General features: G+C 34.1%; 5 protein-coding genes across 14 annotated transcripts in view; 2 read left to right on the top strand and 3 right to left on the bottom strand.

Moving 5' to 3' along the window:
• The window catches only part of LOC143240853 (leptin receptor gene-related protein-like), a 10,260-nt gene extending 383 nt beyond the window's left edge, over positions 1-9,877 (bottom strand). The window contains exons 1-4 of one of the 3 annotated variants that reach the window (XM_076484034.1): positions 9,836-9,877; positions 3,840-3,915; positions 3,115-3,310; positions 1-893 (exon numbers count right to left, since the gene is read on the bottom strand). The exon at positions 1-893 is cut by the window's left edge and continues 383 nt beyond it. In XM_076484034.1, the coding sequence (XP_076340149.1) occupies positions 780-893; positions 3,115-3,310; positions 3,840-3,915; positions 9,836-9,875 (426 nt within the window). In that variant the 5' untranslated portion in view covers positions 9,876-9,877 and the 3' untranslated portion in view covers positions 1-779. Of the gene's footprint in view, positions 894-3,114; positions 3,311-3,839; positions 3,916-5,436; positions 5,712-6,724; positions 7,279-9,835 lie in introns of those variants that run through there. The other 2 variants (XM_076484035.1, XM_076484033.1) reach the window with 2 other exon arrangements.
• Positions 9,878-36,715: 26,838 nt separating this feature from the next.
• LOC143236282 (putative defense protein) lies at positions 36,716-41,474 on the top strand. Its single transcript, XM_076474554.1, has 5 exons — positions 36,716-36,812; positions 37,086-37,204; positions 40,821-40,912; positions 41,153-41,243; positions 41,370-41,474. The coding sequence occupies exons 1-5, from the start codon at positions 36,716-36,718 to the stop codon at positions 41,472-41,474; spliced, it is 504 nt and encodes a 167-aa protein (XP_076330669.1).
• LOC143237037 (putative ferric-chelate reductase 1 homolog) lies at positions 41,370-52,512 on the top strand. The gene is made up of 11 exons (XM_076475871.1): positions 41,370-41,581; positions 41,914-42,015; positions 42,443-42,606; positions 42,927-43,031; positions 43,249-43,364; positions 44,222-44,308; positions 45,023-45,082; positions 45,570-45,669; positions 45,878-46,018; positions 46,263-46,321; positions 50,863-52,512. The coding sequence occupies exons 2-11, from the start codon at positions 41,999-42,001 to the stop codon at positions 50,950-50,952; spliced, it is 939 nt and encodes a 312-aa protein (XP_076331986.1). The 5' UTR covers positions 41,370-41,581; positions 41,914-41,998; the 3' UTR covers positions 50,953-52,512.
• Positions 52,513-61,219: 8,707 nt separating this feature from the next.
• Positions 61,220-81,852, bottom strand: LOC143238245 (uncharacterized). Of its 5 annotated transcripts, none has more exons than XM_076478317.1 (2): positions 81,714-81,852; positions 61,220-62,824 (listed from the first exon to the last, which is right to left on the bottom strand). In XM_076478317.1, exon 2 carries the CDS (start codon positions 62,793-62,795, stop codon positions 62,010-62,012), a length of 786 nt encoding a protein of 261 aa, XP_076334432.1. In that variant the 5' UTR covers positions 62,796-62,824; positions 81,714-81,852; the 3' UTR covers positions 61,220-62,009. The 5 variants fall into 5 exon arrangements, with proteins under 5 accessions (XP_076334432.1, XP_076334431.1, XP_076334427.1 ...); XM_076478316.1 differs by lacking the exon at positions 81,714-81,852 and adding an exon at positions 81,321-81,344; XM_076478312.1 differs by lacking the exon at positions 81,714-81,852 and adding an exon at positions 79,071-79,352.
• Positions 81,853-85,917: 4,065 nt separating this feature from the next.
• On the bottom strand, positions 85,918-140,350 carry LOC143239095 (single-stranded DNA-binding protein 3-like). Of its 4 annotated transcripts, none has more exons than XM_076479912.1 (21): positions 140,047-140,350; positions 139,435-139,507; positions 136,542-136,603; positions 133,364-133,448; positions 131,373-131,414; positions 115,953-116,039; positions 112,525-112,623; positions 106,071-106,136; positions 104,421-104,481; positions 103,611-103,676; positions 100,121-100,197; positions 99,403-99,464; positions 97,574-97,616; positions 97,056-97,091; positions 96,054-96,117; positions 94,648-94,707; positions 92,338-92,408; positions 91,553-91,640; positions 90,228-90,337; positions 89,693-89,794; positions 85,918-88,759 (listed from the first exon to the last, which is right to left on the bottom strand). In XM_076479912.1, exons 1-20 carry the CDS (start codon positions 140,100-140,102, stop codon positions 89,711-89,713), a joined length of 1,392 nt encoding a protein of 463 aa, XP_076336027.1. In that variant the 5' UTR covers positions 140,103-140,350; the 3' UTR covers positions 85,918-88,759; positions 89,693-89,710. The 4 variants fall into 4 exon arrangements, with proteins under 4 accessions (XP_076336027.1, XP_076336028.1, XP_076336031.1 ...); XM_076479913.1 differs by having other exon boundaries at positions 103,611-103,640; XM_076479916.1 differs by lacking the exon at positions 103,611-103,676.
• Positions 140,351-144,179: the final 3,829 nt, after the last annotated feature.

Genomic DNA, 144,179 nt, shown 5'->3' with positions numbered 1-144,179 from the left:
CTACCCCTGAATATTTGCATTGAGCCAGACATAGTGAATAAATACAACATCTAAACAAGAAACTTACATTCATTACGTGTTAGTAGTCCTAAATGAATTAATATAAACATGACACAATTTGAAGAAACTACAATAAAGAGTATGAAAAAGTTACCAGAAGCATAAATCGTGTCTTATTGACAATTACTGGTACTACATGTACAGGACAGTTAAATAAGATAAACCTAGCTAGTACCATTCCTTACACTGATAACCAGTATTAATTTCTTCTCCTGTGAAATATAACAGACGTGTATATTCACTCACTTCCAAAAAAACTATTTCATACAAGTTAGATAAATTTTTTTGAAAGGAAGAAAACATTTAATTCATAAACATTTTTGTTTCTTCAAGAAGTAGAAAAATCATAATTTATACATGAAATCCAAATCTTAATCTTATCCTCTGCCTAACTAAAACACTGTAGAATCAACTCCCATATCAGTTAATACTTCTCACCTGTAAAGGAGCTCTGAAACATCAACAAAACTTAGTGAATACTTGGATTCTTGAAAGAAACCATTACTTAAAACAAAAAGTCTATCATATTTAAACATGACTCTGCAAACAGAACTGTCTCTCGACAGCTACATGACACATTTTACACAGCAAAAAGAGAAGGTTAGAGATGGCTAGCTCGTTGTATCCCGACCTAAGCAATGTTGAAGAACCTGGACAACTAATAGAAGGTTGATGTCAACCAGTGCACAGAGCTGTTCTCTCTCTAAGCAGTAAGTAAATCACCACATGCTATAGTCAACTTCATCATTATCAAAAGCCAAAAAGAAACCCAAGATCGTCAAAAATACTACAACATTTCCGGTAAGTACCAACCCACAGGCTCCCCACTGTATCTGTACAAGAAAGAAAATAAAAATATCCATTAGTAGATATCAAACACTGCCATTGCTTTCTAACAAACTTACACTTCCTTACCAGTTCAGTTTATTAAAACCATCCATAGCTTAAACTGTTTACTTACAATATTATATGTATAAACTATTTACTTACAATATTACATATAATATTCTGTTATCAATAACAGAGTTCAGTGCTGTAAAAATATTGCACTTTGAAAATTTGTTGAGAATCTTCACACAAACTGTTACAAGTACTTCAGGTCCTGTTGACTGGAATGTAATCAGTGACGGTTCATAGTTACTGAATTCTAACTATACTGGTTAAACTAAAGTTTATCTTACATAAGAAGACTAAAGACATTTTTTTAAGTCACATGTAATTCTCAACATGTACACACCCATAACTGTAGGGGTTTATAAGAAACAATGCTTATTTAATATACTTAATGCACACTTGATATAATAACAAAAATTAATCAAGTACTATATACATTTGCCAAACAGTGTTGTATGAATATAAAGTGTTCAGAAAAACGCATTCTATGTTTAATTAATCATATTTACTGCACTCACTCCCACCATACGTACATATTTCACTGTCCATTGTATAAACAAAGAATCACCACATTGTATTGTTTATATTTTGATTTTAGTACGACTAATAAGCTGTTTGTCACAAAACTACTTTATTTGTAATTCTCTTCAAATATAGACATAACAGAAAAACCAAATGTTTCATCTTCCTTGGAATCCATATGTGATAAGAAACTTTCAACTAGATTTTTAGATTCTGGTTGGTAGAAGTAATAAGCTACACGATACCTAATGTGAAACAGAACAAAAACATGTTCACAAGTGTTATTGTACTGAGACAAACATACTGGGGCTAATATGTTCACAAGAAAAAATTAAAAACAACTTAGAATGGAAACAGTCAACACACCACCACACCTTTCCAATGTTTACCAGAACTGTACATAAAAACATCCTTCTTATTCTCAAAAGCAGAGATTCACCACATTACTGACAATCTTGGTACACAGAAGACATGAGGACTGTGGGTTCATCGAGGTACTATTTGACAAGATACATAAAAGGAATTTAGTCATCATACTAACCTGTAGTTAGATAAATAAAGGATGGAAGTCTTAACATACAATGATGTTATTCTTGTTGAATAAAAATTAAAAGATACATCAGATAGCAAATGCAGTGCAAAAAGTCCAACAGCTAACAGTACACTAGAAGACCACATCATACATATATACAGTCTACAAATACCTTCCAACAGCTAACAGTACACCACAAGACCACAATATACATATATATGGTCTACAAATACTGTCCAACATCTAATAGTGCATCACAGTAACAACCAGCATATATAATGGTCTACCAATTACTGTCCAATAGCTAACAGTACACCATAGTACCAAACATATATATGGTCTACCAATTACTGTCCAATAGCCAACAGTATACCATAGTACCAAACATATATATGGTCTACCAATTACTGTCCAATAGCTAACAGTACACCATAGTACCAAACATATATATGGTCTACCAATTACTGTCCAATAGCTAACAGTATACCATAGTACCAAACATATATATGGTCTAGTAAATACTGTCCAACAGGTAACAGTACACCACAGTACCAAACAACATATACAAGGTCTACCAAATACTACAGGTCACACCATGACTCACCTAAAGAGTACAACACACTAGTTACCACTGAATAGGGAAAAATACTACTTGGTAATGAGTTAAAAATTAATTTATCATACAATTAGGATTTAGTTTACCTTGATATACTTAATGAAATAATTACACATTGTCAAACAACAAAATACCTCACCAGATATACCACTAATCATCTGGTACTTAAGAACAACAACTAGAATGACTCATTCTAAAGCCAAAGTTCATGACTCATGGATCTTCAGGTGAGTATTGTGAAAGCTGGCTATGATGACAAACACTGAAATTCCACTTGAAACAAATATAAAAAACACTGTTTTCTATGTTTGATGAACATTTTATTTAACAATTTCATTACGTTAGTCCTCTCATTCAACACAGAAACAGATTTTACTGACAGACCTATATGAGTACAGACGATTCTTTGATTTGTTAAGGTATCCACTAGGGTTTGTATTTGTTTTGACAGCCAACACTATTTGTTAAAGTAAATACTGACTGTGCATACCACTGGTTGTCCTAATGGTGCTCTGGCTAGTACAACCGGTAATCCAAAAGATGAGATGACAATGCCAGTGGTGATAAAGATACATAATTCCTTACAAGCACTGCTAGAACCCATGTCATCGGTAAATCGCCGTGATATAATTGTAGGGAAAGGTGCAAGAATGTAAAACACAATAACAAAAAAAGGCCACCAGTTACTAGAAGAGAAATAAAATACTGTTAACTATTTTTACAAGGCTTTACTTAGTTATCAATATATGAAATTTAAAATTTATCAAATAATAAGTTGAACACTTTACAAATATATTTTAAAATTCAAATATATATAAAGCTACAAAAAATCTGTTTACGTGAAACTTACTGTATGCTTTTCCATGTCAAAAAAATCAGAAAAGTATTTGATCAGATATCTAATTATAAAGAATGTTCAATATTTCAAAAAACTGCCAACAAAGTTGTTTTTTTTTCTACGAAATAATGGTAAAAGTAGTTCGTTGCAGGAGGTAGAAAGTTGACTATTAACACAGTCATTTCAGTAATACAACTCTTTCATGTTCACAATTTTTGCTTGTCCTTTCAACAAAAGCATGTATAATTATATAATATTTGAACTTTTACATCAGTACCAAATTTATCTGACACATGAACCAGTATAGATAGTTATTACTTTATTTACCTTATTTACAATTTTTTCATAAAAACAAAAATATCTGAGGTAATACTTACTTAAACTCGGGTAAAGCACAGGCAAGAAATAGGAATGTCATGCCAACTGAACCTGAGAATGCTAAAGCCACTAACCTGAAAAAGTTTGTTTACACTTTTAACATTGTTCTAACATTTTTAACATGATTCTAAGTAGTTTCAACTTTTACTAATATTATACCTTTCATTTGTAATATTGTGTGTTTGTAAAAGGAAGATAAGTGAACACTGTATTAAGTATTTGGGACAAAGCTGAAGATTTTGAAACCTATTGGCAGCAGCATGTGGCTACTGAAAACCTGAGAGATTTAAACATAAAATTAAATAGATAAAACTCATTATCATAGATAAATAAATACAACACTGAGTCCCTGTATTTAATTGAAGTCTATTTTTGACCAGCTTTATGTTCATTTAGTTTGTTTTACTACCATAAAACATCTATAACTCTATTATTAGTCACATGAGGCATTTCTGAAACTTGAGGAGGTTTGTTAAAAATGTCACTAAGAGATGGCAACACTAAGGATGTTGTGGTCCCCAGTACCTTCCATAAATCCCTAGTAGAATGCACACATTCCTCCAATTTTTCCCTGACAATAGCACATTTTTCTTCTTTTTCTGGTGCACAAACAACACACAACATGGTACTAAATCAAGGTGTATTTCTGGGAAAGCCTATATTTTTATTTCTTTGTTATTCTTTATTCAATTTGTGTTTCTAGAGCTAATTTATACCAAATATAAAGGAACTTTTGTCTCAACATTTTTTTATGGAATTTCAAGCTATACTGTTTTATTTTTTCTTTTATCTTAAGGATAGACAGCATCAATTAAAGTGGGAACATTATGTATTTTCATTGATGTTAATAAACTAATATTTTTTGTTCAAAATAACTCTTAATATGTTTGGATAAAAACATACATTACTTTTATATGATGTTTTCATATAATAATTTCATTATTTCTTTACTAACATTACCCATACTCTGAAAATTAAACAAAAGGTTATGGAATCAGTCACCAGATACTTAACCCACAAGCATACACAGACATATTTTACCTATAATAATAAATCATATTTATTGTCTATTTTTTCTGGGCAGGGTGCAACCCTCTAGTACTAATATTGTCCTGGATCTTGATGGTACTAATGTAGAGTTAAACACCACATACCAACATATTCTAAACACCATATGACATATGATAATGTAAGTACATTCTGAATTTCAATTTTTTTCAGGTGTTAAAAAAAAAGCTTTTATCATAGAATGTTTATAATTTAGTTGTTTTTTACAACTTAGAAAAGGTCAACAATTTAAAACTTTAATATACATATCCACAACTTAAGAACACTGAAACTGTTGTAAGCTTTTATCCATGTGAAATATTAAACTCAATAACAAAGTATTTAGTGAAATAACACTTTTCAAGGGTTTTGTTTGTGGAGCTGTTATCAGAATAGAATAGCACTGATTTTTCTGATGGTTCTCTGAAACAAAGTAATGGTGCAAACATATAAAGTGACACAGACCACAATGATATCGTTGGTAAAAAGCACAGTTGACAGGAAGAAAAATACACATATACAGAGTATTATAATCAAATTACTACTCACTGTCGTACAATTATTGCTGTAAATTTTGTGAGATTTGTTGAGACTTGCATACAGAAGCTCCATTTGTTCCATTCAAAGCTCAATCCAGGGTCTCTATTCCTTTTTCTAGAACCATTTTACTCATAGTCTATGACTTTGAAACAGGGGAGCAACTAGCTTTATATATTGATACTTGAATGTAATGAGTGTACTGCATTTTACTATAGTAACTGCAAAAAACACACAAAGAAAGTCAGAGGTTAAACTGCAGGGTGTTCGGAAAGTCACTGTGCAGTTTTGTAATCATATTTTATTCAGTCTATTTCAAGCCAGCAACTGATAGCAGTGTTTAGAAACAAAATAAGAAAGATCCAAGCCTGAATTGATACCAATAGGGGCCACTTTCAACATAGTTTATAATTGTCATTCATATTTACCTCCTGTATTCTATATTGAAACATGTCTGTTAATAAATATAAGTGCACAGTGACTTTCCAAACACCCTGTAGTATTAGCTGTAGGAATAAAAGCCAGTGGATAATTGTATTTTTAAAGGATGATCACAAACATAAACCCATGTTTTGTGATGTGTTAAAAAGTGTTGTTTATATGAGAAATCCTGAGATAACTTGTAGTACCAAGAGTTTAATTTGTTGCCAGGATGATTTAAACACTTGTTAAAACAGAGCCATGATGAAATGCGCCCACCCCTTAACAACCTGCAGTCCTATGTAGTTGTGAGCACCTAAAACTGTCAGTGTGTAAATACATGTCAAATAGTTATAGATTTCTGAAAGTGTAGGCTAAAAATTATTCTAAAAGATCAACGAATCATTTTTTGTAAGCTACATTTTTAATTTTGTTTATTAGCTAGAAGTAGCTGTCAATCATTGAGTTGGTACTGAGATTGACAGATTCAAACAATATAGGCCTCAAGAGTTTTAGAAGGCTTACATCGAGTTTATAGATTATAAATTTAAAATTTGGAAAAGATCATTAAGAAGATACAGAATTAATCATTCAGTATGCATTTATGGAAATATTTGGACCTATGTTACTTATTGTGCATATTAAGTTCCTTTTAACAAGCAAGATGATTTTTTTTTCTTATGTTATTGAAGTACAGTTTGTATGGCTGTAAACACAGTCTACAATTTATCATAGTGTTTGAGTTTGTTACACCAGGAAATAACATAATTTGTTATTATCATGTGAACTGGCCAATGAATTATTTTCACCAGATGATTTCAAAGTATAATATCATTACAATACATTTTTACATAAATACTATAAAACAAATACTACTCACCCTATTGTTTTATTCCGACATGAAGATCATTCATGGAAGAAATGAAAAAAACAATGGTTATTCATGCACTCACAAAAATATTTGCATTTCAGAAATATCAAATGTCTATTTTCAAAATACATCTCCAACCTATCTAAACATTAAGTTGATTAAACTGTTTTAAGAATATCAATTAATACTTCTAGAACATTTACAAGATCATTATGGAAAAACTTATTGACAGAAGAAACAAGTTCATCAAACATAAGGAAAGGTCTGTAGCAGAAAAACTTTCCACTTGTTCATTTGTAACTTGTGTCTATGATATGTTTAGTTATTTCCTTTGATGTCTAGATGTTTCTCAGTTATACTGTAGGTGATTATAGTAATACATGTTTTTTGCTCTACCCACAAATAAGATCTGTTTAAATTGTTTTCATGTTTAATTACAACTAACCCTTTTATTACAAGCATGTATATACAAATCTTTACTATTTCCTGTCAAATCTTTCAATTTTTCATCAAAGTTACCTTGAAGATACAAGATAGATATCACACAATACTGAAGATACAAGATGAATATCATACAATATGGAAGATACAAGATAAATATCATACAATATTAAAGATATTAGATAGATATAAGATATGGGAGATACAAGATAAATATCATACAATACTGAAAATATATGATAAATATCATGCAATATGGAAAACAGAAGATAAATATCATACAATACTGAAGATATAAGATAAATATCATACAATATGGAAGATACCAGATAAATATCACACAAAACTGAAGATACAAGATAAATATCATACAATATTGAAGTTACAAGATATCATACAATATTTTAGCTTTAGATTTTATTCATAAAAAACAAAGGACAAAAAACACAAAGTTTAACCACACACATCCTTATAGGTATAGAAAAAGTTTACATGATCTAACATTAAACAACCATTCAAAATGCTAATAATTTTACTGAAGAAATAATTTCAAAGATAAAAATCTACCTCTGTGCTACCAAAAGTATAACCTATTATTTTTAATGTTTAGGTTCTTATATTTAGCCAACAAAACCTAATATTCCATCACTAAAGTAAAACATTAACCAAAGGTATGATCAATCACCTAAAAACTAAAAACATTGTATTCGAGTCTTCTGCTCTCCCAAGAAAATAAATTTGGAACTTTAACATTCTTTCAGAAACTAATTCAAATCATATATTTTCTCATAGTAGTAGGTTGTTTCTGTAATATTTTCCCAACACCACCATTTTATTAATTGATTTACAAACCTGCCAAACTTTAAATTTCTTATATGCAAATAAAAATCACCATATTAGTTTTTTCAATATTTTAATATCTGAATATTACTATAGTGAAACATGTTCAGGGGTTGTGGAACTGGAAAATCCCTTGGAATGTTTTATATTGATCCTATTTTTAACAGGAATAACAATGGAAAATACACAACCTGTGATGTGTTTAGAAGAAAAAAATGATCAGTAATACAGCTACAGCTTATAACAGCAAGTATGATGAGAAACAAGACCATCAGTACAGCTTATAGTTGCAAGTATGATAAGAAACAAGACCATCAGTAGCTTATAGTAGCAAGTATGATAAGAAACAAGACCGTCAGTAGCTTATAGTAGCAAATATGATAAGAAACAAGACCATCAGTAGCTTATAGTAGCGAGTATAATAAGAAACAAGATCATCAGTACATGGCAATAAACAGAATCATCAGTACAGTGTGAAAGAATATACAACAATAAACAATCATCAGCACAGACTTTGGAAGAATATAAAACAATAAACAGTAATCAATACAGATTGTGGAAAAATATACAAAAATGAACAATCATCAGTACAGACTGTTGAAGAATATACAGCAATTAACAGAATCATCAGTACAGGCTGTGGAAAAATATAAGACAATAAACAGTCATCAGTACAGACTGTGGAAGAATATACAAGAATAAACAATCATCAGTACAGACTGTTGAAAAATATACAACAATAAACAAAATCATCAGTACAGAGTGTACAAGAATATTTTTAATGTTCTTTTCCTTAGGAGTGGGTGTGTAAAAACAGCCTCAAAGACCAAACTGTCCATTAATATTTTATCCATATTCTACTGCAAGTATGCACTTGTCCTGCCCATGATTTGTGTATTAGTATAGCTTTAAAAAAAAAAACTGCTTATGTTTTTTGTTTAAGTAGTAACTTCAATATTTCTTTTTTGAATAGTTTCACTAGATTTAGATTCTTAAAATTTTAAACGATTTTTGTTTTATTAATACAGTTTCCACTATGAAGATGATTCTGTACTATTGGATTATTATTATTATTATTATACCATGAGGTATTGGAATTGTCATGAACAAAACCATTAATGAGTATCGCAATGGTTATTCAATGTAATTTAATCATTACAGACTTCTGTTTCATGGTTAACTGACTCAATTAATTTGATGTTCCTAATTATTTTGTTGTACCAACTTGTCTTCACCAATGTACATGTTTTATGTCCAGTTCTGATCAATACTGTCAGTGTCTCATCAATTCTTAATAATCTTTTATGGGGTACTTTATCAAAAGCTTTTGAAAATCTGAACACATAAAGTCCACATCATTTTCTGTGACCAGGTAACATAGCGAGTAATCCCTTTGGTGAATCTAGAGCTAAGCCTCTATCACTGACAAACAAGTTTAGGCTAACGTGACAAGTTACTTAAGACTACTAGCTCCTAAAGATGCCTTAAAGCAATATATAATATTTTCAACAGAAAGATTCACACACGATAAACTTGATCGTTAGCCTTGACTACAATGTAATAACAGATCTCTTATTTAAAATGAAAAGAAAAAATACAGTTTAACTATTTAACTTACACTTAATAATAATGTCGTTAGTGTTATTTGATGGCGTTGCTATGCCTAAGCCTAAATAATATTTAACATTTATATTCTCACACATCATTTAATTAGATTTATTACGCTAATCTAGAAGCTAATTTTAAAGTTTACAAAACATTAATGCATACTCATATATAATGAACCACTTTAATAGTAATTTACTTTGAATTGTATTACTACATTTCATTACACCGTACCTTTAATCCCCGCCATGATGGTATTATGAGCAACTAACATTTGATCATGACGTCATATATATTTAAAAAGAAATATTTAAAATACATTGAATGAAATATCACATTATTAGATAACTAAGCAATTTATTGTAATATTTATGAAATTTAGTTATTTATTTTATTTACTACACATATAAATTTGCCAGTATCACGCAATTTATGCTTGCTAATAACAATTTAAAGTTTTATAGAGTCAGATGTCTGACAAGGTTTATGTCCGGCATGGCCAGGTGGGTTAGAGCGTTCGACTCCACCTCGCACCAAATATGCTCGCCCTTTCAGCAGTGGGAGCGTTATAATGTTACGGTCAATTTCACTATTCGTAGGTAAAAGAGTAGCCCAAGAGTTGGCGGTGGGTGGTGATAACAAGTTGCCTTCCCTCTAGTCTTACGCTGCTAAATTAGGGACAGCTAGCGCAGATAGCCCTTGAGTAGCTTTGTGCGAAATTCAAAACAAACAAACTAACAAGACTGAATTATCTGGTAATTATCACTATTGCAAATTATAGTCTTTTATTATTATTATTGCCTTGTTTGCTTCTGTAGCATACGTTCTTAATTATAAGTTGTTGTTTTTTACAAGAAAAAGGAGAAATTTCATGTATCGGTTTAATAAGATCGTGATTTTTACAGCATCCAAAATACCTTTATAAGCTTTTACATTCAGAACATGAGATACAGAAGAAGTTTTGTTGTTTGTTTTTAAAGTGCAGACTCAGAAATAAAGCTCTATAGTAGTAGTGATACGACTGTGTGTATGTGTAAAATAGTTTTGAAATTACTTCTTACAGTATTTAGAGTAAATGTTAAACCTTAATTTTCATTTTTCATGCTTAAGTCTTAGAAACACAAGTAGTTATTTAATAAACTGAACTTTAATAAGAGCAAAAGGAAAGGCGTTGGAGACCAGAGTCAAATAAATGCTGTTACCTACACCCCGACGATTTGGTTTATTTGTTTTATATTTCGCGCAAAGTTACACAAGGGCTATCTGCACTAGCCGTCCCTAATTTAGCAGAATAAGACAAGAGGGGAGGCAGCTAGTCATCACCACCCACCGCCAACTCTTGGGATATTCTTTTACCAACGAATAGTGGGATTGACCGTCACATTATAACGCCCCCACGGCTGAAAGGGCGAGCATGTTTGGTGCGACGGAAATTCGAACCCGCGACCCTCGGATTACGAGTCGAACGCCTTAACACGTTTGGCCATGCCGGGCCCAGGTGTAAGAACAACGTAAAGACGAAAAACATTAAGACTTAAGGTTCCCATAATTCCCTAATCGACCCTGTTGGTTATTTACATACAGTGGAGTACTTTAAAATCAGTATTACTCTGGTATTTTCGGATGAAGTGATTTATTTCCCTGCAAGAATCAAACAGAGAATTAACATTCGCTAATAACAGCAAATTTAACCATAAAAATTGTGAAGTATTTTGTGTTTACACACTTGAATGAGTTTTCTTGTATGTGAGAAATAATGAGATTGAACAGATATAATAAAATTAACCCAATATTTATTATAAAACAGACAAAAAGAAAATGTAGCTCTACACACAAAAAGGTAATAACTTATGCTGGACCATAATTAGGTCCACAGATTTCTGTCTCTCAAGATAAATCTCTCTAGATTTAACACATTGATCTCCAAATAGAACCAGACTTGTAGATCATCAAATAGAACTAGACTGAGAAAGTGCATTTTAATTCTTGAAGTAAACTCAATTTCTTTGTCCAATCGAGAGTATCATCTCATGATCTTTTTTTATTTCACAATATTGGCCGGTTATAATACATTGGAGTCATACCTTTAAACACTGCATTTATTAAATTTTCCTTTTCTCTAGGATTCTAATCTTCAGTTCAAAACATGTGAGTTAGTGAACATTTGATGAGTAATTAGTGAACTTAGTTTGCTGATTTTTAGATTATCCCTAAGTAAGAAAGATCGGAAGGGCTCGGGTTAAAGGGTTTTTATTCATTTTTATCAAGTCTTCTTGGACCTACGTATTTTTCTACATCATGAATTAATGAGCTTAGTTTTAGTAATGAGAGTTAACGCGTTTCTTTATATACTGAATATTGAAAAGTTTATTTATGATAAAAAGCCTTCAAAGTACAAGTGAACGTGCTTGTAGTAAATGTTTGTCAAAGAAATTAATTTATTAGGAGTCGTCACGTGGATTACACTTTGCATTATTTTGTACCAAATAATACAACGAGCTCGTCCAACTATATAACACAAAACAATATGTTTATAATTGATAATAAAATATTATCCTTTGAGAATAGAGTTAACCCCGACTTCTTCTTCACGAAAGTTTTCTTGTTTAGTGGTTTTTACTAGTTTTTTACTTCTACATTAAATACATGGGGAAAACATAGCATAAATATTATCTTAACCAGTATTGCGTCTGGTGTAACAAAGTCGTCCTGAAAAACCCTGTAGTGGATGAAAGACATAAACACCAGATATAGTGCTTGAAATATTATTATTATACATAGCTATTCACACCTACTCAGAAGTTCTTACTGATTACACATATGGATTACTGCAGTACATCATTCTCACGTTTTTATGATGTCATATTAAGTCGTCTGAACAAACATGAACAAAGCTCAGCTTTGATACTAACTATAGATAGTATTTAAATATAATTTATTTATATCATGCAGAGATAAGAGTATTGATTTATAATTTCCGAGGAAAATTATCAGCTGGAACGTGTTTTTTTTTTAATTTCGCACAAAGCTACTCGAGGGCTATCTGTGCTAGCCGTCCCTAATTTAGCAGTGTAAGACTAGAGGGAAGGCAGCTAGTTATTACCACCCACCGCCAACTCTTGGCTACTCTTTTACCAACGGATTGAACGTCACATTATAACACCCATACGGCTGAAAGGGCGAGCATGTTTGGCGCGACGGGTATGCGAACCCGCGACCCTCAGATTAGGAGTCTCACGCCTTAACACGCTTGGCCAGGCCGGGCCCAGCTGGAAAACCTTTTAGAGATGGAAAAAAAACCCAATGTGAAGCTTAGAAAATTTGGTAAAATATTAAAATATCCGGGAATGTCTTACAGTTTATTTTTATTCACGTAAATATATTCGTGCTAAATTATATATGCTGAAAACAAAAAGAAATTTCCTTTACTATTATAAAACGTGAAATAAGCTTAGTTAGGCTTAACGAGTACATTTAGTGATAACAAAATATTTCGATGTTTCAATGCCTTATTCATTAAATATCATTGTCTGTCATATTTCAACACCACACACAAATAAAATAACTTAGGATATATTGCAAAGAAACTATGTTTAGTAGATCTGAGTTGATTTGAGCGAAAAATATTGTTAGCAAAAATTATAATATTTTTTGTTTTAGAGCAAAGCAACATTGGGTGATCTGCTGTGTCCACCGTTTAGGAATCGAATCCCACATTTCAGTCTTGTGAGTTAATAAAATTACCACTGTCCTACCCGGGTACAGAAACAGCGTTTAGACTAGCGAAAGTAATGGTGGTGTTATTTCGCAAGGTCTGGTGTTATGTCACTGAGAAATCTTTGTCAGTTTTTACGACGTTTTTTTATTTATAGCTAAAGTGGTGATTATTGCAATCGGCAAAAAAAATCATAAAAATGAATACATTAATGAATATCAAATAACTCGAGAATGAGTCTACATATAAATAAAATGGAACTTTCTGATTAGTAATAAGAAGACTTGAAATTCTAAGATGAAAGGGAGTATGTCTTAACAATAAAGTAGTGCTGATTTCACCATCAATAAATGATAGTAAAAAAATATTAAACCATGTTATAATTTTTAAGCTTAAATAAAATACTATTTAAAAATAAAGTTTGTACAATACTTCATGTAATTTAGGAGTGGCAAGGCTTGTGGTTAAGCACTCAACTAGCTATCCGTGGTAGGGGATTCAAATCTCATCCGAGCCTCAAATATCCATCGAGAAGCTTAGCGCGAAATTAAAAAAATAAACAAGTGTGTGTGCGTTTTCTTACAGCAAAGCCACGTCTGGCTATCTGCTGAGTCCACCGAGGAGAATTAAACCCCTGATCTTAGCGTTGAAAAATAAACAGACAAATAAACCATGCAATTTGAATTGTAAACGTACACGACATCGATTATAGGGTATGTTGTATAAATGCTCTCAATGGGCATTAATACCAAAGTAATGTGATGAAGGCATCTGTCTACCTTGTGCTAGACGATACAATATCATACAAAAAGAAAATGTATTTATTCACAAGAACATGAATTGACAATGTCCTGAAGGGGGTCAAAGTAAATGGTGGATACTCTGACTTCCGTGAAGTATTGAAATCCATATTCTCCTGAAACAAACACTATATACCAGGGATGAGGAAGAGGTTATTCGTACTTGACCATTCCAGGTCCATAAGATTTAAACACGGATGATAAGAAAATTTGATAAAAAGGACATACAAATGAGAAGGAACAAAATCAAATATCAGTAACACTCTTCAGCCTTGTATGGCTTCTTGATGACAAGAAACCCTCTTGGAATAAAAATGTATCAAAGAACGACTGGTATGGGTATTAACACTTTTATTGATAAGGACAGAACAACGTTTCGGCCTTCCTAGGTCATCTTCAGGTTAAGAAAGAGAGAGTTTGAATGTGGCCGTTGACGGACATATGTCTTAGGGACGAGAGTATAAACGGGTACGGGATTGTAGGGGGCGTTGCAGATGTTAGGTTATTAATTGGTATAGGTATAAAGGCGATCCTTTATATTGGTTTAATTTTGGTTTTAGTTGCTGGAAAAGTAGGGCTTCTTTGATTTTGCGTTTATTTATATTTGTTTCCCTACTTAGTATCTGGGTGTTTTCTATGGTTACGCTGTGTTTGTTTGATTTGTAATGTTCAAAAACGTGTGAAAGTGTATTTTTGTGTTCTTTGAATCTAGTTTCCATTTTTCTGCTTGTTTTTCTAGTATAGAAGTCGTGACAGATGTTGCTTTGTATTATAAATTGTGTTCGTGTTGTGTTTGTCAGTGCAGTTTTTACACAGTATGGACTTTAGTTTTGTACCTGGTTTTTGAATAAACTTGTTGTTAACTGGAATGTTGTGTTTTGTTATAAGTTTTTTTCCAAATGTCGGTTAAATTTTAGCTGATGTCGGGAGCATATGGTTATGCAGCAGTACAAGGATTTGTAGTTTGTTGTATCTTGGGATTTATTGTTATTTGTTTGTTGTTGGTCTAGATGTAAGTGTATAATTTTTTCCACGGTTTTTTGAGGAAATTTGTTGATGAAGTGTTGTTTTATTTTGTTGATGTCATCGTTAATTTTATCGGGTGAACATAGTTTTGTGTTTGTGTTTATTTGGTTTCTTAACATGTTGAGGTTTTGTTTAGTTTCATGTGCTGAGTCTCAGGGAATGTATAATCCAGTATAAGTGATTTTTTTCTGGATTTTTTTAAATTGTGTATCAGTTCTAGTAATTTTGAGGTTAAGAAATGCTCTTTGTTTAGTTTTTACCTGTTCACAGGTGAACTTAATGTTGAAGTGTATCGAGTTAACGTGATTGAAAAAAAACTGTTTGTTCTGTAGACGTGAATCCAACAATTGAATCATCAACATACCTGTCCCAGTACAGTGGTGGGTATAAGGCTGAATTGATCGCTTGTGATTTAATCTATGTCATAAAAGTGTTGGCTAGAACTGGTGACACAGGATTCCCCATACTTAGGCCATTTATTTGCAGGTAATTTTGTTTATTAAACATAAAGTTAGTTGTGGTGGTAATGAATTCTGTAAGGATTGCTAATTGGTTGCTGGGGATCTGTATCAATGGGTTAGGATCTTGGATATAAAGTTCTAAAGCTATCTTGCAGGCTTCAGTGATTGGGACTTCTGTGAAGAGGGAAATTACATCGAAACTGGCCATTAAGGCTTTAAGATTTAGTTGGTTAAGAATATATTTAAAGTTGAAAGAAGCCCTACTTATTCAGCAATTAAAACCAAAATTAAACCAATATATAGGAACACCTTTATACTTATACTAATTAATAACCTAACATCCGCACATGCAGCGCCCCTACAATCCCGTACCCATTTATACTCTCGTCCCCAAGACATGTGTCTGTTAACGGTCACATTCGAACTCTTTCTTAATGTGAAGATGACCTAGGAAGATCGAAACGTTGTTCTCTCCTTATCAATAAAAGTATTAATACCCATACCAGCCTTTCTGAGATACACAATGTTGTATAATAGCGTGACACAACAGTTGTTACCCATAGCAGCTAGATGTGCATAAATGTCACGACATAGAAAAAGCTGCTTTGAAACTTCACTCCTAAGTGTATGAATAATCTCATTTTGGTTGAGCAAATTAAAGCAGATTTTGTTGTATATATTATTTTATTAATCGTAAAAAATAGAAAGATTTTATTTAAGAAAACTCCAGTTCGAAGAAGTTGCTAATTGTACTTTCTCCATAATATTTTCTACGCATGAAATACTCGGCACCCATCCTCAAAGTAAATATTGAAATATTATAGATGGCGCTAACAATGTATTTTTACTATAATTTGTGGGTAAGTGGAGTTCGGTTAGTTAGAAGAAAGTTACGTCTGCCTTAGAAGGATTTCAGTATAGTGTCCTGGTTTCGTGACATCGTTCTCAATTTTGGTAGAGGTAGGTTATGTCAAAGATCTTCACCTTAGAAGGTTAACACTGTTGTTAGGTCTATTTATTATTGTTGAAGCTTGATTATTGTACACTAATGTTTTAACACTATCTATTCTCTCGATGTTTAAGGAGAACTAATTTTTATTTTCTGTGTAAAGTCTGTAGGTTTGTGAACATTGAATATTAAAATTTACTCATTTTATTTATTACAATTATAAAATGTACAGGTATATGCTTAACACGTCTGCGCTAGATTTGAGTATCATTTTTGTGTAAATCTTTTTCGTGTATCCACCTGTCCATAATAAATACGTTAATAAAACGTAAACGTACATAACCTTAAAGTTTTGAGTTTTCACGTACTCGCTGAAATTGTCAATTAAAGCAAGAAAAAGTTTTAGTTTAATCAAAACTGAAGTAAATCAAATGTGACCAGTCTCTTTGTGAGTTCCTAAACGTTCATTTTCTTTAAATCTGGACTTCGCTAAGTGTAGAACACTTCATCTAATAAAGTACATATTTCATATTATGTAACATGACATTTGGCTCGGCATGGCCAGATGAGTTAAGGCGTTCGACTTGTAATCTGAGGATCGCGGGTTCGAATCCCCGTCGCACCAAACATGCTCGCCCTTTCAGCCGTGGAGGCGTTATAATGTCCCGGTTAATCCTACTGTTCGTTGGTAAAAGAGTAGCCCAAGAGTTGGCGGTGGGTGGTGATGACTTACTGCCTTCCCTCTAGTCTTACACTAATGAAGTAAAGACGGCTAATGCAGATAGTCCTCGTGTAGCTTTGCGCGAAATTCAAAACAAACCAGCTCGAACCTATGAAAGTAAAATATTTCGTAGATATGTGAATAGCGTTTTCATTTTTGACGCGTTTATTTCATTCTTTGTTGACAGATTTTACTTTGTTAAATTAGGAATTAAAACTCGATATGTAATGAATATAACATTAATATCCATTATATTTTCTTTCAGAAATGATAAAATGAAACAATCGTTATTCTTTCACAAATAATTTTGTAGGTTTAAAAATACATGTATGAAAAGTTCAGAAAAAGGTATTCGAATGTCACGTTTAGTAGTGTCGGTAACTTTAGGCTAGTAACACGTTATGACATGCTAGTTTTCACACGGACTCCATGTCATGACAAGCAAATTTAAAGTTATTTCAAATTAGTTTTGCCGTGAAGCCGAACTAAGTTTAATAAACATTAAAAAATATGTTGTTGTTCTTGGTAATATAAGTAAGTTTCAGGCGAGTGTGTGTTCGTTATCGTAAGTACTTACTGCTTCTTTTCGCTTCTTCGATAAACCTCGTGAAAAATGGATATCTTTTAGAGCAGAGGAATCGTGACGTCTGCCTTATATCTAAATATATGGGCTGCTTCAAAATCTTATTTCCGTGTTCATGTTTGTATTTACATGAACTCGGTCCTTCATTGAAACGGTGATCTGACACGGTGTCGAATCAATGTCGGTGAGTGAATCTTTCGAATTTCCATCTTTACCCTATCACTTGGCTTTGTTTGTAACCCAGTCTTTCTTACGAATTATTCGTTACACATCTAGTATTTTAAAATCCTTGTACCAAGGAGCAACAGTTGGCATAAACCACTTAGCAACTAACTTTGTTGCGTCATGTGTGCTGACTCATAACTTTCATATTTAAGAAACTTAATTTTTTTTTTTTTCATGCGGAATGATACCGTAATAGCCGTGAAATAGTTTGTTATAGCTTGTATATTGTTTGTTTGTTTTGGAATTTCGCACAAAGCTACTCGAGGGCTATCTGTACTAGCCGTCCCTAATTTAGCAGTGTAAGACTAGAGGGAAGGCAGCTAGTCATCACCACCCACAGCCAACTCTTGGGCTACTTTTTTACCAACGAATAGTGGGATTGACCGTCACATTATAACGCCCCTACGGCTGGGAGGGCGAGCATGTTTGGCGCGACTCGGGCGCGAACCCGCGACCCTCAGATTACGAAGCGCACGCCTTAACGCGCTAGGCCATGCCAGGCCTACAGCTTGTATAATTAATAATAATAATAATAAAACACTTAGGTTGTTTCAGACATACTCAAAAGGAAAAGTTGGTTTTTAGTTGTTTTGTTTTTTGTTGGGGGAGGGAGCAGATCTTTAAATCTCAATTACCGTGGCTGCCCAGTGACGGGTTAAGCTAGAAAAACTTAGGGAGCATTATCCCATGTGATCAGCTTTTGTTATACGACTCTCCAAGTCAAACTTTTCGGCGGCTTTAAGAAACACGCCACGTCGCAATTTTGACTTTGGGGCTAGATTGTGCTGTATTCAGGCTGACTGGTTCGACTGTTGGAAAAAAAAAAAAACCGATGGAGAAATGTCATGTGAAAACTCTTAAGCATTTGTTTCTATTAAGTTGGTGTTGAGCCACTGACCTGTGGACATAGCATCGTCACTACTTCAGATTAAGGTAAAAATTCTAGAAGCAAATTCATTAACGACGTCTAACAACTTTCTTAAGACTGTAACAAAATCTTGACAGTTTCCATGATAACACTAGACAAAACGAAACTTTCAACATATTCTATGCAGTGTCTAAACATTTGGTGGCTGAAGTAAGCTTTGATCTTATGTCATCCTCCGTTGTGACAGAATGTGACTGTAGAATAAGCCAGTCTGACATCATTGTAGCTGGTACAGGATCTTTCCAATGTAAATAAGAAATGTGGTCAGTAATTATCACCTCGTGTCTTGTTTTGATGAACTCGTGTATCTACATGAAAAAGCTCTTGAAATCCAGATTTAGACTATGGATTACTGATCAAATGTACCGTTGTGAAAAACCATCTAGATTTAATTGGAGCCACAATAAGCTAGGCGTGGCAGCTCTGTTTATTGTGTATAAGAATACTTGCATATGAAACGGTGCGACCCCCCCCCTCTCCCACTGATGCTTCAGGTACAAGCTCTGGTAATATTCCTACCTTTTTGATTACAGGTCATAGTGGTAATAAATTCTCTTCTGACTGGCTTTCTTCTAATTATTTCATGCCATCATCCGAGAAATGCAGAAGCACATCTGAAGCAAAATGGTCGTTCAACTCAAGGGATTTGCACCATCTGGTGGTGATTTTAAAATTAACTCGCAGGGTAAAAATTGGCTAGTGAGACGGGCCAGTGCAATGTTAGATTATCTTTATGGGTAATATAACAGTGCAATAAATAGCTGTTGGTAATAAGTAAAAAAAATTCACCTAGTGGTGTGCGAAATAGTAAAAGCTAAAGCTTAAGATGAATAGAAATTACAATAAATATCTTTTTTTTTGTATCTCCTGTTTACAATTTGTCTGTAGCCTAGGAGTAAATCAGGAGTTTCTTTTTAAGGACATGTTATGTAAAATTAATTAATTACACAAATTGTTTTCATTGGTAAAAGCTTCAAGCAAAGTCATTTTAAATACTTTTAACTAAGATATTGTAATTGCGATGTTTCAGCCCATAGAAGGGAAATCAGGCAATTTTGGAGAACAAAAGCAGCCATTTTTATAAAACACTACAGAACTTTTACTGATTAAAATCCTTATAATTTAAATATTATAAGTATAACACTTGTCAAATACCAGTGTAACTAATTTGTGTACCTATAGTATGATCAAGTTTGTTGATACTGGTGTATGTACAGTACCATGAAGCCAGTCCAAAACTTTCATAAATACGACATATTCTACCACATAACTCCTTTAACAACAACGTGATGACATGTGCTATACGTTTTCCTGAAAGACATCTCTTTCATGTTCCATTTAAAACGTATAAAACCATTCCCCTTTCCGGAAATGCGTATACACTACGTCACGCTGGAAGTTCCTATTTAATATTTATATTCTAGCTGTTGCGAAGTAAGTTGCTCAAGCAAAGTTCCTGTTGACACCAGGGTTTTATGATGCTAAGCTGAATCACTGTTTGGATGAAAAGATAAAGCTAAAGATATAACTTATAAAGGTGAGATTTTATGTACACATTAACTGTTCTAGTTATCCGTGAACTTTACAATTCACATGAAGTGTATATATAAGTAAAAATGTGTTTAGGTACACTTGCTAACTACCGTGTTGATTTTTAGTTTTGATCCAAGTACATAACTTACTCTGATCGAAATCAAGGAGAGAAAAAAAGAGGGGAGACAAACATACACGTAAAGTAAAACAAACTGTATTTTATGAATGATATAAAATGAAATTTCGAAGTAACCATTTTAACTTTTTATTATCGCATATATACGTAAAACCCTGCAAGACAAAATCACACGAACGTGTCAAGCCTCTTTATATAATACTTTACTTTTTGTCTATTTGTGTAATTTTCCCATTGTCTTTTAACCCTTATTTTTATTCTGTAGGTTAATGTTAAATAACAAATCCATGTTCTAAGTGTACTGCATTAACTGTCGCTCAACAGTCATAAACGTCACCCTTTTAGGATCTATATTAATTATTGCGCCAATGTTATGTTATTTATTAAAACAGTAAATATATATTTAGTTTCTGTTATTTAAAATTACGCAATAAGTGAAAATGCTTTACTTATCCGTTCAAACACGAGTTGCTTATTTTAAAGTCTTTCAGAATGTTTTAGATTTAACGTGTTCTCCGTCAAACGGTAAGGATCCTTAACTGTAGTTACAGTACCAATTAAAATATAGTATTTCAAGGTAAATTAAGCCCTAAAATAAGAAGCCATTCGAAAGAATTGTGCGATGAGATGAACTTGATAGGTCCAACTCGACAAATATAGTGTTGGACAAAAATGGCAGTTTTCCTGTGTTTAACATTTCTCGTAACTTGTATTTCTACTGTGTAAGATGTTTACTATATTCACCCGGACTTACAGATGAGTACTGTAATTAGTGACCTTCACAGATGGAAACGTCATGTTCGCGTGGAAAGTACACACGCATTTGCTGGATAAAGATATCTGGTATTTTTAAAGAATCATCTACGTAGCACGTGTACACTAAGGTGTGTCACCACTTTCGTAACTGTGAAGTTTACAAGTATGACCGATAGGATATTTTACCTACACCTGCAGTTTTGTAGAATTTCGAGGAAAGTCCCTTGGTAGCTTGTAATACTGACATTGTTTACAGTTACCCCGCACGTTCAGTGAAGGGATGGTGTGGAGACTACTGAAATCTTAACCGAGAAGTGGTCAATTCGAAGTAAACGAGTTACTGTACAAATGCTTGTTTGATCTTTATAATCACTGTCTTTGGTTTTGTTACTCAAATATTCAATCTATAAAATAAATTTTCTGGAAAGTAAGTTGTATAGTACATCTTTAGGGAAGGGGTTCTTAATTTTTCTTATATTACAAATACTAATCTTAACCTAACATAAAATTAAACAAAACTACTCAAAATACTATTGAAGTACATTTACATAAACTTTATAATTGATTTGTATGAAAAAAATCCCAAACACCCAAAATATTACGATATACCCAAATCCCACAAAAGAAAAATAATAACCTCATACCTAATTGTCTTTTGCAACTCAACTTTGTAAATAGTTTAACTAGATCTTAATTTTACATTTCCAAAATAAGCACCCAATTAAACACTAGACTTTCTACAACACCTACATAGTTTTAGACAATAAATTTAGGAATATTTTGTAAGTTGTTTTTTGAAAAGGACACTTGTCTGCATTAATTATATACGAGTACTCACAAGTTAACAGACTATATGTAGTGCTCTTTAATAAAAAAATACGCTAATCTTGATGAAGAAATGCTTGGATTAGACGATGCATCAATAAATATATGATGTACAATATGTAAGACACTATATGATTGTAACCCAGATTGACCTCGCATGAGGTCAGATTGGGCACCATGTTTCACAGGTTGTGGTAAGCTAAGCGAGAAGTATTGTTCCTTCTCGCGCGCGCGCACACATTATTTCCTTGTATAACAGTTATCTAGGATTTAGGTTTTTAATATGCGTATGTTGCACTTTCCATTAAATGTTTCATATCATGCTATTGCATGGCCAGGTGGTTAAGGTGTTCGACTCGTAATCTGAGGATCACGGGTTCGAATCCCCGTCACACCAAACATGCTCGTCCTTTCAGCCGTGGGGGCGTTATAATGTGATATCAATCTCACTATTCGTCGGTAAAAAGAGTAGCTCGAATTGGCGGTAGGTGGTGATGACTACCTGCCTTCCCTCTTTTTTTTTAACCTATCCTTAAAATAACATAAAAATGAATAAATTGACTTTTTGACAAACTTTCCTGGTATAAAAAATAATTAACTAAGTCTGACATAAATTTGATAACCTCAAAAGAACCCACCCAAGAATGTTCACGATCTATGGGTAGCCGACTTACCATATTTTAAATTAAATAGACAATAACAAAAAAAAAAAAATCACAATTCTTGAATTTTTCACACGGAAAAAATGAATAATCGATTATAATAACAGTGAACAACCCATTAAGTTTGGTTGGAAGTCCATATGGACCAATTTCTCATTTGTGGACACTGCACGATGTCAAAGTTTAAAAAAAAATCTAACTCTGCTAACTTAATACCAACAAAAGTACCATAACTTAATTTTTTTTCCACTCCAAAACTACGAACTACTGAATGATGCATAAGAATATTGAATATGCAATAGATACACTTCATAGACAACCTCTCAAAAATATCTATTAAAACGTGTGCTTGGCAATGATCGCAACAGTGTTCGAAACGTCCTATCTGTTCTGAAAAATAATCTTGCTTATTGGAAAAGACGCAACTTTTGATATACGTAATCAGTAAGTAAACTTTTGACAAAATTATATTCTTAACTTTGTCAGGCCCTTCGCCCCTTCCCAACCACTGCACTTACGGAGCATGCTTCCGCCAGTTGTTTTTTTCTACTATCAGTTTTCAAAAGTTCTGTTGGTCGAAGTTTGTTCTTAATTTACTTACCCGAGGTTCTCCGTGAAAACTCGTCGAAATTGAGCAGTTAGTATTGTATTTGAAGTTAACGTCAAGGTCAACCGGTCATCCGAAACCGTTGTCGGATAGATGTACAAAACAGTCTGAATATGAGAGTGGTTTACCTTGTTAAGTTTTTCTTTGTGTCTGCACGTTAAAAAATAAATAAGCCGTGCACTTCGCTCGTGAGAGTTCGTGCGTTAAGTGTGGTTGATTCGCTATTACCTTTACAAATGTCTGTAAAACGTGGAGATTTCTAACGTGACTCTCTGTGTCCTCCTTTTAAAACTACATTGGAAATTTTATTCATAGAATTTAGTTAAAGGGCAATTAATGTTTTGGACATGTAACGCTGTCCACGTAACATGTCAACTTTATAACAATGATGTGATAAGGTTTTCTCAGGTCTATGTCGTGGGAGAGAGAATACAAATATTAATTATAGAATGTATTATACAGGGTGTTCGGAAAGTCACTGTGCACTTATTTATTAATAGACATGTTTCAATATAGAATACAGGAGGTAAATATGAATGATAATTATAAACAATGTTGAAAGTGACCCCCGTTGGCATCAGTACAGGCCTGGATTCTTCTTATTTTGTTTCTAAACACTGCTATCAGTTGTTGGCTTGAAATAAACTGAATAACATATGATTACAGAACTCCACAGTGACTTTCCGAACACACTGTATTTTCTCTTGGTAAAAAAAGACAGTAATTTTCTTCGCATCATTTTTACGTTATTACTTATCAGTGCCTTGATGTTTTATTTATTTATTTAGCGTATTCGTATTGTTTTGTTAGTTATTCTGGCGATCAACGCTACTGACGTCTAATACGCTTTTTGAGTGTGTGTGTGCGCGTTATAGCAAATTTGTTTGAATAACGATAAATTAGATATTGTCGGGCGTTTCAAGACGAAACTGTAGACGTTTAGTACTTTATATTCATAAATATCACAAAAGTACTTCTCATTAAAATAGGTCAAACTAGAACCTCCCTTTAAAACAAGCAAAAGGTTTATATCAGAACAGCTTGTATGTGTATTAACACTCTAATTGACAAGGAGAGAACAACGTTTCGACCTTCCTAGGTCATCTTCAGGTTAACAGAGTTTGCAAGTGACCGTTGACGGACACGTCTTAGGGACGAGAGTATAAACGGGTACGGGATTGTAGGGGGCGTTGCAGTTTGATGTTAGGTTATTAATTAGTATTGGTGTAAAGGTGATCCTTTATATTGGTTTAATTTTGGTTTTAGTTGCTGGAAAAGTAAGGCTTCTTTGATTTTGCGTTTATTTATATTTGTTTCCCTACTTAGCATCTGGGTGTTTTCTATGGTTATGCTGTGTTTATTTCAGTTGCAGTGTTCAAAAACGTGTGAAAGTGTATTTTTGTGTTCTTTGAATCTAGTTTCCATTTTTTGCTTGCTTTTCTAGTATAGAAGTCGTGACAGATGTTGCTTTGTATTATAAATTGTGTTCGTGTTGTGTTTGTCAGTGCAGTTTTACATAGTATGGACTTTAGTTTTGTACCTGGTTTTTGAATAAATTTGTTGTTAACTGGAATGTTGTGTTTTGTTACGTTTTAACCAAATGTTGCTTTTTGCTGATGTCGGGAGCATATGGTTATGCAGCAGTATAAGGATTTGTAGTTTGTTGTATCTTGGGATTTATTGTTATTTGTTTGTTGTTGGTCTAGATGTAAGTGTATAATTTTTTCCACGGTTTTTTGAGGAAATTTGTTGATGAAGTGTTGTTTTATTTTGTTGATGTCATCGTTAATTTTATCGGGTGAACATAGTTTTGTGTTTGTGTTTATTTGGTTTCTTAACATGTTGAGGTTTTGTTTTGTTTCATGTGCTGAGTCTCGGGGGAATGTATAATCCAGTATAAGTGATTTTTTTCTGGATTTTTTTAAATTGTGTATCAGTTCTAGTGATCTTGATGTTAAGAAATGCTATTTAGTCTTCCCTGTTCACAGATGGACGTAATGTTTGGGTGTATCGAGTTAACGTGATTGAAACAAAAACTGTTCTGTATATATGAATCCATAAGTGTTTCATCAACGAACCTGTACCAGTATAGTGGTGGACATAACGTTGAAATACATTTATTTTAAGTGGGTTTCTCGTCATCAAGAGAAACTACCATTTTACAACTCTAAATTATTGAGTACCCCTCGCATAGCGGCAGCAGTTTTAAAGATCTGTAAAAGTACTACCCCCCCCCCCCCGTACATACACATTCACACAATTACAGCTCGCAGTTTTCTAAAATAACTTCATATTTTGCGGTTATGAATTACTCTTATTTGACATACGTTTTGCTGATGGGAATAAACTTTATTACATATTTTGATTTTGATAAACATTCGACAGTATATGTTATCAATGTTTGTTTATGTTTAAATTATTCTTAAACTTGGTTGACTAGACGTTCTTCGAAGACTAAGCAATTTTTGTAAGTTATTGAAGACAACCGTAGCATTTATAATCGTTATTTAAGTTACGGTCTCAATGCAGAAATTGACGAAGCATTAGAAACCGTGACAGGCCCAACATTTATGAGTTTAAATAATAAAACGTTAACTGCAATATTTACGATTAAAGCTTTTATTTTTCAAGTAAGATTTCCACCTATATTTTATTTAAATAAATAAAACGAAAGCAAATATACTGCTAGCCAACATCTTAAGGCCAATGAACATAAAGAAAAAATATGCATTTTTGCGTTGTAAGACTCAACCACTTATTTGAGTAGCTTCGAAAGATGAAAATAAGAAAAGAGGGACAAAAACAAACTGTTTTAGCATTTAATAGGGAAAATTTGAACACTATGAAATTAGTCTAAATACTAGCTTGTCAAAAGTTTAAGACCATACTGAAACGAAGCGTTAATCGGTAAATACGTAACGAAATGTAGTCATTTGTGTTCAAGCATTAACGTTGTCAACATCTCCCACTGACATCTGTGTAACATTGGGTAAAAACATGTCAAAGGCTAAAAAGTTGAAAGAGTTTGAACGTGGCAGAATTGTCGAGCTGCAAAAGCAAGGTCTCCCTCAACGTACCATCGCTGGTGAGATTGGGCGTAGTAAAACTGCTGTTGCAAATTTCTTAAAAGACCCTGAGGTCGGCCCAAGAAAATTTCGCCGGCGTTGAGCAAGACGATTCGATGGGTTGTCCGGCAAGACACTAGCCGACCGTTGAACCAGATTAAGGACCTTACGGACGCAGAATACAGCTCAAGAACAATAGGACGATATCTATGAGAGAAAGGCTTTAAAAACCATAAATTTCTCCAAAGGCCACATCATGAAACAGCTCGGTTAAACTTTACTGAGAAGCACCACACATGGAATGTAGAAAAGTGGATGAAGGTTTGGTTTTATGATGAGAAAAAATTTAACCTGGATGGTCCAGATGGCTTCCAACGTTACTGGCACGATAAGGATATCCCACTGAAGACATTTTCTATACGACACAGTGGAGGAGGTTCCATGATGATCTGGGGTGCTTTCTCCTTTCATGGAACAATGGAGCTTTAGGTTATACATGGGAATCAAACAGCAGCTGGCTACATTGGCATGTTGGAGAGAGCATCCTTATTGACTGAAGGCCCTCGCTTGTGTGGTAATGACTGGATCTTTCAGCAGGACAACGCTGCAATCCCAATGCCCACAGGACAAAGGACTTATTCATGGCGAATAACATGATTCTTTTAGACCATCCAGCGTGTTCGCTTGAACTGAACCCCATTGAAAATGTTTGGGGGTGGATGGCAAGATAAGTCTATAGAAATGGACGTCAATTCTAAACGGTGCATGATCTTCGTGAAGCCATCTTCACCACTTTGAATAACATTCCAGCCAGCCTTCTGCAAACGCTTATATCGACCATGCCAAGGCGAATGTTTGAAGTTATTCGCAATGACAGCCGTGCAACTCACTACTGAGACCTCTTGTTGGACATTTCCTACCATATTTAGGACTTCTTTTTGGTATGGTCTTAAACTTTTGACCAGCGAGCATTTAGGCTAATTTCATAATGTTCACATATTCCCTGTTAAATGCTAAAAAGTTTTATTTTTATTTTCTCATCTTCATCTTTCAAAGCTCTACTCAAATAAGTGGTTGAGTCTAACAACGCAAAATGGATATTTTTTCTTTATGTTCATTGGCCTTAAGATTTTGGCCAGCAGTATATGTTAAAGTAAAAAAAACGAAAGCAAATATGTTAAGGTTGTGGGACTAGATTTCCATTAGAAAAAGTATCACCGTACTGGATATGGTAGATCGTTGTCTTGGTGTACATATGTTTCCCGGTGCTGGATATGGTAGATCGTTGTCTTGGTGTACATATGTTTCCCGGTGCTGGATGTGGTAGATCGTTGTCTTGGTGTACATATGTTTCCCGGTACTGGATGTGGTAGATCGTTGTCTTGGTGTACATATGTTTCCCGGTACTGGATATGGTAGATCGTTGTCTTGGTGTACATATGTTTCCCGGTACTGGATATGGTAGATCGTTGTCTTGGTGTACATATGTTTCCCGGTACTGGATATGGTAGATCGTTGTCTTGGTGTACATATGTTTCCCGGTACTGGATATGGTAGATCGTTGTCTTGGTGTACATATGTTTCCCGGTACTGGATATGGTAGATCGTTGTCTTGGTGTACATATGTTTCCCGGTACTGGATATGGTAGATCGTTGTCTTGGTGTACATATGTTTCCCGGTACTGGATATGGTAGATCGTTGTCTTGGTGTACATATGTTTCCCGGTACTGGATATGGTAGATCGTTGTCTTGGTGTACATATGTTTCCCGGTACTGGATATGGTAGATCGTTGTCTTGGTGTACATATGTTTCCCGGTACTGGATATGGTAGATCGTTGTCTTGGTGTACATATGTTTCCCGGTACTGGATATGGTAGATCGTTGTCTTGGTGTACATATGTTTCCCGGTACTGGATATGGTAGATCGTTGTCTTGGTGTACATATGTTTCCCGGTACTGGATATGGTAGATCGTTGTCTTGGTGTACATATGTTTCCCGGTACTGGATATGGTAGATCGTTGTCTTGGTGTACATATGTTTCCCGGTACTGGATATGGTAGATCGTTGTCTTGGTGTACATATGTTTCCCGGTACTGGATATGGTAGATCGTTGTCTTGGTGTACATATGTTTCCCGGTACTGGATATGGTAGATCGTTGTCTTGGTGTACATATGTTTCCCGGTACTGGATATGGTAGATCGTTGTCTTGGTGTACATATGTTTCCCGGTACTGGATATGGTAGATCGTTGTCTTGGTGTACATATGTTTCCCGGTACTGGATATGGTAGATCGTTGTCTTGGTGTACATATGTTTCCCGGTACTGGATATGGTAGATCGTTGTCTTGGTGTACATATGTTTCCCGGTACTGGATATGGTAGATCGTTGTCTTGGTGTACATATGTTTCCCGGTACTGGATATGGTAGATCGTTGTCTTGGTGTACATATGTTTCCCGGTACTGGATATGGTAGATCGTTGTCTTGGTGTACATATGTTTCCCGGTACTGGATATGGTAGATCGTTGTCTTGGTGTACATATGTTTCCCGGTACTGGATATGGTAGATCGTTGTCTTGGTGTACATATGTTTCCCGGTACTGGATATGGTAGATCGTTGTCTTGGTGTACATATGTTTCCCGGTACTGGATATGGTAGATCGTTGTCTTGGTGTACATATGTTTCCCGGTACTGGATATGGTAGATCGTTGTCTTGGTGTACATATGTTTCCCGGTACTGGATATGGTAGATCGTTGTCTTGGTGTACATATGTTTCCCGGTACTGGATATGGTAGATCGTTGTCTTGGTGTACATATGTTTCCCGGTACTGGATATGGTAGATCGTTGTCTTGGTGTACATATGTTTCCCGGTACTGGATATGGTAGATCGTTGTCTTGGTGTACATATGTTTCCCGGTACTGGATATGGTAGATCGTTGTCTTGGTGTACATATGTTTCCCGGTACTGGATATGGTAGATCGTTGTCTTGGTGTACATATGTTTCCCGGTACTGGATATGGTAGATCGTTGTCTTGGTGTACATATGTTTCCCGGTACTGGATATGGTAGATCGTTGTCTTGGTGTACATATGTTTCCCGGTACTGGATATGGTAGATCGTTGTCTTGGTGTACATATGTTTCCCGGTACTGGATATGGTAGATCGTTGTCTTGGTGTACATATGTTTCCCGGTACTGGATATGGTAGATCGTTGTCTTGGTGTACATATGTTTCCCGGTACTGGATATGGTAGATCGTTGTCTTGGTGTACATTTGTTTCCATCCAGGTACTGGATATGGTAGATCGTTGTCTTGGTGTACATATGTTTCCCGGTACTGTATATGTAGATCTTGTCTTGGTGTACATATGTAACAGACGTGACTAAATTACCTTCTAGTAATTTGTATTACAGTAAGACTGAAAAGGTAATTTTAACTTTTTTGAACTTAAAACTGGGTTTTATTTGACGCTTTCTCCGGGATTCACCTGATAAAGAGTTAATCGTGTTCTATTGTTTGAAATCTAAGATCAATTAATAGTTGCATTAATAACAAAATTATTACATTAATATATAGCCCTTACAAAAACCAACATGTGTCGCGTCACGTAATAGAAGGAATTGTAAAAGTCAAAATGCATTTAACTAAAAACTAGTTCGATTACTGTGTGGCCATCAAGATCTTAGTGACGAGGGTACATGAGGGTCGTGGAAACTTGAGTGTTGCGAGTCTTGGTACAAGTCTAGAGCAGGGTCACCCAGTTTCGGGGGAAGTGCATAAACTTAAAGTAAAAATATCGATTCAAGTTTAATTGTTTCTGAATTAAGATATTTTCTGTTATGCCACCAACATTTTCAATAAAACCTCATTAATTAACAAACTCTAAAAAACTGCCAAATATTTCATAGTTTTGTCTATACATTTCATTTTATATTTTCACTACATGGATTCCTTGTATTCTGCTTCTTTTAGAACTTCGTCTATTTTTCCAGTCTGTATAGGAAACCAAGCATTCTATACAGAACCATATTAAGGGATCTTTTTATTTATTTGTTTTATTACCGATTATTCGCAACCCTCCATTAAAACTGGTTCTATTTAGCAGCTAAGAACTGTTTTGCGCAGTTTCATTAGTATAATTAAACAACGAAATGGAAAAATCCCTTAATGCGACCAAAAACATATGGTTCCTGCGAAGAATGCTTACTTTTCTACAAAGACCGGAAAAAATGCAAGTTTTACGACAAGCAGAAACAAACAAACAAAACTCATAACAAAAGTACAAAGAACACGAGCAACATCTGTGATCATGTTATGAGAACAAAGTGGATGGAAACACCTGGGAAACTTAAAAAAAAATAGAGGTAGACAAGGACAGATCTTGGACAGTTTCTCCACATAAACAGAGGGTGACTATAATCACCAGTGCCGTTCGGAACCATTACAAGTTGAGTGACATGATCTCCTAAACTACGAAGGATGGCAATAATTACGACGTAACTAACAGCAATATGAAATTACTTTTATTGGTAGGCCCGGCATGGCCAAGCGTATTAAGGCGTGCGACTCGTAATCTGAGGGTCGCGGGTTCGCATCCCGGTCGCGCCAAACATGTTCGCCCTTTCAGCCGTGGGAGCGTTATAATGTGACGGTCAATCCCACTATTCGTTGGTAAAAGAGTAGCCCAAGCGTTGGCGGTGGGAGGTGATGACTAGCTGCCTTCCCTCTAGTCTTACACTGCTAAATTAGGGACGGCTAGCGCAGATAGCCCTCGAGTAGCTTTGTGCGATATTCAAAAAACAAACAAACAAACTTTTGTTGCTAAGCAACATGACAAGTCATTGTTGGAACGTAGTATTACTGGCTTTTCTATATATTAAAAGCTGTTTAATCTAACCGATTTTAACCAATAATTCTTTGAATACGCCACGAATTCATTTCGTGAATAATTTTAATTTTAATTAGCTCATGATTGCCTTTTTCTGTCTCTTTTGATGGTTAAGCTTGATTTCACAATATTTTAAGTTAGATATGAAATATGAGGTTGGGGTGGTGATACTTGTCCCATAAATTTTGACGAGCTATACGCAAGTAAAAATATAATATAATGTACACACGGTAACGACATTTATCTTAATTCTTAAAGAGTTAACTAATATTAAACAAAAATGTCTAGGTTTTTAAAAATTTGGTTGTGAAAAAAGTTACATCTTCTAATCTGCTTCTCAGATTATAAGTTGTTTTTGGTAATTTTTTTGCTTATATGTAACATATAATCAGGTTTAATTAAAAAAAAAAACAACAAACGTTGAAAGCGAGTAGTATACAACTTTCATTGTTGAAAAATGTCAACAAATTAAGCACTGGTCCTCCAGTGGGTTATCTTTAAATCAGGGGTCGGAAACCTTCGGCCTGCGGGACGGATCCGGCCCTCAGTCGCCAAACGAAATATCGCATCCACCCGGCCCGTGTTGGTCCTAAGAAAGAATTCAAGTTTGTAACTTAATGTGGCCTTCCATCTGCTCACAGATATGGCCTCTGGCCACCCTGCGGAAAGACCCCTGCTCTAAATGTACGTGCTTACAATGCTACAATTTGGTGTACGAAACGTAGATAGCCCTTTGTGTAGCTTTGGACTAACACAAAAAATATTAATGTTTAATTAAATAAGTAACAAAAAAAATTCCTACGTAACGTAAACATTTATTTCAAATGACAACTTATTTCTTCAAAAGCATTTGAAAGATAGTTTTAATTACAGTACGTGAAATATCTTCCAAATAAACTCTTTTGCACTGAAGCGGTGAGTAATTGCTAAAATAACTACTAATATTTAAAATCACTGCAATTATACTTTATAGGGAATTTACTAAGAGTCACTTTCATATAATTACTTGTTTATGCCTAAGTGCTCTACAGCATAAACTGGTTTTCATCCTACAGAAATTAAGAAGAGAAGCTTTAAATATATCTCAAGACTGGCTGGTATGGATATCAAAACTTTTAAAATAAAGGAGAGAACAACGTTTTGACTTTCTTAGGTCATCTTCAGGTTAACCTTTAAAGGTCGAAACCCTGTTCTCTACTTTGTTTTAATAAAATTTTAATTACCCATACCAGCTGTCTTGAGATACATTTTTACTTCAAGTGGGCTTCTCGTCATCACGAGGGAAAACTTTATTAACATTTTATATTAGAAATGAACATTTTTTTTTTTTTTTTTGTTATAAGAATAATAAATTCATTCTGAGGCGTTTATTACTTAAAATAGGTCGTCGTGATGGAGACTGCTCGTAATGGCTCTGTACTAGATGGCAAATGTTGAAGTTGGCCTAGCGGAATTAATTCGAATAACTTATTCGAAATAATTTATCGGTTTTCAAAATATCGAACTATAAACTTTTCATTGTGAGCTAAATTCCTCCAACACTTTTACACCAATGTCTCCTACGATGATAATGAATATCACGTAATTTATATAAATTTTAATATTTTTTCATTCTCTTTCGAGAAAGTTTTAACTTCGAAATAATATTAATATACAAAATAACCACTTTTAATTCACGATGCAAATATTCAATTTTACATTCGTAGTTTGCCATTAATTTAACGAGATTATGAGAGTCCCATGAATTATTTACTGGTCATCAGTGTTAGTTATTAAATCAATGTATGTTCTAAATAATACAGAACTTACCGAAGTTTTCAGGACTAAAATTTGCGATTTAAAATATTTATTTGCACGCTCAGAAATGAGATTGGTTTTATATGGAGTGAAACTGTTATCTATAAATACATTCGTTTTTACAAGTTTTATACAAATTACCAGTGGTGGGATTCAAAAATTTTAAGAAGGGGTTCTCTCAAGGGAAGGCCTCAATAATAACGGGTTCTCTTACTTTTCCGGAAGTCTATACTGATACATCATCTGAAAAGGAAAATAATGGAAAAATGTCGAAATGTGTGATGAAGTGTGACGCAATCAGTTTCCACGACATCAACAATTCGACGGTATAATTGAAGCCATCAACGGGTTCGCTAAGCTCAAAAATTTTTAAGAACGGGTTCGCGCGAACCCCCTGAATCCCACCACTGCAAATTACCACTTGCATAAAATTATAGCCATCGCCATTAAAGTTTTTGATCGAACAGTTTCGATCACTATTTATCTCAGTCCTATGAGCTTATCCTTCCCTCCACCACCAGTAGGTGAGAAGTAAGTTTACGTATTTGCAACACGAATCCGAAGTTCGTGTCTCAGCGATGGCCAACGCAGATAGCCCATTGTGTAGTTTTGCACCAAACAATCCTTGTTTGTGAGGGCGCAAGAAGTGCTTCTGCTAAAAGCTAGCTTCATGTTTATTTTTTCAGCTTCTTGCAGTGAAGTCTTGGAGCTTACAGATTTTAAGAATAATGAGAACAAATAAGACGCTACAATTTACTACTGGGTTCAAAAATCACCTCATGACTCACAAAGTCCCAGTGTACAGAGCAATGCCTTTCAATATCTTCTGTATTTTCTTGTTTTGTCCGAAAATTTGTTCACCGAAATTTTTAACTTGTAATATACTTTTCTCACTCAGATATTACGAAGCAATGCTTTCCGTTAGAGAAACTATTAATGCAAGCCCACAATTAAAGCTGTACATAGTTCGTATATATAGTGTCTATGTGAAACAATTCATTGAAGAGGGGTTGAGGCACATTTTCACTCAGCTGCATGTATGTGTAGGTTTCTGTTAGTTAAAAGGTAATAATTTTTATAATAAAAATTTTCGTATTTCGATGAAACGTGTCCTTGATTGTTCAAGAACTTGAATGGTAGTTTAAGACCTAACACTTAACGAGTGTTTTTTTTTATTATTATTTATGGCAAAGCAACATTAGGGGAATTGAGCTTCCGATTTTAGCGTTGTAAATCCGAAGGCTTACCGATGTCCAGCCGGGGAACCACTATTAACGAACAAATCACGAATCCTTAATTATAATACTAAATGTAACACCATCTAGGAACTTGTGTGGCTCTACAAATAAGCTACATTAGCAGAAATCTTATATTTTAATAAGATTGTAATGCCCTTTTCTGGTTTATCATTAATTATATTTGACAGGAAAAGAAATTAACGCATCTGGTTCAAGGCTAAAATGTAAAAATGCGTCTGTTGTGAATGAAGTTTTATTATGTTAAAAAGCCTTCAGTGTGTAATGATTATCACCATCTAACATGTATACTTTAATTTTAAAAATTTCTCTTCACTATTTTTCATGGTTAACTTGTAAAACCTTTTATATGAAAGTTGCAAATCGGGTTTGCTAGGGCAAGTTACAAAGTCACATTGGTGATTTCGTAATTGGCTTGGGTTGTGTGTGTGTGTGTGTGTGTGTGTGTGTGTGTGTGTGTGTGTAAAGCAGTTAATGCATCTTAGTCACTATGAAAGTCGTTTTTCATTATTTAAAGAAATAAAAATGCGATAATCATGCACTCTAACAGCTTGGTAATAAAATGTTTCTTGCACGTTGAGGAGGAGGAGAAATTCGTTAACTCTTCAACCTCGTAAGCCTTTATTTTGTTTATCACGACCATAATCACCGTGACTTTTCAGTTTTAATAATTACTCGGCAGTTAAAATGACGTATTGTCTTTTTTAAATGTTATTTTTGCAATTTGAAGTTAAGTTGTGAAAAATCCCTATTTAGAACTAGCTGTCAAGTAATGGAAGCGCGAAGATCGATGATTTTTATCACAAATTCCTGTTTTGAGATGCAGAATGTATTCGAGACAAACACATTGTATTTGATTTACGATAACTAGAACTGTCAGATTAAAGTATAGAGTAAATTATTTAAAATCGTTTGTTTCCAGTGTAGACACGATAACCCGATATCTACATTAACAAACTTTGTTACGTTCAGCACTAACACTATAAAATTTTTATTTGGGCAGTGTTATTCAGCAGTGTTACCTGGTATTGGTGATATCGTTCAAGAACTAGAAGGACCAAACTTGGCAGGGAGATGCTGTCTGCTTTTCCCTATCCCAGGAGGCTAAAACACCCCATGAAAGTCATTCAGATATAATGGGGGGGGGGGGTCTCAGATTAGGTATTTAATAAAATTAATAATAATAGTAATAAAATAAGGAAATACAGTTGCTGAACAATCCTAATCTGGTATCCGATCTTCTCCTTCTGGGTTTTAAGACAGTTTAAACATGGCACGTGCTCAAAGACCCCAGGAGATAAAGGGTACAAACTTCCAAATTTGAGGTAACTACAGAAGTAGCTGGAGACAATGGATAAGTGCATGTATTTTATACTGAAGTCATAACTTGCAGTGCAGAAAGCTTAAGAGGTAAATATTGGGATGGCTAATATGAATTCTTCAAAAACATTACACAATAGCGCACACAGAGTAGTAGTTTGTTCACAGACAAAAATAGGATGAACTGGATTATAATTGAAAATTTATTGCTATAAGCTAACTCTTGTCTGTTTTTTTTTTTTTTTATGTAGGAATGATGCAAATGCCATCCCGACTGTTTGCATTGAAGGATTGATATTAGCCATTGATAGTAACTGTAAAATGTTTTTCTTTACTTTTTTAAATGTAGTATTTCAATACATATAGGAAGGTTGTTTTTATAACCAAGTTCTAAATACAGTGATGTTCCAATTGTAATATTTATTGCTTATCTCTTATTGCCTGATAATTCCTATTTCACTTTTTACCAAAGTTTTTTGGTGGTGGATGCTGTTGACTAGTTGCCTTCCCTTTAGTCTTCCATTTCAAAATTAGGGTTGGCTAGCGCAAATAACCTTCACGTATCTTCCCAATGTCCAAAACAATGCACATCCATTGCTATATTGTATTTATTATTTATACAGTAGCTTTATAAACACCTTTATTAAAGGAACAATATGCGTGTTTTTTTTCATTCTTTTCCCTCAGCTTTGTTTCTTGATTCTTTTTAAATAGCGACTTCCATCAAGAATTAACTTTGTCCACGTCATGGGACACGTCGATGTTTCGGTACTTACTGTTCTTTGTTTCATGGTTTGCTTTGTTCACAAATGTTCCACATACAGTGGAGGAGCCCCATCTCTAGCGTGTGAAACGATGATTCCACAACACGGCGTGGATCCTCAAAACACTCCTCCACCGTATACACTTTCAGCAAAGCTAATATCTCGATCACAAGGAGATGTGCTACAAGGTAATTTTGTTTTCAAATTTCCATACCTGTCACCAACCAAACTGTTTATAACGACGATTTTGTTTGTTTTTCAGTAGTTAAGTTATTTTCTAAAGTAAACATTGACTGCAGCTTTTAAACATGTTAAATAATAGGTATTGGTCCAACAATGACATTACCTTGCATTTAGTGTAAACTTTCTGTAGTTAATTTTGTGTGTTAGGACATGCATTTCTGTCTACAGAAACAAATACTTACTAGATCTTATTTCAGTTACAATCTCTGCTTCTGAAGGAGAAGCCTTCAAGGGATTTTTTCTACAAGCTCGGTTAAAAAGCAACACGTCAGTCATTGTTAACGGAGAATTCTCTCCTAGTAACGAAAGTCACGTTGTTAAATGCAAATTGGCAAAGGTAGGTTTCTCTCATTTCGTAATGAATTTCTTAAGAATTTTATTTCAATGTTTTAGTGTATAAAAAAAAAAATTGATATTTTAACACTGAATTTCTCTGCGACAGATAACATGAGGTAGTGTTTACATATTTTTTTAACAGACATTTTGAGTAGGTAATGAGTTCTTATGTCACTAGTACGTAAGAACAGAATTTGTTAGCTTTAAAAATCGGAAGTGGTCTGCTTTCTTGGAATCGCCAAATGAAGTTTTTAATAGTGGGAAGCTTGAATCGCACACTTGTGCACCAACCCCATGTGTTTGTATATATTTCATTCTTTAAAGATATTTCAATGTTGCCTCAAACTATAATATTTAATATAAATTAAGCGTGAAATTTTAACGTTGCGATAACGATCTTAAAATTACTGAGACTGGATATGTTCTATTTCAAGACTTTAGAGACTCACCACGTCGTTATAGTCGATGTTATCACGTATGATCGTATTCTTTGCATGCATCTTTCCAACTAAAATTATCTACGAGTGAAACTTAACTTTTATCATTACCTCTAAACACGTTCACGAAGCTAGAAGACCTAGTTAGAAATACTTTACGAAAAATTTAAACGCGATCCACCATTTAATTATCGGGACAATAGTTCACACGGCACTGATTCCTCATAAAACCTTAATTTTCCCAATCATCTAACATTACCAAGAGTGGTTTATTCAATTTCTATCCAATAAACCTACCTCGAGTTTTCCATTTTCTCCTCCAAAAGTTACTAAAAACTAAATTCCTTGGTGGATAGTGTGCATTGATAGTCTATTTAACACTAGAAAAAAATTAAAGCCTTAACTTCTGAACAATAATTCTTGCCAAGATCGGATAAAGGCAGTTTTTTTTTTTTTTTTTTTTGTTTTTTGTTGTTGTCGCTGTGAAGAATCTAGTGATGTGGATACCATTTTGAAGGATCAGCTCTGTTTGTGAAAATATTCTGATTTGAATATGCAGGCAAGGAGGTAAAATAAATCACTTTTTAGTACAGTTGAACAAACTTCTAATGACTTGATACATTTAACCTTCAGATTTTGGTGTACCAGGAGTATCGTCTACCATAAATCAGTTGCTCTTTATCCAGTATAGTTTCTGCTTTGATAGTTAACGAACGATCTCGGAAAATTTCTGGCTTGATTAGTTTTTTATTTTTGTTCTAAACATCGAATCTTTTACGGCAAAACTAAGATTCCAACCCAATTACATTTATGGTCAACTTTGATTGTAACAAAATCTATTAGCACAAGTACCAATTTAAGGAGTTAATTGTGCTTTGTGATGTTTTCAACCCTAAATCTTTTTTTAGATACTCCTATCATCATAGAATTTAATTTTGCATTTCTCGTACAAAATTTTATATTCCAGAATATTCATTCTAACCAGGTCAGTAGTCTTAACAAGGAAAACCCTGTTTGCCTGTTTTAGCTAACATATGCAGGACCAACATTGAAGAAAGTGTCATTTCCACTTCACGCTGTCCTCAAGCATTCTGGATTCATTATGTAGATGACATTTTATCAGCTTTTAAGGAAAATGATTATATCACTGTTTCACACCAGAATACACTCCACCCTAACATAATGCTTAGTTTAAAATGAAATCAATGGGAAAACTTCCATTTATAATTTGTTTTAATTGGAAAAATAAAAATATATAACAATATTTCATAAAAACATGCATTCTGGAGTTCATATTATTTATTAGAATTTATTCAATGGTTCTATTCGGAACAGAGGTCACCAAGAACCTCTTTAAAACAAATGTTTGCTTTTTTTCAATTTATGCAAATATATTAAAACCGCAACCTAAGTTGTAAAATGATTGTTTTATTTACGATTGAGAGGATAATGCTATCCCTAGAAAAATTACCACCTGAAGATACAATTGATGATAAAAACCAACTTTCTTTTGTTATATCACCTATCCCTATTCCACTCCACCCTCCCAGGTTCTTGCATGCCATCTAAAAACATAGTGAAAAACAACTAAGAAATAAAATATAGATTTCAGTGTGAAAGTGTTTCACACCACCAGGAAAACCAGGCAGGAGTGTATCACACATGTTGACATTTATGGAACCTTGCACCAAATTACATGTGAACTGTCATAATACTTGCATCAGAGAAACTGGTTGTCAAGTGTCTACAAGGTTTAAAGAACACTTAAGAGCCCATTCCCATGTATTTGAACACTTAATTCAAAATGAACTTATTCTTAGAAGTTAATCAAAGGTACAGAAAATAATATAAATAGAAGAAAAATCAAAGCTTTTTTAAACAGCCCAGCATTAACCAGTATTTAGTTCTAACATTGTTTATTTTACTTTTTCCCCTATTTAACACTTATTTGGTTTGTTTATACTTTGTTGTCTAGTAATGAAGTATCACTTTTGATACTATATAAAACACATTTTCCAAACTACACTACTCATCCATCCATGCATGCTTTCCATAATTTAATTACTGTATGAGGCCAATGGTTCAATCTATATTTCATTGATTCAACTTGTTTACCTGTGACATTTACACTTTTTGCAGATGGAGAACCTTGTTAATTTATGTTGCAAACTGTTCCTTGAAGCACAGTTTTTGCTATAAACCATTATTAGTAGGTTTTCATATGTTACACCTACATTGTGGGGGGTACAAGTTGTTTCATGTCTTTCTGGTTAACTCTATTAATTCACATTCCCTTGTTTTCCATTGCTATTAAGTACAAGGGATATTTCAATCTTAACTCTCCAATCTGACCATATCTAAGAACTGAATGTTTACATCAGGAGTTGCTGCATATGTCTTCAAAAAGAGTGAAATGTTTATCATTGCACTGTCTATGAAAAGTCAAATGGTGTCAGATCATACTATTTACAAAACATCTGGTATTGATATAGTTTTGATGCATGTTGTTACACTAATTTTACAGCAATGTCACATGACTTACTGATTTTTATATTTCAAACCATTTTAACATCACATTCTCAAACTTGTATGAGAATTTAGTTTTTTGTTACCTCATCTTCATGGTTTTAACAATTTTTTTTATTAGCAAAATCCAATTGACTTTGGTATCAGTGTATGAACTTGAGTAAAACTAAAGAATAGTGTGACAATATATCAATTAAATACAGTTCTGAATACCCAGGTACTCTTCTGTCTGGCTGGGATGTAAGATATGCAGTAGTAACTGATACACTATATGAATTACGTACTAACTGTCATGATATAAACTGAATTAAGTGGAAGTTTCATCTTCCCCAGATATATTGTGACAATGCATGAGAATCTGGATGGATTATTTTTATGCTATTTATGTCGTGAAGATACAGAAAACAGTATTTTGCATTTAAAATGTTATTAGCGAAGACTTGACATTTTAAAACAAAAAACAGTAAACAATATTTTATATATTTATAAGTTTACTTTCAACAATAATACAATTAATAACCAGTTAAGTAAAGATTGCAGCCATTTGTTCTGACTAGTAAAAGGTAATGTTATGTTCCATAATACTGGTCTTGTTTTCTTGAACAAAAAGGAAATGGTTTAGTTTTAAAGAGACTATTACTATTTATCTTCTAGAATACCTTAACTCATAATAATAACAACGTGAAGAAAATCCTTATAACAACGTGGATGCCTCCTGCTAATTTCAAGGAAGAAATAATATTTAGGTATGATGGTACTTATCCATGATTGTTGGGTAGCTAATATTTCTTTCTCTGTAATTTGCTGTCAATATTAATCTTTCAATAGAGAACATGCTTCACTTTGTACATAATTAGGTGCTTTGTTTATATGAATAAACATTTTGACAGATGATGAGATACTTTCACACTAACCCCTGTTTTTGATAATTCAACATCAGTTCTTGTTGCACAGTCACTAATCTTGGTTAACATCTTTCTTTGCAGAACTACAGTCCTGAAAGATTATAGAACGTTCTGGGTGAATATTGACTCCTTTTCTCCATCAATAGTGGTGACCAACACTGTAGGTGCTAGGGTGAGTAAATTTTGTGGCACTGTGTTTTAAAATAATGCATATAAATGTCTAATGAGCCAAACTATAAAAGTTTGTAGAATGAAAACATGTAAATTTGATTTATTCTAATTATTTAAATGATTCTAGACAATGGCTGGACCTTCCTCTGACTTGTACGATGACTGTGTTGCAAAAGAAAAAGTTGTTTTGGAATGCCTTCCCTGTGTATTGAAGACAAGAGTTGTAGCATAATTTTATCCTACATTTACAAAGGTGAAGAGGTGGAGTTTGGGATGACTGCTTCTCTGGGTACTTCTGATCGGTATATTGCTACTGGTATTTCAGAAGATGACAGAATGGTAAGTGTTTCATAAGTCTAACTAGTGTATAAGAAATGAACAGTAACAGTTGTGATAAACATTTTCTTATCTTCTAACCTTGCACATTTTTAAGATACATATTCAAAAGTTTTGTTCTCATTGCTGAGAAACTAATTTGGGATGAAAATTTCTTTTATAATCACTGTTTCAAAATATTTACTTTTATAAAATATATTGTACTATCCTTATTCAATAATTTTAAGAGGAAAATACACCAGCCACCTTCTGAATTGGGTTAGAATAACTTAAATGAGAACCTTTATTTAAAAAAAATGGTTTGGATTTTCTTAACTTTGTATTTTTGCCATTAGGGTGAAGATGTTGTAACTGAATGTGTGTTGATAGGAGAGAGAGTAATTGTTCGACACAGTTGGAACATTCGTAGTGTCTACAACAATGAAGTTTTGGATGAGGTAAGAATCTTAACTCGAGTAATTAAATTAATTTTAACAGATGTGGGGGTCAGCAAAACGAATAAGTTTATCACTTTTAACCCCTTCAAACCACAAATTTGGTTTTATTTATATCTACTAACAAATTAAAACATGGTATTTTTAAACTTAGGACATATTTGTATAATATTTATCAATTCATATTTTACAATTAACTTCATAGTATTTCCTATCATTCAAATAAACCTGTTGTGGAATACTTAATAAAAAAAATCATTAAAAATGCATTTTGCCTCCCACCAACTCCCACAACATACACTAGTAATGTGAAAGCTATTTATTATACAGTTAATATAACTAGGTTATTTAAAGTTAATATTTGTTAGATTGTAATAGCTTTAAAGTATGCCTACACTCTATTTGTGTAACTAATATTGACTTCTTATAGAACGTTGAAGGTATTCATGGCCAAATTGGAGACTATGTGGAGGGGTGTGATGACTTGTCACTGGAAGCTGAAAGCAATTTCTACTGTGCGGAACCATGTTTACAACATATTAGACAATAAGTACCACCTACTTCTTGCCAAGGGGCCAGCAAGTAACAATGGTGGTAAGGTGGAACTCTTAGCTTCGTAACCATATGTGCATTCAAATGTAAAATGCCTTTATAATAAAGACTCTTGAAATGATATTTTAAGACAACTGATTACCTAGGTCTATTGCTCTAGGCTACTGCCTTACATCTTCAGTTCTGGACCTTGACTTTTTTCGAGAGGTAACTAACTCAAACATTTTTGCATAAGTGGACTATAAATACGTTCATCTGCTGTGTTCATATTGTGTGTCTAACACCTGTTCAAATAAACAATTTTAATGTGAATATTTTTAATCTTGAGAGATAAGTGACCTTCTCCTCCTTTCCTTTCACAGTAAAGGGTAAGCACGTTGAAAGAGTTGTCTCTAAAAACCCAGTGAATCTGACGCTGATAACAGTGGTAGCAGGTGGCCAAGTACCTCTCTTTATCAAGCTACATGGTACGTAGCAGTCGTAATTAAGAATATGGACTCCTAGTAAACAAGATGTTTTTCATTAAAAATAGAAACAATGTATTTGTAACACCAATAAACTGTTCAAATCGTCTAGATTTTGATGAATTATTAAATATATTAAAATAGCTAAATTTTTATATTTTGTAGTTTTTTAAAAGTTTAACTTTTTGTAATTCAGGAAATTCTCAACATTTCTCTATAGGAACCTTTATGGTGGTTGCCTGGATTGGATTTGTAAGTCTTGCTATACTAATGGCAAGGTATTACAAGCAAGTCTGGCAAGCTAAAACACTGTGTATGGTAAAAATATGGTTTGCTGTAAGTATACAATGTACCTGTCATAGATAATACTTACCTCATTGTTTTGTCTTAATTGCATATTCTTCCGTTTTATTTTTTCTAATGTGATTTTTTAAAACCATTCAGTATGCATATAACCCATTATATTGTTTTGGTTAATATTTAAAGTAATTACACAAACCTTACAGCATTTATTTTGATATAATTAGTATATTATGTATACTTTAAGACTATTTCTCTGTTCAGTGTGGGATGTGTTGTGAGCTGGTTCTTTTTACTGTATTAGACTAGTTCCATGTCTTTATCCCACTAAATACTTTTGAGATCTTAAATCTTGTTTAATGTTTAAAGGCTATGATTCCAATGCCCACGAGGTTACTCTAATGTTTAATTATTCCTTGAAGTAGGAGCACTGACATCATGTTTACATCTGATATTAGAAAGGGCTGACCTACAAGTCTGGGACAACATGGCTAGGTGGTTTGAGTGTTCAACTCAGTCTGAAGGTCGTGGATATGAATCGCCATCCCACCGAACATGCTTGCCCTCTCATCTGTGTGGTTATTATAATAATGTGATGGTCAATCCCACTCTCTGGTAAAAGAGTAGCTTAGGAGTTGGTTGTGGGTGGTGATAACTAGCTGCTTTTCCTCTAGTTTAGCATTTTTAAATTAGGGATGGCTAGCACAGATAACACTTGTGTAGCTTTGAACAAAATTCAAACCAAACCTACAAGTCTGTTTATACCAGTCTAATTTAACCCAAATTAATCCATGTGTCATATTTCAAGATCAAAACTTTGTTCTAAATAGCCATTTCAGTAATTCCAGTGTGAGCATTATGTAATTCTTCACATACTGTACTTTTATTCACAGATCCACAGGTTTCTAATGTTGCTGAGTCTGTCCTTGATGATTGTTGGATTTGTGCTTATTTTTGTTCATGTGGAAGGTTGGAGTCAGGTAAGATTTCCTGTTTTACATTAATAAAGTTTTACATCCAATATTACTGCTATGTGTGACTAGTTCAATGTAGTTAAATCAATTTTCAAATGGTAAGTTGTTTCTGTTACACGTGTATATAAGTGAAATGGCTCTGAACTCCTTGACAGATTCTTTTGCACTTCAGTTGTATTAACACATGTAAGTCTCTGTATTATGATATTCATGGGAGTTAATATTTATAGTATATTCATCCATTGATCTTTTAGACGCATTCTTTTCTGCCTATATTTGTAGAGATAAAAGTTTTTCCTTTTTATTTCATTATGACCATCTTTTAAAATATGGCTCTTTACAAAAAATATATCATGTAAGTTCAGCATTTATGATCTCCAAAGAATGAAAACCAAAGTCAATTTGAATTTATTATCCATTTTTTTGTGGAAATTGCATAAACTCTGAAATAACTTAAATTCACAAGAACACTGATGTAGGAAGGTAGAAATGTATAGTATATTTATACCACACGCTTGACATCAAAGTATTATAATTTTTAATAATTTCAAATAATTTCTTCTATGAAGTTAGATGAGGTTTTGTCTATGTAAGACTTAAACGTTTATCTTAACTTCTATTGACTTGTCTTAATTTAAATAAAATAGTTGTATAACGACTACTGTGGAGTTAAGTTTGAAAACAGCTGCAGCATTGTAATAAAAACTGTTCTTTCTCCAGGTTGCTCCTAATCCCCATCCTATCTTAGGTTGTGTAACTACAGGGTTAGCTCTGATTCAGGTGAGTTATGATACTGTACACACTGCCTGGAATGTTATGAAGCAATTTTCTTTGCCAACTTAGAAATATAGTGTTGCACTAAGTTTTTTTTTTGTAGGCTGTAGCTATGAAACAATTAACTGAAAAATATATCAAAACCAAATATTTAAAACTACATGATGGAAGTGGAGAATAACACTTTAGCCTTTTACAAATTAAATTTTAAATTGTGAGTGTTAAACAAATCTCTTAAAATTAGTGTTTTCTTTAAGTCCCTGAACTAATCTTGAACCTAATGTATACGTAACCTTGTCTCAGAACTTTACATTAACTTGCCTGTTTTTAAGTCTTCTCTAATATCCTTTTTAAGTATTCCTCATACAGGTGTTACCTTCCAAAGTATTTAACAAACATAAGATTCTTGTTGAGCTATTAGCAGGTTGTTAATTGAAAGTTATTCAGGTGTATCAACTTGAGGTATAATTCAATTATTTCTATTCTCTTCCAGCCAATCATGGCTTTGTTCCGTCCAAAGCCTGATGCCAGCAAAAGGCCCATCTTCAACTGGCTTCATTGGTTTGTTGGAAATGCTGCAAAAGTTTTAGCTGGTTAGTTATGTCTTTATTTAACCTCTCTTATCAAAGAAATTAATAAATATAAATAAGGAGGTGTAATTAGTCTTACAAACAACTTGTAAACCCATGCACACACTTCAATTCAAAGGTATCTTTTTAAATTTTGACATGTGAAATTATAAACAATGTATTTTAAGATGAGGTATTCGATCTTTCAAACATGTATTTTTGTTTTGCATAGTTTTGACAGTTTTTCTTGCGGCATCACTCCAAGCAGCAAACTTGCCACATGCCTACTTCTGGATCCTAGTAGCATATGTTGCTTTTTATTTTGTCTTCCACCTACTTATGCAACTACATGCTTGCATCATGGACCAGAAAAGTAAGGTTTTGTTTATCTGAAGCATCTTGAGCATATTCTTTACCTTGTCCAGTGTGTTATATACAAACTTTCAGTAATTATTAGATGTGTAACAAAATAAATAACGAACATCTTTACCTTTTTCATTACCGATCACATTTTTAGTGAATTTAAATAACATGTTAGAAGAAAATGTTTGTTTACAGTATTCAATATAAGCTTACAGTGGTAAAAAATGTGTTTAATGCATTATTGTTGTATTCAGGAAGACGAAATGAAGGCATGCAGGAGTTAAATGGAGAGGAGGGTGTAAAAGATGCCCCTGTAAGTCTGATATTGTTTTGTTTTATAGAACTAATTTAATGCATGAGACACCCTTGTACTAACATTTTGTACTGTTGTGATTGTACATCATTATTTTAAGCAATATTTAGTTTGTTAGGTAGAGAAAGCTGTCTTAGTCCTAGACTATTAAAACAAATATAAGTTTAGGTGGGTCAGTTAAGTCTCAAGTAGTAACTGGTCATTGTAGAATAGGGTAATCATCAGTCTTTACTGTCATGCCACATTATGCAAAAAAGTTAACTTATGCTGGTGTTAGTGTGGCTGAAAATATAGGCCAAAAATTGGATTATAACTACAAAAGTTGACCCCCCCCCCCCCCCAAAAAGTAACTGGGCTGGTATATTTGTTTTCCTATAATTGTAGTTGCAATGTTAACTGACTAATATCATTAACAGAATAATGCAATTGACCTTTTTGTCCAAACAAATTAAATTTCCTCCCAAATTTTGCTATTCTTAAATATGTTTGGGGCCCTCTTTTACATTACAGGTAAATTCTTATCAGACTAGATATTGAATTATTTTCACCAGATAATTTAAAATAATCTGAATAAAGACATGGCAACTTTAAAAAGTTTTGTCATTTTTTATTAAGCTTAATTATAAGCAAACATTAATAACTAGCTTTTGTGTAGTATAAGAATCAGGGGTGTAGATTTTTTACACCCAATTGGGGGGGGGTGATTTTTTCAACCACTTATGTGGACTGTTCAATTTGCAAATTGGTAATCTCTGATTACGTAAACCTGAAAGCTGTAAACATGCAGTCAGAGTAATCTTGTTGCCACAATACTACAAGGTTTCCATGTAGGTTTGTATAAGTGAGGTGGTGTGAACAGTTTTAAAAATGTTAATAGAATGTCCTAAATTAACTGCCACATAAATTTATTCCTGCACACTGTACAGTATAAAAAATGGCCATTACACTTGACAAGGTTACTAATAACTTTCATTGCATGAATTACGTTTTTAAATATTAATAAAATTAGTAATTACTCTTTGAGTTTATATGTACTGAAAAACTGTTCATGTTGTTTGATAAAAATAATTAAAATGTCTTTGCTAACTCTTGAAAATTACACATCAATACAATGTAGCATATAATTATTCATACTTTTCATTGAAGTAAGATTCATTTAGTTCTCTAGTTTACATGTTCTCAAACGTAGACCTCCTTTGTGATGATCTGTTTATGAATTCTTTCATAAGCTCTTCTGTATTTATCTTGTCGACCTCATCTTCGTGAGTGTAACAAACTGCCACATGGTTAAAGTGGCACTGAGACATAGTTGACCATAACCATGTCTTCAACAGTATTAATGCAGAAAAGCTGCATTCACATTTGCAGCTGGAAACTGGACATACAAGCAAAATTTTTCATGAGAAGAAACACTTCACTAAACACCTGCTGGCTTGTTTCATGCATTTTACAGTAAGCATCCTTTGCACCTTTCAGAGATACTGCTTTTGTTGTTCCTTTGAACATGGGCAACTGAAACTCGAGCCATTGTGCAGAGATTTCTGGATAGAAGTTTATAACAGTTGTCAATCTTGCCAGATGTGATCATGTTCTCAAGTGCTAGATATTGTCTCAAGTCATTGTTGTCTGCATTGAATCTAGTGGTCAGATGTTCTATGACTGTGTCCACAAATTCAAAATATTTGTTTCTGTAGCAATCTCTAGCTGTTGCAGAATGGTGATCCTTCTGGGGGGGGTCAGCAAATGCGCGGTAGTTCAATAGGCACCAGATTTAGGGAAGATACCTTTTTCTCAGCTTCATCAAATGTCTTGTTGTAATTCTCCTCTGTTTGCAATGCCAGCAATTGCTCAACTGTCATTGAAGATGCTTCAATCATGCCAGATACTGTTGCTGATTTTGCTTGGAATGCACAGTTTAGTTTCTAATGCAGCTAATGGATGCTGAGCCCTCAACAATCCTAAAATTGTATTTCCTTTGTCAAATCTGTCCAGCAGACCTCGTGCTTTCACTGCTACATCTGATTTTTCATTTGCTAATTCAGACAAAGAATCAACAATGACACTGTAGTGATCATTAGCACATGTAATTGCAGATAGGTGGCACAACCAGCGTGTTTGACACAGTGGGCGGGATGTATATAACTGAACCATTGTGGCTGTCTGATGATACAATATTTTCAAAGATTGTCTTGTATTTGCCTGACCTCTGAAGCAAGACACCAAGTTCATGTACCCACTGGATAGAATCTCGAATACATTCACAAGCTTCAACTGCATGCTGCATTATTAAATTAGCCTTATGTGCTCCGCAGTGAAAACACAAAGCTGACGGTTTCTTTTATTTTTGCCTGGCATCCACTGTACGCACCACTCATGTTAGCGGCTCCATCATAAGTTTGTGCTCTTAATCCTGACAGTGGTAAATTGAGTCTAGTCAGTACATCAAATATAGTCGAGGATATTGTTTCACCAGTTGTATTGGAAACACTGTACAAACCAAGAAATGTCTCGTGGACGTCAAGGTTCTCATCTACGTATCGTACACATATTGCTTCCTGTTCAGCACCTGTAACATCTTGAGTGCCATCAACCATTAATGCAAAGATTTTACTTTGCTGCACTTTGTGTGCTATGTTCCTCAGTATTTGATGGCTGAACATCTCCGTTACTTGTGCAATTGTTGCACAAGCATTTTCAGACTCATCCTCTGATGAACATGGTATTTCCTATAATGGCAAATTTCTATACCTTTGCTTGAGGTTGTTGGATTATCTGCATTGTCACTTGTAGTACTAATAACTGGCTTGCAGAACTGTCTAATATCGGAAAGTTTCAGACGCTTGCTTGTCATAATTGGAATCTGTTTCCCAGATGACTCAACAGGCTAAAATACAGTCTTTATTGAAAAACTCTAACGTACAACGAACGAAGATAGAACAGAATGGAAGTAGGACTGAACTGTACAATGTATTTAAGTCGAACGCGCGAACCTCACAATGACTACCGAGCCGACTGACCGCCTTGGTATCGCTGGGACAATAATGTGTGCTAGTTACAACACAAGTAATTGTAAGTTTCTCGAAAAATACTTAAACAATCATAAATATATTATATTCCTGTTAAAGCTCATCAAAAGACAAACACGTTGTGATATAATGTATATAAACACGTCTATTAAATAAAAACACCTAAACAAAAACTAGCAATACAAATCGAGTAGAGGCTTCAGGCCGTTGAAATCGTTCCTTTTATGTCCTAATTATACAAGAAAATACAATATTTTTTACTGTCTATGACAACAGAATGTATTGTTCTTTTACCATAAAGCACCATCACTTTATTAGAGAGCGGTGATAATCTGAAATTTCGTGGATTAATGAGGACAACAAACACAGGTCTAATGAGCCCTGTTGTAAAATCGAGGCTCAGACTAAAGGGAGTGGAGGGGGTGATGTAGGGCGCGTCTGGATCTGAGGGGCCCGAACCTGTCGTTAACTGTATACTAAATGTACACTATGGTCAGCGCATTCGGCAGCTGAGGAGAGTAAGGCGTTCGACAATAAAACCGGCTAGACATACATAAGAACAACTGGCGTAGGAAACCTGCACAATATACACAAGATTGATGCAGCTACAAGCTACAAATGGCCTGCTAGATCTAGATCACAGGAGTTTACGCTTGGGAGTAATATTTTCGAATTTCATACTCCGTTCAATCTGTTGTGATAAATTTTACTTAATCTTACACTACGTACAAGACGTAAGTAGATTATGTGATAGTGCTTGCAAGCCTTGCATGTATACTTAGGCTTACTGACTGATACTTACGAACTATCACTTAGATCGAATAGCTTAGAAGCACGCCTATATTAAAGATGTACATTTCGGCTACTGAAAAAGCCTACATCTACGCCTAATTACGTAATTCGATTGGTAATAACACAAGAATCACAAGAACAAACACACAATTTGTAGGCCTGTGATGCAATAAAACAATTCAACAGACCAAACTGTAGGGGGGATGATTGTATGCACCATACCCCCCCACCTAAAATGAAGGGTGTGTATCCCCCATCCCCCAGGATCTACGCCCCTGATAAGAATAGATGAAGTGAAAAACGTCTGGTCTATGCACCATCTTGTGTTAAAATTTTATATATAATATAAACCTTCATTTTTGTTTAAAAATTGCAACTTTAACCCCATGAGTCTGTATGGTACATTCAAAAACATTTCACAGATAAATATATTTTAGTTACCAACAGAGCTGAAAATTAGTTATCTACAAAGTACTCTTGTTTTGTTCAAATGAGAAAATCCAAAACTAATTTTATAGTGAGTATTTACTCTGTTCACTAGATAGATATTTAATTTTCTAACTTCAAAATAAACCCCTACTATTCACTTGTGTGGTTTTTCTTTTAAATATTTTCTCTACTCAGAATTTTTTTTTAATACAAATTTCTATTAACTCAGTTAATCTTTGAAATCTTTTAGATCGTTGTATGTCTGATCCAACCGACCTCTTTTCATTTTCACAGGGAAGCAACTTTCGTCGATTCATGCTTGGGATCTACATTGTTATAGTGGCAGGATTAATAACAGCTCTGGTGGTCCTCATCTGGTTGTAATTGTTTTTTTAATAAAATGTAATCACTTATCCCTTTATTCCCATCTGTAAACTGTGGCTTAGAATGAATGGATGAAAGTATCAATCGTTGAAGCTCAACACAAGATGGATAGTATACTGGGAATGTTCGTGGTGTTTCAACCTTTCTTTACTACCAGGGTACTTTTAGACGAGTAGTCTTCTATAAAGCCAGTTGTTGCTTAAGATTTCTTAACCTCATTTTATCACCAATTTGTTTTTGAAATCTCAGTTTTGAGTTGTTTTTTTTTCATGCTGTTGAATGTTAATGTACTATCAAATATTTTTAATTTCTTTTGATTGGAAATGGATGTTTTTAAATAATTACATTTTATTTGAGTGTTTTGAGACTGACTTAAGTGTGGTTCCAGGTGTTTGTGTGGAAAAAATGTCTTTAGATTTTCAATATTAATTCTAGTGTGTTTTTTTTTTTCTCAGGGATAAACGTAGAAATATTAGAAATCGTATACACGAGAACTTTAGGTTAAAGATTTGACTCTTTTTTCTTCTTTTTTTTATCTCCATGATCGATGTTAACCAAACCAGCTTTAAATTCTTATTGAAACCTTCAGTGTTTAAAAAAATGTACAGTAAATGGACGAAGTGATAAAATTTAGTGCATCTGTTTTTCCAACAACAAGATAATGTTATTTTAAAAATTCCAACAGTGTCTAAATAGTTCTTTCAATACTTGAATTATCACTATTGATAGAAACTTCGTACTCGTTCTAAAAGTACTTATTATTGAAAATATTTTATAAAACAGTTCTTTAAACAGTTAGCGACACTGAAATAAAGGTTTCCTGATAAATATTCAAAGTAGAGATCAAAACTTAGTTTATATTTAACTAAGGAAGTTTAATAGTTTTCTATTGAACTTAAGTCTTTATAGCCTTAAAAATTACGGGTGAGTACCCATCTGTATTTGTTGATAAGAGATGTGTAGAAACCTTTAAGGCAGTTTGATAGATATGTCATGTTGTATATTATGAAAATAATATCGGTTGTATGCTGCAGGTGATTTAAAAACGATTCAACAGGGTAAGATGAAAATGCTTATATTCCCCATTTATTTGGCCAGTAAATAATAGAATAAAATTTTCATCTGGTACTCATTAAACCGTATGATATGCTTACGAATAGAATACTAAAGAAAGTATAAACTGGGAAATGTTTGTCTTGGAAAGTTTTTAGACTTTGACGCTTTTGGTAGATACGAGTGATGTGATTCTTGGGAATATTTAATATCATGTATATTTAACTTTATAGTGTGAGGAAAGATTTATTATACTTAGTATATCTTGTGGTTTATTTGTATATTTAATGTTCTTGTATTTTTAATTTTTATTATTTTTTAACGTCTCGTATTTCAATATCTTCCTAAGTTGTTCAAATTAACAATCATGAGCTCATTCCATTGCATTTCTGTAACCTTTTAAAATTTGTATGTGATTAAGGCTTTATTCAAATATTCAGTAAAATTACGTTAGTATTTTTGAGGTAAATCATGTAGATTTATTTATTAAATCAGTTACTTCTCGTACGTCAACTGATTTGCCAATTTTTTTACACACGTAACTATTTCTTTGCTTAACAATTCTTAAATATTTTTAATCTGGTTTTTTTCGCTTAAAACACACCAGTTTTTAATAATGTTTTTATTGCCAACATTTCTAGTCGATCAAATTAATTGGTATTGCGTTTTTACGCAAATTATAAATTTAAGCATTAGTTTCAACCCGTGATTCTGTGGTATTACTTATATTTTTAAAACTCGTTGAATTTGCTTTTCAAGTTATGTTGTTAAAACGGAACGTATTAATGTGCTATATCAGAAACGTTTTCAGACCAATATACGTAATCATCTGATTTCAACGTTAAATCGGAAAGCTGCACATTTTCGAGTACTTGTCATTAATTGTGATTTATAAATTATGCTTATTCTGTAGGAGAGAAAATATACAAATGATTCATTTTAAGTTTTTAACAAAAGTTTAACTAACGGAATATAAAATTTCATTGGAATTGCAGATTACGTTTGCTCAAGCACTTGTTTGAAATTAGTTACCTGTATTTACTTTCACGTAAAGTGGGAAGTTTGTTTCTCATTATGTCAGGCTTCAGTTTTCGTCCCTAGTAATAAGGGCTTAATGCTATTAAATGTTTGTAAACGGAATCAAATAAACTACAATTTTTTTATGTAATTTGTGAATTAATTCTTCTAAATTATGCATTAATAAAGCAATTAACTTGTTATACTTCAGTATTCTTTCGGCATTGCATCCGGTAGATAGCGCCACCTCGTGCTGTAGAGAAATATTTAAACTTTTGACAATACATATCACTGTTTGAATAAATGCTTATTTAAATAATTTTGAAGTGCGTGTTCCTCTTTTGTTTCTTCTAGTGGGATTCGTGTATGTATAATTCTTTCGTCAACTATTTAAATAATAACTTTCAAGAATAAATCCTTTTAACTTCATTGAAAACCTTTCGAAAATGTTTACATAAATCGGTAAATCTCGTTTTCGGTAGTTCTAAACCATGTAATCAATACAGTATATTAATAATTCGTCAGTTACATATCTGGATGGAAGTTGTAGAAAACCAAGAAATACTTATCTTAGGATAACTGCTTCCTAACTGCTTTATTTATAGAAATAAATAAATGTGAAGCCGTAACTTTGCATTCTCTCCGCATGAACCAAATAGAGAATTTGGTAGTAAAAAACGCAAAACTGAAAATTCGAATCTACCTATAGACCCAGTTAACCTCCATACCAAATTTCGTAACCATCCACACCCTGCGAAATAGTTACGTGGACAGACAAGAGAGCACTATACTTGAAGGTTCCGAGGATAGGCTATCAAAGTTAGCCGGTATCTATGAATCCTTTTTTTAAACGAAAAATTATAAATAATTCATCTGGTAATCATATCTATTCATAATAAAAAAAACACCTTTTTTACAATATGGACATTGAAATGGATAGAAATGTTTTGAATTTTCTACGAATCCTTGAGTGAAAACACAAGTCAATTGTAGAATGTTTGTCCTGTTTAGTATCCAATAAGGCCTTTCACTTACTAGACTGGCTGGAATGCGACAATTACTTAAATCATTTAAAAACCAAATCATTCTGGTAAAATTAACAACTTTTTATTTTCTTTAACTTGCATGTTCCAAGTAATATGTACGTGTACTATTTTACATAAATAACGTTTAAAGATATGAATATTAAACGAACTGTTAACCTTACTACCCAAAGCATGCTACTTAACCATTTATTTTTTTTAAATTTATGAAAGTTGTTTGCTTCTGTATTTATTGAAAATCTGCTAAAGCTGTCTGCCTTCCTTTATAATTATTGAATTACTAATGAATTTTATTTTATTAATATTCACTCCTATTACTGTATTTTTGAGGGAGTACAACATCAGTAATTAAGCAATGGCTCGCAAGTTTTTATAACAGAAGGCATTCGACGATTGGGATTGGGTATATTTGTTTACTATATTTCAGTTCACTACAAGTTTAAAAAACCCTCAGATTTTATTTTTTTCACGTAATATTAACAAAGGTATTTGTTGGAAAAGCTATTGAAACTTCATACCATCATACAGGAATTTGTAATCTTTAACCAAGGCAATTAGAAACTTATCACTCGTGAATCAAAGTAACGGCAAGTACAGTGCAAATATTAAGAACATATCCTGGCTCTGCAGTTAAATAACTTTGACCTATACTGAAAACCATGGTACAAAAGAGGGCATTAAAACTAATATTCCTAATGACGTAGATCACTTGCATAATAAATATAGTAGATTTTAAGCTTTTGTCCCATCGCAGATTTTACACCAGGTACAGTTGTATTGTTTGAAGTTATGCTGAGAGCGATGCAATCTCATCTGATTCTTGATATAATATTGCAAATAAATAACTTCACTTTACAACCAAAAAAGTATTAAATAGTATTGCATATTCTGTACAATGAACAAATAGTCGTGTATCATATTAGTACACAATTGGCGTGGTTTAATTAAATTTTGCAGTTATCTCTTTACGAACAAAATTTTTTTATTGTTAATAACAATATATTAATTTTATTCAAATATTTCGACAACACGAACAGATAATGGAAATTTTACAATGTCTGAAGTGGTAATGCTTCACTAATTATTTTTGAAATCAACTTACGTTTCTGGATGCTAGTATACGTTAGATAGCATTAAGAAACTTGTCTTTCAGATTAATCATAACAGTTAAACTATCTATATGTAAAACTGTCTTTTAAACAGTTGCGGGCCTGGCATGGCCTAGCGCGTTAAGGCGTGCGCTTCGTAATCTGAGGGTCGCGGGTTCGCGCCCGAGTCGCGTCAAACATCCTCGCCCTCCCAGCCGTGGGGGCGTTATAATGTGACGGTCAATCTCACTTTTCGTTGGTAAAAGAGTAGCCCAAGAGTTGGCGGTGGGTGGTGATGACTAGCTGCCTTCCCTCTAGTCTTACACTGCTAAATTAGGGACGGCTAGCACAGATAGCCCTCGAGTAGCTTTGTGCGAAATTCCAAAACAAACAAACAGTTGCGTTCGGTCCGTCCCCTTACCAACGAACACAAACGTCTTCATAAACGAAATGATGACTTAATGAAAACGAGCTAACATAAGTAGTAGGCCTAGCCTGGTTTAAGTAATCCTCGATAGAGTATGTATAGTTATTTTAGCTTTGTAATACTTTGCATGTTTTGTCCATTGTTTGTGACCTTATAGAGAATATTAAACTTTTTCTCGTTGTTTTGTAAATATATCATAATTTATTTCCTTAATGAAAATTTTATTTGAATAAAAAGATGACAGAATGAAAGAAAAATGTTTTCATAAAAATTGTAACATTAGCTTTAAGTCTTGAGATAGTTTCACATTTTATCAACAAGTGAAATTTTACGATTGATTAAAAAAAAAAATCCAAAGGTATAATAAACAGGTCAGTATGTGGCAACACAAGCTGTTGTCTCTTATTGGTTTTGGGAAATTGTTTTTGAATTTCGCGCAAAGCTACACGAGCTGTCTTCCATCTAGTCATCACCACCCACCTCCACCTTTTGGACTATCTTGACAACGACTAGTGGGATTGACGGTGACATTGTAACGTCCCCAGAGCTGAAAGGGCGGGTATGTTTGGTGCGACGGGGATTCGAACCCGTGACCTTCGGATTACGAATTGAACGCCTTAACCACCTTGCCATGCTGGTCCAGCAATGAGAAATATCAAACACAATTGGACTAATTCTATACAAAATTATTCTTTTATTATACAAACTGAGTGCCCGGCATGGCCAAGTGGGTTAAGGCGTGCGACTCGTAATATGAGGGTCGCGGGTTCGCATCTCCGTCGCACCAAACATGCTCGTCTTTTCAGCCGTGGGGTCGTTATAATGTGACGGTCAATCCCACTATTCGTTGGTAAAAGAGTAGCCAAGCGTTGGCGGTGGGTGGTGATGACTAGCTGCCTTCCCTCTAGTCTTACACTGCAAAATTAGGGACGGCTCAGGTTTCTCCTCTTGGTTGGGGGTTATGCAGTAGGCTAACAATTTACTCACTTAAAAAAAAAAAAAAGCCTGTTAATGAATCCGCAAGCGATTGCAACCCTATGTTCCTTCATGGAATCGAGAGGCATAATAAAAATAATAAATACAAACTGACGTAGTTAAATTATTTAATTATGAAAATGATTAACAGTGATTACATGAAAAGCAAGATGGTTTAAACGCATTAAACCATTACATTTAAAAGTGGGTATTTAATGCGATGGTGTTAAACACCAAAAGTTAATGAAACGGAAATCATTTAAGCCTAATATTTATGGTAACAACTACATTCAGCTGCATGTTTTGATATTACACTTAATTAGAAACTACTTAAACTTGCGTGTAAAAGAAAAAAAAACAAACTGCAAACCTATTGTTTGTTTTCTTAGTATTGACTGCCCACGAGGAAATATTTTTATTTTCAAACATTAAACGGTTTTGTGATTATGATGATAAATTATCATTAATTTATTTAATGAAACGAATGTGACATTTACAAGATGGAATTTATTTATGGAATGATCTGATTGGCGCGTTTTTTATTTTTAAGTCTTGGACCATTTGAAACACGTAATATTTCAAGGTATTTTAATATATTGGGAAGAATATTAGATTTTAAGAATAGACAACGCTTTTAAAAATATACATCTATAATGATTATGATTTGACTTTAGTGAAAGATTTTTACCGTATGCTCATGAGACTAACAAAATGTACTACACTTAATGTTGAAAATGTTTATAATAGTTGACCATTCTTCTATAGCCATATCTATGTGTGTCTTCTATACCACTCTTAAATACCAATATATCTATCTTACTTTTGATGATTTCGTTTCAAGTGTTGGCAACACCACTGATGGTTGGGGTAGATTAATATATTCTTATATTACTGATTTTTCCTTGAAAATAGTTGCTGTGTCAAAACTGTAGTTTCTGAATTATTAAGAAAGAATAGCGGTCAGAATGTTTTAAATATTTGTTGCTATTCACCAGGCATGTATTCATTTAAAAAATCTTAATAGTTCGTAATAGTCTCTCTATTTTTCATTCCCCATATTTCAGTGTTCAAAGTTAAATGTGAAATAATGATATACTATTTGTAGCGGTACGTTACATCCGCGTCTTTACTTACTGTAACAGCATTTTTCACACTGGCTTGGATTCAGCTGCGAATATCTACGGGTAATTATTTCGGGTAGCTACACACTAGTCAGTAACTAACTTGAACACGAAACTATCACTTACTTGTTCGACAGGAGAAAAAATTAAGAGAAACATTATTGTACATATGCTTTTCTTTAAATATTAAATACTATGCGCAGGCTTGATGACAGTAACTCTGTTTCAGATGTTTCATTTTATTACATGACCCAGATATCGGGGTCTTATGTTTTATTCGAAAAAAGATAATATGCTTCAGGTGTATTTTTTAGTTCGTTATAAAACGTGTTCTTTGTGTTTTACTTATACCCATCATTCACCGTTAATTTAACTAAAAAAAAAGGCATGCTCCAATAAATCTAACAGTATATAATGTTCGAGGATTGCACGGTCTTGCCCCGTTGACACTTCCTAATTTCCAAAACTACAAGCGTTCTCTACAATGTGCCAAAATTAAAAAGTAATGTTACACACTGCTTTGAGCCGTAGAACATTAACCGTCTCATCTGAACCCTACTTTCATCGATAGTGCTTTAACGGTAACAGTTCCTTACAGCAACTTCTGATAGGCCGATAATTGTTTTTCGTATATATGTAGATATATTAGAGCATGAATAATAATCATGCGTTTGAAATATAACAAAGAAATACTTACAAGGGGCGTTATTCTCTGCCAACCCAAGGTTGTTTTTATTCTACGATAGGAGTGTATTAACCGAAATACACAACATAGAACAGACTAATTTAAGCGATAAACATGTTTATTATTATCGAACAAACACGTTTTCAACTCAATACCCTTCAGTGACTGATAGCTTAACTTTAATTAAAGAAACAATCGATTCTTTTCTAAAACAAGTGAGGAAAATGCTTCGTGTCTTTAACAAGACGCAAATAATGCAGTTTAACAGTTCTTTTACTGCTTGTTTAATTTGTGGTAATAAGTGGGGCGAAGTGAGTTCTAAAAATCCTGTTATCATTCAATTTTCCAGTAACAAAGACATATCCGAAATAAAAGTATTTATACTAGATTCAAGGTTAAGATCTCGTCTTTTCTGGAGTACAGAAAAACACATGTCAGATGAAGCTCTTTGTGTATCCTTAGTTTCCACAGCTCTCGACAAAGAGTACTTGTGTAAAACAGTTATTATTAGTATCAGATTCGGGAAAAGATTCGTTATCACGTGGTTCATCATCACATTTTGTTTTGGTTATACTGTCTGTTCTCCGGTGGAACAGGGGTAAGTCTTTGGATTTATAACGCTAAAAACCAAGGGGTGGATTTTTCTCAGTGGACACAGTGATGTAACTTTGTTATAATAGAACACGTATGTGTTTTCTTGAGCATCCTTCTCGCTTTGTCAACTGAGCCTATAATAATGTTACTGTCATTTCTTTGGTCTAAGAGACAATCCTGTTCTCTCTTTGGAACTTTTTAATCCTCAGCAAAGTTGCATAAAGAAAAAAATCTGAACACTTGCAGGAACAAATATCAAAAACATCTTTTGCTGCTTGTTATTGGAATTCTTTGGCTTTGTGAGCGGCACTTTGCCTGCTTTCTATTGGTTCCATAAGTGTTTTGTGTTCATCGGCGCTAAATACAGCAGCTATAGTGTGGTTGATATCTTTCTTTATTTTCTCCAGTAATTCTTAGTATTGAGAGCAAACTAAGAAACTACTTTCCCAATGGACTTAATATTCAGCACGAGAAGGGTCATTATGTTACTACCTGAACACAAAGACTGCACTGACTGACCCAGTTCAGTGGACACTCTGTTCAACCATTATTTTATAAACGAGGGGTTTATTATTACTTTAACAACTACATGGTGTTTCTTCTTTCATTGGTATAATCCATAACTTCAGCGTATCTCTACAGGAATTTTGGCCATTTGTCAGCCAGTGACTATTGGCATGCGCGTGCTCTAGAAGTGTTGATCGATTGGACCTGACGGCAAGACTTTTGTGACATTATATTTGGAAAACATGTCACTTAGGGTTATGATTCCGAAGGCCAGTTCAGGAACACTAGTAGGACACCGTCCAATTTCTCCATGAGCACTAAGCGCAAAATAGGGCAATGCTTTATCTTGCCGATAGAAACACGTGCTAAAACCATCACTGACCTTCAAGCGTGATAGTCCAGTGACTTAGACGATATGACTTAAAGTCGGTAGTTTGATTTCACTTAAAGCTGGCGCTGTTTTTGTTAAACTGGCATGTTCTTTACCTTTCAATAGACACATAAATATATGTATAATATAAAACCGTATAGAAGATATGAGACAAAGTTTAAGAAAGAAGTACTACTACATATGATGGTAGTAAAATCTAGGGAAACATTTATTTGACATAACGTTTCGAGCCTAAACCATTCTTTAACAAACTTCGCATAAAGACAGGTTTAGACCCAAAACTTTATTTCAAATAAAAGTTCTTCTAGAATTTATTACCATCGCATCTAATGTTTTCCTTCTTCCTTAAAGCAGGTTATTTACCGTTACCTGCTTAAACGTTTTGCTAGGTGGACATTGTTTGTATAGGTACTCTTCCTGTCCACAAAATCTAACTATATCTAACATCGAGTTTGGGTCAACTGTTTACCTCGATGAGGTCTTGTATTTTGTTCAACTGTTTACTTTGAAAGGTTATTTCTTGTTCAAATGTCTAATGAAGCTACTATAGATAATAAACAAAACCCTTGATAATTTGAGAGAAGCGATTTAGATATCCACTATAATACGGTTTTAATACACCCGGCATTAAATAAATTGTACCAACACCAATTCGAAATGAATTCTCTCATCGTGAACCATCGAGAAAGTTGCAGAGTAGATAGAGAACTTAATACTGTCTGTAAGTTTGCAAAGCTTTTGTATATAGATCATTATTTGTAATAACCGTTATTGTAAATTATATTGTTTGAATATTAAAATATATTTGTATTAAAAACGAGAACTGTGTATCACTCTTGCTGGCAAGTGTCATAAATTGGGTGCATATCGATATTTATTTAATTTCTAAATTTAACCCAGTTTCAGGTGATTTCAAATTGTAATACGATACGTAATAAATTTGAGGCTCGTCCGGGATAAATCGTAATACTTAACGTAATAAATTGAGGTTCGTCTCCGAGATCAAATTCAGCGAAAAAATCGATCTAAATTCAAATCTTAATTCAATTTATATTATTCAGTGCCAACAAGATTTGATCATGTCTGATTATCGAGGCTTTACTTTAATCACCCTCCCTCAAACAACTAAAACGATATAACAAAAGTGATTTGCTCGGAACTATCAAAGTTTTAGAACTAGAGGTTAAGAAATCAATGAGAAAAAAAAAGCATATTATTGAAATACATCGACAATGATTTGTTATCTGAGGAAGTATTAAAGGAAAATGTTCTAGTGTTCTCACTGGCCAGTAATGTATGCAATTATATAACTTTTTTAAAAATCCTACCAGAAACCGATAAAATAAAGCACTAAAAGACAGCAGGGTGTTTAAACAAGGTTACCGATCTCAGTTTTATTGGTAATACACCCAGGACTTCTGTACAAAATGGATTCTATTTAATACAAGAAAATATCCATAGTAAAATTATCTAAAATCATGTACAAAATGGATTCTAGCTTGTTCACCGCACGATATTATAACACCTATTCTTTTTTTCTCCTTCAGTTTAAAATATACCGTAAAGAGGAATCTCATAAACAACAACTTTCGAGGACTGATTCAACGAAACTTCGGCCCAATCCAAAGAGAGCAAAAAAGAAAAGAAATAAACTTGAGATAAAAGAATGGGTAAAGATATTTGTTTAAAATACGAGGCATTCTTTTCTTTTTTTAATGATCAATTTCGATGCTTCTTTAATGAAGGCTAGATTTAAAAAAAGTGGTTTGTTAGTAGAGGAATACTTAAAGAGATAAGCACCACAGTTAACTATCAATTCATGCTTAGAGTGACTAGATGACGACCTCCACCTGGCCAGAGAAAAACAAAACAGTTGCCGTAAGCCTCGAGAACAAAGAAACGTTTATACAAATATAGGAACCCAAAACCACGAAAACTATTTAGTTCTTTCAATAGAACTCTGAAAGAACTTATTTCTTTATTATGCGAATGACCGTTTTTGGTCGATATTTGTAAACAAGTTCTAAAGTTTCGTGCCTAATGTTTTTTTTTTTCAATTGGTGAAATTAATTCTTTTAACAAATAGTTGTTTTTTCAGGAAAATTCACTAAAATTCTCTTCAAAGTCAGTCACTTAAAAAAAAAACTAATTGTCTTCTAGCGCTTTCCTCTTCCCCAGATGGAGAACATTTTCCAAAAGGAAAATCTGTCCCCTGAATTTGCATCATCCTTTGATTCAGAGGTGTAATCTTTAATATGTGGCGCTCCGTTTTGTCGAGAGTGCCTCTTTTGGTCTTCACAGGGTGATGGATTAGAAGGACTAGAATGACCGGACTGCGGATTATCTCTGGTTTCTCTTAACATATCTAGAACATTCTGTTCAGATTTTGTTACCTTTGCACGGGTCAAGGTGAAGCTACGATTGGTGGCCTTTCCAGATGGTTGATCAGCAGAGGCTGACCCGCTGGACGGACTGTCGGACTGGACAGCAATAGGATCTTCCACGAATGCTTGAGCGAGATTCCTGCTGATTTGTTTTCTAATCGTTTTTTTCATGGACAAGTGACGCTCAAGATGGCGTATGTCTTTGTCGGTCAGAGTCTTTGTTCCATAAGTACCACATTTGCCATCTGAAGTAGTATTGTTCCTGTTATGATCTGATGAAGTATGAATTTCGTCCGTAGGAGGTTTGTTTTTTTTCTTGGTTCTACTTTTCTTATTTTCTGGGTTAGACTTCTCTAACCCACTCCTCCCCTCTTCACCCTCTATTACTTCCCTGGGGCTTTCCTCGAGGAATTCATCAGGGATCCCATCAAAATCTCTTTTCTTCCTTCTGGTACCTGGAGAACAATCATACTCACAAACCTCCTGCAAACCGTTAGGTGTTGAATCCTTATTTGGGTTGTAGAAGATATTCCTGACGTCGGGTATGTTTCGGTCCATGTTGGCCACACTCACAAGAAGAACCGCTTCTGACGGGAAGAAAAAGAAAAAAAATGAGCAAACCACAGGCTTCTAATTATATATATATACTTTTTAAAAATTATACCGAACTTTCTTAGCAAAGCTTTAAATGAACTACGACACTACTGTGAACTACGTCGACGTGATCGGTTTCGATATCTTTATTACTCACAGCGGCATATCTAATAAAAGGAGGTCCACTGCAATTTGGCCTCACTGGGCAGAGTAGCGTTTAAAATATCCTGAAATAAAACAAATAACATAGCCCTGTAGAGGTGGGGTGAATATTATAACGATAAAAGCAACATATGATGCAGTATTTGGTTTCCCGTTTAGCGTAATACTATTCTGTCTAGGGTATTTGTGGCCAAAAATATGTGTCTAAAATAGTGACGTCGTCAAGGCTCAGAGGTAGATTTGTGGATCTGTCCTTTTTTGGGTGGGGTGCTTTTTGTTTCTTTATGAGTTCTTGTGCGTTGAAAATAGTTTGATAGCTAGATTATGCAGTTAAAAACTACAAATAGTTTGATAGCTAGATTATGCAGTTAAAAACTACAAATAGTTTGATAGCTAGATTGTGCAGTTAAAAACTACAAATAGTTTGATAGCTAGATTATGCAGTTAAGAACTACAAATAGTTTGATAGCTAGATTATGCAGTTAAGAACTACAAATAGTTTGATAGCTAGATTATGCAGTTAAAAACTACAAATGTGCTTAAATTTTGATGAACGTCCTCCTCAACACCCTCTCTTTGCGCCTATGAATAAGAGGTTAAGGTAAATAAGGGTAACTTTGATACTTAAATTACCGCATGTAGGCGCTTCTAGGAAAAGTATGGGCTGTCAGTCCTACAAGACTCGCCACCTGGAACCCTTTCTTGTCTTTCAACCTCTCGAATCGAGTTAAGATCCGACACTTCTCGAGCAAGGTGGGCGACGTAGTGGGAGCCGCCCTAAGCGGTACACTATAGCAGAATAACCGGTTTTATGCAAGAGAAACGTGAAAATTCAAGAAGTCGGGTTTGCCCAAAACGTTGGTATAATAACTTACGTCCAAGGTTTCGGAAGGAAAAGGTATTAAACACATCCAAACTATTCCATGTTACAATGTAATGTCAACCAATTTACTAAACTGATCATAAATTCGAATTCGATTTGAATGCGTCGATTTAAAATTGTGGAGGTGTTCCTGAATCACGTGCTGCTCGTGTACACGTACTTAAAACAGGTTGTTTTGTAGGCCGGTTAACAACAAATGAAATAAGAGTCAAGAAACACAAGAACATTGATTATTCGTAAGATAGAGAACGGAGTATGTAATCCAGTTTTTGAGACGCCACTGAAGGCCATCTATGGTTTATTATTAGCTCAAGAGTCTTTAGTTTTGGGAACAGTTTTTAAAGAAATTAAATGTAGCCATCCACGTGGTTTTCAGTTCCCACCATACGAAATTTACAAGAAAAACGTGTTTATATTCCCATGTGCATCTCTTCAACTAAGAAATTTAAAATCCCATCATAAGGCGATTATGTATGTTGATTTTAACGCCATGCTTCTCAAACGCACAGCAGGTGGCGCCAATGACGTTCAGATTTTTTGTTGCACTAGCACTCGGTAGGTGGAGCTAAGGATATCCAGATTTTTTTTTTCTAGTACAGTTGGATAAATACAGAATTAGCAGAAGACTATAAATTACAAAACTATTTTTTTCTATTAAATAATATCAAGTATTCGACGCAAAAAAAAAAACGACTTTGGGAATTGAATTCCGAACCTTTGCTAACACTGCAAGTGGTCCTCATCTGTTTTCACTGATAAGACCTCCCATCATGGGAAGGAGCAACGTGCTGCATTATTATGGTTGATACGACCACCACATTATAGGAATCGTAACGATTTTTCAAATGAAATATTGCGTACCTGTAGGTCATGCTATAAATGTTGTTGTTGTTTTTTTTAATTAAGCGCAAAGCTACACAATGAGCTATCTGTGCTCTGCCCACCAAGGTTATCGAAACCCGGTTTTTAGCGTAAGTCCGCAGACATACCACTGAGCCACTGGGGGCCATGCTATAAATACGCCAGTTAGGTGAACGGATCGGTTTTACTGTATAAATGAAGAACTTTCCAAAACGGTAACATGAGTAAAGTTTGAAGGTTATGTTTATTACCACCAGATGGCGAAATAACAATATAAAGTTCTATCAACTTTTAGAAAGTCCGACAGTTTAGACTACTTGTTTTTAAACAACAATACAAATTAATTAAAAGGATAAATGTACAGAATCTTTCCAAAAATGGCATACCGAATTTACATGTGTGGTTATGGCCCGTATTAGACCATCTTGTATATAATAGCCGCTGCACACTGTGTACGTCTCTTGACTGGTTAATATCTTTAAAACTCAACAGCAAATTGCCACACTGCCCTCTTTTTAAGAGAAACTGTGATTTCTATATTATCACTGCTACTTCTAAGATATGCATTTCATTTTCCTGAAAGGGAACCGGAGGTCGCCTGGAGGAGCCATCTGTTTTAACTGCTTGTACCTTTATAACATAATGTGTTGTCTGTAAGTCAGTCAGTAAGCACTAAAATGACGTTACATAATGAACGCTTAACGTTGCAATTTGTACTGTTGTAACGCCAGTAAAACGAGCGCATGCCATGAATCACGAGAAGAATTATCCATTCTATATGGTAGAACACACCAAGAAATGAAAATATTTATTTTTAATTTTGGTTCTATTTATTTCTATTTGGTTCTATAACACTTTCAAGTACATCTAGTATCAATATTCATGCCGATATCTTGGATAAATGCTATCTGCTCTCACTAAGTTTCAAACGACAGACCAGAGAGTAATTAGTCAGCAGTATCCACTGTCAACTTTTGTCTGATAAAGTGAGTGCTTGGGTTTCATTGCTACTCAGCGCCCCAACGACCTCAAAATGCGGAGCACGTTTTTTCGACAACGGTACAACGAGATCGCTAAGTTGGCTAAGTCCGCATCAGTATTGCGCTATTACTAGATTCCGTCAGTGTATCTTACATAGATTATTTTTTTCTGTCACGCACCGAGTGTAATAAATTTTGACTGTATTTCTGTGGCCAAGATATTGTTTTTAAGATAATTAAATTGTCAAACTTTGAATTGTACACATATATAGCATGACAAACAGTGTCAAAGAATAGATAAGGTTCCCACAAATGTTGGTAGACCTATCGATGTAGGCAACAATAAGGAAGTAAACGTCTCTTGAATATGTACTTACATCCTATTAGAGAGTCAACAAAGCCAGGAAATAAGTTTGTACAACCGTAAAAACGGGGGCTTTGTTAACAATGAACCTGTTCTACATTATTATTATCCCGTGAAATTTATCATAACTTTATTTCCATAATATTAACTCCGGCACATTTCCCGCATAATCTACAATAATATTAAGAGTGTGTACGCGAATATATATTTATGTCTAAGAAGATGTTTCTTTCGGGGCAATGAAACAGCTGAACTTGACCCAGAATATATCCACAGAGTGGGACAGCGATAAGCCTATGGTTTTACAAACTCTAAAATCAGGAATTCGATTTCCATCGGTGGGCACAGCAGATAGCCCAATGTAGCTTTGCTATAAGAAAAAAAAAAACACATTATTGCGAAAGACGAGACAATTTTGTTGTTAAATTCTTATAAAGCCTAACAATTCCGTGAGAAAAAACGGGTTTAAAATTCGTTGGTGGGGGTCTGTACCCTTTTTATCAACACCATCAATTCCCGTGGCCACTCTAATCGAGTAATCACCTTTATAATGCGCTCAGTGTCTCAAAGTGCAGAAAGCGAATTTTTGACAACAGAACGAACCATGTACCTTTGGATTTGCAGTCCTTTCCACTCATTACTAGGCCACGCCCGCTTAAAAACAGCCTCTGTCACTGTAATATGCATTTTTATTAAGTCACGTAAGTGGTTACAATGAGAGGTCTTGGGACTTAGCTTTTCCAACAGTCTTTCGTCATTGGTTACTGTGACAAGCCTTGCAGCTTGAACGTTTCCAAGTCTCGTAGTTCACACTTTATTAGACTCTGTCAATATTTCAGTTGATAAAGTAAGATTACATCATTGTATATCAAATCTCAAAGAGAAATTATTCTTAATTCCTCAAGACCAGGAACAATTATTAGCTTTCCCGATCTCAAGTTATTTCTTGAAGACCATCATTAATATAAAAAAATATGGTGGTAAAATATTTCAATACAAGAAAAGAAAAAAATTACGCTTAAAAACCGGGTTTCGATATTCGTGATGGGCAGAGCACACATAGCTCATTTGTGATAACTGGAAACTCACTTGAAGAAAAAATGTATCTTTTTGTTAACCTGAAGATGGCTTAAGAAGGTCGAAACGTTGTTGTCTACTTTATTTTAAATACCCATACCAGGTCTTGAAATAACTCATTGTGTAGCTTTGTGTTTAACAACAACCAAAAATGATCAAACAAAATTTTTTTTTTTTTAAGGATTATCTCCACTAATCCAACCACTACACTAACTAAACAATATCCCCACTAATCCAAACACTACATCTACTAAACACTATCCCCATCAATCCAAACACTACATCTACTAAACAGTATCTCCACTAATCCAACCAATATATCTACTAAAAATATCCCACCTACCACATCCACTAAACAGTATCCTCACTAATCCAACCAATACATCTACTAAAAATATCTCACCTATTACATCCACTAAACAGTATCCTCACTAATCCAACCACTGCATCTATTAAACAGTATTCCCACTACACCTACTAAACATTATCCCCACTAAACCAACCACAACCTGTACTAAAAGACTATCCCTCTTAAACCAACCACTATATACAGCCATGTATAAAAGTTAGGACACCCTATGAAAGCATGTGTATTTTTGTAACATTTTTGGATATATAGATATTTAATCTCAATTTTAACAGTACTGAGAGATTATAGGAATATAACTAAACAATTAAAACTGAAGAAAATACTTTTCAAGATCTTCTGTAAATGTAATTCTACAAAAATGCATATTCTAACTGAGGAAAAAGTTAGAATACCCTCACATTTATTCCCACTTAAAATGGCTCAACTCACACACAGGTGTATCACACCAGGTGCACATGATTAGAAGATCGTTACTCAGCATTTTGAATGAGGCTTGCCCTATTTAAACCTCAGACATTTAGTTTGGTGTGCTCCTGACTGTTGAAGTGAGAGTGAGCACCATGGTGAGAGCAAAAGAGCTGTCTAAGGCCTTCAGAAAGAAAATTGTAGCAGCTTATGAGTCTGGTAAGGGATTTAAAAAGATCCCAAATGATTTTGAAATCAGCCATTCCACTTCCCGGAAAATAGTCAACAAGTGGAGGACTTTCAAAACAACTGCCAACATGCCCAGGTCTGGTCATCCAAGCAAATTCACCCTGAGAGCAGACCGCAAGATGCTAAAAGAGGTCTCCAAACACCCTAACATGTCATCAATCTGGCTACTGTTGATGTGAAAGTGCCTGTCAGTGGAGGGCAAAACAACTGCCAACATGCGCAAGAAATTCACCCTGAGAGCAGACCGCAAGATGCTAAAAGAGGTCTCCAAACACCCTAACATGTCATCATAGGAGGCTCTGGCTACTGTTGATGTGAAAGTGCATGCCTCTACAATCAATAGTCAACAAGTGGAGAGCTTTCAAAACAACTGCCAACATGCCCAGGTCTGGTCATCCAAGCAAATTCACCCTGAGAGCAGACCGCAAGATGCTAAAAGAGGTCTCCAAACACCCTAACATGTCATCATGGAGGCTCTGGCTACTGTTGATGTGAAAGTGCATGCCTCTACAATCAGAAAGAGACCGCACAAGTTTAACTTGCATGGGAGGTGTGCAAGGAGGAAACCTTTGCTCTCTGAGAGAAACATCAAGGCCAGACTGAAGTTTGCCAGAGAGAATGTAGACAAAGACCAGGACTTCTGGAATAATGTTCTTTGGACAGATGAGTCCAAAATTGAATTATTTGGACACCAGAACAGAGGACATGTTTGGCGTAAACCAAATACAGCATTCCAGGAAAAGAACCTCATACCAACTGTGAAGCATGGAGGGGGAAGTGTCATGGTTTAGGGCTGCTTTGCTGCAGCAGGACATGGACAGCTCACAATCATAGAATCCACCATGAATTCTACTGTGTATCAGAGGGTGCTTGAGGAACATGTGAGTCCATCTGTAAGAAAATTAAAGCTGAAACGGAACTGGACCCTGCAACACGACAATGACCCAAAACAACCAGTAAATCCACCAAGGACTGGCTGAAAACTAAGAAATGGAGGGTCCTGGAATGGCCGAGTCAAAGCCCAGATCTTAATCTCATTGAGATATTGTGAGGTGACTTGAAACGAGCTGTTCATGCAAGAAACCCCTCAAACATCTCACAGACTTCTGCATTGAAGAGTGGGGCAAACTTTCTTCAGACCGATGTCAGAGACTGGTAGATGGCTACAAGAAGCGTCTCATTGCAGTTATTTCAGCCAAAGGGGGTAACACTAGATTAGGGAGTAGGGTGTCCTAACTTTTTCCTCAGTTAGAATATACATTTATGTAGAATTACATTTACAGAAGATCTTGAAAAGTCTTTTTTTCAGTTATAATTGTTTAGTTATATTCCTATAATCTCTCAGTATTGTTGAAATTGAGATTAAATATCTATATATCCAAAAATGTTACAAAAATACACATGCTTTCATAGGGTGTCCTAACTTTTTCACATGACTATATATATCAAAAATTATCCTTACTAATCCCACCATATATACTATAGATTACTCTTATTAATTCCATTATTAAAAAGTATTTCCAGCAATTCCATTACTCAAACTATTGTATATAATAGTTACTAATTACACCACTATATATCACACGTACTCAGAGGGGCGTTTGGCGGAACGACTGTTTTTGTGATATAAAAAAGAAAATTATGCTTATATTATAGTACAGCTGCTTATGGTATTTAACCTTTACTACTTTGCCTACATTCATCTGACGACGTATTAGCATTTTTTGGTTTGATATAGTCGCATACAATAGCTTCTGTTGACACTTGGTGATTGGAAGTCCGAAACTGTAGTGCTATTATTTTAATTAGTAGCATAATTTAACAATTAATAACTATTCTGTTTGTAAATAGTATTGTATTTTATTATAATGAAACATACACATGCATTAAGTCTAGCACCCCATTTAGTGGTGTAACAGAATGATGATTGGTTGACTTTTGATTGGATGTTCGTGGAGTTCATGTGAACAGCAGTGCAATTCAGCTGCATTTCATGCAAAATATTTTCCATATTTAATCTCGGAGCAATTCCTTTTATTTTAAAAATGTACTGGGGGGTTAAGCACCCAGACCCCTGTAACATTAGCATGCTGATGGTGCTTTGCACAATGTGTTGACATTTGATCTCACAAAGTAAAATTCCCTTTAAAAACATTCTACATATGGACTTGTATATATATTTCTTTCTTTCATACTGAAACTTCTAACAAGTAGTCATTACAAAAGAAAACGTGCTGATGTATACAAGTCATTTCTCAAGTGTCAGAAAGTTAACAAACAATACATTTTGCTAACTTAGCAAAAGTGGTGGACTCGGTTATTCCAACCTTGACGTATCATCACAAGCGTTTTTCAGTCAGGCTAAACAAAGCAACATTACACTCGTCATGTACGAGATTTTTGACGAATTTATTTATTTTGATGGGAATTAACAAAAGTAATTATTCAGACTCTGAAATACTTGATAAAAACAATTGCTTTAGAAAAAAAAATCCCTTAAACACAACAAACTGAACTTTAATTGCTTCCAATTACATAAACTTAAAGCAAAAACACTCTCTCAACTCTACAATCACATTAGGCCTAAATTAATTTCTATAAAAGATAAGTTTTAAATCGATGGTGTTTGTCTACTCCAGTAACTCACTAAATTTACTAGAACTTTCTCCCAGGCTATAAACAAATAAATCTGCTTTTAAAAAAATAAAGAAACACAAGTCAATAAGTTATTAGAAAACAATACTTTTCTCTACCATTAGCACAAGAAGGTAGCCTTATCAAACATAACGTTATTCAAACACTATACGAACAAAGACACCTAGGGCCCAGCATGGCTATGTACATTAAGGCGTTCGACTCGTAATCCGAGGGTCGCGGGTTCGAATTCCGGTCGCACCAAAGCTGCTCGCCCTTTCAGCCGTGAGGGCGTTATAATGTTACGGTCAATCCTACTATTCGTTGGTAAAAGAGTAGCCCAAGAGTAGTTTTGCGCGAAATTCCAAAAACAAACAAAGACACTTACTGGCCAACTAATGTAACACATACACACACACACACAAATGAATTGCCCACCAATGGCTCAGCGGTATGTCTGCGGACTTTCAACGCTAAAAACTGGGTTTCGATACCCGTGGTGGGCAGAGCAGAGATAGCCCAGTGTGTAGCTTTGTGCTTAATTCAAAGCAACAACAATAACAAAATGAACTATTAGATATTCATATTACAAGACAAAAATAAAATGTTATTCTATAAACAACGTGACAAATAGTAACAGAAAACTCAAAAAGTTGCTTCAGACTGATATATTTATTATAACGTTGAATTTTTTCAAACAAGTGTTCAAACGATTCTACCACTGCCATCAAATGAGCTATCCTAAAGCTATCAGGCTTGTGTAAATATGATTTATCTAATTCTGTCTTTCTGCGAAATTTTCATCAACTGCGTTAGCATCTGTACTGTAAAATAAAAACATCACCACCTGTTGTTCAATAGTCACAAAGGAAGTTCTGGACAGATTTTGACTGACTGATTGTTGTTGGGTTTTTTTCCCCCACCAATGCAGCATGGGACATCTCCATAAGATGTGTTATTTGTGTTGTTGAACGGGGGAGTGGGGGAGCAAGAAGAAGGCAGATCTTTACACTTTAACCAATTTTGTTCAGCAGTTGCTCATTAAATTCTGAACTTTGTTCAAAGTATAAGCCGACACGACCCATAATCATTAGCGGTGGTTCAATTTTTAAAGTAGGGGATCTAACAACCATTGAACACAATCAAACCCCCAAATGTGATTGGAATTACGCTTGCGTAGCACATTCATAGTCAAGCCAGGGGGTGCTTCCACACCCTCAGCCCCCTATTTCCCCTGCTCTAGCCTATAATCTTATTTTGCTGTTACATTAATTATTATAGTAACAAGATCCACGGTTTTATTTACTACTCTATCACTAAAAACAAACAAACAAAACAATACCAAAATGCAATGTGTATGAAGCTTGGAGTCCATCACGTTGTCGAATTATTTAATAGTTAGTGTTAGCGAAATGGAAGAATTGTCAGGTCAAATTTACGAGTAGATATAAACTGCCTATTTAAAATTTAATAAAGCCACTAAATTGGAAAAGTTTCAACAAGAAACAAGTTAGCCTTCAGAAACGGTAACAAGTTAGCCCTCAGCGACAGCCAAGCAAAGCCTTAGCAAAGGAAACAAGTCAAGCCTTAGCAAAGGAAAGTCGGCCCTCAGCAACAGAAACAAGCCAAGGCAAGTCTTAGCAAAGGAAACAAGTAGGCTCTCAGCGACAGAGACAAGCCAAGCCTTAGCAAGTTGGTCCTCGGCGACGGAAACAAGTTGATTTCTCAGTGACAAAACCAAGTAGTTCCTCAGATACAGAATCAAACAACTTCTATCTGAAATAAACTTCCATTAGTGATTTTCTTTTTTTTTTACAAAAAACTACAGGTTAATTTGCCAGATAAGTTTTACATTTTAATGAAACAATAAGTCGAAATTAATTCAAAATAAAAATCGAATTTGTAACAAAAGAAACAATAAGTAAAAAATGTTTCTTTTGGTTTTTAACGTAAAATATTAAATAGAATTACAAAGACACGTGACAGAAAAAAAAAAAAAGTCGAAGCGACAGAAACAAGCTTACATCCCTTAGCTACAGAGAAAAATTAGGCCTTAGAAACAGCGTGACACTTGGGTTGAGTTAATCTTTCTCTTTGTATGACCTTATCTCTGCTAAACTGTAATAAGGTTAGTGTAAAATAACAATGCACTGTTATATAAAATGACACTGACATCTGGACATCGCTATTCAAGTTTTGTTTCACATGTACACGTAAATAACCGGGCAATATCACCGGTAAATGGTTGTTTTATAACTTTCAACCTCACCTACAAGAATGTTATCTGTCAATAGCCGTCCCTAACTTTCATATGATAGCCAAGAAAGAAAGCAGCTAATTAACAGTACCCATCGCTAGTTATTGAAGTCCTATTCCCTGACAGGAGGATAGAGTGATTGGACTGTCCCTCTTGAAAAACACTCACTGCCTCAGAAAACGAAGTTTGTGTTATGCGTGTGGAATCGGGACACTAACCATGAACCTTCGGATTCATGGTATTGGCACGTAAAACATTAGGCCAAGCACGTGACTACAACACGATCGAGTCAAACACGAAATTCATAAGCAGGAGAGTATATGGTTGAGCACAGGAGAAGCAAGCATACGTAACACGTGTTTCGTTACAAACTACTACAAAATTACAGTGCATTTCAACAAGTAACGCAGCAAAAACCATTTCTTAATTCAGATCAAAGAGAATTTAGGAAAGCACTGACCTTTAACCCGTAGCCCACACAACCAGAGCACGTGCTGATAATTTGTTTGCTATTAAAACACACGACTACAAAGTGGGCGACCTGTGCTCTAACCATCACCAGTATCAAAACCCGAATGTTAACTTCGGAAGCTGTGAGACTTACTCCTGAATCATTGCAATTAACGGCCCGGCATGGTCAGGTGGTTAAGCACTCGACTCGTAACCCGAGGGTCGCGGGTTCGAATTCCCGTCACACCAAACATGCTCGCCCTTTCAGCCGTGGGGACGTTATAATGTGAAGGTAAATCCCATTATTTGTTAGTAAAAGAGTAGTCCTAGAGTTGGCGGTGGGTGGTGATGACTAGCTGCCCTCCCTCTAGTGTTACACTGCAAAATTAGGGAAGGCTAACGCAGATAACCCCCGTGCAGGTTTGCGCGAAATTCAAAACAAACCAAATCAAATCGCAATTAACACTTACTGAAAATAAAGTATCTCAACAACAAAATTCCATTCACTGAAATTTTCAGAATTAGGCACACTTAGAATCGTTATACATAACGTTCAAATTTCAAGTAAAGAGCAATTTTCGATTTAATAGGGTGTTCGCATAACTCAATTATTAATATACGTTCACTTCAGTTCCTTCTCCTTTGACGTTTAATCTAAATGCTGTTGAAATTATCAATATTAGTGTCTAACAGAGCCCTCTCAAAACACATCTGTATATCTCGGGTTTTAAATTCCACGTGGACGCAGTTCATCAGTTAAATGCGATATGTTGTTGGTCTAATCAGTAATTAAACAATCAAGAGATAAACGTTACCTGGACGTGTTATACAATCGTAGAAGCATAAATTCCGTAGTCGATTAAACAGATGGTTTCTGTGGTTTGGTTTATCTCCTATATTTCCCTTAGAATATAACATATTTTTAATTTTAAAAAGTAATACTCTCACTTTCACTGGTCGATATGTTTTAAATTTATGGATATACAGCTGTTTAGAGGTTAGAGGTCAAGGCCTTTAGATACAACAGAACCGACCACTACTCCTTTACATCGACGAACTCAGCACCACATTTTACACAGATATTTATTCAATTCCAACAAACTCAGCACCACATTTTACACAGATATTTATTCAATTCCAACGAACTTAGCTTCTAAGAGTACATCATAATACAGTAATGATGATCGATTACGTTACTAATCGTTAGGAGTATTGCAATAGTTACGAGTAAGTTGCAGTGTCATTAAAAAAAAAACCTGTAGATGAACATCCGGGACACTCTGCAACCATACTTTTAAAAATTATTATTCTAGGTTAACTTTCACAGCAATGCCACGCCCTTTTTTAAAACTTTTATATCGAGAGAGAGCAGGGAAAGGAGGGACAAGTTAGGCCTGTTTGTTTTGTTTGTTTTTGAATTTCGCGCAAAGCTACTCGAGGACTATCTGCGCTAGCCGTACTAGCCGTTCCTAAGTTAGCAGTGTAAGACTAGAGGGAAGGCAGCTAGTCATCACCACCCACCGCCAACTCTTGGACTACTCTTTTACCAACGAATAGTGGGATTGACGATAACATTATAATGCCCCCACGGCTGAAAGGGCGAGCATGTTTGGTGCGACCGGGATTCGAACCCGCAACCCTCGGATTACGAGTCGAACGCCTTAACACATTTTTCTATGCCGGGCCATAGTTAGGCCTGTATCAAATACCTATAAACGTAGTATATAGTAGCAAGGTGTTAAATCTAAACATTTCCATCAGGGGTAGGAAGGGAATATGAAACTGTGAGCAGGGGAAAGGGAAACTAAAATTAGAATTCGAAAAAATGGAAAATACTGTATTTAATGTTTGTTTTACATGGGTGGGGGATTCAAGACAGATAAAACCACTGTATTTAACATTGGTATATCAATTCCTTAACCACCAGATTAAGGACTGGTGCCGGTGAGTTACAATTACAGCAGGTAAACGGGCAAAAACTGAGAGACAAAACATTTGTAACGGTTTCCAGTGGTACGAAACAGTTAAGGAAGATAGCAAGCCAGCCCCTGGTATCGAAAAGGTTGAGAAACGATGGAGCGAGTTAAAACAATGTTGAAATGGTGAACGCATTCCAACGATCGACGTGTAACAAAGACGGTTATATTTTCAGGTTATGGACTACTGAAGTACTAAAATAACTAAAAGTATTCCAAGGTTGTTTCACAGTACGAGCAAATTACACAAATAATAAGTGTATAATTTGATGTTCCTGAAGAAATGCCCAAAGTTCCCAGTTCGAGTATTTCACTGATAGGCGAATGTGTTCAGTTCTGCTAGATATTAATATCAACTGTTCAAAAAATAAAAAGGCCCTGCATGGCCAGGTGGGTTAAGGCGTTCTATTTGTAATATGAGGGTCGCGGGTTCGAATTCCCGTCGCACCAAACATGCTCGCCCTTTCAGCCGTGGGGGCGTTATAATGTGACGATCAATCTTACTATTCGTTGGTAAAAGAGTAGCCCAAAAGTTGGCGGTGGGTGGTGATGACTAGCTGCCTTCCCTCTATTCTTACATTACTAAATTAGGGACGGCTAGCGCAGATAGCACTCGTGTAGCTTTGCACGAAATTAAAACCAAACAAACAATTCACAAAAAATCGCTACAACCAGATATTGGATGGCAGTGTTTAAAACGTCCCTGACTGCAGCCTCTTTCGGACTGTATAGTAAGTATAATCAGAAATTGCTTTATCCTTATTGCCTGTTTTTTAATGGAAGGACACTACAGCTATTTGGCTCAAACGTTTTTTATTCTAAACACCAACGATGTGCTGAAAAAAACGAAACGTAAAAGATGTTTTTGTATTATTTTGAATTCTGTGCAGAGCTATATGAGGGCTATCTGCGCTAACCGCTTCTAATTTAGCAGTGTAAGATCACTCACCGCCAACGTTTGGACTACTCTTTTATAACAATTATTGGGATTGACCGTGTATTATGACGGCCCCACGGGTGAAAGGGTGAGCATGTTTAATGTGACGGGAATTCGAACCCGCGGCCCTCAGAATGCGAGTTGAGCGCCCTAACCACCTGGCCATGCCGGGCCTTATATGAAATGAATAAAAACTTCTATGGTCCGTAAGTAATTACGAGTAGCTTTGCGCGAAATTCAAAACAAAGCAAACCAAACCGTAAGTAATTAATGTCAAATGTTCACCACAAGTCAAAGGACATCAAATGATAACGACAACATTAAAGTAAAATGGACAATGTGTGAACTGAGGAGTCAAAAATCGACGTTTGAACTTTTCAGAAATTTTGTTTAATGTTCTGTAAGATCTTTGATTAGATTCTTTCAATCTTCAAAGAATTATGGATGAACTAAATAAAAAATCATCAAATCAAGGACATGATATGAGATCATCTGTCGACGTGGCCCGGCATGGCCAGGTGGTTAAGGCACTCGACTCGTAATCTGAGGGTCGCGGATTCGAATCCCCGTCACTGCAAACATACTCGCCCTTTGAGCCGTCGGGACGTTATAATGTTACGGTCAATCACACTATTCGTTGGTAAAAGAGTAGTCCAAAGGTTGGCAGTGGGTGGTGATGACTAGCTAGCTGCCTTCCCTCTAGTTTTATACTGCTAAATTAGGGACGGCTAGCGCAGATAGCCCTCATGCAGCTTTGCGCGAAATTCAAAACAAACCAATCTGTCGACGTTGTCAAAACGTTTATAGTAAACAAGCGACTAACTATCGTTAAGAAAACTCGTTAAGAAAAGGTCGGACTTCACAAACCATCCAAGTTTCAGGACAAGAAAAACATGAAATGAAACCCGAAAAAACCAAAAAGAAACAATGGCAGAGTAATGGTTCCTGAGGAAATCCTAATCTTCGTAGTTCTAATTCCTAACCTATGGAAACTTTTTTCTTTTTTTTTCTTCTGATAAACAATTCAGCAGTTGTTTCATTTCTTAATCCAGACTTCGTATTGTATTCAATTAAAAATAATTTACGTTTTTATATGACATCTGAAAAACGTTTCGTTGTTATAAACATTTACACTGAAATATGATGCGGTTGTAAATAATTTACCCCTGGTGACTTAATAGCAATAATTAGTTACATACAGGATACATAAGAACTTAGACCAACATCGTGGCGATCGAACATCAATCTCTGTCATGGTTACTAGTCTATAGAATATACTAAGTCGAATTATTATTTACTTCTTTTATTATTAGATAATACTAGGTAGGTTATACCTTACGTTTAGGCTGCCACCTCCAGGGAAGTACTAAAAAGAAATATGTTCAAAATTCGATCCTAGATATTCCTGATATTCGTATAGGCCCCTAACTGTAACTATGACGTATCTGTTACAGTTCGTGAGTTTCGCTAACAATAACTAATAATAACGTGTACTTCAATTTGTTTGTTCTTATCGATAAACAACTATCTCGTTCCCTAGTTTGTTTTTAGACATATAACGAGAGAAAAATTTTGATAATTAATACCTATCTGAAATTGAAAATTGACAAGTTTGAAATGGAATACCTTTTCAATGGTAGAAAGCTTCCAACTCTGTGTGAGTGATGTAGTTAACTACTATTATCTTTAGCAACTGTGGTTGGTTTGGAACATTATAAAGATTTCCCGCAGGAAACTGGAGCTATAAAAGTACTACAAAATGCACTAATGGAATAAAATCTTTGTATACTGCCCCCTATCCGATATTACACAATGAAGCAACATTTGTAAAATGTGTTAGTTATACGTTTTTATGAAACGTAGATTCTTCTGTATTAAAAACAAAAACACTAATTTAAAAAAGGTGCTTAACACATGCCTACCAAATAACAAACTATTTTAATATAATGATCTTTTTTTTTTGTCACTGAAAATGCCGAAAAGATATGAGACAACCACAACATAACGTTTTATGGTATAATTTTGAACGTCAGTAAAACTTTAAATATATATATTTTTTTTTCCACCAGCTGTAACTTTTGGGTTAAAATACTGACTGGATATTTTTATTTGTCAGAAGGAATGCTGAAGATATGAAACGTATTTGTTCATTCTAGAAAACAAATCCTGTGCCGCGATCAACGAATTTCAAGTTTTATTCTTTCCACGGTTAAACTTAATCTAAGGTAGACATATGTTATTTAAATATTTTGTAAAATTTTTTAGTGCAGTTAAACAGGCATACGTGTTACTGAAGTCTACAGTAAGAGCTAACAATCTTTCTTTGATTAGAGAGTTAAAATATAACTGTTAAAATGAAAGAAAATAAAGACTTTGACCACAAAATCATCTACAAGTCTAAATACTTTCCATTTTTAATCCGTAACAGCTGGAACACCTCGTCTTTCAATAGTGATAAGTCTCGAGGACTCTTTCTTGGTGGAGGTATAATAATTTGGAAGTTATTCACAATTCTAAATGGCTATATTTGTCTGATGGAAATATTACTACTGTTGTATTTTAATAACTGTTGCATGTGAAATACAGCTTTAACTTACGATAAGAAAATGTTAGCAACAACAACGTATAACATACCTCAGTGTAAGTCTTTAGTGAAGAGAACAAGGTTGGTAATTAACTCTTTCAAAGTAATCCAACATTTATTTCATGATTCCCTAGATAGTCTTAGATTATGTCCAACATTTGCTTAAGGATACAGGTAATTTGTACGTGCAAGGCCACGTCACGAAATATAGAAGCTAGGCCACTTTGCAAGTCGAGTTTCTGCTCCGAATCTTGACACTATATAACACAGAGTGCGGCAAGTCCACCTATTCCTCGTTCAGGCTCACTTAGCTATGGATACGGCACTCGGAGAGAAATAAACCTGTTCAGGACGATCTGCGCATGTCTGTTGTATCAGCTCAACCACGGCCACTTCACCATACATAAGAACCTTGGTGAAGCAAGACAACTCTTTGTTATTTTTTCTACCCTAAAATGCAGTTCTAAGTCCAAAAGAATCTGCACCACTTTTTGTTGTGCTGTAATTCTATGTTGCCATAACCCTCTACAATTTGGTGACAAATATTTTAAGGAGTCTTTTTTTTTTTTTTAGCAAATATCTAATAGTGCTGTAAACATAATATATAATACAGATTTTGTCCACAAAACTACCTAGAAGTTTGAACGTTTTCCCTTCTTTAACCTATAACAACTCGTGTAAAGTATTTCAGGACTACCTCGTAGGGTTAAGGCTGAAAATCAGAAAAAGAAAAACGTGGATATTTAACTAATAACAAATCCCTTCACACTATTTTGTAGTCTATGGCAGATAAAGAAAATGCAATATAATAATTTAAACTGTCACTTAGGGCATCTATCCTAACCAACATCTGTAAAGGTAAAAAATATTATATTGGGAGATGTCTGGCGTGTATAATGTAATTCATTTCTTTACTTGTATTAATCACTTCACATATATCTTAATCTCGCTTACATCACCTTTTACAGTGGTGGTAGTTAGGTTAATTTCAAGTTGTCAGCTGGACATAATGGTTCGAGAGTATCGAATATGCATTCCTGACAGTGTATTGAAAACTTTTATGTACTGTGAAACATATTGAAATGTTTCAGAGTTTTGAAATTTGTTTGTATTTTTTATAAATCCCACACAAAGCTTGTCAAAGAATTACTTTTTTTTTTTTTAAAGATCTAAACTTGATTACAAAAGTCAAACAAATGACTGTTGGTGAACAAGTCTGGCTAGAAGAAGCAGTAAAACTTCGCCCACAACCCTTGCGTGGTAACCACTAGCCTAAACTGGTCTAGCCGGAGGAGAAAAACAAGAACAGCAGTTTTTTTTAGGCCTACTGTTACTAACACAACAAAAGAACAATAACTACTCACGAAAATACTTTATTTTGTGAGAAAACATTATAGAAGGCTTGAAGTTATAAACTAAATTTTTTTCATGTATGCCATTAAATTGTATTAATTCAGTGTTTTAATATAAAATAATTTTTTAAAGTTTGTTTTTGTTTGTTTTTTTGGAATTTCGCACAAAGCTACTCGAGGGCTATCTGTGCTAGCCGTCCCTAATTTAGCAGTGTAAGACTAGAGGGAAGGCAGCTAGCCATCACCACCAACCGCCAACTCTTGGGCTACTCTTTTACCAACGAATAGTGGTATTGATTGTCACATTATAACGCCCCCACGGCTGAAAGGACGAGCATCTTTGGCGCGACGGGGATGCGAACCCGCAACCATCAGATTACGAGTCGCACGCCTTAACACGCTTGGCCATGCCGGGCCAATTTAAAAACTACATTAATTTTTTTATCAGAAAGAACTAGACAGATATGTTAGCGCCGCTATCTGGTCTAATAACACACCATAAAGATATCATCAAACGATTATTATACTAATGTAACTACTATCACATTACATACGATTATAGACGCATACTCGACAATGAGTGTCTAATACACTCTAGTGATTAACTAAAAAAATAACAACACATATTTACATAACGAATAAATACAGCTACCATTTTCAAACATTGGTAAGTTCATGAACAAAATGACGATACTTAAGTAAATTCATACATGTTATAAAACAATTTATACCATTTTATAACTTTTCGAACAATTAAATTAATCAAATTTAACGTTTTTATGTGTATTATTAATCCAAAAATAATTGACAACAGACTACTGAAACAGCTAACATACAAAACTAATTAATTTTTTAAAGTGCGTAAAGCCATGTTCCAAAGTAACAGTATTAATATCTAAAAGAACATAACTATAACATGGTGAGTTGTTTATTTGACCGTTCACTTACAGTTGATGTTTGATGTGTTTTTTGTCACTTTTACGTATATCTTAATAGTCCTCCAGTAAATAGCCACCACAACGTCTCAAAAGGAATGGTTTCACACACGTAAAGAAAAGTTAGGGCATGTTCTTCAAAACCGCCTATCGTCCATTAATCACATTCATGAAATTTACACCTATTGGATTCACCAAATTAATTATATTTTCCCTTTAAATGTTCTTTCAATCAGTCTTAAATAACCATTTACATAATTCTCCTTGTTGAAGGATTACCTGAAGAGAAATGGGGAGTGAAAAACTTCGAAGTAAATGCTTATTTCCTTAATATTTTACTTTATTAACTAAAAAAAAAAAAGTTATATGGATTTTTGAACAGAAAACTTTGTTGATAAGTACCAACCGCAGTTATGGAAAACACATATCTATGGCTATGACCCCTCACACTTGTCAGAGTCACTGGAGCAAACAGGAAAGTATCGTAGGTCCATCAATTCCAACAAGTTTGAGTTCTTGGATTTAGCAAACTAAACGAGTCTTAACTATTATTAACTAGTTTACAGAAATCCAATATTATATCAAAGTTAAAAGAACAGCTGAAATAACTGAGTAAGAGTTAATTGTAAGTATTGCACATTGAATTGTTACACAAAAGCGCTATAATGGCAGTAGCTATTAAATATGATTAGTATCCGTTTAATAACTTTAGTTCAAATGGTATAAGCTGCTGTTCACGTGCGAGAAGTAAGAAGGTCGATTACAGTTAGTACGAAAATGTTGCAACACGAGAAATGTGGAGGTTGTCTCGCAACCTGGAGATTAGACTCGTAGACGTGTCGTGCTTGTGTGAGGGGAATAACACGAGACCAGGTAGGATTGACCCTTTAGCTTCTGCTAATAACGTCAAATCACATGGCTACCGCAATCACGTGGGACAATTAATTAATCAGATCGTCTCGAAAGTTTGTATGCAAAATATTTTGTTCATTCTACGAGACTTCTCGACAAAATACATGTATCTGTATCTATTTCACACAGTGTTGTCTTGTAACTGACTCAGGCTAACCTATACATAATAATATTTTCGTAGTATTAAAAGTATTTTATTTGTGTTACAATTCATTCCTGTAGTTCCTTTAGATTATTGATCAAGACATTACAACTAACATTGTATTTGAAGGTCAAATAACTTTTTAAACAATTTAAAACGAAATTCACTTAATATTTGAGGAATCTTCTGGATAAAATGATGGGATCTCTAATAAAACATGGCCTTGCATGGCCAAGCGCGTAAGGCGTGCGACTCGTAATCCGAGGGTCGCGGGTTCGCGCCCGCGTCGCGCTAAACATGCTCGCCCTCCCAGCCGTGGGGGCGTATAATGTGACGATCAATCCCACTATTCCTTCGTAAAAGAGTAGCCCAAGAGTTGGCGGTGGGTGGTGATGACTAGCTGCCTTCCCTCTAGTCTTACACTGCAAAATTAAGGACGGCTAGCACAGATAGCCTTCGAGTAGCTTTGTGCGAAATTCAAAAACAAACAAACAAACTCTAGTAAAAAAAAATTATATTGATTTGTAGTAAATTAAAAATATTTTCGATAAATAACTACTTAAAAAGTGTGTGTGTGTTTATTCCCTTTATCGAGCAGTAATAAACTTAGAAGAGTTTTAAACTTGCTATACAAAAGTCAGGAAACCTCTCAACTTCAACTTTTTAATGAGATTTAGAAGCACCAAGACCGATTCGGTGAATGGGGGATTATTTGCCAACTAATATTTTTCTTGTAACTAAGAGTAGTATAAAGTTATACGTAAATAGCAGGATTTTAACTCGCCTTTCTCTCCTCTCCAATTAAAAATCCCAAAAATGTCGCTTCCAAACACGATTTATACCATTGCATTACTGTAATGTAAAGAGGGCGTTTCAAAACAGAATGAAGTTGCTTGTGTTTCCATGATCATTTCTTCGTCGTCAAGGGAACGATTTTGAGTGGTGAACTAGCGACTACTGAGAAATGTGTTTCAAATCTGTAAAGAAATGGCAGTAATCAATTCAAGTACCGCAAGTTTATCCTCATCAAATATTAAGGGAAACTTACGAAGCACTATTTACTGTAGAATTACAGTTTTATACACACACACTGTTATTTTGGATTTTCATTTGCACAAGAAATTAAGCTTTCAAAATATCGTATTATACTCTTAACACAGAAATGTATCGTACTGTATCAATAACAACGAACTCTTATTACGCTCTCTTTAACTGTATTTCAACAATACTGATGATTAAAACGTTATTTTCTAGTATTCCTTCTTAAGCAGATCAGTGTTACATTGTTGATATCGTACAGGATGCAAAATTACAGAAGGGGCTTATCACAGAGTCCTGACTTCGTACAGAAGCAATGTGTGGTTTAGAACAAACAAACGAAACAAAGAACCACTATAATTTCTAACAGAAACAAGCAAGACGTGATACAATGCATCGACATGACGTCACGCCTCGGTGATTTACGGTGTAGACAAAACACCTGCAGCTGACCTCTCTATCAGGGTCGCCTTTTGTCATGTGGAATTGGGTCACCTGAAGACATTTGAGCAAAAACCTTACTAATTCACGCCCCGAGTGTCCAAATTCTCCCTTTCTAAGAGAGAGTAATTATCACAGTTCTTTATTCCCTGCCTTTTCGTTTCGGTAGAACCAGGGAGATGTTTCTTTTTTCTATTTATATATTTGTTTAAACCTAATTTGACGCTTGGCCAAAGCCGATTTATCAATTAAGTTCAAGAATAAAAAATATCGAAGCCTGTTCTTTGTTCACACTCTTCCAAGAGCATCTTTCTTTGCCTCCATGAAAAACGTTTTTAAGGAGTTTATATTACAACAGAATTTGTGAAAACCAAAAAATCATTACTTGTGCAGTTTCATTTTTCTGATTGGAGCAATTTTATATGTTTTTGATGAAACTTTAACAAAGTCTCCAGAATGCGCGATAACATTCTATACATCATTTTCGCCATATATAGTTTTACTATGAAATTGATCATTGATAAATTTAACTTAGACAAAAATGTGTGGTTAGGTGCCCATGTTCGGTTAATCACCACTGCGCATGGTCAAAATTTCAAATCTGAAATAGAAAAGCCGATAAAAAAACAACAACATAAACATCTTTCAGATATACCCAAGAGAGTTTCGTTCTTTATATAACAGCGATTACAGAACTATATAATCTTAATTATTCCTAAATGGAGAATGTTTGGAATCTACTGCTTTAGATACACTCAAGAATTCCAACTTCCTTTAGCTGAAGTGTTAGTTACAAAGTTATTTTTCTCATTTATTGAAACTTAAATTATCTTAAATTTTGATACAAAACCACAGGAGACAATTTTTACTTATTGACAAATGAGTCAACTTAATCTCCTGCCACAGAAGAAGCTTTATGCTTCTAGCTTTCAATCACAATGTTATTTAAATCTTTAGTCACTAGGTGGGATCTAACCTTCTGATGCCAGACTGTTTCAACCTTCTGATGTAAGGCTGTTTCACTCTCCAGTTACTGGGTGGGATCTCACCTTCTGATATCAGGCTGTTTCAATCTCCAGTTACTAGGTGGGATCTAACCTTATGATGTCAGGTTGATTTCAATCTTCAGTCATTAAGTGTGGCCTTCTGCCACAATTTTTCTATATCTTTAGATTAATTATGACCATCTATCTTCAGATGGATTCTAACCTTATGTCACAAGATAGTTATCACCAAGTTTGTTATAACTAGCTTCCTACCAGTAGACTGGTTTGGAATTTTTGTCACAAGGTTGTTTACAATCTCGCATCTCCTCCAGTTTAGTTTGTCTTTAGCCACCAGATGGTTTTTATTCCTTGTCACAAATTGGTCGCAAGTTTTCCTAAACCTCTGAACCCTGATCAGTGTCTTTATTTAACCGTATATTTTAAAAAGTCAGTCTCACTGGATTGACACCATCTCAAAAGAACCCTGTGTGTAACCACAGTCACAACTAGTGTGTCCTGGTGTTTGTAAAATTTTATGCACCTTTAAGGCTGTGGTAGATAAAGTGAACTACTTTATATAATTTGAAAAACTCTAACATTTTTACATGGAGACTTACCACAAGCTAAGGGTCTTGTTGATACCTAAACAAGTCCTAGCTACAATACTACACAAAGGATTACAACAAATAACAATTATATCCTTAATTGCTTACGAGATGACAATTAATTAAAAAACAAAGAAACAAATTTTATAAACATTTCTGTCCCAAATTCGAATAAGCTATTCTTGTGTTAACATCTTTTAATTTCCCTTTAATAATGTATGAATTGGATTAAAAATATAATTAACAACATCTATTACCCACTAGGGACACCACCTCTATATCTCGATTTTTATGGTTAGTTTTTTACGATGAGTAATGTAACGGACAAAAAAAAGTTTAATATGGTGTAATCTCTGGATAATGCCTGCTTGCAAGTTCAAAAATCCCACTCTTCTCAAATTATATTTATTTCTCATAACAGATTTAACATCTGTCTTATTCCTAAAGTTTGGCAGCACTTCTACTTTAGCAAATAGCACACTGAGATTTTTGTGTTCGTTTTTTCCATACTCAACACTTTATTGACATCCTTTCAACCCCATCCTGGGACCATCATCACTTCAAAACTTCCATTTTGGGGGTTATTGTTTACCAATTGTCGTTAACAAGTACATTATTTACATCAAATAATAAATGAAATAACGTTTTTCACAAAGTGAGGCCGTGTTGTAGCTTTAGTCCTGGTTATTCACTTTACAGCAAGGTGGTGCTGTAAAACATATATTACAATACTATGCCTAAAAACACTTTTAGCATTAACAGAAAAAAATTGTTTTAAATTAAAACAAATAGTAATACCTAGAATATTAATGCAGCCACCAAGACATTAAACACATCAATAAATACTCTTTATACAAACAGATTCATAAACATAATTCAAGCCAGTACTAGTAAATGAAAAATATAAAAACCATACCCACAGTGCTTTTGTAAATAAATGAATACTTCTGCACTCGAATTGAAACATGTGAGCAAAAATCCACAACAAAACATCTCTGAAACCTATTTAAGTATTGTCTTTTTTCTTTTTAAATTCTTCTTTAACGTTAAGAGCAACCAGGGCTTAACATAATTTGCATTTTATTTTAAATTTTGTTTGTAGTTGAGCACAAGGTTACACATAACGAGCTACCTGTGCTTTGCCCACCATGGGTATTGAAACCCAGTTTATAGCATTGTAACTCTGCAGACATGCCACTGTGCCACTTGGCTCTTTCTTTAAAAATCCCCAAGTTATATGAATTATCTTTTACTGGTCCAGTATATATATATATATATATATATATTTTTTTTTTTTTTTGGGTGTTGGTGGAGTGGGGAACTTCTAACATTATCAGAACTATATATGCACTTAGAATGAACAAGTTTAAAATCAACTTAACCAGTGTCTAATAATGAAAATAAAGACAGTTGATAAAACAAAACATTTTATTCACAGGGTTCTAACAGTTTGGAATAACTTATTCCATCTTCAGTGAAATTGGAGAATCATGACAAAGATGATTATTAACTAATTTTTATAACACAATTTTCAAATTTCACTGAAGATGAAATCAGTTATTCCAGGACATTTAAACCTTCTAAATAAAATGTGTTATCAACTGTCTTCATCTTGATTCTTAAACTTCACTTTCCCCAACTTAACTGGAGGTTCAAACATCTTCAAAACAAACAATCAACAACATAACTTCTTACAATCAGTAAAAAAAAACTTACTATTTTGTTTAATTACACTTTTTCCATGTCTCTGATTGACTCTCATCAGTTAAGTACATATTCTATCAGTAAAAGTTAGGTTTTTTCAACTGGTTAACCAACCACCAAAGTCTTGAAGTACTCAGAATGACTGGTTTAATAAACAAGCAAAGTTTAAAAAAAACAAAAAAAACCTATTTAAACATGTTCTAGCTGTTCCATTCAAAGCTAGAACAACTGAATACTTCACTTAACATAGAAGTCAATTTTGGCTGGCTCAGTTGATAAGCTATCAGCTGAAGTAGTTCTCATATTCAACAAATCTATTATATGTTGATTCGATGACAAAAATTACCATTTCTAACTGGTTCAGTACTACTGTTACAACACTTGTCATTGATTCAATTATATAGTCATACAATTTATGACTTGATATCATCAAACTTTTTGGTGGATCAACAGTATAATGAAACAACTTTTGATTTGTTAGATATTACATTTAACTAACTTGTAGTTGGTTAAATAGTATACTTAGACAAGCTGTCATTGGTTCAACAGAACAGAACAGTTTCTAACGACACATCTGTGGAAATTATGCAGTTTAACAACAGATTTCAGTGTCAGGTCTAATACAACTTGTCTGATATAATACCCCAAAAAAACAATTTACTCTTCAAATAGCAACCTTTTTTTAGGGTTTCATTGACTTAAGAAATATTTAGTATTGAGCCATAATGAAGTTTTTCATCACAAGTTAACTCCTCTTCAAAATTGGATGATGAAAATGCTGAAAGGAAGGGCTATCATTAACAAAACAATGAAAAGTTGGTAAACTGTTCCCACAGTTAGAACCTTACCACTTTGACTGTCTCTACGCAACTGTGGCAATATACAGTCTGTTGGGAAACGACGTCCAGAATACAGCGATGTTGATGGTCATGATGTTGATGATGTAGTGAAATTTACCAAGAGGAAAAGAGAAAGAGAAAATATTGACACGGAGATGAAACTTTGATAGAGGCCCTTAGAACTTAATAGAAGCCTTACACAGAGCTCGATCATTCTGGTTACAGTTCCAAGAGATAAGCCCAAGTGGACAATATTCAGTTCATTCAGGTTTGAAAAATTTTCACCCATTGTCTCTAGTCACAGATAAAGATAACTGACAAAAGTACTGGTTTTTATTTTAGTGCACTGTTGGATTCGAAGACCAGTCTCAAATACCCAAAACGAGAACAAACTAACAAAACTTTTTTTTTTTTTTTACAAGAGTTTTCATTTATACAAGGTTACATCAAATCTAAAATTCATTCTCAATTAATGATCTGTTTCAAAGACGTTTATGACTGACTTTTTCAGTTTGTGAAATTTCAAGACAAGTATTCAAAAGCTCCCTAACAGAGATGTCACGCTTCTAAACAAAATCCAGCAATTTTGAAAAAGAAACAACAACATAATGTAGCTATATGGGAATGTTTCATGTTTAATCAACAGTTTCTTTTGTACTCTTATAGTTGTTCCTGGTAACCATCTTGGGTTCTTCCTCAATCTTCTGGGTGTTCTTTTCAAACCTCTGGTCTTTCTCCTCGATGTTCTCTTTAGAATTTTAATATTGCCACCAATTAATTCTGGTCTGCAAAAAGTTATAGAAACTTTAAGAACTTGTATATGTTGACAATGAAAAATGACAAACAAAGAATAAACTGACACCTGATGTCTGTCTACAGAAATGTATATTTTAAATACAACAATAAACTTTGGAATAAATCTAACAAGTATGCTAAAAAAAAATGGTTATTTGGTTGAAAAACTGAAAAATCTGAGAGAAATCAGGTGAGGTCCTAGTGGTAATTATATATGTGTAGGAAATCACATTTCCAAGTCAATGTGGAGGACAGATGAACTTAAAACCAATTTTAAGGGTGAATTTAAAACAAAACAAAAAACAACAGCAACAAAAACAATAATATATCCATTTTATAATAACTATAAATCACCAATTACAAAAAATAATAATAATAAAAACATAACTTATTAATGGATGAAATAATATATAGCTTGGAAAAAATATTAGAATGGACCAAGATGTTTGGAAACATTTAATAAAGTATGCTCTTATGTATAATATACTAACCATCTTAATTTATCTTCATCTCAACACACAACTTATAACTGCATGCTTACCTCAACTTGGAAGCAATTTAATCATCTGTTTGTCCACGTGCTGAAATGCTATAAAGGAGGATCCTCTCATGCCAAGCCTAATTTTGGCTAAGTAGGCTTAATAGATGCCAATTCCACATAATATTCCCACTAATCATCTATGTAGAAAACCCTCTCTTTTCCTCCCCCCAAGGATAATAAGCAGAAAAACAAAATTAGAAAAATTACAAGTATATTTTAAAATAAACATAAAAATCAAAGATTTTTGTTTGCTTCAGATATTTATTCAAAGCTACACAATAGCCACCTGCACTAGCTGTCCCTAAAAGGGATGTAATCTACTACAGTTCCAGGTTTCAGGTTATTATACAAGAAACAGTAACAAGCTGGTCTGATGACGTACCTGGAGATTTTCCTGAATTTAAATTTCACAAGGATGAACCTGATGACTGCTACATGCTTGCAGATGGCACTGTATGTCAATTCCCGACGTATCCCCCGGTATCTGTAAGCCAAGAAGGCACACTCAAAAGCAGGCTACAATGTGGGTGGAGCTAACTAGACTCCTTTAAGAATGTGAAGTTACTAATATAACAGCTACAGGAACCTGATTAAAATACTTCAAGCTTATTTTGACTGAGTTTTCTATGGACTTTCCCAGCCTTTTCTCTTAAAGCAACATTTCAAACTCCTGCTGAGTCTCTTGCCACCATTTAGCCTGAGAGGTTTTCTTGAAACCAAGAAAAAAAAAAAAGGCAGAAGAAATCTAGAGAAAACTAAGTCCTTGTACTGAACACACTGTCTTAACCAACCGTAAAATGTGACTTCAAATTACAACCATAAATACTCACATAAGGAATAATTATGAAATAGAAGTAAACAAGGAATCTCGTTAGCTCAAATGTACAAAAAGTACCCACCTATTAGCAGTTACTTACATTTTCTTGCCCATACCCTGAAATGCCATATTCTCCCATAGGTGGCCCTTCTTCCCTAGGTGTACCAGGGCCATTAGCAGGAGAGTTTTTCATACCATCTAAGCCATCACCTAATGAGAATGAAAATTATTTTATGAATCTTCCAACATAAACAACATTATTTTTGGGTTTACAACACCATTTAAACCATCAAGTAAACAGGAACAAACAATTATTATGTGGAATTTTTAACAGCAGCAAAATTACGTTATGGACTTTACAACAAAAACTTGTTTATGCAATAAAAAGTTACAGAATATTAACAAAGATGTATCAGTAATACTATAACCTTACCCTCCAGTTTGTTTTTGAACAGTATAAATCAATATTTACTTATACTGTATTATGTACACTGATAACTTAAATAACTTAAACCTATATAACTACAATAACAGTCATGTTCTTATCATAGAAAGTATAAACATTTATCAAAAATGAAGATTCAATCTTTTGTTGTTGTTTTCTATAATTATTATTAAGAAAACATGCTGTCCATATCCAAGTTTATAGAAAACACCTGTGTGACTGATAATTATTTGAAAATAGATCAGTGGTTGAAAGCCACTGGTCCACTGACAGGTGTCATTCCAAAGTAACAACCAGCAAAGATAAGGAGAGACAGAAAAAAAAAATTAGTGGAATAGTGAATAATTAAAGTTATGTTTTTAGAACATATTTTTATTTCTTTAAATTCTAAATATTTTCTTACTTGTTTTTAACCACCACATATTTAAAAAATTCTCTTTCCACCTCATGTTTCTATAACCATATTTACCACCCTATGTACATCTGTTCTGCACACTTTACATCAATGGATGAAAAACTCCTAATGTTCCATAACCTTTATACACATCTCATCACACCATAGAATGGGAACTAGTGCATTAGATTATGGGAAATTTTCTTTTCTGGTTCTTCTCATAATTAAAAATAGGTGAAACGTTTATGAACATACAGATTCTTCATGAATAAAGTTAAAAATACTTATGATGACATTCTAACAACAATTTCATAACTTATATTGGTCCTGCTATTTTACATATAAAGTTTTGTTGGTAAGATACAGAACACAAAGGATTATTATGCCTGGGCTAAGTAAGCTTCTAATTAATCAATCACCTTGTTTTGTCAAACCATCTGCCTGAAAAAGAGTTGAAAAGAGTATCCATTTCCTAAAGGATAATAAACATTCTAATAGATACAATGATAAAAGTTTATTGTGAGACAGTTTCCCTCTGTACAGTCACACTTTCATATACTTGCAGTAAAATTAGTTATAGTTATACCTGCAGAGGACATTCCATTCATGATTGAGGTCCCTATGTCTGGACCCATTGGTCCCATCGAACCATCAGGCCCTGGTCCAATTGGATACTGTTAAAAAAGTTTGTGAAATCATTTTAGAATAGATTTCTTCTCAGAAAGGTTTATAGATATTAACCATTGTTTAACAACTGAAATTTGAAAGTTTAAAGTCACTTTTCTTTGGAAATTAAATATGTACATTGAGACAATCAAGGTCCTCACAATCAATCATTTCTAATTTAGTGAACCATAATTTTCACATTTTGATAAACCCATTAGCACAGAAAAAAAGGTTTGTAGCTCTGAAGTCTTGTTTTCAAAACAAATATTCAGTTTTTTTTCATCAGTATATGCCTACAACACTTGTTTTTATAGATAAAGGAAAAAAACGTATAATTTATATAAATCATCAGTTAACATCAACATTACACCTAACTATCCACTGTTATCCTACACATCTAAGAGGTAAGATGAACAATCAACCAGCCATCTATACAGAAAGCCAATTATTCAATGGTTTACACAGTCAGAAACTTTACTGTTCATTTACTGATCAAACCACCTGTCTATTCAGCAAGAAAGCCAATTATTCAACAGTCTACTCAAGTCACAAACATAACCACTTATTTATTAAACCAATCAATCATTGATTCAGCAAGCAAGCCAATAACTTAATCTTCTACTCAGTCAAAGACATAACCATTCACTTATTGTTACACACATTAAGTGGAAACAACCTCTTTACATTTACTGATATTAATCTTACCCCTGGCATACTTCCTCCAGGAGCTGCTTTCATCATTGTATACATACTCTCACCACCAGAACTTGATGAATCTATAAAAAAAAATCTATATACAACTGAACACTAATGAGGGTTACAGTTCATCTAAATTAGCTTTCAATGCAATAATAATCTGAGAAAGGAAGAACAGTTTCACCTGTCCATGATCATGCAATTACAACCTAAAAGTACCCTAAACAGAAAAAGACCATGTAGCTTCTTCAACTTATGACTTAGACTACATTATTTAGTGGAATGTTATCTTAAAATCTATAACCTTTGGTGTTAGCAGTTATATCTTAAACTTCCAACACAAACTTTGAAAACTTACCATGATATCTTACATCAATTTTCTTAATTAAAGTAAGGTGGGTGGATAAAACAACTGTTTTTTTTTTACTGCACCTATGTACGTCTATATGTTGAACACTGAGAAATGTGCACAAGTACGACACAGTTTTTACGATTATACAAATTTAACAAATATCTTTATGCTCACTAAAAGTATGCTATACTCATTTTTACTCATTACCTACATTTCTTTCTTGTAGATTTAGCTATTCTCTTTAATTATCATCATATCCTTTGTCTACCTAGTTCATACTTCCCCATCTGTTTTCACTATACTTCATTTATTTCCATCTCAGTTAAAATATCAATCCTTCTTTCCCTTCATGCAACATTTGACTGGTTGTAGAACACCAAAAATCAATACTGATAGAGCTGAGATGTCAATGTCTCCAGATATAATGAAGAATACATAACTCTTAGCTGGCAATGTTTTCCAAGTTTTAGTAACAGTTTAAAAATAGAAATTTCTCACATGTGAAGAAAATAAAATAATTCAAAACAATTATATTACAAAAAAATACTGTTTCAGTCAGAATAAAAGACAAAATACATATTAAAAAATACTTATGTTTTAATGCCATTTACAAACCAGTATGTTTTTTGTTTTTGAATTTTAAGAAAAGCAACACGAGGGCTATCTCTGCTAGCCATCCCTAATTTAGCAGTGTAAGATTAGAAGGAAGGCAGCTAGTCATCACCACCTACCGCCAATTCTTTGACTACTCTTTTATCATCGAATAGTGGGATTGACCATAACATTATAACATCCTCATGTCTGAGAGGGAAAGCATGTTCGGTGTAAAGGGGATTCAAACCCGCAACCCTCTAATTATGAGTCAACTGCTTTAACCACCCAGCCATGCCGGGCAACAATCCACTATGAACTGAATTAAAAAAAAACTGCTTCCTGTAATGTCTAATCTTATGTCCACAGTGAACTCAAATTGATAAAGATTTAAAATCAGCCCTCGTGGTATCTGAGTAAATTATTACAATTCATTCCAACACTGAAAATTAATACACAAGTTCCTCTTGTTTATCACACATCACTGTTTATCCTAAACCAATACAGATGTACATTTTGTTCACTGTATATAAATTTATTCTAAACCACTATAAATCAGTGCTTATTCTAAATACATAATTATGTATATATTGTGGCAAAATTAAAACTGCCAAAAATATCATACAAACATTTATTTTTAACATATTTTTAAACAATTAAAATGCCCCCCAGTGGCACAGTGGTATGTCTGCGGACTTACACATTAAAAACCGGGTTTCGATACCCGTGGTGGGCAGAGCACAGATAGCCCATTGAGTAGCTTTGTGCTTACTTCTAAACAAACAAACAATTAAAAATTAAATTTACTCTTGACTGTCAATAATTAATTAAGTAATGAATGTCTGTTCCTTTGCAACTGATGTAGTATCTAAATGTATCTTATGACATAATTTGTCACATTTAAATTATTTGTAAAATGTTATTTTAGAATAGTTCTGTTTTTTAAAAGTCAATTTCAGTTAAGAGATATATTAATTTCTTCAAAACAAGTTATTCAATAAACATAAATACTTTACTAAATGTAACATAATTAAAAACTGGTGAAGTGTATGTTACAGTAACTATACGGCTAATAACACTAAGATCACAAACCCAACTTTCTGAATGTTAATTTGTATTTTAAGCTGGATTACTAATACAAGATTACTAGTTTTATGTAATAATGAAAATTTGCCCTCAATTGACTCTCAATTAGTTATATAAGATGTATGTCAGGTACAGAATAGTAAATGGCAAGCTTTTAAAAGAACAAAGATTCACAAACCAATACTTAAACACACACTGAGAACTAATAAATTTCTTGTGTTATAAATAAACTCTGAAAGACTTCCAAGAAAGTATTAGAAATGAGACAGTGAAGAGTGTGCTGTCTTCACCTGGCCGTGAGTTGGAAGCATTCATTCTTGTACTTGCCGGGGAGAATGGGCCAGTTGATCCTAAAATACAAGAAACTGGACTAAGTAAACGATACAGTTTATTTGTGTCAAGTTTTACAGTCATACATGTAAATGTCAGAGTTTCATGTAGAACATTTGTACAGCTTACTATACATAACTGGAGCAAAGCCTAATGTTTGTAAATACTAGAGTATCTCAGATAATTTAAAAGTGCATGTTAAAGAAAACATTTGGCATTAAACTTATTCACGTTGCCCATTTAGGGACTGGTTCTGAAAAAATAAAAACCAGTAACGTATATGAATTTTTCAGGATTTGTAGTTTCATTTTTATTCTGTTTGGTCTTAGAATAAAACCCTGAATACAGAGTTTCTTACTAAGTTCAGCTATTAATATAAACAAACAAAATAACACCAACCTGTTTAAACTCATACATAATAACCTCTTAATGAACAGTTATCTGAACCGTATCACACAATAAATTTAAATATGCAAAATTGAATCAATTTTTACTGAGTACATAATGTTACTTTCCCTTTTTCCAGTTTAATAAACTTTCATATTTTGATGGGTGATAAGTGTGATACTGTCTCACAATATGACTTACTAATCTTCATCAGATCATTCTTCAGTGGCTCGAGTATATCTTCCACTAAACAGTGGTGTATACACTTTGTTGGTTCTATGCCATTGCTTTCAAGGTATTTTTTCATTCAATACCAGAGCTCACACAGTCAGATAGACTATATGAAAAAAGATCTTAGTAGAAATACTACTTAAGTCAGCCACATATGACACACTAAGTCTTATGCCTTAACTTGGTGAAGCATGGTTTGTCAGTGCAATATTACACCATAATAATACTAGTAATACCTTGGATTACCTGCTTCTATATCAGCGCAGTACAGGTTTCTGGTGAGACAAGGGTGAAATAGAATTCTAATTCCACTAAATGTTTCACTCTACTGCAGATAAAATATCTGGATGAGTTACAACATAAAGTATTTAAACAAAATAACTGCTTATAATAGTCACTATCAGAACGTCTTGAAATTATGGTTTATTAACAGTCACAAATGGCTGATATAAAAAACAGTTTATAAAAGCTTGTAGTGGCACAAAGTATGTTATGAGCATTACTACAATGAAAGAAAAATGAAACCTTAAAGCTACATGCAATTTATATACAATCTTTAGACAATTATGATTGTCATACAGTTTACAACATGAAAACGTATTGGGAATGTAATAATCACCATAAATGTTTTTAGAACATACAAACATTGGTGGCAATATTGACAGGTGTCACAATACCATACTTTATTATTAGACATTCTTATGCAGTTATAAAAGTGAGTTAATTCAATATTCACAACAAGGTTTACCTTGTGGGCTGGGCATGATAGGTGTGCCTGACCTCTGGGGACCAGCCCCTGAGACTGGAGGACCCTAATTGAGATAAATAAGGTATAATTAAACACAAAAAGTAAATATATTTTAATAGGGAGTATATATTTATGTATGTAAGTATTTCAAATTTGAGTGCATTGTATTAAAATGATATTGAAGATTCATCATGTCATTAGTCAATGTCACCATGTTGGGTCATGTTCTGACAATTATGCATGTTAATAAGCAGCCCTGCAGTGTTGGTTCTATTGCAAAAGATTTCATCGTAATGGTGTCAGTCATATCCAAAGCACATCAATTTCTCTTGTTTCTTCCCACAATCCATCTACTGTATGAAGATAAAGATTTCCAATGCTTGTTTACACAATCTGATCAAAGAAATTCATAAAAGTTGTATTGAGAAACTTGACCAGAATGTCTTTGATTTATATGGAATAACATGAATGTTTGTTTTATTATTCTCTTGAATTTGAGGCATCCAATGACTGAATGGATATGTCACAAAAGTAATTTGTGTACTTGTGACCAAGGTTACTTTTCCAAATGGAGATCTCATGTCATGAAAGCAGCTATGTACACATGACTGGTAATTATTTAACACTAGAATTATGCCAATGTCTGTGTCATCAAAAGTTCAGAAAACAGAAATGTTCCTCCATACTGATTGTGTAGGACAAACAAGTTTGCAAAAATATGATAAACTTTTTTCTGGAGATGGAAGTTTAAAAGCTGTCCTGCATTTGTCCAACAAAACTGTGGCACTAGGTAGGCCTGGTTACACATCTTTCTATAATATTAATTAGTTCAGTGTAGCCCAAGTTACAGAACTTTCTATAGTAAGTAGTTCAGCATAACCCTAATAACAGAACTTTCTATATTAGGTAGTTTACTATAGCCCTAATTACAGAACTTTGTATATTAGGTAGTTCATTGAGGTGACAAAAGACAATTCTGATGTAACATTCAAGAATACTTACATAATGGCTACCAGGTGATGCAGATGAGTAAGTGATCTGAAAAACACAAAATCCACTCTGAACATAATTCCAATAAATCAAGCTGTATGATAACATTAGTGCAGTATCTGTTTTGCAGAAGATCTCATTATATATATATATATAGTAAACAACACAAACATTCTCTGTTAAATGTCTTTCACTGCACTGTATAAAGATCATATAAGAACATTATAATTAGATACTTTGACCTGAAATAAGATGGCAAGTTTCTCCTTTGCTAATTGTTTCATCTATTTTTGTTCTCAAATTCTAACTTCAACAACTTTCTCTGGACTGATTACGATAGAAATAGGACTACTAATTACCCTTCTATAAATAGAAACAGTTTTTAGTACTTTTTGTTTTTATCATAACTGATATTTTAACCCTTCTTCAAAGAACTCCAGTGAAAAAGCAATCACCAATTTTATCTGATAGCACATAACTTCAAAACAGTTGAATCACCAAACAGTCAACAATCTTTGGAAGTTACTTACAGCGGAGGCGTTCGGCTGCCATGGTCTTCCACCAGGCCCTTGCCTTCATGTTGGAAAACATTAAATAAAAGTGGTTTGAGGTAAAAATACTACCTTACTTCATATACAGTTCACAAATGCTGTAATATACTTTTATACTCATATTAAAAAAAACAAAGATGCTCTATCAACACAGCTATGTTACAACAAACATGTAACTTCCATTTGTGCAAAACAGCCAGAGTTCTATCTTTTGCATAGCTAAGATGTCTGCCAAATTTCATTCTTGCACAACAAATGGAAATTGCACATTTCTCATATTATATACATTAGTTCCACAAATTTAAACATACAAGTTTCTGCAAGTAATTTTTTAGTCAGTATAACAACAGAATTTTTCTTCAAACTGCAATTAGACTTAACAAGTCATTATTGGTAAACATTCTTGAAACAGTAACTCTATCACTCTGATGTTACTTGTGCTAACTAATATCACTACAACTCTATAGCTGTTATTAGTTTAAAATGTCCATTTTTTAATGCTGGTAAAAATAAAATTAACTTCACAACAAAATGTCTCTATAAATTCTATCAAGCAATCAATTCTTGTGGTTACGTCTTCAGAATTTTTTATATATATTTTTCCCTACCTTGATACATACAAATTTTCAGTTTTGCTTTTTTGCTAATGAACCTTCATAACAAATTTGGTGAAGGTTGATCCATGGGAGATACAATGGTTTGTTTTGAAATTCCCACAAAGCTACTCGAGGTCTACCTGCGCTAGCCATCCCTAATTTAGCAGTGTAAGACTAGAAGAAAGGCAGCTAATCATCACCATCCACCACCAACTCTTGGGCTACTCTTTTATCAACAAATAGAGGGATTGACCATCACATTACAACACCCCCATGGCTGAAAGGGCAAGCATGTTTTGATAACACATCTTTCTATAATATTAATTAGTTCAGTATTGCCCAAGTTATAGAACTTTCTATATTAAGTAGTTCAGCATAACCCTAATTACAGAACTTTCTATATTAGGTAGTTTACTATAGCCCTAGTATCACCATCCACCATCAACTCTTGGGCTACTCTTTTATCAACAAATAGAGAGATTGATCATCACATTATAACACCCCCACGGCTGAAAGGGCAAGCATGTTTGTGTGACAGGGATTCGAACTCACAACCCTCCAACTACAAGTCGAGCACTGTAACCACCTGGCCATGCCGGGCCAGATACAGTGGTAAAAACTAAAAAAATGTGTTAGATATAAGGTAAGTAACATGCATACAAAGTTACGTAACTGTATTTTGACTTAGTATCAATTTCAAAAATAAAATAAGAGTTGAATTCTGTGTGAGTAGAAATGAAACACACAAATAAATTCACTCAGATTAAACTGAGACCATAAATAAAATTCTATGGTTAAAAATTTTTAAAGTTAAGATGTCACTGTAAAAATTTACTACCCATTTTACCTCAAACCAATAGTGGAATACAGTGGAATAAACATTCTATTATTGTACAGTACTGTTTGTTTAAAGTTTATATGTAAAGCTACTTAAGAGATATCTACTTCAGACACCCCTAATATTGAACTCATAAACTAGATGGAAGCAGCACCAATAGGAAAGCACCCATCATCAATTCTTGGGCTACCACTATCTGACCAAATAGTGTAATTTGTCTACCCTTCAACCACTGTGCCTTTCTCAGATCTTTGTATGGTAAAGCAACCCAGCTATTAAAACAAGAACATAGTTCTTATTGCCTGTATACTTCAAGTTTTCTTTCATTCAAGTAAGCATAGAAATAATGCTAAGACAAAGGTCAAACAACTTACATGGACATTGGGGGAATTCCAGGGCCCATTGCTCCACCTGGTGGTCTCATTGGCCCATAGCTCTGAAATAAATAGGGTGTTGTTAACACAAATATAAATTGCCACAGTAATGAATAACATTATATCAGCAGTAGCTGCATCAGTGTAACTTGTTAGTCCTATACATACTAACAGGTAGGATTCACAATTCATTTCTAAAACTGATAGTATTATTTTAAAGAAAATATGCATTATAACCCATATACACACACACATACACAGGTATTTATAATTATTCTTATAATAAAGCTTAACTGGAACTAAACTATAAAAACTTTATACAATAACAACTTTAAGTTAGTGAAAATCCCATTCACACCACAGGCAAGTCAATGTAGTGTGTTACCAGCATATGGTCCTCCACTTCTATTAGGTCATCTCTAGATATGGGGTCATGTAAAGACATCACATATTCTCTTGTCACTAAAAACTGATCAAACCTCTCCTTACAATAAGTAACAGTTTTTAACCATTACATATACAGCTTTGCTAACACTGGAATTAATAGGTCATAGGTACTTACAAGTTTCTTCCATTGACACACATAATTAATATTTGTGAAAAATAAAACAAAAAACTACAAATTTGAATTTTATTTCTCAAATCTCTAAAAGAAACCAATCAATACATACATCAAAATAAAGTAGGTGTTATCTGCACAAAATAGGCTACTACTCACACCAGGATTCATTGGTCCTAGGTGCTGCCCTCTGGGGGGGTTCATTCGTGGATTCATTGGGCTCATTCCTGGTGGTCCTATGAAGAAAAAATAACTTTTAAAGACATTCTATCTCTTTAACTCTTCCAAATTAACTTTAAATAAGAAGTACAAATGAAGTTCTAATATACCAGTACTGACTGGAAAATTCAAAAAAAAAAATTATCCTATGAGAAATATAAGAGTTGGGGTTTGTAGTCTTTGAGACACATCTCTAAAAGGTAAAAGATAGGAACTATCACTCCAGAAATTGGTGAAGTAAAACTACTTTCATTTAAACTGCACCAAAGTACATACTTGGTTTCTAGACACGAATATATTTTAGCATTTGTAACATTTTTTTACAAACTAGGTTTAACAAGAAAAACAAAGAACTTAAAAAAAAATGTTTCCATGTACACAACAAGCAGCACTACTTTGACATTATTTCGAACTTATATATTATAAAAGTATCTCAAATAATAAATAACTTGATAAATAATGGTTTCTTAAACAGAATAATATAAAATATTTAATACATTAGGGTTAGAAAACTTGTGTATACAGATTGTGCTACTTTAATAAAGGGTTTTTTTTTTTCTAATTTCTATTTTAACATGAATATCAACAACATGTTATCTGTTAGAAGCTATACAAGTTATCTGTGCCATGCTTATCATAGATAATGTATTCCAATTTTTGGTATTATAAGCCCTCAGACTTACAGCTGAGCCACCAGGATACACTAACAACAGAAAGTCAAATTAAGAATATGAACAGGTGTGACTTAAATTTTAAAATTCCTTGAATTTTTTTCAATTGACAAGATTCAGTGGAATTCTTTAAATTACTTGAATAAAAAAACAATATAGAGCAAAGAGTTTTTTTAGAAAAGTATTTATATATATTTCAGTAATAACAGTTCAACTGGTACATATACATTAGTAAATAAAACATTGAATTCTTTTTGTTCAAAAGTTATACAAGGGAATGTATGAAAATGACAACAATAACAATTTATTTTGTAACCAGAACTTTCCATTAACATTACAAACAATGTTTACAGGCCATGATTTTTTTTTTTACATAGAGTGTGAATATAAAGTTTATATTCCCTATTTTATTATGAATTTTAAATCTAATTTCAAAAGTAAATATTTAATAAAAATAAATTCTCAATTTTCACTGCTGTGCATCATGATGTAACTGGTACGTCAATTTCTTCTTTTGAGATTTTTTAAATCCCTTTTTATGGATTTCAAAGCGTCCAGCCAATTAGAAACAGATAGCTACAAGACAGAAAACAAAAATGAAAATCTCCCATCTTCTCAATTTGCCAAGATATAAAATTCCACAATCTACAAACCAAGCTTTTTTGTCCATTCAGAACATTAGTGTAGTTTCTAACCAAAGTTATACAGATTAAATATTCTTGTTTATAACTTACAGAAAGAGCGAAATTCAGTATGTTCCCTTGTTAAAAATGGCAGTTTTCAAAAACACTGTTTTGTGTTGTAGCTTAATTAGAAAGCCAGGTAAATTATAATAGTTTTAAAACATTCTATTTCAGTCCCTAATATATTTTTTGTGTTCTAAAATGCACATTTAAAAGCTACAAGATTTATTTTAAGAACCATAACAGTGTAAAACAATGTAGTATTTTCCCAGGTATAAACAGACCTATAAATAATAACACAAGAGATAAACTTCTCATTCCTTAAATAAATTTTTTCTCAGGCTATATTAACAAAAAATGTTATGAAAAAATTAAATAAGAGATTTCTGTGGCACACATCAAGAAACATAAGACTTAATGTTGTGTGACGTAACCAAATAATTTCTCTATCTGTAGTAAATTTATTATTTATTTCAATCCTGAAGAGAGTTGAAACATGAGTGACAGAACCATAAAATTAAAAGAAAAACAAACAAACAAACAAAAAACATGTCAGGATCAATAATTACAACCGTCTGTATCTTAGAAGGGGTTTCAAGTTGGTTTCTCGTCATCAAGAATGTCCGTTACAATCTACAATTATTCTGTAAAGATAAAAAAAAAGGGTATTTTTGACTTCACTCCTATTTTTCACCTTTTTCTTTCACTGTACAAGAATTTGTTTCAGAAACTTCTGTGCAAAGATACACAAATGGCTATGTATGCATGGCTGTCTTTAATTTTGAACTGACAGTAGAGAGGTCACACACTAGCAACTCTAGGACTGCTTCTCTGTCTCAGGGAATAGTGAAATAAACCACATCTCACACCTAAAGACACAAACTTGAGAAATTTTTGTAGTATTGACCATTAACCATGAGTCTGAGAATTCAAAGTCTAGACACATTAGTCACTCGGCCACACTGGATACTTCTATCAGTGAGAGATACTAGTAAGTTATCTCTTCAGAGCACATACATCTGTGTTACATAACCAAATATTATAAAAAATGTAATTATTTCAAATTTTACTACAGCTTTGTCCTAGTACCAACAAATAGGAAAAAAGTAAATTCACTTGACTGAAGCAGTTAATATTCAACTTTGACACCAGAGGACCATGTACTTTTGTAATATAAAATCTTGCTTGAAAATACAAATAAAATTGCAGAACTTTACAAAACAGTAATTAAAATATTCATAAAGTGCAGTTTAGCATTTTAAAAATCATAGCAAACTCCTATAACCCAGCATTGTTTTCTGTTTAATGCATTGCATTCAACAAATAAAACCCACATAATAGTTCATGGTAAAACAAAAGAAGATTGACATACTAAGACAATAAGATCAATAATGAAAATTTATAAAAGGCAGGAGGTGAAAATTACTGAATGGGCTTCAATTTATGTCAGCCAAAATTTTTATATATTCAGAACTTTGTTTGTTATCCTGAAAATATTCCTTGATCTAAAACTGATTATTCATATACAGGCACATAAATTCTCTAAACATTTCCAAACAAACCAGGTGATAGTGGTGGGATAATTAACACTTGAGTATGATACCCTCAAATGATCCTTTACTTCACTGGTAACAATTCTTGAGTATGAAGGCACATACCCACCCTAAGAAGACAATGTTCTTTTGAAACATTTAGCATGTTTCCCAAAAAATAACCCACTCTGTTGTGCTTATAAATAATTCATTGTCAATTTGTTATTAATTAATCAAATCATTTTCAAACATACTTTTTATTTTGAAAGTTTATAAGCTAAATATTTAGACTTTTCAGAATTATACGATTATTTAGAAATTACTAGCTGGTCCTAGTCCAAAGGCTCAATTAGTTCCACCATCTATGATAAGCGTTTAGTTGTCGCCTTGTAGTCAAAGCATGCAAATAGAATGTTTAATTGGATCAAAATTCTTCATTACTCATAAAAAAAGAGCAGATTGCAACGGAATCTGTATAACAATAAAGATGACATCTGAAGAAATGTGTGATGTACAACACTTGGAACATGTAAATGGTGCTTACCTTGCCAGCTTACAAATTCTCCACCGTCAGCTAAAAACAAGAAGGTAGACAAATGAGTAGAGAGAACTGTTAGTAAGGAAGAAAGGAGAACCATTATGGGTGTGGATTAAACAGTTGATCAAACAACATAACAACTGAATCATCAAATCAAAGGATTCCAGGGGTTAATCAAATATGTAACACCTGAACCATCATTTCAGAAAACTCTGGACTAAACTTTCTAAGAGTTAATCAATTATAACACCTTAAACATTATATCAGAGTTCTGGACTAAACATTCTAATGGTTAATCAAATAATACAATACCTTAAACAACATAACACCTCAAACATCACACCTGAAAATTATGAACCAAGATTTTGTTTTGTTATAATAGAATAAACTGCCAAGCAAAGTCAGAAACCTTACACATCTTAGTAGTAAAATAATCTTTAACAAAGAACATATACTAACTTCACACTTAAATAAGCTGGTTTTAGCTTCTTACATTTACAAGAAGGTAGCAATAAACTGGTGATGCTAATATTACAAATGTAAACTTTACTGAAAGAAAATTCTACATTTTACTTTATAAGATCAGAGAGAACATTACAATGATAACTGGTAATTAGCAGTACAACATAAAAATCCAGTTAACTAGCTAACAGCATTGCACAGAAAACAACTAAATAAAACTTCAACAAAAGAAGACATTTTGTCTTCACACTTGAAACAGGAAAGATAACTTGAGAATGACTAAACCAATATGAAGAAATATGGAAAACAATGTTTGTGATCCTGCAAACATACAGCTTATAGTTTTACCCCTACCTGGTCTTGTTGGATCCACACTGCTGGGAATCATGTGTTGTCCTGGAACACCACCAGGTGCCTAGGAAAAGAAATTCTGCCCTGTGAAATAAGAGTAAACATGCGCGCATATACGTACAAAAATCAATGTCTTAAATAAATTAAACCTGTAAAACACAGGCTACACATACACACAAAACATTACACTACAAACCAAAGACATCTGGAAAATGTAAAACACACATATATGTATGCAAAACACAACATTAGAAACAAGCCTCCAGGATAGAGTACATAAGGTGAACCATATTCTTTCATAATGTTACTTTCAATATCACTAATGGTTACAGTATTTATTTATTCTTTAGTTTTTGTTGGTATACCTTTTTTGTAGAGATTATTTGCACTGCTAACTTAGTAATGGGTTTAGGACTACTAAAAACTTTAATTGCTCAAGTTTAGTAGACAGTTTTGGATTCACAGCAACAGTGCCCAGTGAATGGAACAATGCATTCTAATCTTCATACATAAAGACAGTAATCACCTATACTCATTGCAATGTTGAACATTTTTTTGATTCAAATAGTTTGCTTTAAGTAAATGTTAAAATTAATTTGACACATTCATGAAACCTCTCAAATAAATAATAAATGTTACTTGCTACTTAGATATCTGCAAGCTTTCATTTAGTATACTTTCAACTTTGTATAATCTTAAAATGCTTTTAACACTAAAAGATTTACGAATAATCTTCACAGTAAAAGTTTGGAAATGGTTTGACTGGGTAATGAAATAAAGTTTATCGTAAATGTACAATGTTTTAATAATACACCATCCTTGGGTACAAGTTTAGAGAGATATGTGAATATATACATAAACACAAACAGTATAGAACAAAGAGGTCAGATGACTGTAGACTGCTTTACAACCTTATGTACCCTGAGCTATTGATTTAGAGTAGGACTGTTTTATTCAATTAAGATAGCTTCCTGTATTCTGCATTTATTGATGTTAGGTTCTTTATTTAAAACTGTAGTGTTCTGTAAAGATATACTGTTTGTTTTTTTTAAATTCCACTGATGGTAAACATGGAAGTTTTTTGTTGTTTTTTTATGTTCAGGGACTCTGGTTTTCAATGAAGTTTTTCCATTAGCCAGTCTCCACATTTTTATTTCTAAAAAGTAAGTTGTTTGTTGTCAAATTTAAATCTTAAAAGCAGTTATGAAACAGGACATATCTAACATTTACTAGGAATTTCAGAAGGTTATCTATTTTCTTGTCTCACAGTTACCATAAGAAAAGTAGGAAGTATCTCAAACCCTACCTGTCAACCTAAGATTTATAATGTTCATGTGACCTGGTACACAGAAGTTTGTTGGAATATGTTTTGGATATTTGCACAAATCTGCCCTACTTGCCATCCTAATTTTGAAATAAAATACTACATGGAGTGGAGCTAGTTAATAGCAACCACCATTAACTCTTGGGCTATTCTAATCAAATTGTGAGACTTGACTTTCACTCTAATAATGCATTTATAGCACTAACATGTACAGAAAGATTTAGGACATGGTATAGAATGTCCCTCAGATTCAGAGTGTGGCATACTAACCACTAGGCCACACCCAACAAGCACAAGAAGTTCAACATACTCATTAAGCAGACACTTACACTAAAGTCGACTTGTTGACCCATTCTTATTCCGGGCCGACCAGGATAACGAGGCGAGATAAATGGCTGAAAGAGAAAAGATACAAACTTGTTCCTTAAACTAAAATCATATCACTGATTATGTACTTGTGGATTTTAGAATAGAATATAACAGTGATCAATGTACTATATTACAAATCAACTGCAGGTTGCATTTCTTTTAAATGAATCTCAAAACATATTTAGGTGAATAAGAATTTCAATAACAACAAACGTTTTTGCAGGGTTTCGTGTCTGTGTTATCTCACCTTAAAGTAGCCTAAATTAATCAAGTACATTAGAAATGTTACAATATTTCCTGAAATTCATTATTCAGTAGTATACAGTGTACCAACTGTTTAATGATTATACATGTACATTAAAGATTTTTGTTTTTACCAAAGCAAAATGTTTAACACATGTACAATACACATTTCTACTGTGATAAACGTAGGGATGACTACACTGAGTAACAATATATACAATATGCAATAAACAATAGTTATATGTGCAATAAGTTAAGTGTAGCTGTATAGTTGATATTATAGCTATACCACGGTACTGGAAAAACAATGAAACAATTATAATAACTTGTATATTGTTACATGTTACATGCACATTACAGCTGACTCAAGAAATAGAACATTACCAGCAGTTTTAACTTAACAGCTATTCCAACATTACACAGTTGTGTATATTAACCCCGAAAAGCTGGAGGGGCAAGACATTGGTTGAAATAAAATTTTATACACATATGGAATGTAAAGGTTGTTTTTTCTAAAATTTTTACCAAAATGCATAAATCCCTCCTGAAAACACTACGAATTTGAATGACAACAAAAGATTTCCAACAATCGACCAAGAACATCAGAGTGCTACAGCAATATAACTCATACATACAAATAAATTGGTTAGTACAGAAAAACAAACAGGTTTTCAACAAAAGTGCCAAAAAATAACATTATAAGAACAGGAATCTAATGTTTTACCTGACGACCAACCTGCCCACAAAAGAAAACCACCTTAAAACAGTGAGTAATCAACACTGTTTCCTTATAACCATTCTATGAAATGTTGCAGATCTTAATTATCAGGAAAAAAACACCATCTCCAGAAATTAACTAAAAAATATTTGTTAAAAAATAAAAAATAACAAACCCATAGTTTTAAAACTGGCTTAATTTCATTTTGTGAAAGATACAATTAGAAAATATCGACACTTGTGAAATACATCATAAACATAAGTTATCAACTCGATTAGCACTTAAAAGCAAACATACAGTTGCTCAATTAGAAGAAGACTTAGAAATGTCCTAAAACAAGTTTCAAAACACAGTCACAACAGAAAATGATACAAAACAGCAGCCAAATGTCACCTTCTTGTTAAAGGTCTCAACTTTGCTTTAAGTATAAAACTCGTAGACATCATCCATTTAAAGGTTTAGCATCACTTGCTATGTACAGTGTCTGTTGGAAAGAACAAACATCTAAAAACTCCAAACATAAAACTATTGAACACTCAAGTAGACATCATCCATTTAAAGGTTTAGCATCACTTGCTATGTACAGTGTCTGTTGGAAAGAACAAACATCTAAAAACTCCAAACATAAAACTATTGAACACCCAAGTAAACATCATCCATTTAAAGGTTTAGCATCACTTGCTATGTACAGTGTCAGTTGGAAAGAACAAACATCTAAAAACTCCAAACATAAAACTATTGAACACCCAAGTAGACATCATCCATTTAAAGGTTTAGCATCACTTGCTATGTACAGTGTCTGTTGGAAAGAACAAACATCTAAAAACTCCAAACATAAAACTATTGAACACCCAAGTAGACATCATCCATTTAAAGGTTTAGCATCACTTGCTATGTACAGTGTCTGTTGGAAAGAACAAACATCTAAAAACTCCAAACATAAAACTATTGAACACCCAAGTAGACATCATCCATTTAAAGGTTTAGCATCACTTGCTATGTACAGTGTCTGTTGGAAAGAACAAACATCTAAAAACTCCAAACATAAAACTATTGAACACTCAAGTAGACATCATCCATTTAAAGGTTTAGCATCACTTGCTATGTACAGTGTCTGTTGGAAAGAACAAACATCTAAAAACTCCAAACATAAAACTATTGAACACCCAAGTAAACATCATCCATTTAAAGGTTTAGCATCACTTGCTATGTACAGTGTCAGTTGGAAAGAACAAACATCTAAAAACTCCAAACATAAAACTATTGAACACCCAAGTAGACATCATCCATTTAAAGGTTTAGCATCACTTGCTATGTACAGTGTCTGTTGGAAAGAACAAACATCTAAAAACTCCAAACATAAAACTATTGAACACTCAAGTAGACATCATCCATTTAAAGGTTTAGCATCACTTGCTATGTACAGTGTCTGTTGGAAAGAACAAACATCTAAAAACTCCAAACATAAAACTATTGAACACCCAAGTAAACATCATCCATTTAAAGGTTTAGCATCACTTGCTATGTACAGTGTCAGTTGGAAAGAACAAACATCTAAAAACTCCAAACATAAAACTATTGAACACCCAAGTAGACATCATCCATTTAAAGGTTTAGCATCACTTGCTATGTACAGTGTCTGTTGGAAAGAACAAACATCTAAAAACTCCAAACATAAAACTATTGAACACCCAAGTAGACATCATCCATTTAAAGGTTTAGCATCACTTGCTATGTACAGTGTCTGTTGGAAAGAACAAACATCTAAAAACTCCAAACATAAAACTATTGAACACCCAAGTAGACATCATCCATTTAAAGGTTTAGCATCACTTGCTATGTACAGTGTCTGTTGGAAAGAACAAACATCTAAAAACTCCAAACATAAAACTATTGAACACTCAAGTAGACATCATCCATTTAAAGGTTTAGCATCACTTGCTATGTACAGTGTCTGTTGGAAAGAACAAACATCTAAAACTCCAAACATAAAACTATTGAACACCCAAGTAAACATCATCCATTTAAAGGTTTAGCATCACTTGCTATGTACAGTGTCAGTTGGAAAGAACAAACATCTAAAAACTCCAAACATAAAACTATTGAACACCCAAGTAGACATCATCCATTTAAAGGTTTAGCATCACTTGCTATGTACAGTGTCTGTTGGAAAGAACAAACATCTAAAAACTCCAAACATAAAACTATTGAACACCCAAGTAGACATCATCCATTTAAAGGTTTAGCATCACTTGCTATGTACAGTGTCTGTTGGAAAGAACAAACATCTAAAAACTCCAAACATAAAACTATTGAACACCCAAGTAGACATCATCCATTTAAAGGTTTAGCATCACTTGCTATGTACAGTGTCTGTTGGAAAGAACAAACATCTAAAAACTCCAAACATAAAACTATTGAACACTCAAGTGAAATCTCCAATGATACACTAGACAACATTCTATCAACCAACACCCAACAAAAGATATAAATCATCAAGAAGATAATAAGAATCACCCATCAATCAACAATCATCCCATTTGACTCTCAGAAATATCAACCACCACAGAAGAAGAGATCTCCTTCCTACAGCACCAGATAAAAAAAATATCTTACCAGCATAAAAAAACAGCTATAAAAGAGTTCTGACTAAACAACAATCAGACAAAGGGCATGTGTTTGTAATCTTAACCAAAAACAGTTACAAAAGCAAGACAGAATAATGTATTCAAGAGACTTCCACCTGTACAACATTAAACAACAATCAGTCAAAGAAGAAACTAAACAGATATTTAAGAAGAAAGTGCTCTATTGTAACAATTAATAAAGGTATTAAAACTTTCCCATAGCCATATACCTGAACTATATGGAGACAGACAATATTGTATATATATACTTTAAGACCTATAGTATCAGCATATGACTGCAACAGAAACCATATCTTTTGTTTTTTTTAATTAAAACTTTCCCATAGCCACATAATTGAACTATATGGAGACAGACAATATTGTATATATACCTTTAAGACCTATACTATCAGCATATGACTGTAACAGAAACCATATCCTGGTCACTTCATCAATTGTTTAAACTCGCCTAAGGTATGTTTCATTACACTTAACCAATAGTAGAGGCCTAATAAAATATACACTCTTCAACAAAACAATACGTGTTGACTCCATTTTATTTATTTTTAGATGTAATCATCTTGTACCCATTCATACTCATATAAGAAGATGTAAACAGTATCATTATCTTCAGATATTCACTTCATCAATACATTTTTCAGTAAACATCACATTAAAACCATCTACACAATGCTCAGTTTTGTCCTATACAATAGCTATTTTAAATTTGCTGGCACTTTGTACAAACAAAAGAAACAAGTAGCAGTCACACTTGCTATAATATTCATGTATATACTAGATACCAAAGTCCTTGACATATACAGACAAAAACAGGCTTAATACCAGAAGTGTGGTACAGATACACTGGTGACATAATTAGTATTTGGAATCATGGCAAAGAAACTACGGCAGTTTTACTATTTCCTAAACACCTTCTACCAATAAGTCAAGTTGACATTAAAATTGCCCAACACAGAAGGATACTTAACATTCTTAGATGTAACCATAAAAATTTGAAACAGATAGAGCTCCATGCATAACAAAGAACATAAGAAGCTGATATTTCTCCAATACAAATCACACCGCCTGGAATAAGTCAAAAGGGAAGCTAAAACAGGAGAATTAAAGAGTGTATGTGTTTTCTTATAGCAAAGCCACATTGGGCTATCTGCTTAGTTCACCAAGGGGAACTGAACCCGATGTAAATCTGTAGACTTACCACTGTACCAGCTGGAGATGGATTAAAAAGAATAATTTGAAACTGCTCTATGCAAAATACCATACAAACAGCACAAAATGACTTTGAAAAACTGCTATTACAAAATGGATACCCCAAATATTGCATCCACAATGTTTCCAAATCACAAAAAAACAACAACATTACAACAGCAACAGATTCAAAACCTAATGAACAACAAACATATATGAAAACATCCACAATGAACAATCCTTTCCTAAACAACACAATCACAACCAAGGTTCTTACATCATTAAAGAATTCCATCCAAGAATTAACACAAAAACAAACAGGTAAAACACTGACAGAGCTATTAGTTTACTATTCATCCTCACGAATAAAATGTGTTATAAAACAATGATGTGCCAGAGAAAACAGAGTGGGACACATCACATTAAAAATGCAGTCCATCAAATTATTTGTAATATAAGTGGAGATGTACATATAAGAGAAACTGGAAGATCTTATCACACATGTATCTCAGAACACATCAGTGCATTATATACATATAACCAACACAAAAAATCATTCCAAGAGAATGCTTCCTATACAAATACAGTACCCCAAACACAGAAAATCCTTTAAATGTTTCTACCTTACTAACATCCAAAGATTTCAGAGATAAAAATACATGGAAGCTATACTCATTAACAAAAACCAAATTCAAAAATGAACAGAGACAATGGATGGTACATGTGACTAAACCACCATTCAAAAACAACACGTCATACTAATATTACTTTCAGTTTAACATTTCCGTACTCTGGAGTATCACACGGTCTTATAACTTGTTTTTAACACTGCTTATCAACTTTGTATCCTTTCCACTTATTACTGTTTCTTAGCAACTTTTACTTTCCATCCATTAATTTTTAGCTAATCATGAAACATATTGTAATTATCTTTATTTGTATATCTCACAAAATAGTTAAATATATCATATGTTAGTACAACTATGCTGTAATATTAAAACAATGATGAAACAATTATAACAATTTATAAACTGTTGGATGCATGTTACAATTAACTCAAGAAATAAAATATTACATGCAGTTTTATAAGCTAATGACCATTCTAACATCAAACAGTTGTGTATGTTAACTATAAGGAAACTGCAAAGGCAAAACATTGGTTGAAATAAATAAATTATATATATCATATGGAGTGAAATGGTTGTTTTTCTTCTAAACTGCTTAACCAAAATGTAATATTACACCTCTTCTGATATTGTTTTGTGTAAATGTAACAATTAGTTAATAATATATACATTATACTTTTTATGATATTGTATGTTATAGACAGGAATACTAAGTAACAATATAAGTGATATACAATATTACATCTCTTTTGGTATAAAAACAAGTTTTTGGATGCATCAAAAGGTTTGCAAAATTTAACACGAAATATTTACAACAGATAACAAACTTGTTTTTATTCAGTCTTAAACACAAAAATCTATTGAGAAAAATTACATTTCAAATCCTTTTATAAATATAACAGGAAACATGGCAGAAGGGTTTCATAATCACTGTGCAACAAACTACACAAGCACAAATTACTACAGACACCACTAGATGGCCACAGCTCACCTGACTCTGCATCATTTGATTATGAAGGGGGGGAGGCTGGGAATGAGGGGAGTGTTGAGACACTGGTTGCTGAGGTGGAGAGGGTCTGATGTGGGAGTTCTGTGGAGAACATGGAGAAAGATTACTCTCAAGAAGCAAAAACAAAAGGTTACTAAATCTTAAAGCTACTATGCTATGTCTAAAATCATGTAATAAAGTACTAATTATACATAGCACCTTTTAGTGAGGAAGATTCACTTTTAAAAATTCTGAATAAAATGTTTCCCAAATATTATGGTACCTTTATATTATATGAAAGTTACTCTTCTGAAGTAATCTTAATCATATACAATACAAAAACTAGGTGTCACTGTAGTAGTAATTCTTAATATATAATTATTTAATAATAATACTTAATTCCTAAAACATTTTCATCATGATCTAACCAAGACGTACTGACATTCACCGTAAAGCAGTATTAAAACAACAGTTGTAACACCACCAAAGGCACAAAGTGCATGGAAGGAAGGAAAGCAGTGCTCCCCAATATATCTTTAAAAAATTAATTTTTAAGTATCTGCTAAATATGATGTTATGAACCTACAACTGTTTCATGTGTAACCACTCTACTACACCATATATAATCAGTAATTATCTTGTATGGGCAAAGGCACTGTTAGGAACAATCTGGACTACAACTCTCAAAATGTTTCCTTTTTTGAGATGATTTCATCTTTTTCCTACTAGAAAAGGCTTTATTTTTAACTAAAAACACTTTTGTGACATAATATATTCTTTAAACTATAAAATGCTTCTTATATAATTTTCTGAATAAACATTTTAAATTCATACTTGTATTAAAAAAATACATATCTTGAAAGATATATTTGGCCTCTTCTACAACATAAAGGAAACAATTACCATTTCACCTAACTTCAAAATATACCAAAAACTGGAATTTATTGACAATTTATATAGTCTACATATTAAATTATTTAAATCACTAAAAATCTGGCAAAATAATTTATAAATAGCTTAGCATTTCATAATCACTATTTTATAACTTAAAATGTACAATAAACAAATCAAACATAATAAGAAAATATAATTTATCAGTTAATTTTCTAGCAATATTTGGAAACTTCTTTTTCATGACCTGCACCTCGCACTTGTGGCTGTTTGTTACCTCTTTGATGTCAAATGCTGTGGAAATTGAATTCAATGACTATTATGTTTTGTATGCATAAATATTTTGTGAAGTGTCACCCTTCAGATTTGAATATGGATTCAAAAGATAACAGGAAACCTTGTAACTATATTATTGAAAGCTTATTAGTGAACAAGTTTGGTACAAAGAGTTTTAATGATAAAGAAAGCATCATCAGCTCTAAGCCTGACTAGAAGAACAAAGTGGTACATTCAAAAATTCAAAGTAAACCAGTATTACAGGACATCCTGGTTAACTGCTTGTCCAACTTGCAGAAGCATGAATTTGGGACATGGAACTCACATGGATTTGATAATTTAAATAATATGAATAAGGCACTTAAAAGACATAAAAATTCCTCCAGTCATATATTTTCAACTCTAGGCCTAGCTAGAATTGGAAAATTATGAATTAAATTCCAACTAAACAGTAAACATAAAATAAGTGTTCAAATGCACAAAAGGTGAAGAGGAATAGAGTTGTTTTAAAAAGATTAATTAATGTAGTATCCTCCTTATATTAAATAAGGTAAATGAAATGGTGACTATTCTACTAAAAAAGACAATTTCAATGAATTTTGGGCAGTAGTTTATGGATTATACCATCTTACTAAACAAGTAATAAATAAACCTGTAGTAGACATTAAAATAACTTACAGAAAGTTATTTTATGACATTTTGGATTAAATTTGCAGCCAGATTGAAATTAGATTTAAAAGCTTGAAAAACATGACATTCATTGAGCTTCTTAACACTAAGAAACAGGAAGAGAACAAAAATATTTCCTGAGTTAGCATTAAAATCATTGCAAGATAATAATGGAGAACACTATGATATTCATCACTTGAAAAGTGAACTTCCAGTTTTATACATTGATGCTAATTAGAAAGGAAAACTAGTGAATGAATTACTTTATTGTTTGTAAAATGCCAAGTCAAATGCAGCCCTGCAACAACTTAGAAAGTTGTGTAAGTTAACCTTGATTCTTCCAGCCACCAGTACTTCAGTTGAGTGTTCTTTCTCTCATTAAAAAAAATACACAGCTACACCAGAAACATGTAATGACAAGAAAGATTTACAAGTTTAGTGTTAATCATGGTTGAGAAAAGCTTTTTAAGGAAATACAAGTCGTTAATTTTATCTTTATGGTTGTCCTGTACATATTTTTGTTATATTTTGTAATCCACATTTTATGGTTTTGCTTCCACATCAGGACAAAATACCACACACCCCTGAACACTACTTATATAAGCCTTTGTTACAACAATTTTTTTTTTTAGTTACAGACTCTTGAGAATGCAATTTTACATTGTCATGTGAAGAATACAGATAACTTTCACATTGTTCGATCACATAATTTGCACAAAGCTCTTACCATTTGTTTGTTTTCTTGAATTTCACACAAATTACACAAGGGCTATTTGTGTTAGCTGTCCTTAATTTAGAAGCTTAAGACTAGAGGGAAGGCAGCTAGTTATTACCACCCACCAACAACTCTTTGGCTACTCTTTTAGAAATGAATAGTAGAATTGACCATCACACTGTAATGTCCCCATGGCTGAAAGGGCAAACATGTTTGATAAGAAGGAAATTTGAGCCTATGATCCTCATACTGAGTCGAGAACCCTAACCACCTGTCCATACCAGGCCACCCAAAGCTCTTGAAGTGAAAAGTTCAATGTATTTCCATTAATCTTCCCAATTCATTGAAATAAAACATCAACTAATTCTGCATCTTCAGCCACAGAATCCTTTGAAAAACCACATCTATTCACAGTATGTCCTTTGAAATATTATAATTGTAGGGTTATGTAGCACTCCAGATACATGTTACCAGCTTTTATAATTTGTAGATAATCCAGAACCAATATCACCTCTCTATAGCATTTTGTCTCCTTTCTTTGGTCATTTATTTCGGATTTTAGGTGAATCTCTATACTTGAAGGTAGAAATCAACCTATCAAAAAGTATGGTTTATACAAGAAGTGATAAACCATTAGCTTCCTCTATCGTATTTCATACTCATCTACAGCTTTACAAAACTTATTTGGGAAATAAAAGTAAAAAACACACATTTATTCAATTTTAAATGTTAATGACTTGACAAAAAATTTCCCACCCTGTTTTCTTTATTAAGAACAGGCAATATTTCATCGTTACTTTATTAACATTAAGCCTAAGAGACCCTTTACAACACAGCCCCTAAAAACAGTTTTTCTAAACACCTTACTCTATATACTTACAGGAAAAAATCCAGCAGGACCTACAGGCCCACCAGGCATTCCTTCACCAGGTGGCATCTGACCTAGTGGACTAGGGGCTGTAGGATTCTGTAAAAAAGGCAATTTGTTAAAACAAACCAAAAATTGGCATGGTACATCTATCTTTTTTTGTGTGTGAATAACATAACTTTATGAATCTCACATTATCTGTTTACAGCTTCTGATTCAATATAAAGTAAACCACTACAAGTGGAAAAAAAAGTAAACTTGAAACTTTATTGATAACTTTATCAAGCACTTCTGCTGGGAAACCCAAGATTTAATGACGGTTAAACCAGTGACAGTTCAGTCCGATTGTTTATCAATATTTTGAACAATAACTCAATGCTACCTCAAGTATGAAAGGAAACAAGAACCATTTTAATAAATCTTAAACTAAAACATTAAATGTATCTTTTATTAATAAATCAATAGCAAAACTACGCCCTCTACTGTTTGAAAGTAGAACCTATAATTATGTCACCTAAAAAAGCTCTTTCTCCGAATTCAATGTTTTGTTGTTGTTGTTTTTTAAAATATGGTATTTGTAAACATACGTTTTTCATTAGTTTGAGAGACCATTAACAAGATCTCTATATCATTATCCCAATTAAAGCACAGGTCACACAATAACATGGGTTGATCATCAGCCAGTACGGAATAATTGTTTTTACAAGCAACGTTTTATTCAATCACTATCCTACGTGCCTAGAAACCTCGAGAAAAGCGCGAAACAAACACGCAAATATTGTAATGAGCTGGACGCTCTTTAAGAATGAGAGATTATTAGACACCCATGCATAAAGGTTTGACATTTCCAAGGTGAAGTTCCGAACAGTTGCCATGGAAACGAATGGTTAATAAGGAAACGAGTTTGACGGTTGTCTTTTTTTTTTCTTTGGTTTAGAATACATGCAACATTAAACCTGTATTCCAAGATACAGAATATAACACACGTAACTCACTTTATTCAATTTTATGTGTATATCTAACACGTAAACTTCTCTCTTGGTCATACGTAAAATATTTCAAACTTCGAAAACCCCAACTAAAACAATGTCGATAACAATCAGCTCAGTTACAAGTTATTATATGTTAACGTTATCTACGCCATCTGACGGAAGAAACCGTGACGTCTTGGTTTTGATTTTGAAAACAACTTGACTTTTAAAAACACTACAGAATGTTCGGAAAGTCACTATGCAGTTTTGTAATCATATTTTATTCAGTTTATTTCAACCCAACAACAGATAGCGGTGTTTAGAAACAAAATAAGAAGGATCCAGGCCTGTATTGATGCCAACGGGGGTCACTTTCAACATTGTTTATAATTGTCATTCATATTTACCTCCTGTATTCTATATTGAAACATGTCTGTTAATAAATATATAAGTGCACAGTGACTTTCCGAACACCCTGTAGTTCTTGTTGAAATTTTCAAGAAAAACCACTCAAGGGATATACGTGTGTAGTGGTCTCCTCAATACTGATTTGATAAAGTTCATTTTACGTATAAACATTTGAACTACGGGAGTTTTTTACGGTCACTCTAAATTCTGGGGATATAAATTTTCAGATCGAATATAACATTGTGTACATGTGGGCTAAATAGCCAGATTAGAGTGAAGGAAGCCAGTCGGAAGAGCAGTGCACGCCGCTACAAGGGCTTTGTCCAGCTCTTTGAAGCGAATAACAGGCCTGACTGTTACATTTATAACGCGCTCTAGTAGTGAAGCGTGTTTAGCATCATCTCGTCTTGACACCCTTACCTTACAATCCGCAGCCGGAAATGCTACTCACTAATCACTACAATCCTGCTCAATTCGAGTGACAAGTCCAGCACCACTAGTTAGAAATCACATGACTAAATCTCTTACCTCTTTCTTTAACTTCGAATTTCCCAAATAAAACTCTTTACTCATTCTATTTCCCTGAATAACTATTTCACGTTAGATATCTGTTTCTGTGTTTTGGTTAAATTACCACCCGAAGTTCGCTACAACAAATTTACTTACAAAAACAAATTACTATCAATAAGCTTAAAATCGGTTGTTCATTCATCCCGAGACACGAGAATTCGCTCAAGAGCAGGCCCGGCACGGCCAAGTGGGTTAAGGCGTGCGACTCGTAATATGAGGGTCGCGGGTTCGCATCTCCGTCGCACCAAACATGCTCGTCTTTTCAGCCGTGGGGACATTATAATGTGACGGTCAATCCCACTATTCGTTGGTAAAAGAGTAGCCCAAGAGTTGGCAGTGGGTGGTGATGACTAACTGCCTTCCCTCTAGTCTTACACTGCTAAATTAGGGACGGCTAGCTGGAGTAGCTTTGTGCGAAATTCAAAACACACGTTCTAAAGCGATTTCTCTAAGTTACTAACAACTCTTAAACCGGTTTCCGTTAACCGATTCCAGTATTGACAACCTCACTGTATTGATCTTCGAATTTTGAATATGACAAAAACACTAACATGTACTTTAAAAAACGTTTAGAAACGACCATTCAGAGTCACTTGTTGTGCTAAAGTTTTTGTAGACGAAGGTACTATTGTTGTTGTTGAATAAAGCACAAAGCTACACAATGAGCTATCTGTGCTCTGCCCACCACGGGTATCGAAACCCGGTTTTTAGCATTGTAAGTCTGCAAACATACCGCTGAGCCACTGGGGAGCGAAGGTACTATCTTTATACATTTTTATTTTCGAATAGATGAATCAATAAAACCTCTTTACAGAAGCACTGTTCCATGCACGACAATCAAATGCCATTCCGAGCGATGAACGAAATGAATGTTCCTGATCTTTGAACTTTTACCTTTGTTATAGAGTAATATTAACTATCGTAGTTCATTTGATGCGTAGACTTCCGTAAATTAAGATTGGTTGTCTTAATCTAACCTTTCATCATTCATTTATTTTGGGTCTATTTTGCAAAATTACAGAATAAGCGATGCACTATGCCAATTTCTGGTAACGAACCCTAAATTACAGCGTCGTACGATCTCAAGTTTGACGGTAATATAACAAAGGGGTGACCTTTCCATCGAATTATAACCTGTAAACAAGCAATCATGCGCATGAGGAAATAACGTGCTTTGTTAATTACAATTTGTTTGTTTTTTGGAATTTCGCACAAAGCTACTCGAGGGCTATCTGTGCTAGCCGTCCCTAATTTTGCAGTGTAAGACTAGAGGGAAGGCAGCTAGTCATCACCACCCACCGCCAATTCTTTTACCAACGAATAGTGGGATTGACCGTCACATTATAACGCCCCCACGACTGGGAGGGCAGCATGTTTGGCGCAACGCGGGCGCGAACCCGCGACCCTCGGATTACGAGTCGCACGCCTTACGCGCTAGGCCATGCCAGGCCATTGTTAATTACAGAATAATATCAAATATTTACATATTTATGCACTGGGGAAAAGTCAGGCAAGGTTTCTCACTTCTCTTATGCCAGAAATGATTTCATCACTTCTTTCTACACTTTTATTCTGTGTCGTATTCGAACACCTGAACTAAAATAATTTGACAAATTTTGGTCTCCCAGTAGCTCATCGATAGGTTTAAAACCTTATAACGCTAAAAGACAGTTTTTTGACAACCCTGGGTGGGCACAGCACAGAAAACCCGTTGCGTAGGATTGTACTTAACAAGGAACAAGCAAGTTTTGGCGGCCATGTTTGTGGTAAACCTTTTGACCATTACCATTTCCTTGATTTGTAATCTTGCTGACCATAACCACCTTTTTGGTTTGTAATCCACCTAACCATTAAGATTTCTTTGGTTTATAATCCACCTGAACATTACTGCTTCTTTGTTTTGTAACCTCCTGACCATTTTTACCCTTTGGTTTGTAATCCTCTTAACCATTACCATTTCTTTGGTTTGGTAAAAAATATGGTTATGTGTATACATAGTGACCTAGACATTGTTTCCCCCAAATATATAGGATTATTCCTCAATACCAATTTAAGTTGCCTGTAAAGTCTGATTAAAATCAGTTCTTTAAGAACTCTAGTTTATGTACAGAAAGTAGAAGTTTACAAATCGATGATATCATCTCAGTGATCCCCCAAAAGATTTCGTCCTGTTGAATAGAATCTAACAAATATCACTGTAGAAGATACTGAATAACTTAACATTCACAGTTCAAGTTTCACGGTTCGCGTCGTATCGCTGCAAAAATGCACTCAACACTTTGACGCTATGGGCCCAATAATAAAAGTGATGGTCAAATTATTTGCTAAGAGAAAAGTATCCGAAGAGATGACTGTGGATGCTGTTGTTCATAGGCTCTTCACATTCCACGTAGTTATCAGTTTAAAATTATAGAAGCTATGTGTAGATATCCTTTATATGGCTCTGCGTGAATAATTTAAAACACAAGCTTGTGCAAGGATAGTTGGAGATGAAGCATTCTATAATTTCGGGCAAAAGAGGCTCGTTCATGTCCAAAGTTACATCGTTTCACTTCTTTCATGAAAGTCACCATTATAAGCATTTTAATAACTATGTAGGCTGAAAGTAGCGACACTAATTGTCCACCAGAGTGCGACTTCCACAGGGTCCTAAAATCTTATTCTAACCTCTTAGACCAAAGGTTGCGCATTTGTGACATATATGCGATAGTCGCGTGGTTTTAAGTTTTCGTTTTTTATTAATCACAAAGCTATACGATGGCTTATCTGTACTATACCCACATCGAGTAAAAATCTACCATACTTACCACTGAGCCAACAAGATAAGGGGGTTAAGAGTGACCAATCGAAAGCAATTTTATGAATTATAGTAATTACTTTAATAAATCCTGACTCCATTGTGAATCATACTGCAATTGTTTACATATGATGACTCAAATTGAATTTACTTTTATTAACATTGTTGAACTACTAAAACACCGGCTGTTCCTCAACAGAAAATTTTATTTATATCAAAGGCCATTTATTTAACCAGCTATTCTAAGATAAACTCCTACCGTATAAGGGGCCATCCAATAAGTTAAGCATCAGTCCCTGCTGTTTGAGAGAAAATACTGCCAACAATAAATAACTGGAAGCATCTGAGAAGGCCTGATGAGCTAGCTGCACCTCACCCTTATATAGTGAAAATTATTTGTTGATCTGGTACTACAATTTGCTGGAGGTGGCGTAAGATGTGGGGACGTTTTCGTTGAAGATTTTGCAACCTTTTAGAGCACATAAGATACAGTTTATACTTGATCGTTGATGATAGTCGCATCCATCCTGATGGTCAAGTGCTTTTTGTTTTTTTTCCAAAAATATAATGCAACAATACCTCGTGCTCGTTTACCCAAAATTACTTAATAGATAATGATATTGGCCATCACTGTCTCTTAAGCAAATCTGATATTATTTTGTAAGTCTCCACCATCACTGCAATCCTCTGCTGAAGACTGGGTATGCTGTGAAACTTGTATCATAACCACGGAGAAAGTCAGTTGGACAGAAGGTCCTAATAAAGTAGGTAGCTGTGTACTTTATTTTTTAAGTAGTTTGATTTATCGTACAAAATCCCACAGCTATTTTTAAAACTGTTAACCAGTTTGTTCATTTTGGTGCAAGTTTGCTTGTTCTTGAATTTTGCACAAAGCTAGACGAGGGTTAGCTGCGCTAGCTGTCCCTAACTTGGCAGTGTAAGACTAGAAGGAAGACAGCTAGTCATCACCAACCACCTCCAGCTTTTGGACTACTCTTTTACCAACAAATACTGGGACTGACCGTAACATTACAACGCCAAGGGCAAGGATGTTTGGTGTGACGGGGATTCGAACCCGTAACCTTCAGGTTGCGAGTCGATCGCCCTAACCACCTGGCCATTCCGTGCTGTGAAAGTCTGTTGAAAAACTATTAACCACTTTGAATATTTTTGTTCAAGTCTGTTAGGAAACTGTTAACCTTTAACGATTTTATGCAAGTCCAGCCTTCTTATGCTCTTCTCCGTCATGGATAACTGTTGTGGATTTGTTTTGGTTTAAACGCCGATGAAACACTGAAAATCAATAGTCCTTATAACTGTTACAGAAAACATTTCATTGCAGCCGTTTGTTGTTAATTTCACATTCCTTTCAATACGTCTGGGGCCTGGCATGGCCTAGCGCGTTAAGACGTGCGCTTCGTAATCTGAGGGTCGCGGGTTCGCGTCCGAGTCGCGCCAAACATGCTCGCCCTCCCAGCCGTGGGGGCGTTATAATGTTACGGTCAATCCCACTTTTCGTTGGTAAAAGAGTAGCCCAACAGTTGGCGGTGGGTGGTGATGACTAGCTGCCTTCCCTCTAGTCTTACACTGCTAAATTAGGGACGGCTAGCACAGATAGCCCTCGAGTAGCTTTGTGCGAAATTCCAAACAACAACAACTTCAATACGTCTACTGAGGTACGAAATCATTTGTTTGTTGCTATGTGCAAAGCTGCACAATATGTTTTGAGTGCTCTGCCCACCGCGATTATTTGAAATCTAATTTGATTTTACGTCGTGGACACTCAGAATTAACCTTGAACCACCAGGGGCCAACTACTATGGAAAAACGTATAAAAACTTAAATTTTTTTTGCGAAAAGTTTTTCATTCTAGTTGTGAGCTCAGCCTGTTAGACATCTAAAAGACGCCATGTTAGGCCTGCTGAAACATACACCCAAATATATGTTCAATATGCTTTGGACATAAATCTTCATAAATCCTTTGCGCATTTCTAATTCGTGTATATCGTTATACTATACACTGCCGTCAAAAAATGTAAATTTGTGCGGTAAGGATATTGCCACTTCGGGAAGGGTGGTGTCAGTGGGCTTGCCCCCAGAATATTTCTGAAAAATTGATGCTACGAGATTGAATCATGATCCATTTTAACCACAAGTACTGGATACTCACAACATAATATACTTAATTAAAAGTTTGCGAAGTGACTCTACAACTCATTTTATCGAATTGCGCAGAACTTACTGAAGTTACATGAACCGACACGCATCATAGCGTTTTAATCAATAACCAGTTTTAACTTTCGGTTTAATTAAACAGTGACATGGCGACTTTGAACAGCTAGTAGTACTGTAACATTAACTTATATATCTTAATATTTCATCAATATTATATTCCGTTATTCACTCAAACTCTTGGTATCTAATGTACTAAAGAAATCGACACATGGATAAAAGTCACGACTTAAAACATGTGGCGCCCTCTTTAATAAACATTAATATAATGAAAAACTCGTCCAATTTTTATCAGAACCTGTTCAAACAAACACAGAAAAGGACACTGGTTACACCACAATTTCATTGGTTGTTCTTGAAATCAGTGGTATGTTAATTGCAGACAAAATGTTTCATTTTCATTTATTTTTTGTTGTTTTTTTCTATTCTAGAAATCACACAATATATTTATCGAATTACAAGGGCTGAAGTAAAGTATAGTAGTTCCTACATAGGAAGTAGGGGGGAGTCTTGACGAAATATTAAGGACGTCCCACTATTACCAGACGCTCCCTCAAACCAGGGGCCGCAAGGACAACCAGACAAAACTAACCAATGATCGATCGTTTACTTTACGCAGGCGTTTATAATACAGAATTAACAGATATATCGATGAATTATATTGGGAGTAATGACAAAAATCGATAGGATTAACTCGATGTTCAGAATAAATATACAAGCATATATACCATATAATTCAATATATTATTTTTCGTTAACTCACACAGACTGTCAAGTTATTACTCTCGCCTACGCGGAGAAAAAAAAATTGAAAGAATTACACAATAATGCGGCTTTTCTCAATTTTAACGAACCACGCTCTACGAGGAATGGAAGTTTAAAATCAAAACCAAAACTCAATTCTGTTGTACTGGAGACATCTCTGGCTTTAGAAGTAACTATGAGATGTGTGATTTTTAATTTGAAGAGTAATTACACGTAATAAGAGTAAAATGAATGAAAATAAAAAAACCCAATGAACCGGAGCAAGTTGTACAACACCAACTTATATAATCGTCACTTCCTTTCTGATTATGATTTGGTGTTTGTTTGTTTTGACATGTTCATGCATATTTTGTAGTTGTGTTTGCTTTAACAACAGCAAAAAACAACGAAATTACAGTTGCTACTGTTATAATGGCGTACTTCACCTTTGACCTTTTAATTCCAAAATACTAGGGTTCTTTCCCATCCTCAAGGACTGGGCACCATTATCCGCCGGTCAGTGACTGAAGAGAAAAATTTAATTTACTATAAACATTTTCACCGTAGTATATATTACGTACATAAACAAGGCTTAGCACAACAGTGTTAAATACGTTTTGAAAAGTTAAGATTTAACACCAACGTTATTATTTAACGCTGCGCAAATTTACATAATGGGAACTACGCAGTGTGCCCCCGCGGTACCCAACCCATACTATGTGTTTACAAGCTCGCGAGCTTAGCGAATTAACCACCGTAAATATTGAACTCGCTTCACAGACATGGCTTAAAACAATCATGTTCAATAAATAGGGCTTAACAAAATAAAGTAAATTTTAAATAAAAATTCCGCATAGTATAAAACTGTAACATGAATATTACACAAAACGTTTTCTTTATTTTGTAGAAATACCAAATATATATGCATTTTTTTATTATTACTATATTTCTGAGTAAACAACAGTGTTTCGTACAATTAGATACTTGCGAACTACAGTTTTCGATTCTTTCAGCTCTTGCGAGTCCAGAAATAGACGTCGTCACTAAATACAAATTTCTAAGACTATTAGTTATGAAATGTAGTTCAGGGCAACATTTAAAACACCATTTTATTACGTGAACAACACAACCATTTACGTAATGCACAATCACCTCAATAAACCTATGCCATGTACCACGCAGGTTTGTTTCGACTAAAATACACACTGTAAACGTGACGATGCACAGAAGTCCATTAGCCGAAGCTTCTGACTGATATAACAGCAAGAAAAAAAGGTTATCGCCTAATTAACGTATACCTACAAATCAACATAATCCAATGTTAATTACGGTTTGATTACTTAACGAGGTTTACTGCCTAATTCTTAGATCATGTCTCAGTCTACACACATTCTTAAAGTGAACAGAAGCGCCTTGGTTGATATCCCGAACCACAAGGGATGTCGAGACTTTGCTGCCAATAGATTTTCGATACTTAAATGTTAGATATTATATCAGCATTAGTACATAATTGCTGACGATTATAGGGATAAGTAAAAGCGCCACCTAGCGGCTTGTAAGACAATTCAATGGTTACCAGTATTGATTATTTAATTATCCATAGTTGATAATTTTTATCCGCCGGCTCAAGGAAAACGTGTTACTACCCACAGTACAATTACCAATAATCATGCAATAGTTATAGATTTGGTCACCAGTCGGTGCATACCTTCTTACATTTATTTCCTAATAACATTTGGCTCTTTGGACCCAGAAAGATGTCCGTTTTATCTGTAATACCGAGAGGTTTCACAGCCATTAACTTTGTTCATAACTATAATATAAACGGTTTATTTTAGGGCAAAACGACCAAGATTTTCGCTTCTTTCATTATCGGGATTTTGGCCTTCGTAGACCAGGAAAGGTCACTAGGACCTCTTTCTCTAGTCCGAACTGTTGTTTAATTCACCATGAGAGCCAGGATAAACAGCACTGGCTCTGACCCCTTTCAGGGCAATGTCAAGGTAGGTATCTGCATTAATATTCTTGTGTTAGGTTTAACGTCGCTAATGTTCCATATTGTAAAGTCTTACACTTAAATAACAGTTCGGTATACACAAACACATTTTACTGGTTCTCAACTAACACAAGAACATTTTACATATAAAATCCTTTTTATATGTTATCATATTAGTCCAACACTTGTGTGTCTAGTAGTATAGGTGGCCTTATTAGATGTCTATTTCTATAATATATATATATATATATATAACAAGAGAGAGGTACTTAGGCCTAATTCCATCACGTATATTGTAGCGATCTAGTTCACGTAGCACATCGCTTTTTTGTCAAACTCTCAAAATACTTTATGAGAATCATACAAGTATCTACCAGTCACGGTTTATATATTCGCGTTAGTTATGTATAAAGTTTGACGTGTGCTTCGAGGGATTTTGTATTACTGAGTTTTGTATCGATTTTGTGTTTGAGTACAATATTTATCCATGTTGAGCACTTCATTCCCGATGACGGGTTGTATATACGTTTTGTACACTTTTATTATATCGTCTGGTAAGATTCCTCGGATTTTGCTGCCTAGACTTCTTGCATAATTTGTGAGTTTCCAAATTTTTGTTAATATACTATACGCGTGTTTCACCCACATTAGCTTCACGTTGAAGGTTAAACCTACAAATTTTGTTGATGTTATGGTCTGGAGAAGTGTTCCGTTCAAGTACAGTTTTGGTGGATGTTTTTTTGTCTTGTGAAGATTAATAACTGAATTTTCGGGACACTTTTATGCGACATTTCTGGCAGTATTCTTCTATATTATTTAATAACAGCTGTAGATTTGTCGCTGCTATGATGGAGTGGGGGCACTTTTCCAGACCGAAACAACGTCTGCCAGTTGTTATACATACCCAAAGTTTGGGTCTTTTAACAGCCATGGGGGCGTTATAATGTGACGGTCAATCCCACTATTCGTTGGCAAAAGAGTAGCCCAAGAGTTGGCAGTGGGTGGTGATGACTATCTGCCTTCCATATAGTCCAACAATGCCAAATTAAGGGCTGCTAGCGCAGATAGCCCTCGTCTAGCTTTGCGCGAAATTCAAAACAATTTTTTAGGGCATATTCATATTGCTCGCATACATTATGAATAGACTAGGGCTAACTACACTCTCCTTGGGGAACACTGGGGTAAATGACTCAGAGAAGGTTCCCCTGACATTTATTTTACAACTTCTATTTTCCAGGAAGTTGGACAGCCAGCAAATAATCCTCTGCGGGAATTCCATTTCTGCCATTGTGCCACACAGTGTCGAAAACTTTCGCGACATCCAGAAAGTAGGCGACAGTCTATTCGTTTTTATTGAAACTACCTATAATTGCTTTTGTTAATCTCACTAAAGTGGTCCGTGGTCCGTCTAAATTTTTCAAACCCATTTTGAATTCCTCGGTAATTTATGTCTATTGCTTTATTATTTAATTCGATAATATTCCTTACACAGCAGGCCATGTTGATCAGGCGGTAATTGATCGGTTTATTTACTGACTTCCTTCCTCGAGAAACCGGGACGTATCCAGAACTTAGTGATAAGTTAATGAGTACTGTTAATGTCCGCCATTTTCTTCTGGTACGTTGTTTGTTTCACTTCAGTTTTAATAAGCTGACTAGTGACAGTTTTCCGTTTCATCGACATTTGTTATATTTTACGTGTTAACAGGGAATTCTGGTGCTTTTGATAGGTTTGAATTTCACGCAAACTACACGAGGGCTAATCTACGCTAGCCGTCCCTAATTTAACAGTGTTAGACTAGAGGGAAGACAGCTAGTCATCACCACTCACCGCCAACTCTTGGACTACTCTTATCAACTAATAGTGGGATTGACCGTATGTAATAATGCTCCCGCGACTGAATTTGTGGTGTGACGGGGATTCGAACTCGCGACCCTCAAATTACAAGTCGAGCGCCCTAACGACCAGGCTAGGTTTTAAGTGTTACGAAGTTATTAACTTTATCGTAGGAATGTTTTAAACACGTTCTTTAAATACCTTTTCATTGTTAACATACGCTATTTTATTTTGTGTATCTAGAGGTAGGTAGTTAACTGTCTGAGGTGAATCGTTTCAGGTGTGTCAAGAATTGTCTCGAGTCTGTTATTGTCGTTTAGTTGTGGACAACATTTATCCCAGCTGTCTGGTTTTAGTTGTCGGAGTCTATTTCTTATTTTGTTTCTTAGTTTATTTGTGTTTTTAGTGCTGGATTTCCATTTCTATAAGAATTGTCTTCGAAGCTTCCAAGTTTTATTTCCCGCTGTTCCTAATCTTAAACTGCGATCACATGGGAGGCAACCTACTGACCAACAGAACTCATCACCGCTAATTACTAGGGCACTCTTCACCAACGAATAGTGGGATTAACCGTGACTTTAAAATTCTCCTCGCGGATGAAATAGGCAATACGTATCTTGATCCACCACACAAATTACAAAACTAATTTATAAATATAAAAACACTGTACTGTACTAACAAAAAATACACGGCTAAATGTTTGAAAATCTGCTTTATTATTCCAGTTAAAAAACAAACAAAAAACTTCCAATTAATTCACCACTTGTTTTCAGTGCTCTCTGTCGACTATACATTTTATTAAGCAAACCTGTATGGAGCAATTTGTCTTTTTGTTACCTTCAGCGGGGTTAGTATGCTTAGCATACTTCAACTGTGAATCTGAAAGTTTACGGTTCGTGTCCCGCTGGTACCCCGCATTTTGGAGCAGTGGATGTTTCATGATAAGTGATGATGAAACCTCACTATTTGGTCTGAGTGGTCGGATAATGTTGGCTACCTTCCTTCCCTCTACTCTACCAGTTCAATATTAGAGACGATTATGTACAGATAGCCTTTAGCTTTAAGCAAAAATTATATAGTTAAAAGTAATTAAGTTCTTAATTTATTAGTTTATTATGTGTATGAAGATATGAGTGTTTTAGCGTTTCAAATAAGCAATCTTAACCTTAGGCATGATTTTAATGTACGAGGAGAGAGGGGGCAATTTTTCATTGGCCAAGAATTGTCCTCCTTCACTTAAACAATAATACTGTGTTGTAGCGTGTCACATTAGGAAGAGAATCGACTCCCTAGTTTCAAAAAACAGTAGTTTTGAGTCACGGTGTGTGCCCTATATAACAAACCACTGATGATCCTTTATCTCACTACATCTTGAAATCAAAACTAAGACCCTGTATAAAACAGCCGTTCAGCGAGAAGTGGGGCCACAGTATTTACAGATTTTAAATTTCATTGGCCTGATTTCTCTATATTCTATACATACATTTCTAAATTTTAAAAATGGGGTGCAATAATTAATTTCTCACACTCTGTCTTGTTTCCAACTAATTCACACACCGAAAAACTTGTTTACTTCCTGTGCAAAAACCAACCATTCAAAGTATTGGTTACGATATATTATGTGAAGATGTACTAAAAATACGCTTAAGATGACTAGGATTATCACAAGATTTTTCCAGCTTACTTAACTGCTTTATGGGCATACACTTCCGATATTCCGGTAAATATATGCATATGCTCTTTTATGTGTTAACAAATCATGCACTACTTAAATATATTTTCAACCAAACAGATGGCGCTACATATTGATGGATGGATGCACGACAGTTTCTAAAGTATATTGTAAGGGTATTTTTAATACACTCAGATAAGCATATATTAACGTAAATCTAACAACTGCACTGTATAAACATGTATGGAACTTCATCAACTCGCAATTTATACTTCTAACAAACATTAACTAAACATGCAGTAGTTGAATGATACACGTACGCATTTCTCTGGGCGTTACTCCATCTGTGTGCGCGCGCGCGTATGTGTATGTGCGCGTGCTACAAACATTTGTTTAGGCGTTATTCCATCTATGTATTTAAACTACAAACATTTGTTTGGGTGTTATTCCATCTATGTATTTGAACTACAAACATATGTTCTGGTGTTACTCCATCCTTTGTTTATGTATACTACCAATGTTGTTTCTAGTACCAAGAACAAGCTGTAGTATACAATCCATAATGAAGAGTTTCTAATGAATCAATACGTTTTGAACTTGTTTAGAGCATGAGAAACCTTAAGTATTTTAACATTTTGCGCGTTATTACACAAAGCTACTGTTCTAACGGTTAAAAGAGTTAAACTGGGTTTCACCTGACTTGGGCAGCTGAATAAACAAAAAAAGTTACTTTGTAAACTGCTACAATGGCTGAGTTAAGATATGATTACATGGTTTTTAAAAGTTAATCAAGTGAAGTGTTGTAGTTGTGTTGGTCTGGATTCGAATCCCATCATTGAACATGCTCACTCTCAGTCCTGAGGGCGTTACAACGCAAAAGCCAATCACAATATTCGATGAGAGTAGCCATAATAGTTAGCTAGTTCACATCCCTCTGGTAACATTGTGGAAAATTCAATGGTGTATCTGTGTGTTGGGGAGGGGAATGTTATACTTTAAAATATGCGGTGCATGGCCCTGCCCTTGCATTTACACGGTGAGCTGACAGGTGATGTCATTTTGTTCTTCCCTGGTGCAAATCATCAAATATTACAGCAGCAACAAGGAAACAATTTGTATAACTTAGTATAATGTTCCCTGTTATGACATATATTTGGAGTCAGAATTTCCAACATCAGATTCATTTATTTTTGATGCAAGAAATATTTCCACACTGATTCCCTCACCCTGTTTGTAATCACCATTATCCAACCTGTCACTGATACATCACACCTACCTTATGCAGGTGAGAACAGAAACTACACCTGTCATAAGACATTAAGCCTATCATAGTTTGACATTTTTATGTAACCCTTTATGGCTTTTGAAAAATTAGGAGTTGTACATAATAATACTGTCCTAATCATTACATTTGTCATATCTATTAATCTATCACTGATGACACAATTCATTAAATAGAGATTTTGAAGATGGTTGATATACAACAAAAACACCAGTGGCTGGAATACTGTTTCTCTAAACCATTTGTTACAACAGCAACTGTTACGGTGTGAATGCCTCTTACAAGCATAGTTATAGATAACACACGCTTGCAATGGTTTTATTGTCTTGAAATTTTTTACAAATTCTACTATAATTCCTGTACACATAATCCAAAATCAATATCCATTTTTTACAGTCCGTACAAATTTGTTCATTTTCATGGATCATTTTTCATCGAAATTGGGTCACATCTTGTTATGTTTAAACTGTTGACAACTGGTGGCTATAGATTTCTATAGACTGATCGTGATGCAAGTCTTATCAGTCTTTATAGAACCATAACAATAAAATATTCAATGTGGTAAACGAAATAATAATTTGATCTAAGTACGAGTTGTTGTTTTCCCGATTTGTAAAAATCCTTGCGATAGAAATTTGTTTTTTAATGAAAATCTGTTACTAAACCAAAACAACTTTTACAAAGTTCAAACTTGCAGGGGTGTTATTATTCTTTTTATAATAAACTAGGCATTTTAAATACCACATTCTTATGTCTAGTCAGTCCCTTAAAGGAAGTTAAAAGGTGTTCACAGCCAAAACTCTTTTAGCATGTTCCACTAGCCCTTACCCAAGTTAACATAAGATGTTAACTACAGTGATTATTAAGTAATACACACCTACTGAAGGAACAAAAAAAATTTCCAGAGAAACTGGATTACTTACATGAGCAATTCCATTCACTGCGTATCCAGAGTTGACAAACCCCTGCAACATAAGCAATATCGAAATTATGTTAACAAAACCAAAACCATATTTCTACTATACTCACCTATAACTTTAGTATCCTGTGAGTGCATTTGACAAAATTCCAAATTACGATAGTAATGAAAATTTCATGGTAACCAACGAACATATTAATTGAGGTGGAAGAAAAGTGTTTGCTGAGAGTCATTTATTGAAAAATAGCTAATCAGAGGAGGTCCATAAGAGTAGCTTTAAGGATGTTGGTCTTAAATAATCGTTTTTCAAGGTTAAAAGTATTCTGTGATTTTAACGAAGGATGTTCTTAGCTGCATTTTTTTTTACATTAATTTTATAATTAAACTTTTTTAAATGAAAAATTATCTATCTCACATTAAAATTTCAGCTGTACATTTGTCATGCTCTTTTTCATGGCTTTTACATAGTTTTCTATTAATTTTGTAAAATTAAATAAATCACGTCTTTTATTATCATAAGCCAGACAATCCAACCCATTTAGATTTCAATGTCCAATGGCAAAGAAGTACGAGTCACAGCATGCAGCTACAATTACTACGTTACTAAGATGGTAAATATAACTATTTTTTTATACCAGTCACATCCTTATTTTCAAACAAAATCATTTAGTCTAGATCATCATTTTGGTGAAAATCATTTCTGAACATTGAAAATGGACAATTTCCCTACCACCAACAGATGCAAGGCTAGTAAAGGACTGGATTAAGATGCACATTTGTGGATCAAAGTATAGCCATAAATATCCACCACTGTACTGACTGCTAAGCACTTTGTTGTCAATGTATTTTTTATTTATATTGCCATCAAAACAGGAACTACTTTCCACTATACTGGCAATGCACTGCATTTGTTCGCTTGCAATTTAGATGGAAAAAACATACAACATACACATATGTAAATACACATTACAAGTTTTAATACTACTGACAATGTAAAACATTAATTTTGATTTTCTTTGCAATGTTTTTCATTTATTTAAATTTTATCATTATTGTTTCATAGTATTGATTAAAAAAAATCTATTCACAATTAATGTATGTGATAGCTTTACTACTACTGATATATTTATTGGGCAGTTGTGTGTTACCGTGACAACAAACCAGATAACCTAAATCATTACAAACAAAATATGCAAGGTCGTAGTTTTTACAAAAAAGTATATGATAGGACAATAAAAACACAAACACACTGCTTTTATCTTTCACTTACTCCAATTCTTAAGTTTTAAAACTCAACGTGATAAGTTGCTCTTAATTGTCCACAAAAATAGTTTTATAAGAGGTTACCTTTGACTTCAGTAAATAGCTTGTAAAGGGGATTACATTAAGATGTGAAGCTTGTCCTCCAAAAAGTGTTGTCAACTCGTCTTTTATTTATGTTGGTAAGAAAAACAGTGTCAATATTTATCAAAACCACTTGTAACTGCACCAAGTTTCACAATGTCACTACAACTTTGTTTCAACTACTAGTTGTTCACAGTGTTGTTGGATGCAAACAATGATAGTTTTATTCCCCACTATATATAGCATTTCCCACATACAAGAGTAATACCAAAAGAGGGAAAAACATCCCTACACAGAAATTTTATGTGGACCAACTATGACTGAGATGCTAAACTTCATAACAATTTGTTAACAGAAAAGGCAAATGTCATACTTTAAAATAAATATTTCCAACTTTGCTCTTCCTGGCTATTCTCAACATGTTTTTCTCTCTGGGTGATTTGTACACACAAATGACAGAAAAAATTATGATTTTTCACAGTTTTCATTAAAGCAAGATTAAACTTAATCTTAAACTTCCATTACAAATAACAAAATTAATCTATTAACTACCCTTGGGAGTAAATTTTCGTATGCATGAAACCTGTAGAACTTCAACTGAAATAATTCAATATCCGGCATTTGACTAACTTTCAAACTATGATAACTTACATAGTCATGGAATGCTTTGGCTTCACTTGAGTGTTCACACGTGTCTCGTCTTTCTGGTGCTGCACAGTATAAATCCCAGAAGACACTAGAGGAATGAAACAAGGGTAAGCAATTATAAACTATCAAAAAACAGTAATTTGCAAAACCTATCTTCCAACACAACACACAACCTATAAAAACAAAGTCACCATTAGAAACTGAATAGATTGTAAGTAATGTAATATATCTATACATATCTGTCTTAACCCTACATCACATTGATGATTCCAACATTCTTGTCCGCAAAGATGTTTTACTCAAAAGAAACATTGAAGTAAAGCAAAGGCCATAATTTTAACTGCAGTTAAAATACCAATTATTGTAAGCTAAGAAATGCTATCTTGATGGTAAAGTTGAAAATTTATTCATATCATGATCTTGTTAGAAGAACTTTAATGCTATGAAACAGTCCTGGTTGGAAACGTGTTCACACCAAGCACACTTCAAGGGTGCTGGAGAAAGTTTAACATAACACAAATTTTTTTGTTACTACAAATCATGCTTCTTGGACACAAATTTGCCTACAGCTCAACTTTCAGTGTTCCAGTTATAGTTGATGCTGTAAGTTACCAACTGAAATCCTATATTCTCTTAAACCACCAGAGATACCATGTCACATTCTGATATTAAAGGGTAGTTCACCAGTAATGTTGTTCTAAATTACTGAACCTCCAAAATTATGTAATGGCACAAGTTTACTTCTTAAGACATTAGCACCACAAGTTACTGAAGCAACAGTAACAACTGGTCATGCCAAAGATGATGTCTTCATTCCAAGAATTCATATGCTGCAGTGTTTACCCCTTTGAACTTAGCATGCTTCAATTCCCAGTTACAAGTTAAATTACCACCCAAAGTTCACTACAACAAATTTACTTACAAAAACAAATTACTATCAATAAACTTAAAATCGGTTGTTCATTCATTCCGAGACACGAGAATTCGCTCAAGAGCAGGCCCGGCACGGCCAAGTGGGTTAAGGCGCGCGACTCGTAATTAATATTACATAATTAATATAATACATAATATTACATAATTAATGTAATAATATTATATCTCTAGAGGTCTAAAAAACTTAATAAGCAAGCACAAGTTAGATGCAATAAACTGAGGCACCAACCCTATAAGTTGGCTGATGCTTAAGTGTCTATCCTCAAAATAATTATTTCTTGGCCTCTGATTACCATGAACATAAACAGGTTCTTGAGTGGTCCCAAAAGGATTCTATAACTCTTTAATTGATTAATTCTCCCATTTTTGACAGCTGTTTCAATTTTCTCCATTGCTAATAACTGCCAGGAAACCTTCAGGAGTTTCCAAGTGAGACCCATATACCAGTTGCATCTTGAAACACAGCTTGTATAACATACTGAAAGCATTAACCATAACAGAGAGAGGTTGGCCAGTAAGGGTGAATATCTAAACAACCTAATATCATTATTCATTAAACATGAATGGCAAATGATGCACAGGTACAACATTAACACTTAGAAGGAACTCAATGATACAAATGCACACTTAGCACTGTCCTTTGCTGTTTTGTAGAATAGAATGAATTATTATGTTAAAATGGCCTTAACTTAGAGAGTACTGACACAGCATCTTACATGTTGTAAAATAAGCATGTGTGTTAACAGAAGGAAAATAAAAATGGACAAATAAATAAATAACTAATGTCTAACTTCAGTAAGAAGTAACAAGTAACAAATTTAAAGTTCCTCCACATAAACTTAAGTATTACTAAAATATAAACTGATACTATGGAACATTTCAATTGGTTATTTTTCTCCTATTACTTCACTTTATATTTATTTCACAAAGTACATTATTTGTCAAATTTTCTTCATTCACTACTAATATACCTGTTGATTTCATTATAGTTTTAATAAATTGGTTAAAATATTTATCAACCATTTTGACTAACAAAGTAAATAGTCTTTACTGTAGTTTGAATGCTATAATGCACCCATCAACTAACGAGGGCATTTTTCTCTAGAACACTTTGTAAAAGTGTCAAGACCAAACATAAAATCTTACAAACAGAAAATAACAAAATGCTCATTTTGTTTTGGTATCACGATGCAGTAAGATACTAAATGACCTGCCCTGAGTAGGACATTCTGCTTCGAGTCTAATGCTCTTACTAAATGAACTACCAGGTCCAATTCCAAGTTCTGAAGTTTATTGCAGATGGTACTAGGAATGAGATTGGGGTGAAACTGTAAGACTTTGAATATTGTGGTTTCTAACTACATTCTGTTAAAAAGATTTCTGGTGAAAGAAATCAAGCTACATCAAGTGTATGTGGCATACCAATGACTGTAAATGATGATGGTACTGGGCTTGAATCCCATTCCAGAAGTACCTTTTTTGAGGTTTTGATATATACTTCTTGTTTTAGGGTAATATATCAAAATGCTATTTCACTGCTGTAATTACAGCTTCAAATATTTAGATAGGATTAATTTTCACTGTATCCTGTTTATTAATGTGCATACAATCATGCTACAGAACAGGGTAGAATGGGACATTATTCCTTCACCTGTCAGAAACAGCAGAGGTCACCACTCTTTTAGTTCAAGTCTCTCTTGATGTGAAAAAAAAAGTTTGAGCTTCCTCCCAACCTAAAGAAATGCCTTAAAATATGATTTATCAATTTAAAAAAGAACACTAATTAACTTTAATGATATCTATGAAGTAATATGTCTGTTAAATCATAAGTTAATGTGGCCTTTTATCAGCTTTTTATGTTTGATTAAATAAGCAAACAAATAAGCACCTAAATACGCACACTTTTATGTAAGATTATCTTATTTTCGTTTTAAACCCTGAAACAATTTTGTAATATAATTAATTAATTATAATTTTAAACAACTTATTTTTATTATTTAATTATTTAAATTAATTCAGTGTCTTTGTTTTCAGCCAATGTTTTGACAACCTCACAGAAAAAGCTTCATGGTGATCAGGGGGGCCCACAACTTCTTCTTTGGAAAACAGTGAGATACAGTGGACCCAATTTGATTGCTTCATTTAACCATGCAACTTAAAGTTTGTAACCAGATAAGACTTACTCATTTTTACATTTCTCAAGATTTATACTTTTTTTTTTTTTAATAAGTTAAAAATATTCACTTACCACCACCACGAGTGTAAAAATCCTGGAGGCTCCCCTAATGTTATGTTTTTTTCCCATCTTATCTAGAAAAGAAAACACTATCAGAAATAACTAGAGTAAAATATCAGTTAATGTATGTATCAGGTCATCCCACAAGTAATGTCCAAAAATTCAATACAGAAAGTGCATCATCATTTCTGTCTTTGTAGAAGGCTTTAATGATTAAAATATACAGTAGGACATGTATAAAAATGTTTAAACAAATAAAGGAAACTAACCCAACTTCACTTTTTCAGATCATTAATCAAATAAACCCTACAGAAGATGAATGTGTTTGAGAAGCACATTAGGCATATAATGCTTTATGAGTTTAAAAAGGCAATACTGCAGCAAAAACTACATGAAACATTCAAGGTGTTTATGGTGTGGAGTCTCTCAATGACAGAAAATGTTGAAGGTGGTTTCAGAAGTTCAGATCAGGTAACTACAGCTTAAGTGATGCACCACTTTCAGGCCATCCTGTTGTGTTTAATGATGACTTGCTGCTGGCTGCACTTGATGAAGATTGGGCTGTAACAGTTAAAGAACTAGCACAGAAGCTTAATTCAACCTATTCAACATTTCACTGTCATCTACAACAGCTTGGAAAGGTGTCAAAACTTGGAAAATGGGTCCCCCATGATTTGACAGAAGCCAACCTTAGAGCAAGAATGGATGTTTGCACTCTCATGAATGTAACTTACCTTTTTTGGACAGGTTAGTGACTAGAGATGAAAATTCAATATTTTATAAAAATGTTAAGCACTGCAGAAAATGGCTCAGTGCAGGTAAACTATCTAAAGCACAGCACAAAATCGACCTTCAACCTAACCTCTTGTTAAGCATTCGGTGGGATACTGTTGGCGTGATCCACTTTAAGTTGCTGCCACTCAATTTAACAATTACATCAGACTTCTATTGTCAACAGTTAGAACATTTCAATGTTGCACTGAAAGAAAAGAGGGCTGCTTTGATCAATCATAAAGGTGTTATGTTACACCAGGATAATGCATGGCCTCATACAGCAAGGATCACATCTGTAAAGACTAAAAAAGCTTGACTGGAATAAACTTCCACATTTTCCTTATTCTCCAGACCTTGCCCCATCTGATTATCATCTATTCCAAAGTTTGCAGAATTATCTTGATGGAAAAGAGCTTGCAACACATGAAGATGTCAAAACTACTCTCTCCACATTCTTTTCCTCCAAACCAAGAACTATATAGAAGTGGCATTCAGAAGCTTGTGAATCATTGGCAGGAATTAATTAATAATAATGGAACATACATTAATGATTAACTAACATTAAAAGTATTTGAAATCATTTCTCTTTTTCTGAATCTAAAATCTGACATTTCTAAAGGGATGACCTGATAGTATCTCATTTGCATCACTATGAAAATAACATCTAAAATGCATCTTAAAAGGTAATTTAGAAAAAAACAGGCATTTCTCTACTTCTTAAAGATGATTTCATAAAATCATAAGACATAACTGAAAAACATCAAAGGACCATTTATTCCTTCTGGACTATTGTTATACAACCAAATCTGAAAAAAGTAAAAATTTAAACTACTTATTAGGAAATCACCAACCCTCTTCTTAAATTCTTGAAAAATGCAAGCCTAAACTGCTGCCAATCGCAACTTATTTTACACAACAGTTGTCCTGTTGGAAGAATAAAACCATTGTACCTAAAGAATTGCCAATTTTCCCAAATCTTATGTCCTCTCTTCCCATTTTCTTCAGAATATAGCACAAATAAATAAGATTCATATATTCTATTGGGCCACTTTGCTTCATATCTATAAAGCACATTTTATTTTCATTAAAACTATTTAAAGGTTATCTGTGCTAGCCATTACAAATTTTAAAGCAATAGACTACACGGACAGCAAGTATTTTATACCATCAGTTGTTGGTTTCACTTTACATGTAATGGTATAATGTTCCCATGGCTTAGAGGGATGGAATTTTTAATAACATAATTCAATCCCATGACCCACAGTTTCAGTCAAATGCCTTAATCATCAGACCATAAGAATGATATAAAAGGCCTTATATAAATGTCACAATTTGCTTTTTATCAACAAAGGTTATCCACAAAACTGTGCTACTCAACTGAAGATACAAGCTAGGATCAAGAGCCAAAAGTGTTTCATACAAAAATAATGTCATGCTCCAAAATATGGTGGTGAAAAAAAAATTATTTTGTAACAAACTTATAAATACAATATTTCATACATAATCAAGAATAAATTTGATAATTTTCTTAAATGTTTTTCTTTCCGCACGTTCTTTTTAAAACAAAAATTAAAAATATAAATCTTACATTGATTTCATAAAACTTGAAATTATGACCTAATGTACCTGAAAACGTTCGAGTTGCATATTCCCCAACTGACAGAAGAGGATAGCATTATATATTCTATGTTTGTTTAAAAAAGCAACAAAAAACACTACAATAACAAAATTCTAGTATATTTCCTTTTTCACGTAAATATAAATTTACAACTTACTTCTTATTAAAATTAGTTAAAAAGCGCTAAAATACGTTTTGAAGCCATGTGATATTACTTGAATGATTATGTTCATGTATTTGCATTATTTTATCATGGTAAAAGTCATTCTGTATTCTTTGAAAACTTCCGGTTGTTTTCACGAGTTGTAATCTTAAATATATATATATCTTAATATATGGATTTCCCAAATGTTACCAGAACGTAACTGTGTTAAGCCTAATTTTCTTTTGAATGTTGCATGTGTCATACGTTGGAAGTAGCCTTAGTTGACATAGATGCGCTCGTGCGCGCCGGACGTAACTACTAGATTACAATGACCTATTAACCAGTAAGACTAATAACGTAATATTTACCTCAGACAGGAACGTTTGTGCTGCCTTTTGTGCTCCTACGTGTAGAAGATATTCATAAACGTACAAGGCTAACCTGTTATAAATATAAATAAAGATAAGTATAAAAATCAATTGGAAATTATAAACCTCCCTCCCCCTCCAGTTAGTCTCACATGGAACGTGCTATGCCATATGCCTCGGGCTCAGCTAAAGCCTGTTATTTTTTCAATTTTAATCAACGAATTTTGTTGCTCTAGTAGTTAAATTTAAAGTTTCATAATAATTGGTATAAAATATAGAGACAAATAGTTTTATGGAATAAACCTGTATTTTAGGCCCATTGACAAAAATTTCCGTTTTAAGTACAAAGTGAAGCAAAAGTTTGCATGAAATCTAAAAGTAGGCTTAATCAATACATAACATATATTATTAATACAAATTTAAAACATCATCAGTGTTACAATTCTCAGCATTACTTTTAACTATCTTACTTTATAGTCTGTGAATTATTTAAAACTTAAATTTAAAAGAAAAAAAAGTCACTGTTTCCACTCATACTCATAGTGCCTACTGTACTCAATGGTAAAACGTAAATTATATCCGCGAACAAAATCGTCTCACCATCATACTTACTTTTCCCTCGCTTGAGCATCGGATGGTACCGTTGAGCCTTTTCCTTTCGCATACATGCTGTGAGGTTGAAGTGTCAGTCTGTTACGCACCTGTCAAGACACATACTACGACACCAACCTTGTTACCATAGAAACATCTATTGATCTGTCGCAGGCTACAACATGATTGGATATCCTAGTGCTTTTTCCTACGTCATGGCGTAGTGAAACTTGGAGGAGCCATTGGCGGCAGTCGCATGAACGTAGAAAAGGAAACCCTCCATACAAATATAGTGTTATTCAATAGGCAACTGTTTACCTTGGGTACGAAAAAGACTTCTGAGCGTAATGTTGAAATGAACACTTAAAGCATAATTACATCAAGAAAAGAACAACACAGTTTTAAGGCCATTTTGAACATTTTATTATTATTATAATTGTTATTATTTCTTAGTATTATTTGCTAAATTTTCAAGCAAGTCCCTCATTTGTAACAGGAAAAGTAAAAAAGAAATTATGGGTTTCAAAAATAAATAAAAAGCATTTCTTGTAGGTATGTTTGTTTTCATAATTTTTTAGAGTTTTCAGTGTCGACTGAAAGATCGAAACCATTTTCAAGGAATACGACAAACAACCTCAGAAAAATGTTGTTGTTTTAAATTCTATCCAATATTTCGGATTAACTCCAGGTAAAAACAACGAACAACAAAAATTTCTCTGAATTTGTAATCTTCATTGAAAATGTTTATCATTGAGCACCGAATGCATATAATATGTAATTGTTAAAGAATAAGACAAACGGCCCGGCAAGGCCAAGCGTATTAAGGCGTTGGACTCGTAATTCGAGGGGCGCGAGTTCGAATCGCGGTCGCACCAAACATGCTCGCCCTTTCAGCGGTGGGGACGTTGTAATGTCACAGTCAATCCAACTGTTCGTTGGTAAAAGAGTAGCTCAAGAGTTGGCGGTGGGTGGTGATGACTAGTTACCTTCCCTCTAGTTTTACACTGCTAAATTAGGGACGGCTAGCGGAGATAGCCCTCGAATAGCTTTGCGCGAAATTCAAAACAAACAAACGTTAAGACAAAAAAAAAACATGTGTTTAGTACTTAATAAATACATGTAGCAGATATTCTAAAACAAAAAATAATGCTACTATTCTCATGTGATTTGAATTTAATCTAGTTGATTGATATACATAACCATATGTTAAACAGTAATAATTAATAGTCTATTTATGCGAGACTTTTTTTTTTCCAGTAAGGACACCAAAAACCTTCGACATGTAATACTTTGTTCAATATTAAGGACAACAACAATCCTTTGCAATGATATTTGTCCATCTTTTGAAGAGCTCTAGTTCAGTCAAAGGGCCTTACGCTTTAGCGTAATTTGGACATACACTTGTTAATTCGGTCTGAAAACTTTCCACAGAAACTACCATTTTTACATTCCCAAGGGGTTGGTGGGATCAGACTGTGAAGCAGTATCAGTTTACTTTCAGGTGTTTAACTGTTTTGAAATACACATTTCCCATGAACAGTATGTGTGTGATTTCCATGAAAGTCACAACAGGCTATCTTCTCCACCAAGGGCAGTTGAACCTCTGACCCACCTTGATTTTAGCATTATAAATCCGATCACTTATCGCTGTCCCATCGGGGCACTCCCATAAACAGAAATTAATTCCACGGTGGGTCAGCGTTAAGTTTACGAATTCATAACGCTGAAATCCAAGGTTAGATTTCCTACAGTGAACGCAGCAGACAGCCCGATACGGCTTTACAACCACAAGCTAACCCTGATGAAGGCAGTCGATGTTTTCATCCCGGATGGAAACTGTGGGGCACAGTGTTTTCAGCCCCACAACCTCTTCTCCCACCACATGTACGTACATCAAGAAGGATCCGTTACAATTCCAACATCTACATTCTCAACGTACCAAAATTAGACCCACTCATATCTTGTTTTTTATATTCCATTCTTTCTCAGCTTTTGACTACAACTTTCCTACTATCGATGATTGCATACGTGGAACTTCGTTATTATGAAAGTTTTTAAACCATGATTTGTTAATAAAACACTCCCAATGTGTTTTTATTGTTTTTTTACGGTATAAATAATACAAAATTTATTGTTGTTTCCAAAAGAACCAATTGAGCGTTGTTTTTATGTATTACTAGAGGACGCTACCACGTTCATGGTTTTGTAACAAGGGGGTTTGTTGTTGTCCAGCGTAAATTTGTATGTTTTTTTTTAATTTCGCGCAAAGCTACTCGAGGGCTATCTGCGCTAGCCGTCTCTAATTTAGCAGTGTAAGACTAGAGGGAAGGCAGCTAGTCATCACCACCCATCGCCAACTCTTGGGCTACTCTTTTACCAACAAATAGTGGCATTGACCGTCACAAAGGTCGAGCATGTTTTGTTACGATTGGGATTCGAACGTCCAGTGTAAAGCAACACAACCGGGTATATTTTCTGCACAAACTACGGAGATCGAACTCCGAATTTCAACGTTATAAACCCCAGTCTTACCGCTAAGTTACATACACTTAGCTGCTACGTATTTTCAAAGCATTTTACAAACTGTAGAAAATCACGTTAATTTCCAACTGCCTACCTATTAATCTAGGATAAAAATATTTAAGTTGAATAGCTTTAAGGAAAGATAAAAACACGACCTGAGGACATAATATAAACTGTCACTGTTGTGATCAATATGAAGTTTTTATGCTAAGAAGTTTACCAAGAAATTTTTTTTAGAATATTATAATTTCATAAATCGTTATTTTGCTCGTTTTCTGATTTTGCGCAAAGCTACACGAAGACTAATTGTTTTTGCCGTCCTTAATTTAGCAGTGGGAAGGCAGCTAGTCATTATCACCCACCATCAGCCCTTGGGCTACTCTTTTAGTGACAAATAACAGGATTGATCGTAATTTTGTAACGCCCCCACAGCTGAAAGGTAGAGCATGTTTGGTGTAACGGGGATTCCAACCCATAACCCTCAGAGTACGAGTCGAACGCCTTAATTCCCTGACCTTGAAGAAATCAAAGAGAATTATAAATTTCTAACTGTCACCATTAGTTAGGCAGTGACATATTTGAAACCATCATACCCTTAAATAGCATTTCTATACTAGGCTTAAAACCAAGTTCGCTAAATCAGTAATTGAAGACTTATAATGTTCAAAATAAAGTTTCGATATTCGCGGTTAAAAGAGTACAGATAAGCCCTTCGTGTTGTTTTGTGTTGAACAACAAATAAACATACTGTGACATACAGAACATAGTTACTTTAAAATTTAGCAATCTTGGACTTGTTTGTAAGTGGACATTGCATGGTCAAGACCATAAATAAATGCCTCGATTACGTTTAAGTACTACTAGGTTTGTTTTTAGAATTTTCGAGCAAAATATACACTGAAAATTATTAATGCACGTTCTTCCCTATCTCAACCTTCCACAAGTAGAACAAAATGTATTTATAGTGAGGTACATCCAGTTTTTGTTTCTTCCAAATATCTAAGTAGATGGTACGTAAAATGGGTGTCGAAATGACATAAACTAATCCTTTTTTTTAGGTAAAGCTTACATATGGCAAAGGTTATCCCATAGAGTATATTTCATTCTGACAATGTGTGTGTTTCTACTCGATGCGTCAGGGCAAACCCATTTCAAAGGGTGACACAGACAATTGTAGAAGTTGGTACAAGTTTTATATGTATTGTACAGAGCCGTCGTTAACGCAGGTAAACTAATGGTTATGAGATACCCTTATCTGATTTGAAAATGTGTCATAGCATTAACTTTTATTCTGACCTAGTCTAGTTCAGACATATTTGGATATTCTCGAACCTCAACAGTCAGTTGTGGTCGCTCTTTCAACAGCATTATTTCTGTTGTCCAAGTTTGAAAATTTACTCTTCCGGGATCTGCTGCATTGTGACTACTTAAAATAAATGTCGAAGATCAGTGTACTTCAATTTCACATATCTGCCATCAACACTTGTGATGTACTTTTTTTTACCAAACGAATAGTGGTAGTTGATCATCATTCTTACAGCAGAAAGTGTCGAAATATATATGCAAAAACGGCTCGTTTGGGTTTAGAAAATATTTTACATAGAAGAGCGAACAACGTTTCGGTCATCGTC

Source organism: Tachypleus tridentatus, chromosome 13 (assembly GCF_004210375.1).
Source record: "Tachypleus tridentatus isolate NWPU-2018 chromosome 13, ASM421037v1, whole genome shotgun sequence".
Lineage (NCBI taxonomy): Eukaryota > Metazoa > Arthropoda > Merostomata > Xiphosura > Limulidae > Tachypleus > Tachypleus tridentatus.
Note: the sequence above shows the minus strand (reverse complement) of the source record. Positions and strands in the feature narration are given on the sequence as shown.

Excerpts from the sequence above, each read along its gene's own strand:
- LOC143238245 (XM_076478317.1), bottom strand. The coding sequence starts at position 62,795 with ATGGACCGAAACATACCCGACGTCAGGAATATCTTCTACAACCCAAAT.
- LOC143237037 (XM_076475871.1), top strand. Across the intron at positions 44,309-45,022 it reads ATGTGGAAGGTTGGAGTCAG|GTTGCTCCTAATCCCCATCC; the intron begins GTAAGATTTCCT and ends TTCTTTCTCCAG. Across the intron at positions 46,322-50,862 it reads AGGGTGTAAAAGATGCCCCT|GGAAGCAACTTTCGTCGATT; the intron begins GTAAGTCTGATA and ends TCATTTTCACAG.
- LOC143236282 (XM_076474554.1), top strand. The coding sequence starts at position 36,716 with ATGATTCCACAACACGGCGTGGATCCTCAAAACACTCCTCCACCGTAT. Across the intron at positions 36,813-37,085 it reads ACAAGGAGATGTGCTACAAG|GAGAAGCCTTCAAGGGATTT; the intron begins GTAATTTTGTTT and ends CTGCTTCTGAAG. Across the intron at positions 40,913-41,152 it reads AAGGAAGAAATAATATTTAG|AACTACAGTCCTGAAAGATT; the intron begins GTATGATGGTAC and ends CTTTCTTTGCAG.
- LOC143239095 (XM_076479912.1), bottom strand. The coding sequence starts at position 140,102 with ATGTATGCGAAAGGAAAAGGCTCAACGGTACCATCCGATGCTCAAGCG. Across the intron at positions 97,617-99,402 it reads GGAATTCCCCCAATGTCCAT|GCAAGGGCCTGGTGGAAGAC; the intron begins GTAAGTTGTTTG and ends TCCAACATGAAG. Across the intron at positions 90,338-91,552 it reads GAATGGAATGTCCTCTGCAG|GTGATGGCTTAGATGGTATG; the intron begins GTATAACTATAA and ends CATTCTCATTAG.